Genomic DNA, 102,311 nt, shown 5'->3' on the forward strand with positions numbered 1-102,311 from the left:
CCTGCTAGCCTACTAGCCTGGAGCTCTGACACCGCCTCCACCGGCGTGGGTCCCTCCCCGGAGCTCCGGCAGCAGGCGGAAGCGCAGGCGCAGTGAGCGCGAGAGAACTGGACTGGCCGGGGTCTGAGGGGAACGCCAAAGGAACGCGTCTGAACTCCCAGCGGCTCCGCACTGCAGAGGAGGGGTGTGGCGAAATGAACTGGGCGTTGGAGACCGCTGACCCAAATTCAAATTATGGTTCTTCCACATGGTAGTCTGTGACGTTGAGCAACCTCAATTCTCTGAGCATGTTTCTTCTCTAAAACGGAGATAATATCCTCCTCATAGGCTGGTTGCAAAGATTAAATTGCTTAACGCACGAAAAACACCTTGCACCTGGAAGGCATTGATTAAGCCGTTTTTCAGTTCCATCCTCCGCAGCAGGGACTTCCCCAGCCTCTAAGTTTTTGTAATATTGTACGAGCCATTTCATCCAGATATTTAATTACCTCGTAATGCTGTTGAGCATGCATATCTTGCCTCCTAACGAACTTGTTAAGGGCATGTTCAACTGAGGTCGTCCCTGTTACATCTTTTAAGATCTTTTTGACCTAATGTTCTCCCTAAAGCTTTCTCTTTAGCTTTCCATTTCTTCTCTCTTCAGCCATATTTCCATTCCATTCATTTATTGAGCATTTATAAAGCACCACTGTGTGCCAAGCACTACTTGAGTACTTTGGGGTATAAAGACACATAATTGGGCATGGGGTGGGACAGTAAATAAGTACATAAATAAATGGGACTTATAAATAACTGTAAATAAGTAAATGAAGGACAATAAGTAAGTAAGTGGGACTCGCAAATAAGCGCAATACCAGGATACAACATTAGGATACATAAAAGCTTGTGAAGGTGTGGGCAAACACAAAAAGGAGTGATCAGTTTTACTGAGGTCATGGTCAAGAGGCACTTGGTAGTAAAAGAGGCATCAGAGTCTTGGCTGGGGGAAGGGAAGGAATTGCAGGCTGAGGGATCAATGAAACAGGTTCTTGTGTTTAGGGAACTGTGAGACGTTTGATACAACCAGCTAAGTGAATGCAAGGGAGGGTGTGATGAGTGATAAAACTAGAAGTTGAAGGGGACAGATAGTTGAGTGCCTTGGTTAGTATACCAAGGAGTTTGAACTTACTCTAGCAAACAGTGGAGACCATTGAAGGGTTTCTAAATTAAGAAGTAACATGATCCCATTTGACTTTTAGAGAGCAGGTTCTGGCCCCACTTTGGAGGCTGAAACAAAGATTAAGATTGGAACCAGAAAGCAGTTACAGTGTCACAAAGTGAGGGAAAGAAGGCTTTAAACACACACACACACACACACACACACACACACACACACACACTTCATGAAGAAAAATCATGCTGCTAACCTGTTCAAATGCATTTGGAGCTTTTTTTTTTTTTCTTTTTACTATTTCATTTATTTATTTGAGGGAGAGAGTGCGAGAGAGCACAAGCAGGTGGAGCTGCAGAGGGAGAGGGAGAAGCAGTCTCCGCACTGAGCAGAGATTGATGCCAGACTGGATCCCAGGCCCCTGAGATCATGATCTGAGCGGAAGACAGACACCCAACCGACTGAGCCACCCAGGTGCCCCGCATTTGGAGCTTTGAAGTGTTTGGCCATGAGAAACAAAGTGGGGATATGCTTTTTAATTTAGCAGTGATTCTCTGTTCGAAATCCCTACACCCAAAACTGGTGGCTCTGTGACCATGGGAAAGTTACTAAATAAATTTTAGCCTCAGTTTTTTCTATAAGGATTACATTTCTTGATTTACCAGACAAAAAATGAAAACTAGCACGCTATCAAGATGTGTAAGTATAATGAAAACATACGCTTATTCATTCAATAAACATTTATTGAATATATTCTACATGCCAGACAAGGGGCTAGAGTGTACTGCCCTCAAAGGGACGACAGGCAAGTAAAAATAATGACAATATTAAATTAATCCTTCTACTAAACCTTACAATTTTTAGAGAAATAAAAATAAACTTAATGAGGTACAGAGATGGATTGCAAAAGCATTTATAAGACTGGAAAATAGATTTTGAGAGAGAAAAAGAAAGGATATGGTACCAAGAAACTGGAGTAAGAAGTAGTACTCAAATAGATCAAAGATGTTTAAAGAGATGCCTATCATAATTGTTTTCTATTTCAACAAAGAAACTAAATGTAGGAAAAACAAAGAATAATGTAATGCCCCACAGGTCATTAAAATACTGGAATGGCAGTTTTCATTCTGCAACAATTTATGGGACAAGTGCATCCAGAAGAATAATCATTTATTTACTTGACATCAAGGTTGTGGACCATATCACACCCCTTTAGGTTCCTTTTAATCCTGTAATTAAAAAGAAAATTTTGTTGCAAAGTATATAAGGCATTCCAAAATTAGAAATGATTTTTGTATTACCCACAGTGTTAACTGGTTACCTTGGAGTATAAGGAGCCATTCACATGCCCTAATGATAATTTCCAGGATTCATACATTTTTATATTTTTTATAGTTTTTTTTTAAGTTTTATAAATTTAAGTAATCTCTGCACCCAGCATGGGGCTCAAACTCATGACTCCAAGATTAAGGCTCAGATGCTTTTCTGACTGAGCCAGTCAGGTGCCCCTAAGCATTTTTATATCCATGAAATTAATTTTAAATTATTGAAAATGATTTAAATGTTTGACATCATGATAGGTATTTCTTTCATTTACTGTGTGTATGTATATACTCCTAAGTCTACTTTTTCATTTCTAGACCACCCCCCTAATTCTCTATTGACAGGCTGTCTCTATACAAATTTTTAATTTATGCTGATCTTCCTGTCATTCTGTCAAAAATGTTAATCTAGGTGGACAAAAAAAATTTTAAGTAGCAATACTTGTTTAAATTATAGAGATAGAAACCTCCTCCACAATCTAGAAAACTCTCAGATTTAGGATAATCCAAATTTCAAGAATCTTATATTCAAAAGATTAATCTTGGTTATTCCTATAGTTCCTGGTACATTTTGAATATATAAGACATTCCATTAATATTTTTATTTTTTTAATAAATCTTCTCTAAATCGCTCTATAACAAATTTAGGGTTCTGCTCAGCATTTCCTTCTCCATCCATTTACCTTTTAGGACTTCTTTCAAAAAAAAAAAAAAGAAGAAGAAGAAGGAGGAGGAGAAGAAATCGTCTTCAGGAATCTTTTCAGAGTAAAGTTCAAAACTTTTTAAAAATAACTTCAGTTTATAAAGGTCTATGCATAATCTGATTCAATCCTTGTAACATATATGAAGATGTTATTTAAAAAAACAAGGAACTTGAAACTCAGAAGTTTGTTAACCCCATCACTAATAATGAAGATTCATAATTCAAATGGAAATCTTTGAGGATCCAACACACATTTTTTCCCCATTATACCATACTATCTCTAAACAAATAAATGCTAAATTGAGTGATGCAATTAAAATAAAAGCAAAAAGGAAAAAACCTAGGTTATGTGAAAACCTCTTAGACTGGTTTTTGGGATTAAAACAAAATTTACAATCAGAGAAATACAAGTCAGATTAGTTGCAGAACACAAAGGATCAAAAACTCAGACTTAAAGTGAAAACCAGTCTCTCTTCCGGTTGGCTTCTAATGAAATCTCTTCATTTCCCATAGTCCATTTCCTAGAAACCTTGAGGGACCAGAGGAAAGAAGTTGAAAAAGACTATCGTCAGTTTGAAAAAAAAAGTATTTCAGTTTAGGTGTTCATTCAGATCAGAAAATGTGGGGGGAAAGTAGAGTCAGGGGTAGGATGAAAGAGAAAAGCAATTCTCTTCATTCTCAATTCTCTTCATACTCAGCTGTAGACCACATGATTCGAAAAGAAAAAAGTGGCAGTGTAAGACCAATGAATGGGGACACCTTAGCTTCTATATGATCCCTGAATTTAGCTGGAGGGAAGAGTATGGAGAGGGTGGAGTAGGGAGGGGAGTAAAGAATATCCTCTGGACCATCCCTGCACTTATCCCCCATTCAGTCTTCAGGAACCCTCCATTTCCATTAATACAATGAATTTTTTTTTTTTAATTTTTTTAAAAGATTTTATTTATTTATTTGACAGAGAGGTCACAAGAAGGCAGAGAGGCAAGTGGGGGGGGGCAGGCTCCCCACTGAACAGAGAGCCCGGTGTGGGGCTCAATCCCAGGACCCTGAGATGAGGACCTAAGTTGAAGGCAGAGGCTTAACCCACAGACCCACCCAGGTGCCCCAATACAATGGATTTTAATCTTTTTTATTTTTATTTTTTTAATTAAATACTCTCAGTAAAAGTAAATGCTAGATTTGTAGGGAAATTTAGTCATGAGGAAAATTAGAATTAAAACATACATGCACAAGTTCTTTAAAACCTGCCATCAGTCGAGGTCATGATTATAACAAGAGTAAGTAACAGACCTTTTTCCTAACCCAGGTCCTTAAAGGCTGAAGACTGAAAATAATTAAGAATTCTGATACTATCACACTTCAGAAGTCCAGGCCTCAGTTCAAAAAATAGAATCAGAATTCTTATTGTTACCCATATTGTTCTTTTCTACAAAGAAATTACATCACTAGACAACCCTATGTTATGTTTGGTTTCTTTTTACTTTTCTATATTTTTAATAAAGTAAAAAAAAAATTCCTTTTTCCTCGGAGTTCAACTGTTCCTTGTTTATCTTATCCTGTACAGGAAACATAGGCTTTTTTATCTTCTTTGATTAAAGAACTATCTCTTGGGCCAAGATCATTTTGCTCTTCTGAGAACTCGGCCTACTTTCTGTTTTTAAAAAATGCTTTCACTGCCATTCTGTCCCTTAGGAATCTTCTCCCGAACTGGTTTTACACAGTAACCCAACCTCAATATTGCTGACTGTAAAAGTAAACACAGGTTAATTTCATTGTTGCTATTATTATAAATTAAGAGGATAGTGAAAATAATATACATGAAAAACTCCCAATGAGTCTTGCTACCCAGCTTAGTTCCTGAATTCTCTTGCTAAAAGAGTTAATGAAATACGAAGATGAGATGGTAACTTTCATTCAAACTCCCTACTTCCAGATAGGCCAAAAGATCTAAACCTAGACATGTAAGCTCAAGACTTGCCACTCAGGAATTCCAGTTAGGGAGTCACCCATTTCACTAGAACCTTGTCCCAAAAAGTTCTCAGTGGGGCTTAGCCTCACACATTGAAATGAAGAAATTTTCTAACTTTTTTAAAAAGTTAGTATTACAAAGTATTATAATACTTTACAATACTATAGTACTTTATAATACTAACAGCATTACTAAACAGTATTACTATTTAGCCTTAGGGAAGAGATTTGAGGAACTTTGTAAGAACACAATGAAAAACATCAATATCAGAATCTACAAAAAAATACAATCAAGAATAAGAATATGGACTTGGCAGGAGATTAAGTCTTACTTAATTATTAAAAGCCGAATTTTAATCTGAAGCCGAATTTTAATCCTCCATTTCTCTCAGAAATGGAGGGCAATCAATGAATTGAATTATTTGCATTATCTGTAAGCAAAAGGCAAATTTTCTCACGTGAATTAAAGCTTTTCCTTAAATAGGTCGGAATAAAATTTCTCATTTGCATGCTGGGTAATGCTTCTTCATTAGCTTCACGGAAAGCAAAAGCAGACCTCGCTAGCTGATTATTGGTTTTTAAAAATTATTACAGGAAAATGATCATCTCACATGGCCTAAAGTGTTAAACTTTGAAAATTCAAGCAGGAGTAATGAAATGAGCTAGTAAAACTGACACTGAACATTATTAGCTGCAACTATCAAGATGAAATCCTAACATTTTCAGTGTGGACTTGCAGTGAATACTTAGGCCAAGCTGAGTTTCCTAGAAGAAAATGGGGGCGGGGATGGGGGGGGGGAGTGGCAAACACTTCCTCTGCTACTTCAGTTATCTTTACACTTTTTTACCGTTGCAGTGATGGCACTGTAATTACTTACTTACAGGTCTCTCCACTTAACATGTGAGCTCCAACCCCTAGTTCAATGCCAAGTGCACAAAATATATTCAATAAATGTTCTCTGAATTGAGTACTGATATAAAGACAACCTAGATCAGGAAAATACTCAAAGTGTAACAATAGTAAAATAGCTACTACATTCTGACTCCTACTGATGAAAACACACAGAAAACAAACATACCCATAAAATGATTTAGAACATGAAACATGTCCCAGAGCACTGAAACTTCTCAAAGCTCTACTTGATTTTTCCATAGAAGTACCTAGTGTTAGTACGGAATTTCACAAGCTACAGAACTGGCCCATAAAGACAGGAGTAGCTACACTGGCTAAATACAAAGGCCACATTAAAAACATTTAAATTATCTGGGAGAGAGGGGATCTGCACTTAGGAAAGTAGTGTTCATATAATTCAAGGTAAAACTTCTCTATCACAGCTTCTTAAAATGAACTGGTTTTAAAGAAAATTGTTCTGAAGTTATTACACATATTGCTGCCCTAGTAAACACAGCTAAAATTTTAATGACTGAGTCATTAGGAAGATGTATCACAGTGAGGTTTCTAAACCTTCTCAGAGACAGACATACTACAATTTGTTCTCTGCCTCCCTAGTGATTCTTCTCTATGATCATCCAGATTGTGTTTCAATACCCCATTTCCTAATTTCTGCTATCTTTGCTTTTTCTCCACCCCCTCCCTCATTTTCCCTCCATTCCTATCCCTCCTTGCCTTTGTTATTAATGGGGCTTACTTTCTATCACCCGCAATAGCCAGTGAGGGCATTCTTTTTCTTCTGCTTTCACAAAATGACCAGTCATATCCTATATTTGGTAAACTTCAGTGTCTCTTGATTCTGATTACTGACTTTTCTGCATTTCAATTTTTCTACATTCATTATTCCAGAAAACTGAAGGTGCCTATGTTTGAAGGGCAAGGGAGGGCAATGCTGATGTCAAAATATTATTTTATGGTTATCGTTTTCCTTATACACCCCCTTTTCTGTTTTCACTTAATGTTCAAAGTATAATACAGAAATTCCTATCAATGGTCCAGTTCCTGTATCAGGTCTTTAAAACTCCAGAAGAGGTAATGTGCAGATCAAGAAAATAAGTAAAATTAAGGGCCTCACTGGAAACTAAAATTTCTAGACCGTTTAGCATTAATGCATAAACATGCAGAAACTACATTCTTTAGGCAAGGAAAATAAAGGATTTTTGTCTAAAAGAAAGGTAATAATAAAAATGCTATCAACTTAGAAAAGCTGAGATTCTCTTCCTTTTTTAATGTTTTCACTTTGTCTACTATCACTATAATTTTAGGAAAGCATTTAACAAAAATAAAGCCTTTAAGTCAACTATTTCTACTGTGTAATACAAAAGGTTTTAAGAATACATATTCTGGTATGCCTCAAATTATATCTTTGCTCTTAATTGTATCAAAATAAATTAATAAACTCTGAAAAACATTCAAATTCTCTTTTTGTATGAAATTTGGTTAAAAGACCCCACTGCTAAAACCACAGTGTAAATTGATGAAACAGAGCTACAAATGTACCCTAAGCCCAGGCTCTGAATCTTTTTGCATATTTTAACATTAGGTATATTTACGGAATTTGGGTCTGCTTCCTGGTTTATAAGTGTATTTGAGGTAGGGTGAAATGAAAGTACATGAATTGTGATTAATGACAGGAAAACAAAATTTCAAACCAGCTGACTCAGTTCAGTTGTCCTGCCTCATATAGCATTCCATCAGGTTCTTTAATTACAGAAAGTTGGCTGGTCTGGGATCAGAGCAAACATCAGATGTAGAAAATTCAGTGTAACTTACAGAACACAATTCCTTTTGATCATCCAAGAGGGTGTAGAAACAATTTGTTTTTGTAATGGGATTTTACCGATAAAGATAGTAAAGGCTCATTTACTGATCAGCCAGTGTGCGCCATGTAGTTGTTAAGAATTTTATGTGGATTGACATTTAATCCTCCCAACGACTCGATCAGTTAGATTTGATTACCGTTACCCCTATATAATAGATGGGACGTGACCTCAAGTAGTTTACTCAAGCTCACTTAGGTTCTACAACCGGGATACAAAGCATCAGATACCAGTTAGCCCACTAAATTTCCACACTATACTATCTCTGCCACCCCCACCTTATGAAAAAATGACTACGCTCCATTCAGGTAAAATCCCATCTCTGTCAAGATTCTTTCTCTCCCACAGTCCATTTAAAATACATCCAGAAAGAATCTGATTATCAGAAGACCTAGTGTCTCCAAGCACAGTTTTGACTTAAAAATTAGAAGATTTTTCCCTATTACAATTATTACTTGTAATTTTTACTATGTCTAAAATTTAAAACATTTGAAAAACATGAAAAGCAATAAAATATGGCAAAATTTTTTCGTGTTTTAAAAGAACATAACCAGTTCACTGGGGTTCCACTGAAAGCATCATATAATAAAAACAAACTTTAATTTCTCATTTAACAACACTAAAGAATGAGGTATATAAATGTTTTAATCACAGACTTTTACTGTATGCAAGTAACTGTATTTCACAACTAGCATCTTACAAAAAAGACAGTCCCATTGTGCCTGGAAAAAGTACTGCAATTAAACAGAAAATTACATTACCACGAGAAACCACCAAATACCACAACTGTCAGGGTCTACAGTTTTGTTTTTTCTGTTCTTCAAATGCAATCATAGTGCTTTTAAGTGATATTTTGTATCTAAGCTATGTTTTTAATTTATATTTCAGAAGTCTCCTAGAAGTGGATATATATTAAACAAATGGCTAAAAGAAGCAGGAGACCCTAGAAAAATTTAAAAAGTACTGTGTGGTTTCTAGGTTGGATTTTTAAATACAACATGAAACACATTATTAGTTGTGAACAAAACTGCAAAATCTGTAGTCATAAAAATATTTTATTGGTAATTTTACATAATAGTAAGTGGGGCTGTAAATACTTTTATTTCAGGAATATTGATAAATGCATAAACTGGCATTTGTGTCTGAAAATAGGGCACTATGACTTTAAGAATCTTATATTTAATAAGAGGCCAATTAAACTGATTTAAGATTAGTTATTTCCCAGTTCTGCGAAACAGTTCCATTTCTGTATTAATTAGATTCATACTTCTATGACCCTGCACAAGTTTGGGGCAAGACAACAGTGATAAACTATTATTAAGTTAAAGCTTTTCCAAAATTGCAGCCTTTAAAATATGTCAGGTTTCTTTTCTGTTTTTGCCAAATGCTTATAATTATTTGAACTTTAAAGTTTTATATTATACAGAAAATACCAGTGTTCAATGATAAGAGCACTAAACCTGAATTATAAAGCTAAATAATCAATGTTTTATTGTTTACTACTCTGCTAGTAAACATTACAATAATGAATACTTTAAAGATAAACAAAAACAAAGATAAAACCAGAAACATAAATCAGGAACAATAATTTAGTAAAATGTGTCAAAAACATTGGCAACGGTTCATACAAATTCTTTATTTAATAACAATTTTTCCTATTTAACCACACCAAGTACCAGCAGGTGTATTTAAGAGGATAACCATTAAGAAAATCCTGTTGCAGCAATAGTTGATTAAGTTGATCTTTGACTTGTATACATATAACTATTCGTTCACAATTCTCAAATAATACATATTTAGGCAGCTTGCACTATGTTATAAAAATTTAAATTCGTTACATGCCAATAGTAGAGAATTCAAGAATTATGTGTTAGAATTCACTAAACTAAAAGTGAAAATAGACTTACCAATAACACTGCATAATGAATAATTCAACCACATTTTCATGGCACCTTGAACTGTGGAGACCAAAATGTCAAGTCTGAAAAGGTTTGTTTGGTAGGCATAGATTGCAATGAAGTCTAACAAATTCTAACAAATTTCTATTTTGTGTAAAACGCAAATTATGGATTGTGCATGAATGTTTGTCATGAAAATGTGGTACTTCTTGGCATAATCTGTATATTTGTATGTTATGACAGAAGTGACTAAGAAATTGGAGAAAATAAACTTTAATGAGATTCTCCATTCAATGATGAGGCTTCTCCTCTGGGTGAAGATGACCTGGACATTCCTCTCTCTGTGTTATCAGAGCTAGAGCCACTCTGACTGTGTTGATCTGCAGAAGCAGCACTAGATGCAGGCGGGGACTTCGTTTTCTCCTTAAAGTCTGTAATAATGACTGTCAGATCTCCAACGGTAACTTCCAAATGCTGAGCACTACTCCGATCCACATTTTTCAATCTTGGCCTAAATACAAAAGATGATAAAATTTTAAACTAGCTTTTCTCTCTACCAACTTTCTGAACATATAATGAATAAATTAGGTAAAAATAACAAAATGAATACATCTATATCTAAAGCTCTAGATTCATGTATGAACTAGCCACGAAAATATAATTAAATGTTTCAAATCATTAACATTAATTGAACCAATCATTGATGAATCTTCTTCAACATGACAAATAGATACTCTGGAAGCAATGGTCTCTTAATTGTGCTTTTAAAGCTTTATCATCGTTTTGCAAACAGCTTATCAATTTTACTAAATAAATGTTTTAGAAAAGCAATGACATAGTTGGATCGCAGAGTAAGTTAATAACTGTTAAGGCAGTTATATATGCAAGGCTGTTACTCCAGAGATATGCACTGAGAAGGGCATCATGATTATCTGTTCTGCCGATACCCATGAATATTTTAACCAGTTAAAGCCCATGCAAATATCTGTTCAGTATTATGAATGTCACTCCTGGCTTTATGACCGAAAAAGTATCAGCTCCAACACAAATGTCTTTGAATCTAGTAAGCAAAGAGAGAAGAGAGAAGGAAGGAAGGAAGGCAGGCAGGCAGGCAGGCAAGCGTTTAAGCTTATACTAGTGGCCTCTGTGTTTAATTTCTAATAGACCTCTCAAGCTCAGAAAGACACTTTCATATTTTATAATAAAGGAGATGAAATCCTTTATGTCCACTTTACATATGAATATATCAATGTTAAAAGAGAATATTAAATGGTTCATTTATTATTTCACAAATTTACCTGGTTTTCTTATGACTGTTCTTTTTGCTAGTTGTTTCCTTTTCACTTTTTTCTTTTTCTACTTTATCTTTTTTCTCTTTCTTTGACTGTGTAGGGGGCACAAACTGCTGAGTAACCTGCTGGGCAACCAACTGGGAGACAGGTCGAGGTTTCCTGTGTGTATGTTAAAAAGAAAGGTTTTTGTTTATTATAATTTAAGAATATATATTCCTTATGAGAATAGCTCAAATTATAAGGATATATGACATGATTTTCAAGTATAAAAATTCCTCATGTGAGATAATTTAATGTGCAATTTAATAGATTTTACACACACACATGCACACACACACAAATTATTGTCTTTCCTATCCAACAAAAACAGAACTATAATAACAGTAAAAGTTATAGCCTAAAATATATGGTCAACCATTAGAATATAACCAATACATGAATCAATGTGAAAATTATTAAAAAAGTATATCAAACTGAGCGCTCACAGGGAAGCACACATATAAATAAGCATGAGTCCTAAAAATTAAACTTGAAAATTTATACTGAAATAATGTTTAAATTTATCCTTTCTCCCTCATAGAAGAAAGAATCTAACCATCTTTGATAATGACGGTTTGTCTTTCCTCTAAAATCTCTTATTTATTCATTTAATACTTGAGAGTCAAAACTCCTCACTTTATTGCTAAAATCCTTGAAGTTTTTTATATCTCTAGTCACAATCTCATCATGCTTTTTTGACCCTGACAATCCGTCCATTCTTTTGAGACTTGCCTACTTACTCACTCATTCCTTTAAAAAATATTGGGAACCTCTTGTAGAAATTGCACCAAGATATCTGAAATGCTCCTTGGCTTCACCCTTTGGTGCCACAAGTTGTGGCACACAAGTTATGACTCTACGGACCCAGGGTCAAAGATCCCTCCAGCTTTATGGTAGAATCTGGCCAACTGAGGTCAAGATTCAAAGTAAACAATCTCTAAGTTCTGAAACTGAGAGACAGAAAGAAGATGAGGAGGAGAAGGGGGAGGAATGAAAGACTAAGGGAGAGTAAGATAAACATACATTTTAACAAACGGTCTACAAAACATAGTAATTCTATTGCATGGAAAGTCCTGACCCTCTTTTGGTCAGTAGAATTATTAAAGAATCTTTTTGTTGTTTTGTTGTTGTTGTTCCTCTAGAACAAGACAAAACAGAAACCAATGAGAAAATGCTGCACTATCACTCAAAGCTATAAAGAGGAATCTTTTGAAGGAGTAAATAGGAAACACAGCATGTAAAACAGGTTTCAGTAGATGAAAAATGCATTTTGTTTAGAGCCTATAGAGGCTGAAGCACAGAACAGATAACCAAGAAAGATGTTCCACAGAATTTAAGAAGTAGGACTGACACAGATATCAGGGTTAATGATATAGATTAAGAGTTACACAAATGAAAGTGATATTGAAAACACAGTAGGGGCGCCTGGGTGGCTCAGTGGTTAAAAGCCTCTGCCTTCGGCTCAGGTCATGATCTCAGGGTCCTGGGATCGAGTCCCGCATCAGGCTCTCTGCTCAGCAGGGAGCCTGCCTCCTCCTGTCTCTCTCTGCCTGCCTCTCTGCCTACTTGTGATCTGTCAAATAAATTAAAAAAAAAAAAAAATCTTTAAAAAAAAAAAAAAGAAAGAAAACACAGTAATTAATGGCCGAGCTTGGTAAGGAAATAATTTTTAATGGATTAAAGCAATGGTCCTTAAATTTAAGGTATATCAGGATCATCTGGAAGGCCTGTTTTTAGCTTGCTTAGCTCTACTCTCAGGGTCTCTAATTCAGAAAGCCCTGGGGTGGAGCCTAATAATTTGCATTTCTAACTGGTTTCTGAGTTAGCTGATGCCTCTGATCTAGCCCCCACTTCACAAAGAAGCTGTAAGTGCAAATATTGGTATTGCTGCCATATAAATTTTGAGATGGAGAGCAGGGAGTGGCAAGTAAATAATTTAAAAAAAAAAAAGCAAGGCTAACTGGATGGGAAGAAATTCAATAATGAAAAGCTAAGGAATCTGGTTTACCCTTAAAAGATAGGAGACCACAGAAGAAATTCAGAATTGAATTTTACAAAGATTACTGGCAGCAGCCTGAAGAGGAAAGGTACTACAGTGGCAGAGAAAGTGTTAGGAAAGCTACTTTATTTATTTTTTTAAAGATTTTATTTATTTATTTGAGAGACAGAGATCACAAGTAGGCAGAGAGGCAGGCAGAGAGAGAGGAGGAAGCAGGCTCCCCACTGAGCAGAGAGCCTGATGCAGGGCTCGATCACAAGACCCTGGGATCATAACCTGAGCCGAAGGCTGAGGCTTCAACCCACTGAGCCACCCAGGTGCCCCTTCACTTTTTTTTTTTTTTTTTAAAGATTTTATTTACTTATTTGACAGAGACGGGAGAGGGAACACAAGCTGGGGAGTGGGAGACGGAGAAGCAGGCTTCCTGCCAGGACTCTGGGATCATGACCTGAGCCAAAGTAGATGCTTAAGGACTGAGCCACCCAGGCGTCCCCACCTTTTTCACTTTTTTTTTTTTAAAGATTTTATTTATTTATTCGACAGAGAGAGGTCACAAGTAGACAGAGAGGCAGGCAGAGAGAGAGACAGAGAGAAGCAGGCTCCCTGCTGAGGAGAGATTCCCAATATGGGGCTTGATCCCAGGACTCTGAGATCATGACCTGAGCCAAAGGCAGAGGCTTAACCCACTGAGCCACCCAGGCGCCCCCCTTTTTCATTTCTTAGCCAACAAATATTCCTCTAGGAAAACAGAGCCTTGCCCTCATGGAGCCAACATTAGGTGGGTGGAATCAAACAAAAAAATGAATACAGAGTCTTAAATGTTGACAAATGCTACGGGAAAAAAATAAGGAACATAGGGAGTAATGGAGAAGTTGCAATTTTTTTTTTTTAAGATTTTATTTATTTATTTGACACAGAGAGAGAGAGATCACAAGTAGGCAGAGCAGCTGGCAGAGAGAGAGGGGGAAGCAGGCTACCACTGAGCAGAGAGCCCAATGCTGGGCTTGATCCCAGGACCCTGAGATCATGATCTGGGCCGAAGGCAGAGGCCTAATCCACTGAGCCACCCAGGCACCCAGAGAAGTTGCAATTTTAATTTTATTATCTGTTTCCTCTTTGAGGATATAAAACTCCAGAAGAAAAGAGATGGTATTAGCTTTATGCTCCACTGTATAACTAGCACTTAGCATAGTACTGAAAAAATACTAGCTACTTAGTATTTGTTGTTGAATAATAAAATCAGGTTTAACAAAGAAGAAAGATGTATTTTAAGGAGCAGTCTCTAAGGTTAGTTATTGGCCAGGATCAACCATTCGCTACACAGAAGTAAACAAGTAGTAAAAAGTAAGAGCAACAAGAATTAATAAATCTTTCAATTATGTTGGAAATGGAAAGAGAAAAGAAAGCTCAAAGGTGTGGCAGGGTTGAGAAGAGTTGTTTAAACTACTACCTAGTGAACAGTGAGTCACCTAAAATTGAGAGTCACTCCAAGATATAAAATGCAACTGAGGTGTAGTCATCATTTGGTCTCCCAAGTTAATATGGATCTCTGAATGTCTTCCTTCCATAACAAATGAAGGTTTGACAACTTCCTTTATTATATTTTGTACTGTCACTCCCTCCATCCTAAAATTTAATGCAAAATAAATTAACAAAAATGTTATTGATTAAATTGAATTAAAATAAAATTACAAATATCAAAATAAATTTACATGCTTTTGAACCTAGAGTAAAAATCCTGATGTTTCTACCAACCAATAAATCGATATTAGTTATTGAGTAGCCATTATTACTAAATATATAATTGATTTAGTGCTGCCTTCAAGTAAAATTGCATATTTTTTCAAGGTTTTTCTGTATTCATTAATCCATTTCTTTATCCACCAATGACCTGTGTTCATTAATGACTTAATGCTGTAAGATCAGACTATCTCAATCATGGGTTCTCTGATCAAGATTTTCAGGAATATAACCCTTTGTGCTGTAGTTAGGTACAGAATATTTTTTAGAATATGATCAATCACTTCCTTACCCCTCAAGGACTTGTCTCCAAGTGGGTACCCATCTATTATGTGACACTGTTCCTCAACATCCCACTCCCACTTTTATGTGAGAAAGGGACATCCTAATTTCCCAACTTCAGGTCTCTTACAATTGTTATCAAGTCTTTTTCATATTTAACAAACTTTATCTCTCCAGAATCCTCCTAGAATCATTTCCCCTTTTAAATGGCCCATCAATATGAAAATACTAGTAGAGCATGATTTGCTTCATAAAACCACGAGGTTGAGTAAAATATATAATTTATTTTTAAATGAGTTATGAATCTAAAATTCTTCTAAATGTTATTCTGTCAGTAGTAAGAACTATTCAATAAACACACACCATCCAAGTCAAAACCAACACAGAATGAACAATTAGTTAAACTGGTCAAGTGAGAGGCTGGTCTCTGAAGACAAGCTAGAAGACTACCAAATCAAACTGGGAATGAAGTAATAGTAATAGGGGTCTATACTCATCAGGAGAATGGCACTGAAGCACTGAATGTGAGGACATTTCAGAAGGAAAATATGATCAGATGTTTACCTCAATAAGAGGGATAAAGAACTCTCCCCCAAATGGGAATAAAACTGAAAGAAATGGGGGAATTTAGGACAGTGCTATGAACTGAATGTTTGTGTTCCCTCCAAAATGTATTTGTTGAAATCCTACCCCTCCAAAGTGATAGTATTAGGAGGTGGGGCCTTTGACAGGTGATTAGTTCATGTGGGTACAGCCCTCATGGATAGTGCTCCAGAGAGATCCCTTGACCCTTCTGCCATGTGAAAAAATAGCTGGCAATGTGGAAGTGGGTCCTTATCAGACAGCTAACCTGCTGGTGCCATGATCTCAGACTTGCAGCCTCCAAAACTGTGAGAAATAAATGTTTGCTGTTCATAAGCCAAACCATTTATGATATTTTTGTTACAGCAGCTCAAATGGACTAAGGCAGTTATAGGAAAGCCAAGAACAGGTCTACTCTAAATCAGAAGGACTGACAAGCTTGATGTTAATTATGTTGGATTTATAGATTTAATAAAATATAAGCAAAGCTTTCCTTTGAGCAAGTATAAATATGAGACAAGTGGTCTAATAAGCAACCGTGCGTTACTAGTGTACCTAGTGTAGTTATTGATTTTGTTATTTTTCAATCACTAACAAATCTTCTGTAGTGGTTCTCTTTTCCCTTAAAAATATTTACTTCTGTTCTTGAGTAGTGATATCTTTTTATCCTAGACTTTCCTAAATGTGTAATGTTTCATTCCCTTAATCTCTTTTTAATGATGGTTGATTTTCACTTAAAGATTATGATTGTGGGGTGCCTGGGTGGCTCATTCGGTTAAGTGTCTGCCTTGGGCTCAGGTCATGATCCCAGGGTCCTGGGATTGAGTCCCACATCAGGCTCCCTCCTCGGCGGGAGCCTGCTTTTCCATCTCCTTTTGCCTGCTGCTCCCTCTGCTTGTGCGTGCTCTCTGTCAGATAAGTAAAATCTTGGGAAAAAAAAAAAAAAAAAAAGATTACAATTGTGTTCCATTGCTCTATGATTATTTGATCTAATTCAACTATGGGAAAAAAAGAAGCACAAAATATAAATACACAAGATTGTGTGTGTGTGTGTGTGTGTAAAGACTAATTACTGAAATGAAGCTCTCTGCTGCTCTCTAGAGGCTGAATGCACTTTAAAGATGCTTCACCGAAAGTGGGAGAACGCAGCTTACCTTTATAACATATCATAAAGTGACTCAGTACCATGCCCTACCGAAAAGAAAGCCTTCATATCTCTAGGGATCTTAAGATTTAAACTATGATCCTTCTTCTCCTTAAAGAGAAAAATCTGGAAAATAGTGGGAAATTTTAGAGGTGGGAGATTGTTAACTCATGAAGGGGCAGGGTGTCATTTTTAAGAAGAGCCTCTTATGTCCAGTGATTTCTCATTCATAGTTTTCACAATACACCTATAATGCCAGAGGTTCTGCAATATGGAGGACAAAAGGTCATCTAGTTAGTTAATTACCATATCCCAACTACATTCTCTTGTCCTCTTCCTATTTACATATATCATGACTAAGCTGTTACTTGTGAAATATGATATTCAGAAATTGAGGGAATCTTCATATGCCTCGGAATATCCTTCATAAACAGCCCAAATAGATTGTGTAAAATTTTGCAGGTCTATTGATTTACTGTAATGTAAGAAAAAAGTGCAAATTTAACAATAATGTAATGGCTACCTACTATTCATCAGACAAAGTATTTTTAGGAGCTGCTTAACTTTCCATGCAGGTAGAAGACTGGTGGTACATGTTGACTTGGTATATGCCATTTCTAACTACCTGTCTGCCTTCTATCCTATCACCCCACATCAAAAATTCTATATGCTAAATATTTTAAGAAAAATGTCTCAAGCTTGATCAACCTCATCACAATTTAGCTTTGTCGAGTTGGGACAATCAAAACAAGTGAGGTATAAAGTATTTACTGGTTTCTTTCTAAAAGAGGTAGTATCACTCATAGCTCAGAAAGAGTCATTTTCATAACACTAAAATATAAAGTGAAGCAATACAATAAATCTCAGTGAGTAAAAATAACTGAACTAAACCTAAACTTGTGGGGCGCCTGGGTGGCTCAGTGGGTTAAGCCGCTGCCTTCGGCTCAGGTCATGATCTCGGGGTCCTGGGATCGAGTCCCGCATCGGGTTCTCTGCTCAGCGGGGAGCCTGCTTCCCTCTCTCTCTCTGTCTCTCTACCTGCCTCTCCGTCTACTTGTGATCTCTGTCAAATAAATAAATAAAATCTTTAAAAAAAATAAAAAATAAAAAAAAATAAACCTAAACTTGTTATGAGTCTTTTAATACACTGCTAACAAAAACCGAAAAATCTAACCAAGTTAGATTTTATAAGTGGCAACCTTGTTTTGTTTAACAAATTTATTGCACACTTACACAAGTCAGATATAGGTAATATGCTGGAGATTCACTACAGGTAAAACAAACATAATCTGTGCCCTCACAGAATTTACTTAGCAAATGAGATAAAAACCATGCAGAAGTTTAAAAAAAAAAAAAAAAAGGAAGAAAGAAAGAAAAAAGAAAGTGAGCTTTGTCAAAAGCATTAAGAAGAAAAAAACCAGTATACTGTAATAGAGAAAAAAGAATGAGAATTTATTATAGACAACGTGGAAAGAACTTCTAGTTCATGTTTAAACTGTCAGTACACCAGGAAAAAGAGCCATCACCACAAGCCCTTTTAAAAAATACTTTTAAGTCATTGGGACACCTGGGTGGCTCAGTGGGTTTAAAGCCTCTGCCTTGGGCTCCGGTCATGGTCTCAGGGTCCAGGGATCAGGGCTCTCTGCTCAGCAGGGAGCCTGCTTTTCCCCCTCCTTCTCCACCTGCCTCTCTGCCTACTTGTGATCTCTGCTTGGTAAATAAATAAAATCTTAAAAAAAAAAAAACCTTAAGTCATTTTATGATAATTTACAGAAGAAATAAAGTAATAAAATTAACCAACATTAAAATTTTTACTAAGCATTTAAAACATACTTAGCCCAAACTTTTATCCTGTAATAATGTGGTTTTGAAGGTATATAGACCTGAAATAGACAAAGTTTTTTTACTTACTCCTCATCAGCTATTAGGCCTATTCTTAGGAACACACCTACCTGGAAATACTGATTTTATGATTTCAAACACACCTCTAGTAGATTTTGGCTTCTCTTCATTTCCACTTCTTGCACCAGCATTATCAAAACATTTTACTTCAAAAACCTTGATGGTTCATAGTTTTTTCTGAAGCGAGGACAACCATTTTCTTTCCTCCAAAATTACCATTTTCATTTTTTTTTAAAAGATTTTATTTATTTACTTATTTGACACAGAGAGAGATCACAAGTAGGCAGGGAGGCAGGCAGAGAGAGAGGAGGAAGCAGGCTCCCCGCTAAGCAGAGAGCCCGATGCAGCCTGATCCCAGGACCCTGAGATCATGACCTGAGCTGAAGGCAGAGGCTTTAACCCACTGAGCCACCCAGGCGCCCACCATTTTCATTTTTGTTTTTTTATTTTTTTAAAGATTTATTTATTTGAGAGACAGAATGAGATGGGGGAAGGTCAGAGGGAGAAGCAGACTCCCCGCTAAGCAGGGAACCCAATGTGGGACTCGATCCTGGGACTCCAGGATCATGACCTGAGCCCAAGGCAGTAGAGCTTAACCAACTGAGCCACCTAGGTGCCCCACCATTTTCATTTTCAGACTAGGTATATGTACCTATCCTTCTGCATGGTCTATTTACAAATCATAGCACATAAATTTTGATGCCAAATGTCATAAAAGATGAAAGAACACCATCACATCTTTTTTTTCTTTTTTAAAAAGACTTTATTCATTTATTTGACAGATAGAGCACAAGTAGGCAGAGCAGCAGGCAGAGGAAGAGGGAGAAGCAGGCTCTCTGTTGAGCAGGGAGCCCGATGTGGGACTTGATCCCAGGACCATAGGATCATGACCTAGCCAAAAGCAGCCACTTAACCGACTGAGCCACCCAGGCATCCTACCATCACATCTTCTTATGGCAAAACAAGATGGTTCAGGTTCATTGTTGCAAATATTGCATGATAAAATCCTTTCTGCTGAATGACTCCTAATGTGAGAAACCACATTTCCTTTCTGTCCTTAAAAATATAAGGTTCATGGGGCGCCTGGGTGGCTCAGTGGGTTAAAGCCTCTGCCTTCGGCTCAGGTCATGATCTCGGGGTCCTGGGATCGAGCCCCGCGTTGGGCTCTCTGCTCAGCGGGGAGCCTGCTTCCCCCTCTCTCTCTGCCTGACTCTCTGCCTACTTGTGATTTCTGTCTGTCAAATAAATAAATAAAATCTTTAAAAAAAAATATAAGGTTCATGTAATGTTTCTTGAATTTGCAAAAAACTCATCTAGGAAATTATCATTTGAAGACACATCAGAGAGCTCTAGCACCACAATGCCTACAAAGGGTTAACAAGCAAGAAGGGATGTAAATTACTCAGTGTGAACTCCCTGGATTTCTAGGTCCTTTAGTCTGGGGAGCATTGGGCAGTGTTCAATGACTCTCTGAGGTAGATTTTTTATTTTTAAATGAATCGGTTTTTGAGATTTTGTGATAAAGAATAAGAAGGAAGTAAGACCGGATGAGAGAGGTTTTGAGAACTGCAGCTTGGAAGCAAAATGATTATGTGAGGACAGAGGTAAAGGAGGGAAAATGAGGACTAAAAAAATGTTGCTAGGGCTGTCTTTATTCACAGTGTTCAAGAAATACAAATAAAGGATTTGCTACTTTATTTTGAAATTTAAAAAAGAAAAAAAGAATAAACTAATCTGCAGAATAAATTAATTACCTTTAGTGGTCTTCCTTTTGCGCATGTTCTGTTTGGTGCATAGAACACATTTATAGAACATGTTCCTTTGGATTTTAATGATTAAAATATTTTTAAAAGCAATGTGCACCAAACATTTATGGAGCCACTGCAGCACCTCTGGAAAAACATGGTCTTCCACATCACTCTGTAATGCTGTTGATCCTTACATGGCTGTGTTCTATCTCCCCACCAACTGTACTCTAACCCCTACATGAGAAGAGATCCGTATCTCACTTATTTTTGTATGCCCAGTGCCTAGCATAGATCTTACGTGTACAGATGCTCAATAAACACCTCGTTATTAATGATCATTAACAATACCAGTTAGACACGATGCATAAATACAACTATCAAACAACTGTGTAATTGATTTAACTACGTGCCAACTTTCAAGAATTCATTTTCTTGAAAAAATTGCTGATGTCATCTTCTGAGGCATTCACTTCTTTTTCATGAAAATGCAATAAAGGGTTTAATGTGCATGTCTGCTTTCTATAAAAATTTATTTTATCTTATTTTTTAAAGATACTATTTATGATAGGAATAGCGAGAGAGGGAACACAAGCATGGGGGAGCTGGAGTGGGAGAAGCAGGTTCCCTGCTGAACAGGGAGCCCAATATAGGGCTCTATCCCAGGATGCTGGGATCACGACCTGAGCCAAAGGCAGATGCTTAACCCACTGAGCCACTAGGTGCCCCTCTAAAAAATTTATTGCTAAATAGAAAGATAAAAGAGTTCTTATAAAGTAGTTTTCTCTACCTTCAATAAATAATCTACTCTGCTAATCATGGAACTATTTGATTTATCGTCAAAATTCAAAGAGTACTTTTAGTATTGATATTCAAATTGTTATTGTTTTTGCAGCAGAATCATCATGTTAACAAAATTTTACAAGTAATCTCAATATATTAAACTAAAAAAACCCTAACTTCTATATGAAGTTGACGTGGAGACTCCTGAACCCCCATTTGCTCAGTGCTCATCCTTGAACTTCAGTTATCCCTGAGGTGTGGCTGTGAGAAATACAATTTAAAACCACTGGTCCAAGGGCGCCTGGGTGGCTCAGTGGGTTAAAGCCTCTGCCTTCGGCTCAAGTCATGATCCCAGAGTCCTGGGATCAAGTCCCGCATTGGGCTCTCTGCTCAGCGGGGAGCCTGCTTCCCTTCCTCTCTCTGTCTACTTGTGATCTGTCTGTCAAATAAATAAATAAAATCTTTAAAAAAACAAAAACAAAAACAAAAACCACTGGTCCAAGGATTCACAATATACCAACTAAATTTATGCTCAGGTTCAACATACTCTTTCTTCTTGTCACTTGCCTAAGTGTGCTTATAGCAGCATTTCAAGAATCTGAGTATTCTGAAGACTTTTTACTCTGAGGTCTAATCTTCAACATCAAACACTTCTGCAAAAGCCTAGAACCCATTTTTCCCTAAACTCCTGGGAAGTGGCAGCAGGGGAAACTTGCTTCTTTGGCAGCTACTAAGAGAGTCCTTGGTAAGCACAGACAAAATAGATGACTACACATCAGCTTTAGAAAAACTAGGTTAGAATGTTCAGCAATTAAATCGCTGACAAACCCCTCAAATCATTAAAGGACATCACAGCTCACTTAATTTGAAAGACTAAGGACAATCTCCAGAGCTACAAACAGGTCCTCCTCAACTTTCCCTTCCCCTTAGCCAAACAATATCAAGTCTTTTCAATTTATTTCTTTCACATTATTAGAATGATTCCACCTCATCATTCCCATGTTTACCACTCTAGCACAACCCAACAGCAGCCTTCTACATTATCTACTTAACTGACTTCTTGTCTTCTTCCCTCCAATCCAAGATTACTCTTCCTTCCATTCATTTATTTAACAAACATTTATTAAACAGTGTTCAAATCACTGTTCCAAGCACTGGGGATAGAACACTAACTTACTTTTACTGTGTGCTGTTTTATCATAGGGTGATTCTTATTTCACAGAGAAAACAGAAGATATTTGATGAAAATTTCCACAAGCTTTCATCTACGCCCATATCCTCTAACTTCCCTATCCATATTCCCAATTATGGCCATGTCTCTACTTGCACTTCTCCAGGACACTACTCCTGCTACTGACCTCCTTTCTCTCCTGCTTCAAGATACTTCTTCTGTAAATAGGTAATTCCTGTCAACATACAAACAGATAACAACAGCTCTTACCTTAAAAAAGGAAAAGAAAAAACTCTTCCCTAAGTCCACATCACTTTCTAGCCACTGCCCCACTTCTCTGTTCTCTTTTCTACTATAAGCATCAAATGATTTATATATACTTACTTTCCACACCTCTTTCCTCCATTCTTTCACAGGTTCATCGCTATCAGGCTCTGGTCCCAACCATTCTACTAACACTCACTTTCAAGGTCACCAACAATCACTTTCCCATATGCACTGGTCAACTATAGCTCTCATCTTACGCAGTCTTTTCAAACAGCATTTAACTGAGTTTACCACTCCTTCACTTTGGGCAGAACCTTCTTCACAAGCCTCTTAGAATACCACACAATTTTTCTCGTCCCTCACCAGCTACTCTTTCCCTGTCTCAGTTATTGGTTCTTTTCCTTCTTTCACAATTTCTAAACTTCAGAGTGCATCAGGCCTCAGTCTTCACATATTTCTCTATCTGCACTAACCCTCTAGGACAGTGCTAAACAAAGGTGGTCCACTAACCAAACTGAGGCATCAGCACCTGGGAGACTAGCACAAATGCAGATTCTCAGACCTAGCCTAAGAACTACAGGTATTTTTTACGCACACAAAACTTGAGAAATGTTATTCAAGATGACCTCATTCAGTCCTTGCTTTAAATACCATCTGTACAACAGTTCTCAGTCCAGACTCCACATTAGACTTAACCACCAATACTTTTTAAAATATAGGATACCTGGGTGGCTCGGTCAGTTAAGCATTCAACTCTTGATTTCAGCTCAGGTCATGATCTCAGGGTCATAAGACCAAGCCCCATATCAGGCTCCACACTCAGCAGAGAGTCTGCTTGAGATTCTCTCTCTCCCTTTGACCCTCCCTACCTTTGCATACATGCACTCTCTCTCTAAATAAAGAAATCTTTAAAAAAAATAAAAATAATTAAAATAGAAATAACTATGCTTAGGGGGAAAACGTTAAATTCTGTTAAATTTTTTAAATAGAATAAGATTTGTAAAAATGAACATTTAAGAAAAAAATAGATTTTTTTAAATGAAACTACGAAATTGAACATTAATTTTAATAATGGAAGTAGTCCCTGAATAATCTTTTCTGGGCATAAGAGTTTTCCTTAAAGACACACACACACACACACACACACACACACATACACACACACACGCACAGACAAAACCCCTCATTTTGAAACATGAGAAAAAATGTGATACATTCCACTCCAAGATATTTACTCAGAGAAGAAAATACAAATCCATAAAAGGACTTCTACACAAATGTTTATAGCAGCTTTATCTGTAATGGCCAAAAATTAAAAATAAATGTCCACCAACAGATGAGGAAAGAAATCATGCTATGCTCATATAATGGAATACTGCTCAGCAACAAAAAGGAATGAATTACTGATACATGCAACAACGCAGACGAATATTAAAACAATTATGTTTGAAGAAACCATAGAAGACTATAAACTGTATGATTCCATTTATAAAATTCTAGAAAATGCAAACTAATCTATACAGAAAGCAGATCAGTAGTTGCCTAGCAACTGAGAATCAGAGAGAGGCACGGGAGAGAGGAACTGAGAAGGGGTAACAAAGAAATTTCTGGTGATGATGGATATGTTCACTACCTTAATTGTGGTGATTGTTTCACAGGTGTATTCATATGTCAAAACTTATCAAATAGTACACTTTAATTGTATACAGTATACTGTACATCAGTGATACCTCAATAAAAGCTGTTCTACAAAATGTTTAACCTAACCACTAATCAAATTAAAAAATGCCTGAGTCTCACTCCCAAAATAAATCAATGCATCCAAGGTTGAGAATAACTGATCTATACAGTAATATTCCAAAATTTTTATCACCAACCCCAATATCTCCCCTACACTCGAGATTTTACATAACTATTTACATCTTCACTTCAAGGTCTAGTAGCAACTGAAAATGACAGCTTGTTCAACAATACTTCTCTGATTCCACCCTTTCCACACTCTTCCAGTCTCTGATGTCTTCCTGAGTAAATACACTCCACCTTTCCATCTGCTCAGACCAAACACATGGAAGCAGTATTCATTCTCCACATTCCCTCTCACACACATCTAATTTACCAGCAACGACTTTCCACTCTACCTTCAAAATATGTCGAGAATTAGATTTCTCACCAACCTCACTGAGGCCACTCTTGTAACATCCTGCCTGATTCCTCAACTGCTTTGCTATAGACTCTTCTCCCATAAAGCAGCCAGGTGATCCTTGCAGATGTAAATCAAATTACATCACTCTTCTGCTTAAAATCATTCATTGGGTTCCTCCTCCCCATCCAAACCCCTTGTTACACTCTGGCAACCAGAATATATGGTAATTGAAAATAAAATCCAGAATTCTTGTTCTAGTCTGCAACCCTACATGATTTATTTAGTCTCTCTTCCCACCTCATCTTCTATACTCTCCCCTCTGGAATGCTCTGTTCTTGTGTGTAAGTCAGCTTGAGCTGCCACAACAAATGCTATAGGCTGTGTGGCTTAAACAACAGAAATTTATTTTCTCATAATTCTGGAGGCTAGAAAGTCTAAGATCAAGGTCTGGCAGGGTATGGCTCTCTTCCTGGCTTGCAGCGAGCCTCTTTCTCACTATGTCCTCACATGGTAGAGAAAGAGAGAGAGAGATCGCTCTTTTCCTCTTCTTACAAGGCCACCAACTCTATCATACCTTTCACCAATCCTTATAACCTCATTTAACTTGAATTACCTCCTAAAAGCCCTATCTCCAAGTACAGTCACACTGGGGATTCAATGTAATTCAACAAATATAAGGGGATAGGGCACAATTTAGTCCATAATACCCAACCTCACTGGCCTTCTACTCCTGCCTAGGGATTTCCTCCCTGCTATCCCCTCTATCTACTCGCTCTCTCACTTCTTCCAGGTCTCTGCTGAAATGACAGTCAAGTCTTTCCTAACCTGACATAAAATGGCACTTTCCTCTCCAAATCCACTGCCCACTCTGTCCATTACACTGTCCCTAAGACTATGCTTTCTCTTCTTCAAAGCACTTGGTTTTACTTAGCACATTATATAATTTTTAAGATTTTATTTATTATTTATTATTTTATTTATTTATTATTTATTGACAGAGAGATCACAAGTAGGCAGAGATGCAGGCAGAGAGAGAGGGAAGCAGGCTCCCTACTTAGCAGAGAGCCCAATGCGGCCTCGATCCCAGGACCCTGAGATCATAACCTGAGCTGAAGGCAGAGGCTTAACCCACTGAGCCACCCAGGCACCCTTACCACATTATATATTATTTTATTGCCTGTCTTCCCTTACCAGAAAAGAATATAAGCTCACTACCACCACCATAAACAGGGACATTTTCTTGTTTCAGCTGGTTTATTGCCATTTGCCCTGAGCCTGCAGAAAAAATACCTAATGTGTTTTTAATGGACAGGTGAATGTTAAGCACTCCCATTCAAAAATTTCCAGGGACCTTAAGTGATCCCATAGCAGTTTTTCAGCCCTGGCTAAACATCAGCATCACATGGAGTCTTATAAAAAATTACAATACTTGGGCCCCAACCAGACCAACCAAATAAACATCTTCAGGAGTGAAATCTGGTATTTTTCAAAGCTTCTCCATTGCTCCTTTTGTACAGTCACTGGCCTACAGAATAAGAGCAAAGTGCTGGTTAAATCGTCAGATCTCTCCAAATTGGACTCCAGGATCTGGATCTGTTAAGTGAAGCAAGTTACTGCATTTCACCTTCTACTTTCCTAATGCACCCTAGATCCCATCTTTTCCAAATAGCATTCTTTATCTACTCTTAGTCTACATTCATCTCTCCCCTCCCTGAAACCCAACAGCCCATGTAGAGTGTCAGATAATCATAATAAATACATATATAACAATATAATAAAGTTTAGCTTACTCCCATTTTTAAACTACTTACTTTTTTACTCCCCACAAGTGCTATGCATATACTAGGCACCGAATAAATACATGATGAATGAAGAAAGCTTCTTCATAAAATTATCTCCTTTTCAATTTGTATGAAACCAGAGAAAGGGTACATAGTTGAATCCTTCCACTAAGAACCACTTAAATTATCAGTTATAAAATAAGTCACAGGGATGAAAAGTACAGCATACACAATAGTGTCAATAATATTGTAATTAACTTTGTGTGGTGACAGATGGTAACTATACTTATGGTGGCAAGTCTTTCCTAATGTATATAATTGTTGAGTCACTATGTTATACACCTGAAACTAATGTCAATTATATTTCAATTAAATTAAAAAAAAATCAGCAGGGTTCCTTCCTAACCCCGACCACACACTGCTATCTCCTCACAGGCTTTTATTTTTTTATTTTTTAAAAAATTTTCTTTTAGATTTTATTTATTTATTCGACAGACAGAGATCACAAGTAGGCAGAGAGGCAGGCAGAAGCAGGCTCCCCGCAGAGCGGAGAGCCCGATGCGGGGCTCGATCCCAGGACCCTGAGATCATGACCTGAGCTGAAGGCAGAGGCTTTAACCCACTGAGCCACCCAGGCGCTCCTCCTCACAAACTTTTAAAGCAATATACCCTGTCCAGGTCCCACCTTTAGGGGCTTTGATTTATTGAGGCTGGGTTAGAGCCCAGGGATCCCTTTTTGGCATCCCACCAACCCTCCCCCCAAGTTTCCAAGGTGATTCCAACGTGCAGGGAAAGCTGAGAACCAGTAACTGAAAAACATCAAATTTGGAGACTCTACTTTTTCTAAATATAGAGACTGGCAGTATTAAAAGATGTTATTTGATTTAGAGTCTGCAGAGAACAGCACTCATGTTCTCTAACCCTTTCATTTCTGATATGGATGAGTTTACATGTCTATATGATGTGATATGGATAGTGTACCTACTGATCAAAATATGTCTATTTTTAGCTAAAATAAGTTTTATCTGGAGATTTTCTCTTTTATGGTTTACTTTCCATTCTTGCAACCTTTATTTATGAAGGACTTATTAGCACAAGCTATTTTTCCTAAGTTTCTCTCCTTTCCTTCATTCATTTACTCACTCATGAAAATTACTGTGTCAAGTAGTATTCTGAGTTGGTCCCCAATAACCCCTGCCTCCTAGTATTCATGCTCTTGTCTAATCCCCTCCCTGTGAGTGGGCCAGACCTAGTAAAATACTTCTAACAAACAAAATACAGCAAAATTAACTGATGCTACTTCTAAAATTAGGTTACTAAAAGACTAAAGCTACCATCTCGCCCACACTCTCTTGCCTTGTGGTGAACTCCATACAGAGTGGCTCGCTTAACAAAGAATAGGGGAAAGCCTTTGGTCAACAGAGCAGTGAGGAACTGAGGCCCGCTTGTCCAACAGCCATTGAGGAACTGAGGCCTGTCACCAGCCACGTGAGTAAGACTGGAAGAAATTCCTCCCCCCACTGATGCCTTGAGATGACTGAGGTCCGTCAGAGACCCTGAAATCAGAGCACCCACCTGAGTTGCACTCAGATTCCTAACTGGCAGAAATTGTGAGGTAATTAATGCTTATTGTTTTAAGCAGCTAAGTTTTAAGGTAATTGTTATGTGGCAATGGGTAACTAATACACATACTGACACCTACTAACATTCCAAGAAGTGAGATGCCATTCTTTGTTACAGAAAATCTAGTATCTATCTCAGAGGATGGTTTCTTTGATATACCACGGAATCTTTACGTATCAAATAGAAGTTATGGTACTGACTTAGCTCACCATCCGACTACAATAAATCAATCATCAGATTATAGCACCTGCAGTGTGGGACACGCTGTCCTTTGCTTGAAGTTATTGGGTTTGTCCTTCACTTACTGTCCTCATATAGTTGTTATAGTCGGTATTTCTTCACTCCTTTGTAGTTTACATGCTGTCAATTATACCTGTCACACAGTTTACTGTGTGTTGTTTCTCCTTATTCCTTCACCCTACTGCCTTTCCTCTGCTTCCTGGTCCAGTGTGGGTAAGACACTGATTTTCAAAGTCATCACCAGACAGCAGTACTGCTTCTTTCATTTTACCTCTCCTTTACTTTTACCACCCAGACCTGTTACTTCTTGTGCTTCCAGAACAGCTTGGCACAACATTCCCAAAGCACAGTCTGTGTACCACTAGCAGGCCTATCAATCAATCAGTCAAATAGAGACAACCTGTTATAATGATATATTTAAAAGGTAAGATCAATGATTTTTCACTGAAATCCTGTTATTTTGTAACAATCCAAACTCGTAAAAGTTGTTTTAGCTCATAGAAGTAGAGATGAAAATAATTCCAGAAGTGCTAAAATTCAGAATAATGATATAAACACTGAATAAGACTTCAGCAGAATATAGAATGTCAATTAGAGTGACTGGGGTAAGTCAATCTGTAAGTGTTGTTGTGGATGCCCAAGTACCTGGAAAGAGAAACGTGAATGAAAAGTACACCTAAAAACTGTTTTTAACAAACCAGCATTCTTTTACCTCTACTGGCCACTATATACTCCTTTGTCCAATAGTGGCATTAAGCATCTAAAGCTGTTGAACAACTTCCAAAATTATTGGCAAACCAAGTAAGTTTTTACAAAACAAGAGCAAAATATAGGCTTCAGTGTAAAATTGATGAATTCTGTCACCAGAAACAGAGAGAGGTCTAAAACCACAAAGGCATCATTTATAGTTGTACTCACAACAGCAAAAACATTATAAAGAGAAGCTTTGAAAAAAACCTCACAAAGGTGATGACATGTTTGAAGAGAAAGCAGAAGGCACAAATTTCTTTCAATATAGCAGATTTTTTGCTTTACAGTTAGAACCACAAATGTGAAAAAATATCAGTTCTTCTTATATCATTATAGACAACCTATTTGAGAGAAAAGTGCTCAATGACACATTTATCACCGACATACCAAGCTACAGAAAAGTTACTGCCAGCAGAGTGAAACTGTATTAAAAACCATGAACTACAATCAGCCGCATTAGGCGGGTTGGGATCAGTACTGATAGAACACCAGCCATTTGTGTAGGTATGAAGCTTTTATGAAAGAGGTTGTAATTGACTGCCTAATCTTTATGTTGCTTTAGTCCTCAATGCATAGCCGGCAATCAAAAATACACCTCCCAATTCTGATTCAATGTTATCAGAATGGCCATAATGTCTTTTCTATACAAAGAAAATATTATTTAATATACTGAGTTTTCTATCTTAATATAAACTGTTGCAGGAAAAAGTGTTTACATTTCTTCCAGACACTGATAACATCTGAAATGAATGTTCCTGTGATTTTTTTTTAAAGATTTTATTTATTTATTTGACAGTGAGAGCCAGAAAGATCATAGAGGGAGAGAGTGAGGGAGAAGTAGATTCACCACTGTGCAGAGCCTGATGTGGGGCTTGATCCCAGGACCCTGAGATCATGACCCGAGCTGAAGGCAGATGCTTAACAGAATGTGTCACCCAGTTGCCCCTGTGATTTCTAAGACTTGCTCAAGTGGCATGCACTTCTGAGCAATATATCTAGAATCGTGAATAGCATGAATATATTGATTTAGGGCGCAATACAATAATTTTTAGTTGAAGAAAAAGACAAATAGTGGGTGTAAGGTTGATCACCAAGTGACTTTCCTACTAAAAATAACTAGGAAGCACTTAATAATACATTTGTCATTGCCTCAATCTTAAATATTCAAGCTCTAAGCATTTTAGTGAGATAAGGTTCATTAAGAGTCTGAGAACACAAAAAACAGCCTAAGAAATTATCCGTAACTTTGGGGTCATATTCAATCTGAATATCCAGAATTACCTGAGCAAGCCACTGCTTATTACCACATCAGCAATATATCATTTTAAGTTAGCAAAATTAAGGGCAGAAAAAAAAATACATAATGTGGAACCTAATCTATAGTTCAAGTTCATGAGCCCTAGAGAAAACCTAGTGGACATCTTTTTTGCAGATATGACTTATTATATTAATAACTATTATTTTTTAAAATACTATCTTTATTACTTTAGGATTTTTTAATTTAAAAAAATCTGTGGTATGCTTATATATCCTCTGCGTTCCAAGGATAGTGAGATTCAATGGCATGTTTAAGAGCTTGTTTCTGAAATAAGATTGTCTGTGGAGTCTGACACTTAAAGTCTCATTTTTCATTTATAAGCCAGTAATTATGAGAAGCAATATTGTGAGAAGCAAACATCGTGAACATGAAAACACCTTAACACACTTTCTTATCCACACTATTATTAAAGATTAATAATGAAATATTATTTATTTTTGAGGTTATTCAGATATTTGAGTGTATGAAAAATCTAAAAGCTAATATGTGAAGATACCACTAAAATTTGATTTAGGAATGCATCCTTATGAGAGCTTAAGTCTTTCACACTTTGTCATTTTCAAACAAAAATGATAAACTTTAGACTTCATGCTCTGAAGTCCCAATTTGGAAAAAACTAAAAAACTATTTGGCTTTTTTATTTCACCTCTCTGTTGCTCAGTTCCAGACCAGAGTAAGACAATTGGCAATAGCCTTGAAGATGGACCTCTCTTAGAATTCCTATCCTTGTATAGTCTCCTCCCACACTGAATAGCGCTGACGTGTGTAACCAGAGGATACTGCTGAATGACTAAGTAGGATTTTCAAGGCTAGGTATAAATTCACAGTGATTTCCATCTCTTGGGTCACTCAGTCTAGGAGAAGCCAACAGGTATGTTATCAGGACACTGAAGCAGGCCTATGGGGAAGGACACATAGCAAGGAACAGAGGCCTCCTGCCAACAAAAGCCAGTGTAACTACACCATCTTGGAAGCAGATGCTGTAGCTGAGTCAAGTCTTCAGATGACTGCAGGCCTCAGCTGACATCTTAATTGCAACCTCATGATAAACCCTGAGCCAGAACTATCAAGTTAAGCTGCTCCCAAATTCTTGACTCACAGAAACTGTGAGAAAATGTTTTGAGATAGTTCGTTAAACAGAAATATATAATAAATCTATCTGCCAAAAATCCATGTGAAAAGAGTTGTTTCTGGTATACGAATACAGATGAGACAAAAAGGGAGCAGAATGGGAATACAGCTAAACTAAAAAGTGAATAGAATACATCAATGTGAAATGTTCAAATATGTTTGAGGCAGAGCTGCATACTATGGGCGGAATAGGGTTAGATATGTTATCTGTAACCAGTAAAACCTAAAATAAAGCTTGGCAACTTTAAAAAAAATGTTTTAGGCTACCATTATTTCCAGGTTTCTAAGATGATTTTACTTTTCTTCTTTTTGTCTTTAGCTATGTTCTCTATACTTTTAACAAAATGTTTTACTTTTTTTTTTTTTTTTTAAGATTTTATTTATTTATTTGACAGGCGGAGATCACAGAGAAGCAGGCAGAGAGAGAGGAGGAAGCAGGCTCCCTGCTGAGCAGAGAGCCCAATGCGGGGCTCGATCCCAGAACCCTGGGATCACGACCTGAGCCGAAGGCAGAGGCTTTAACCCACTGAGCCACCCAGGTGCCCCAAAATGTTTACTTTTTGAAATAAAAAACAGAAATACACTTTTTAATTCTAAAAACTAAAGTATTCACTGTCTGGTTTTATTATATAATAATCTACTTGAAAATAACTGAAAGTCAACTGTTGAGATGACTATTCCTTGAAAGCCTCACCTATACACAAGACGCTGCTAAATGCAATAAGGGACTAAATTAAGGAGGACAACATGGTTCCTAACATCATGGAGCCTCAAATTTAGAAGAAGAAACAGACATGAGGAATCCAATAATGGCCTAGAACATAATATATTCTCAGTGAGTATTTGTTAAATAAATATGAGAGGTAGGAAACACTAAAAGAGGACACTTAAAACTGGGAGAGTCAGAGTGGAAAAGAAAAATGTCAGAGAAGCCTTCCTGAAGAGCTCATACTTAAACCAAGCCTTAGGCTGCAGAATTTCAACAGATGGCAATTAAGGCAGAGAGAACACTGTGAGCAGTCACAATGTCAAAAGGATGCATGGAATTTCCAAATCATTTTCAGAAAACCCGTAGTTAGTCGGTAACCCAGTATAGCTGGAATACTGAAACAAAGCTAGAAAAGCAAGGTGGAACCAGGCTATGGAAAGTTCTGATTTATATATTAAGTGGTATGAAGTCTGAATTTCATTTCGAAGGAACAGGGAGCTATCTACCACAAGTTCAATCCACAGGTTATTCTATTATGTTTGAAATGTTATTTAGGGGCACAGGGTGGCTCAGTCGTTAAGCGTTTGCCTTCAGCTCAGGTCATGACCCCAGGGTCCTGGGATCGAGCCCCACATTGGGCTCCCTGCTTAGCAGGAAGCCTGCTTCTCCCTCTCCCATTCCCCCTGCTTCTATTCCCTCTCTCGCTGTGTCTCTCTCTGTCAATAAATAAATAAAATCTTAAAAAAAAAAAAAGAAAAGAAATGTTATTTAATGAAAAAGTTTAAAAAAGGAATCCATTTTTGAATCCTCACTGTTGAAAATGAAAGGGTATCAGGGTCAGACTTAAACCAAGGACAACCATAAAGAAATTATTACAATAGTTGAGAGAGAAGCAATAAGGGTTGAAAGTAGGGCTTTAGGGGTTAAACGGGCTATGTGAGATAATGTGAAGAAAAACACTCACAAGTCTTATTGGATTTGAGGCTGTGGAGACAGAGGGGAGGAGAGTATACAGTGACTTCAAGGCTTAGGCTGGATGCCTAAAAGCATGATGATGCCACAATAACAGAAACATTATTTCAAGTTTGCTCTGTGGCCTTGTGTATGTATAAATGTGAGTGTGTAAATGTGTACGCATGTACACATATACCTATTATCTATACATAATCTGATATTGAAATGTTATATACATTATATATTATAAAATTATATATAACGTATTGGTAGCAGATACAAGAGTCTTAGAGATACCTTCCTGATTATGTTTCTTATGGTAATATTAATATTAAATGGAATTTCATAAATATTAATTGACAGTATATGCTACAGATAGACAGGAAAGGTAAGCAAACCCACACTATATATCAGAAGAAAATTAACCCAGTATAAGCACCTTTTGTTGATAATTCATATACAAATAATCAGTTCAAGACCAACAAAAGAATCAATAATGTATATATTACAACAGCACATTCTTTCTAAATAATAAAAGCAGCCACATTTAGTATTTTTTTTTAAAGATTTTATTTATTTATTTGACAGACAGAGATCACAAGTAGGCAGAGAGGCAGGCAGAGAGAGGAGGAAGCAGGCTCCCCGCTGAGCAGAGAGCCTGATGTGGGGCTCGATCCCAGGACCCTGGGATCATGACCTGAGCAGAAGGCAGAGGCTTTAACCGACTGAGCCACTTAGGCGCCCCTAGAAAAAATTTTTAAGAATTATACCTAATAATACTAATCACTGCTAGTCTTCCTTTTGGTTATTCTACATATTACATTTTGTGTGTGTATGTAATATGCATATTACATATTATTACATTTGTCATAAGAGTCATAAACCAACAAATGATTATTATCTTTATCTGCTAACAGATCTAATTCAGTCTTCATAAAGTTCTCTAAAATTTGGATCAATGGCTATATATGAAGTTTATGATCTAATACCATATTTCTTAGAATAAAAACAGTACTCTGAATAACATTTGTATGTTCACTAAAACAGATTTAGCTCTAATCAGTTAAATCATATCACAAAACAGTAAGTGAGCATTTCATATCACAAACAGTAAGTGAACAACTTTGATTTGTAGAGAACTAAATTACTTCATTTTTTTTTAAGATTTTATTTATTTATTTGACAGAGAGAGAGATCACAAGTAGGCAGAGAGAGAGGAGGAAGCAGGCTCCCTGCCAAGCAGAGAGCCTGATGCGGGGTCCGATCCCAGGACCCAGGGATCATGACCCGAGCCGAAGGCAGAGGCTTTAACCCACTGAGCCACCCTGGCGCCCCTAAATTACTTCATTTAAAAAAAAATATTTTATTTATTAATTTGAGAGCGGAGAGAAAGCATGAGTGGAGAGAAGGCGGCTCCCTGCTGGGCAGGAATCCAGATGGATGCAGATAGATATGGGGCTCAATTCCAGGATCCCTGGGATCATGACCTGAGCCAAAGGCAGATGCTTAACTGACTGAGCCACCCACCCCAGAACTAAATTACTTTCAAAAGAACAGGTCATAAAGACATACCCCAAAATAACTGAAAAGGGGGAAGTTAAGGTTAACAATAAAAGGTAATTTAAAGAAACATGCAACAAAAAGGTGCTTACCTGAAGAAGAGAGGAAAAGACTACAGAAGAGATGGATTTCTGTTGATGAACAGAGTTCTAATATAGGAAAGAAAAATGTCCCTCTATTCTCAGTATTTCTCAACCAAACACAAGTGAACTCCCAGGTTCTCTCAGGGGAAATGGGAGAAGGGGTTGGGGAAGATGGGTGAAAGGGAGTGGGAGGGATAGGCTTCTAGTAGTGGAACGAATAAATCACGGAGACGAAAGGTATAATACAGAGAATACAGTCAAGGGTATTGTAATAGGGTTGTATGGTGATAGATGGTAGCTACCCTTGTGGTGAGCAGAGCATAAAATATAGATTTGTGGAATCACTATGTTACACGCCTGAAACTAATGTAACACTTTGTGTTAACCATACTTCAATAAAATGGAAAAAAAGAATAGAAGTATGTAAGTTCACCAAATGAGATAAATAAAAAAGAAGTATGAAAAGACTACCTTTGTAATCTCACATAGAATATGTACTAACAGGGGCGCCTGGGTGGCTCAGTGGGTTAAAGCCTCTGCCTTCGGCTCAGGTCATGTTCCCAGGATCCTGGGCTCGGACCCTGCATTGGGCTATCTGCTCAGTGGGGGGCCTGCTTCCTCCTCTCTCTGCCTGCTTCTCTGCCTGCTTGTGATCTCTGTCTGTCAAATAAATAAATAAAATCTTAAAAAAAAAGGGGGGGGAATATGTACTAACAAATGGAAGCTACGTGCAGAAATTTTTGTTGGACAGGCCACGAATAAACCCAATTTATTAAAAAACTACTGCCACTGAGTTGATACAGACCAACAATGACTACAAATTAACTCAGTTCTTTGAAATGAACTTTTGAATAAAGTTTCCGTCAAAGAGTTTGGTGTGGTTTTTTTAAAGATTTTTATTTATTTTTCAGAGAGAGAGAGAGCATAAGCAGGGGGAACGGTAGGCAGAGGGAGAAGCAGACTCCCCACCAAGCAGGGAACTGGATCCCAGGACCCTGAGATCTCGACCTGAGCGGAAGGCAGCTGTTTAATTGACTGAGCCCCCCAGATGTCCCCATAAAAGAGTTTTCTTAACACAGAATTTACTAAGTTATAACAGTTATCAACTATATTTAGCAATTCACTAGTAGTAGTTTGATACAAATGAAAGATACTATCACAATAATATTCAGTTAGATTCAGCCAAACTGAAAATATGAGACCTATGCACTTTATTACATGTTAATTATACTTCAGTTAAGTGAAATGCAGCAAGATTTTGGTTATGAGTAATTGAGAATGAAGTGTTTAAATAAAATTGATTTTCTGGCTAACTAAAGCATACATTTAAAAAACCCAAATCTTTAAATTTTGTTGCTAAAATTTGTTATGTGCTTCACCGTTTTAGTAAACAGTATAACATATAAAAGCTATGAAGGGTGTCTTATGTGTGCCAAGAATCAAACTAAGCTCTACATCCACTAACTCATTTCATTTCAAATCCCTTTTCACATGATGAGGAAACTAGGTCTCAAAATGTTTAAGAAACCTGCCAGGATCACATTCCAAGTCATATTCAACTCCCAGTCTCCTGGATTCTAAAGTTCATACTTTTTTTTTCCAGCCTTATTAAGGTGCATTTGACAAAAATTGTATATAAGGTGTAAAATGTTCTATTTTTCATATATGAATACACTATAAAATGGTTATCATAATCAAGCTAATTAACATACCCACCAACTTTGTTGTGGTCGTAGTGATGAGAACATTAAAGATTTACTTTTTTTTTTTTAAAGATTTTATTTATTTCACAGAGATCACAAGTAGGCAGAGAGACAGGTAGAGAGAGAGAGAGGGGGAAGCAGGCTCCCTGCTGAGCAGAGAGCCCGATGTGGGGCTCGATCCCAGGACCCTGAGATCATGACCTGAGCCGAAGGCAGAGGTTTAACCCACTGAGCCACCCAGGTGCCCCAAAGATCTACTTTTTTAGCAAATTTCAAGTATACAATATTAACTATAGTCACCATGCTGTACATTAGATTCCCCAGAAGCTACTTATCCTGTGTAACTTAAACTATCTTTGACAAACATTGCTCTACTCCTCAGCAGCCATTATTCTATTCTGCTTCTGAGTTCAACATTTTTAGATTCCACATATATATGAGTTCATGCAGTATTTGACCTTCAACAGCCCATGCTTTCTATAGGTCACAATGCTGAGGTTGTGATGACTCAAGAGTCACCATTCAGAACTACAAACAACATGTCTCATCAACATAGCCATTAAGATGTTTTGGCCATCTCCCCTTATTTGAAAAGGCAGTTTCAAACATTCTATCTAGTTCTAGTTGGTAATTCTCTGGTCTCCTATCTCATTACCAGTTACCACTTCTTGATAGATCTGCTTTTGGCAACCTTAAGTGATCACATTCACAACTCCCAATACCAAGCTGTTTCTAATTTAATATCTACCATAACCAAACAAGAATCGAAAGTTGCCAAGAATAAGATCTTATCAAATTGGTGACCATATTTTATAAAACAATTTTCTATCACTATAAAGGACTGCAACATAGAAAACTGCGTAAAACAGAATAGAGTTGTAATTTTTTAAGATTTTATTTTAGAGAGAGACAGAGTGAGAGAGGGAGGGAACACAAGCAGGGGGAGTGGAAGAGGGAGAAGCAGGCTTCCCACCAAGCAGGGAGCCTGATGTGGGGCTCGATCCCAGGACCCTGGGATCAAGACCTGAGCCGAAGACAGACACTTAACGACTGAGCCACCCAGGTGCCCCTAGAGTTGTAATTTTTATTTATCTTTTAACTTTATTTATCTTTTAACTTTTTTTTTTTTTTTAAGTAGGCTACATGTCCAACATGGAGCTTGAACTCACAACCCTGAGATCAAGAGTCATGCTCTATCGACTGAGCCAGCCAGATGGCCTTAGAGTTGTCATTTTTAGAGCTGCATAAAGTACTCGCAGAACCCATCAGTTAGAGTTCCCTAACCCCTCTGCAAACAAAGCAGCTTTGCTTTTGCTTTACTAATTAGAATTCAATCAAAATTCTTCTGAGATTTTTTTTTAATGTGAAAACTACTGGGGCGCCTGGATGGCTCAGTGGGTTAAGCCTCTGCCTTCGGCTCAGATCATGGTCTCAGGGTCCTGGGATCGAGCCCCAAATCGGGGGCTCTCTGCTCAGCAGGGAGCCTGCTTTCCCCCCCCCTCTCTCTGCCTGGCTGTCTGCCTACTTCTAATCTCTCTGTGTCAAATAAATAAGTCAAATCTTAAAAAAAAAAAAAAAAAAAAAAAAAAAAAAAAAAAAAAAAATAAAAAAAAAAAAAAAAAAAAAAAAAAAAAAACTAAAATAAGCTAAACCAAAACACTTTAAGACTGTTTTGGATAGAAGTTACTGGAAAATGGGTGAAAATTCAAAAAAGCACAATAGTCAGTGAACACACATTAACTAAATGCCCAGAACAAAGCACTGGATGTTATTGAAAGGGTTAGGGAATTACTTCTATATCATGATTCTCTAATTGCTATAACTTTTAGTACATCTAGAACAAAGTTAAATATTTCTGATAAGAGAATGTTTTTGTTTTGTTTCTATTAATTTCACTTTATTTCTAATATATCTCCGTGAACTACTTTCCTGACTATGGTTCTGAGGTACATATTTTAATAGTAAAGGTTTTATTAAAGACTTTTCAGGAATAAATGTACAATTTTATTAACTGCATTTCAAGATCTACTGAGATGGGGCCCTGGGTGGCTCAGTGGGTTAAGCTTCTGCCTTCAGCTCAGGTCATGATCTCAGGGTCCTGGGATCGAGGCCGCATTGGGCTCTCTGCTCGGCAGGGAGCCTACTTCCCCCTCCCTCTTTGCCTGCCTCTCTGCCTACTTGTGATCTTTATCTCTGGCAAATAAATAAATAAAATATTTAAAAAAAAAAAAGAAAGATCTACTGAGATGACCATATAGCTTTTCCTCCTTCATCAACTGTTGAATTATATTAAGAGCATTCTAATACATCTTTGCAGTCCTGTAATAAATTCTACTTAATCATTATATAGTATATTTTATTTGTATTACTGGATTTCTGCATCAATATTCTTAGATAAAACTGATCTGTAGTTTTATTTTATTATGATTATCTCTATTGGGTGTTATCAATTTCACGTCTGCTCTACTGCTCTATTTTTGTGACACTAATATTTATTGAATGCTTTCTATATGTCAAGCATTGTTCTAAGAATTGTGTTTGCATTAACCTGTTTAATCTTAGCAACTTTAGATTGTGGTAGATTCTCTTATTTTAATAGGAAGACTCAATTCTTTCTATTTCCTTGAGGTCAGTTTAATATGAGTGAAATCACCTGTCCCATAAAGGTTTGAAAGAATTCATTTGAAAAACCATCTGAGCCTGGCAGGTTTAGGTTTTCAGTCTCCTCTTGGATCAATTCTGATTATCTGCATTTTCCTAGAAAACAATGTATTTTTCCAATATGTTCTAATTTATTATGCCAACCATTCTAATTATATTAGAGTATTTATATTTAGATATATTAATTAATATTAGAATATTAGAATAATTATATTTATTTTTCATAATTCTAATTTGATTTTTGTACCCCCTTCATTAAAAAGAATGCTCTTAGCTAGTCTTATTTTTCTTTTTATCAAAAAATCAGCTCTTGGTTTTATCTTAACTACCTTCTAATTTATTACTTGCTATCTTTATCTTTTAAGATTACTTTTTCCAGCTTTCCTTACATTTTTCTTTTTTTTTTTTAATTTTATTTTACTTTTTTAGATTTTATTTATATGAGAGAGACAGCATGAGAGAGAGAGAGCATGAGAAGAGGGAGGGTCAGAGGGAAAAGCAGACTCCCTGCCGAGCAGGGAGCCCAATGCAGAACTCGATCCCGGGACTCCAGGTTCATGACCTGAGCCGAAGGCAGTCACTTAACCAAATGAGCCACCCATGTGCCCCTATTTTGTTCTTTTATTAAGTTTAGTTGAATATTAACTCATTATTTTAACTCAGTATTTTAGTAATGACATTTTTAGAAATAATTTTTCTGTGTCCCATATATTATTTATGTGTATTTATTATTTAATCTAGATAGATTAAATTTGCCAGTTTGCATTATCTTTTAGACCCTGACCTAATATTTTTTTGGGAGATTATTTTTACATTTTTTAATTCAAGTGTCCGAGGTTTTTGTTTTGAGGTTTGAGAAGGTTTTGTGATTTGGTTTCTGAGTCTGCTTTTGTTATTAACTTAAAATTTCATTGTATGGGGTACCTGGGTGGCTCAGTCGGTTAAGCGTCTGCCTTCAGCTCAGGTCATGATCCCAGGGTCCTGGGATCAAGTCCTGCATTGGGCTCCCTGCTCAGTGGGAAAGCTGCTTCTCACTCTCCCTCTGCCTGATGCTCCTCTCTGCTTGTGCTCTGTCAACTAAATAAAATCTTAAAAATTTAAAGTTTCATTGTAGAATATGTGGTTGATAATATTTTTACTTTTTTTTCCAGTTTTCTTTCCAGTACTTATTTTTCAATGTTCCTGGGAAATTAAAAAGGTGTTCTTTCTTTTTACAGTGAGAGTATGTTTACTGTATCAGATTTATTGATTGTATGATTCAGACTATATCTTATTTTTTATCTCTTTGATGTGGCAAGGACTGAAAGTCTCCCATTACTGCTGTATTTTTTTTCTCTTCCTCCTCCAATTCAGTTTTCACTTTACGTACTTCAATGCTTCATCTTTAAAGATTTATGGTTCTCTTTTTATTGGTAACTATATATATCCTTGATGATTACGAGGTACCCCTCTTCTTTCTCACACTGCTTTTTTCCCCCCTAAGATTTTATTTATTTATTTATTTATTATTCTCTAAGATAGAGAAGCAGACTCCTTGCTGAGCGGGGAGCCTACCTTGGGGCTCAATCACAGGATCCTGGGATCATGACCTGAGCTGAAGGCAGTTGCTCAACCAACTGAGCCACCCAGGCACCCCTGATGTTTATGTTTTTAATTCAACTCTGTCTAGCAATACCATCCATTGATTAATTTCTTGCTTATGTTTGCTTAGTATCTTGGTTAGACTATCAGTTTACTTCCAGCCTTCTTAGTAATTTTGTTCTCGATGTGTTTCTAATATCTGCTGTATAGCTGGGTTTTGTATTTCACCTAATCTGAGTCTTGCTTAATAGCTGGGCTTATGTCATGGGTATTTACTGTTTTAATAAGCACATATGGTCTTCTTTTTATGTTTTCTGGGGATTTGTTTCCATGCTCTTTTTTTGTTTTCCATCTTTTGTTATACAGTTATTTCATATATTGAACAAATGTTTACTGAGGACCTACAATGCACCAAGCACCATGCTTAGTGTTAGGAATACAATGGCAAACAAAAAAGTTAGCTAACTATATAATTACAAACTGGCATTGTTCTTCCCTGCCCACTCCAACACCATGAGCAACCGTAACAGGAATGAGTGTAGATAAGGCTTTCAAGGAAGACTGCACACAAGATCTGACATGCGCAGATTTAAATAATACAAAGGAGTTACTCCAATGAAAGACTAGGAGAAAGATTCTATCTGGCAAAAAGTAAGCCCTGAGTGTCCAAGGGCAGCAAAGAAGTGAATGGGTGATAGTAACTGAGAGTCTGTGACACTGGAGAATACTGCATGACATCATGCAGTCATGAGGAGGAAGAACTGCATAACGTCAGAAAGGAGGCAGGCCACACTAGCTCTACAAATGAGCCAAGTTAAAGAACCTGAATTTTATTCTAACAGTAGAGAAATATTTTCAGAAGAAAGGCGATTTCCATCATATTTCCATTTTAAAACTGTTGTGTAGAGAATGAACTAGAGCAGGATGTATTTGGAATTGGAGAGGTCAAGTAGTACACTATTACAGTAGCCCAGACCAGAGATGATGGTGGCTTGGAGTAGCTAGCAAATGACAGATATAAATGGATCCAAAAGATTTTAATCAAGGTAGTATTATCACTCTTCCTCTCCCCTTTCTACCAACTTTGGAGTTATATAGTCTACTTCTAGTTCTATTCAAGATTACTTGCACATGTTTAAAAAAAAAAGATTACTTGCACATACAGCATAATTTGGTTATTTCCATAATAAAGATATCGTTGTTCCTTTACATAAATTCATTGAGTCAATAAATATTAAATAAATATTGCCACCAGGCAACATTCTACACATGAGAATACAGCAAAGAAGAAAATCCTTAGCCTCACAAAGCTTACAAGTTGTGAAATAAAATAAAACTAAGCCTTCCTTACATATATGATTGTGTCCTACCATAATAATCTAAATCCGTAATGCTAAAACATTTTTTGGTATAATACAGTCACTCATTCAACAATTATTAGACACCATTTATATACCACGTCCTATTCTACAGATGTACAGAAATATCCCCTTATGGAGCATACATACATTCCAGTAAAGATGGGCAAACATATACATCTTATACACACACACACACACACACACACAATTATATGCAAATATATGCATGTACACACACATGCACATGAAATATTCTTAGGTAGTAGCAGAAAAATTAAGCAAGGTATGAGAAAAGAGAACTACACAGAAATGCTATTTTTCTTTCTTGTTTTTAAAAGAGTTTATTTGAGAGAGAGAGTGAGAGAGAGAGCATGAGAGGGGGAAGATCAGAGGAAGAGGCAGACCCTCTACTGAGCAGAGAGACTGATGCAGTACTCTATCCAGGAACTCCAGGATCATGACCTGAGCTGAAGGCAGTCCCTCAACCAACTGAGCCACCCAGGCACCCAGAAATGCTATTTTTCTACAGGGAAATCAAAGTAGCACCACCAATAAGGTTATTTAAGCAGAGTCCTAAATGAAGTGATGGAGTAAGCGTTGGAGGTATCTAGATATGAAAAATCCCAGGAAACGCAAGACCAATTGCAAAGGCCCTATGGCAGAAGGCTGGCATATTTGAAGAACACTAAGATGGCCAAAATGTCTCAACTGCAATGAATGAGAGAGGAAATGGTAAAAGTAGTTTGAGGAAGTCCAAAGGACCAGATCATGTAAGGCGTTCCTTTGAAAAAATGGAATGAACATAGAATATTATTCAAAGTAGAATGGGAAGGTTCTGAAAAAGAGAAAAACATGACCTGACTAAAGTTAAAATAAAAATTATCTTGCTGTCCTTTTAGAATAGTCCAATTCCAGAATATTGTCCATACCAACTGCTGGAAAAGACGTAGGGCAACAGAAACTCTCATTCATTGCTGGTGGGAATGCAAAAAGGAACAGCCACTTTGGAAGATACTTTGGCAGTTTCTTGAAAAACGAAACATACTTTTACCATATAATCCAGCAATCCTACTCCTTGGTATTTACCCAAAAAAGCTGATATGGCCACAGAAAAACCTGTATATGGATGTTTATAGCAGCTTTATTCATAATTATCAAAACTTGTTAAAAGGTGAATGGACACATAAAATGTGGTACATCCAGACAATGGAATATTATTCAGTACTAAAAAGAAATAAGCTATCAAGCCATCAAAAGACATGGATATATAAGTTTAAATGGATATTGCTTAAGTGAAAGAAGCCAGTCTGAAAAGGTGACATACTATATAATTCCATTCTGGAAAAGACAAAATTACAGACAGTAAAAAGATCAGGGGTTGCTAGGGATTGGGACGAGAGAGATGAACAGCCAGAGCATCAAAGATTTTTAGGACAGGGGCGCCTGGGTGGCTCAGTGGGTTAAGCCTCTGCCTTCAGCTCAGGTCATGATCTCAGGGTCCTGGGATCGAGCCCCGCATTGGGCTCTCTGCGCAGCAGGGAGCCTACTTCCCCATTTCTCTCCCCCTCTGCCTACTTGTGATCCCTCTCTGTCAAATAAATAAATAAAATCTTTAAAAAAAAAAAAAAGATTTTTAGGACAGTAAAACTATCCTGTGTGACACTATAATGGTGGATACATGTCATGATATACTTGTCTAAACTCACAGAATGTACAACACCAAGAGTGAACCCAAATATAAACAATGGACTTTGCGGGATAATGACGCACCAGTATAGGTTTATCATTTGTAACAAACATACCACTCTGGTGGAGAAAGATAATAAGGGGGGGGGCACTTAGCAACTGTGGGGGCAAGAGGTGTATGGAAAATCTCTGTACTTTCTGCTTAATTTAACTGTGAACTTAAAACCACTCTTAAGAAGTGACTCTAGGGGCACCTAGGTGGCTCAGTTGGTTAAGCATCTGCCTTTGGCTCAGGTCATGTCCCCAGGGTCCTGGGATTGAGCCCCACATCAGACTCTCTGCTCAGCGGGGAGCCTGCCTCTTCCTCTCCTCTTCCTCCCCATCTTGTGCTCACTCTTTCTCAAATAAATAAAATCTTAAAAAAAAAAAAAAAGTGACTATAAATAGTATGAATGACATATCCCTTTGGAAAACTGCCTAGGGGAGACTTTAAGGTAATGTCCTTATGGATTCTCAAGTCATCACATTTAGAATTTATGAACCACAAGGCAAAGTTCTGAGACATGAAGATCTATAATTAAATTTTGGCTCTACTAATGAATGGCTTCTGTTCTCATGTAAGTCACTTAACCTGCATGGGCTCTGCTTTCTTGGTAAAATAATTGCAATAATAATAATTACCATAGTAATAGTGATTCTAAAAAGGGGTTTGCGAGGATCAAATTTAAATGAGCTTTGGAAACTAAAAAATAAAATAAACAAAAACTACCTGGCTGCTATTTAGACTACAGACCGTAGGAAAGCACACTATAATCACAGCAACCAATTAGGAACACATTATAATAGGCAAGCAGGAGACGATGGTAGCCTATAGTAGGGTGGCAACAGTTGAGGGTGAGAGAGGTGGGATTCTAAATGTATTCTGGAGGTACAGCATGTAGGATTTGTAGATGAACAGCAGGAAGTAGAAGGTAAGAGAGAAGGAAGTAGAGAGAGAGACTGTGTGTCATCAAGGGAGGGAGAATTAGGGGAGAGAACTCTAAGTTCAATTTTGCACATATAAAGTGTGAAATTCCTAAAAGACACAAAGTAGAGTCACCTAAATAATTGCCTAATAATTATCATGCAAAAAAAGAGAAATGTTCATGCCTAACTTATTGAAAACACTGTCTTATAGTCACATATTAAACATGCACACGGTGAATATCAAGATCTTCTCAACTCCAGTATTAGTTAAGATATGCCAGCAGGAGGTTATAACAAGGCAAACATGGTTTCAACCCTTAGTTTACAGTTCAGTGTGAGAAAACGGAAAAAATAACCAAGCAATTAAGATACATGCACTGTTATTATGGGGAAAGCGGGACAAGAAATTTAGGTAGAGATATAAAATGGAAGAACAAATTTAGGTAGAGATATAAAACTTCTGGCTAGATGTCAGAGTTCTCAATAAACAAGGGAAATTATTTAAGATAGTAGTACCTTGGCTCATAAACTGAATCTAATCACTAAATTATTTTAGCTAGCAATCTACTAATAAGCACAAGTTACTGGCACATAACACTTTAAGAATGATACTGTACATTAAATATAACTTAAAGTAATGTACATGAAACCATGTCAAGTGCTAAAATGAGACATTTTTTAAAAAGTGTTCCCAGAACCTAAAGAAGTGAAAGATAAGTAGATACTGAAATTAGTCCTCAAACAAACAAACAAAAAAAAGCTTAGGTTAGCCTCCTCCCGCCAAGTTGAAGCTTAGAGGATGAACAAGAGTTGGAAGAATAAAAAGAGTATTTCATACAATAGAAATTCCATAAGCAAAGACTCAGAAATTATTAAAAGAACTTAGAGAAAGAAGCCATTAAAGAAATATTTACTATATAACCAATTCTAGGACAGGCCTTGGGAATCAAAAGTGATAAAGACATCCTCTTAAAAATGTCTAGAGCAGGGGCGCCTGGGTGGCTCAGTGGGTTAAAGCCTCTGCCTTCGGGTCATGATCCCAGGGTCCTGGGATAGAGCCCTGCATCGGGCTCTCTGCTCAGCAGGGAGCCTGCTTCCCCACCCCCACTGCTTCCCTCTCTGCCTACTTGTGATCTCTCTCAGTCAAATAAATAAATAAAATCTTTAAAAATAAAAATGTCTAGAGCAGGTCTGGAAAGCAGACAAACAAAAACACTTGGCAAGTGCTAAGACTGGGTTAAATGCAGGCAGTTATGGAAATATATAGGATGAATACAGAGGCAGATCCCATGGGAACAGGGAAGGCTTTCTGAAGCATGTGACATCTAAACTAAGACATGAAATTAACAGGAATTAACCAAACTCGGGGTGGGAGGTGGTAAGCAGTGGGGATAGAGGATGAAAGGAAAGACAAAATAGTATTTGAGATCAGAGTGTGTGCAAAGGCTAGAAACACAAAACAGCATATCACTGGTAGGGGGATGGTGGATATGGCTGAGGCATAACATTACTGGGATGAATGGTAAGAGCTAGGGCTAAAGAAATAAACATGAATCAAGCCATGAAAAGATTTGTAAGCCATGTTAAGGACTTTACCTAAGGATGTCTCTTGGCCATACTAAAAAGTTCATATGAAAGAAAAGAAAGTTTAGAGTAGTGAGATATGAGATTACCTAGGACAGAAGTTACAAACTCAATTATCTACAGAGACTAGATAATTAATAAAAATGAGTGAGGAGGGCCAGGTAAAACCAACACCCAGGAGACAACCAGGGAGTGATGAGAACTATGGAGAGCCAAAGTCCCCTCTAAGTGGGTTAAACTGTTGCAATGAACAACAAGGCTCAGGGTTGCTAGACCTTCCAACTAGTAACAACAACAACAAAAACAAAACAAAACAAAACAAAAAAATCTTTAAGCAAGCAAACAAACAAATAAATAAAAAGCAGGAAATTTAAAATATCAAGAAAAATTTCCTGAACTTTTAATAGTGGCAATTCAAGTTCTTTGAAACATGATGTAGACCAACACTGAGGGGACCAAACAAAACTAAGAGTCAAACTGGTACAATTGGTCATCAGTTTCTAGTTTCTACTACAGAAACTCAAAAACTAAGCTGAGGCCTCTGACCGGGACCTAAAGGCAGTAGAGAGCGAGCTCCTGGACACTGAAAGGGGAATAACAAGTAACCACTGCTTGAGAATGCACATGTCCATCTTGGTCACTGCTAACAAAGTACCTGGCACTTCACCAGTTTCAGTAAATACTCAGAGATGAAGCTAAACCTCAATCTTTTGAACATTAGCATGATGGCAGTAAATAGGACAAACTATCCAATCACAGGAAAGAAAAGAAAACAAATCCAGTGTTTCCTTGCTCTAATCCTAGAACCCTCTTCTGCCAGTCTTTAGTTTGTTTAATAGTCAGTTGCTACTACATGCTGCCTAGTGTTCACTGGCTATAATGGCCTTTAACTCAAAAACATGCCCAACATACCAGCAACCACAATTAGCAACTATCAGCTTTCACCTAGGTAGAGGCAATGAAATTAAACAGGATGAATGGTCACAGTGGATGGGAGAATGAGAATAGTCTATGCTTCACTTTAACAACAGACCAGGCCCTCCAATGCTAATTCCACACCATACCCTACCACACTTGCTAAAAAACTCTACCTTAACAAATGCTCTGTTCACTGCGCTTGGCAATACCTACCAACAATAATGGGTATGCCTGCATAGCAGGGCTGGAAAGGAAACAGAAGGGAATCGAGATTCTGCTAGAAGGGAGATAGAGTAACAAAAGAGGTAGGCTGAGAAATACTGGAAATTCCAAAGAGGTATGAAAGTTAAATAACAATTAAGACCAGAAAGCAGGTAGTTCAAGAAACCCCAATATCTGGGCATTTATATATTCAGAGTTCAAGTAATCCCATTCAAGAGCACTGTTTGAAATGAAATATAGAAGATTCTTCTGCTGGTATTGGGACACAGAGATAATCACTATTAGAGGTCATAAATTCATTTGCTGAGAATAATCCTCATAAATGTCCCTCATCTAGGAAAGGTGAAATCAAGAGGATATCAAAATTTCAAGTCATATGTGTTATACTTAGATATTCTTTTATTTTGCAACATGTTCATTCTCATAGTATCTACTAGGGAAGAAACAGAGAAAAACTGATTTGTTTGGAAATCTTCAAGCGATCAGTTTCTTAGAGAATGGATACCCAATCCCCATAAAGATGTTGGACTTCCTCCTCCTTAAAAAAAGTCATCATATAAGGAATACTTCTGGTTCAGAACAATGACTTTAAATGAAGAAAGAAGAGGTTTGTTACCCTGCTGGGGAGATGACAAGGGCAGTAATGTATAATCCCACCTGGAGTAGCCTACGTACAAGTTCTGAATCTGATATTCTGAAAAAAAGCAGGAGCTTTTTATAGGAAGCTTGTAGGGAAGTATGGGGTGCCTGGATGGCTCAATTGGTTGGTTAAGCATCCAAGTCTTGGTTTCAGCTCACGTTATAATCTCAGAGCCATGGATCAAGACCCACGTCAGGCTCCATGCTCAGCACAGAGTCTTCTTGAGATTCTTTCCCCCTTCTTCTCCCTCCCCTACCCCCACTCATTCTTGCTCCCTCTCTCAAATAAATAAAATCCTTAAAAATATATATGAAGAAATTAAGTAGACCTAGGTATCAGGGAATACTATAGTAAGACCTAAATGTTCTGTCAAACATAGGAATGGATAGTAGGTTTCAGGTTACCAATGATCAACTGTAAAGTTGAGCACCCACAAACAGGTAAAGTAATGAAAGAAAAAAGAAACTCAAAGCACCTTTAGTGAGAAGTAACAGAAGGATAAATATACAAAACCAAATGTTTTTTCAGATGTTCGAAGTCTACGCTATAGGATACAGAAGCCACATATGGGTATTAAGCACTTGAAACATGCTAGCCCAAATTGAGATGTGCTATAAATATAAAACATAGACCAGAGTTCAAAGACTCAGTATTAAAAAGATCATAAAATATCTCACTGATTTGAAAGGATAATTTTTTAGATATACTGGGTTAAATAAAGTACAGTATTAAAATTAATTTCATCTGTTACATTTCACTTTTTTAATTTGGCCATGAGAAATTTTTAAATTACATATATGGCTCTCTTTTGTTGCTATATTTCTATTGGACAGTGTTATTAAAAATTAGTCATGTTTAATGTGAAGTGTTCAATTAATGTAACTATTTTAACGTTTTCATTGAATTTAATATTGTCTCCTCCTTTAGTATTAAGTTTCTCTTGGGTGCATCCTGAATAAGATGATTTTAACATGAAGAACAATGAGAGCTTACCAGACTGTCCAGAAAAGAGACTGAATCAAATTTCTGGGCAGAGGCTTGAGCCAGCAGGCTTGTTCCACCAAATGGTAACCAGGCTCTCTTCATGTTATCTCTGGCAAAAGGGTTATATAGTTAAGAAAGCATCACTATGTACACATGGAACAGGATCTGACCAATAGTTTAACTAAATCCATCCAGCATAGTAACATGCCTTGTTTTAGGATTGTCTCAATTATAATCCAACTGTTAAATTTACAAAGTAAAATAAACATCTTACACTATGATTTATTCAAATTTACCCATTCTCAGCAATTTTTAATGTATTCACATTTGCTCTTTTGGGAAAGATTCTCACCTAACACTGACTCCAATTTGCTACCAAGGAAAACACACCTCTCATTAGGCTGAAAGGAAATAACAGTAACTATTTTTTATGAGGTTATCATGAGAGATTTTAAAAGACACTAGGGTTTTCACACCATAAACACTAATACATCTGGAAACAGTCCATGATCCATCTAGAAACTTGAGGAGGATGTGGTTTTAGGAAATTAAGAAATTCACAAATAAGAAATAGAACATAAATACCTGTACAAGACAGTACTGACCCAAAGACAGAGAGTACAGGAAAACAATTGTACTATCCCCATATTAGTAGACTACTAGTTTTCAAAAAAAAATGTACTGGACTCAGCACAATGAAAATAAAATGGATTTTAAAAAGCCAAAATCTCCCACAGATTAAAATATTTCTCAAGTCAAAGTTCTTTGGCATCAATTTAAGGCGTCAAACTGCCATAGATTCTGGTAATCATGGAAGAAACAGAACCAATGGAAAATGTCCCAGATGGCTAAGGAGAAATTTGGGTTTAAGTGCTAGTTAACTGAGAGGGAAGCACACCAGTTATTCAACTAAGTGTGAGGACTATACTAAGTTTTGGAGATAGGATGGTGAACAAGCTAAACCTCTGACCACAAGCTTGTTCTCCGGTAGTTTTGTAAAAGAACAGGATGTAGAATTGCCACTGACCTTTCACTGCCTGCTTCCCATGCCCCAAATGAGGATGTTTCCCCTTCTCCTATTTGTATTTGGAGGAAAGGGTGGGGGCGGGGGAATGGAGAAACAAAGAAGAAAACAGATCTATATATAACATACTGAATTACAGTTATTTATCTCCTTCTTATAAAACTTTAAACTCCTTAAAGAGACGGGAAGAAACCTACCCTATTCCTAGCACCCAACTCAGTGACTGGTGCTCATGTGCTGCTATCTTAGAACTAAACTAAATCACAGTCACTCTGCTAGGGCCACTGCTTCTTTTTCTACCATAAACAAATATCAAGAATAAATGCAGATTAAGACAATTAGATCAATCCTTCTAGTTTTTCTTTTTATAAAAATAAGCTCATATATACATTAACTGTAGGTGTTTAAAAGCTATTATATACATGTTTTTTAAGGAAAAACATGTAGTTCCATAAAGCTTGCTTTCACCATTATCACTAGATCTCTCTCCCTTACCAACTCCATCCAGAGGTAACCACCCTCATGAATTTGGTGTAAATGAGATCGCATTGCACTTTGTACATCATTCTACTTTGACTTTACATTTCTGAGCGCTCTCCCTATTTGAACACATCAAAAGGCAGCATGGCATAATGGACTCTGGGGCCAGGCAACTGAGATTCAAATCCTAACTTTCAATCTCCACTTTGCCATTCACCACCTTTGAAAGTAGGTTAAGTTTTTTGCCTCTGTATGCTTCAGTATTCCCATATATAAAATGGAGATAATAACTGTACCTATTTTTGAGTTCTTACGAGGACTAAAATAATTATTTATAAATGCTTAAAACAATTCCTGGGCATAAACAATATTATTTTTTTTCTTAAAGTATAAAAATAGTCACCCATGATAAAAATCTAAACATAGACTTGGTAATTCTCTGTTATACAACTATTTTATATTTTATTTATCCATGCTTCTTATTGGCAGACATTTAGATTTTTTTCCAAATGAATATCCCTGTACAAATCTCCCTGGGCAAATGTGCAAAGTTCTCTAGACTAATAATACCTTGAACAGTAATTTCTGGATACTAGGATATGCACCTTTCAACTGTGTAACACTTACCCGATCTTGAGCTAATGGGTAAAAACTAATGGCTCATAAGTTTTTAATTGCATGTCCCTGCAAATGAGACTAAGCATCTTTTCGGTTCATTAGGCATTCCAATTTCCTTTCCTCTGTTGTGAATTGCCTTAATATCCATTGTTCATTTTCTCTGCATCTGTATCATCTGTCTTATTATTTTCCTCTTTATTTATTCTGGACACGAATCCACTGGGTTCGTATACAGACCTTATACCTATCTCTCAGTTGTGCCACTCACATTTTAGTTTGGTTTATGATGCTATTTTAGTAAACCTAAGTTTTTCTTTCTGAGGTAGTCAAATCCTTTATCCTTAATGTCCTTATCTTCTTTTCTTGACTTGTTAAAGAACACTTCACACATCCTAAAGACACATATTCTTCTATTCTTTGCTCTTTATCAAACAGTTGTTTACACTTAGTATAAAAATCAAATGGAACTGACTTCTGCATATCATTTGAAGTAGAGACCTAGTATTCCCCCCATATAGAAAACCTATTCAACAGTCCACTCTTTCTTTCCCGGCTGATAGAAAATGTCATCTCTAGCTCTTACCAACTTCTCAAATATGTATGGATCCATTTCTGAACTCTCTATTAATCTGTCTTTTCCTGTATTAAGGTTATACTATTTAACTACCGTAAGTTTGTATTTTACTTTTATTACTGAGGTTTAATTTACATAAAATGTACAGTTTGATTTTTAAATAATGTATATCCCAATGTGATCCAACCTAGATCAATATATTAACATTTCTCATGCTCCAGAATGCTCCCTCCAAATTAGAACCATGTTTCCAAGAAAATCACTATTCTGATTAGCTGTTTCTGAACTTCCTATAAATGAGATCATACAAAATGTATTTTTTTTTAAAGATTTTGTTTTATTTATTTGACAGAGATCACAAAGAGGAAGAGAGACAGGCAGAGAGAGGGGGAAGTAGGTTCCCTGCCGAGCAGAGAGCCCGATTTGGGGTTCCATCTCAGGACCCCGGGATCATGACCTGAGCCGAAGGCAGAGGCTTTAACCCACTGAGCCACCCAGGTGCCCCATTATGTAATATTTTGTTTCTCATTTCTTTTCCTCAACATTAAGCATGGGAGATTCATGCCATGTTGTGTACAGCAGTTGATTCTTTTTCATCACTATGTAGTACTATATTCTAAATACTATAAGTTTAAAATTAGTCTTGCTAAACAATGGTGCAAGCCCCTCCTCACTGTTCTTCTTGCAGAACTGTCTTGGTTATTGTGGCTTTACTTTTGTATATGAAGGTCATTTTATTAAAAAAAAAGGGGGGGGGCGCCTGGGTGGCTCAGTGGGTTAAAGCCTCTGCCTTCGGCTCAGGTCATGATTCCAGGATCCTAGGATCGAGCCCCGCCATCGGGCTCTCTGCTCAGCAGGGAGCCTGCTTCCTCCTCTCTCTCTCTCTCTCTCTCTCTGCTTCTCTGCCTACTTGTGATCTCTATCAAAATAAATAAATAAAATCTTAAAAAAAAAATAAAAATAAAATAAATAAATAAATAAAAGAAAGAAAGAAAGAAAGAAAAAACTACTGGGGGTGGGGCCCTGGGTGGATCAGTCAGTAAGTGTCTGCCTTCAGCTCCGGTTGTGATCCTGGGGTCCTGGGATCGAGCCCTGCACCAGGTTCCCTGCTCAGCAGATAGCCTGCTTCTCCCTCTCCCACTTCCCCTGATTGTGTTCCCTCTCTCGCTGTTGAATAAATAAATTAAATCTTAAAAAAAAAAAATACTATTGGGATTTTTGTTTGAAATTATATGTAAAATAAATCACAGAGAAATAATTTTTTAAACCATGTTTATACTTAACATAAATATAGTATATTCTGCCTTTACTGGTCTAATTTTATGTCCTTCAATAACACTTCGGGTAGTTTATAGAATTCGCTGTATAGGAGAGATTTTTTATTTATTTATTTTTATTTATTTGACAGACAGAAATCACAAGTAGGCAGAGAGGTAGGCAGAGAGAGGAGGAAGCAGGCTTCCCGCCGAGCAGAGAGCCCGATGTGGGGCTCGATCCCAGGACCCTGAGATCATGACCTGAGCTGAAGACAGAGGCTTAACCCACTGAGCCACCCAGGTGCCCCTAGGAGAAATTTTTTATTTTCTAACTAGCTACTGTCAATTTGAATCTTGATCTTGTATCTAGTGACACTGAATTTCTTATTAATACAGTGTATTTTTAAAGATTTTCCAGAAATATATTCATCTCATTTTTCCTCTTTTCCAATCCTTTTGGATTTTAGTTCTTTTTTTTCTTTATTAGTAAAGACATATTTGTCTGATTCTTGACTTTAACGGAAATGTTTCTAAGATTTCACTATTAAGCATAATGTTGCTGTTTGAAAGGCAGTTTAAAAGACAGACTTTACAGAAAGCAAAAAGTTCACTTGTCATGGTTTAAGGGTTTTTTCCCCAAAACATTAATGGGCACTGAGTTTTATCATAAACTCTCACTAAATCTTTCAAGATTGTTCCCCTGGGGCACCAGGGTGGCTCAGTCGGTTAAACACCTGCCTTCAGCTCAGGTCATGATCTCAGGGATCAAGCCCCATGTCAGACTCCCTGATCATTGGGGCATCTGCTTTTCCTACTGCTCCCCCTGCTTGTTCTCTCTCCCTCTCTCTGTCAAAAAAATAAATAAAATCTTAAAAAAAAATTGTTTCCCTAAATATTATGTTATATGGATATAATTTTCAAATATTGAACTATCCTTACATTCTTATCCTAATTAAAATTTTTATGTCTCTGTTCATACATGAGATTAAATCTATTTTCCCTTGTATATTCTTTCCAGTTTAGGTTTCCAGAGTACACTTGTCTGATAAACGGCAGGATAGCTTTCCCTCTTTTTCTATTATGTGGGTCATTTTGTATAAAAATAGAATTATCTGTTCAAGAAAAGTATATTTGAAAAAGGATTATAAATATCACAATTAAAACTATTCCTCTGATACCACTTCACACACTGAGGATGGATAAAATAAAAAAGATAATGAAAGTGTTGGTGAGCGTGTAGAAAATTAGAACACTCATATGCTGCCGGTGGGAAAGTAAAATGGCAGTCACTTTGGAAAACAGTCTGGCAGTTCCTCAAAAGGTTAAACATAGTTACATATGACCTAGTAATTTCACTCCTAGGAATATATCCATGAGAAATGAAAATGTATGTCCACACAAAAATTTGTACATAAATGCTGACAGCAGCTATTCACAATAGGCAAAAAATGCAGAAAAATCCAAATATCCATCAACTGATGAAAGGATAATCAAAATGTGGCACATGCTCAGAATGAAATATTATTTGGCCATAAAAGGAATAAAGTGCACTGATATAGGGTATGACATGGCTGGACCTTAAAAACATTATAATAAGTGAAAGAAGTGAGTCACAAAAGGCCACATATTGAATGATTCCATTTATATGGAATGTCTAGTAGGCAAATCTACAGAAACAATAAATCAGTGGCTGCCTAAGTCTGGAAAGTTTGAGAAGAATTGGGACTGACTGCTAACAGGTATAGCGGTTTCTTTTTGGGGTGAGAAAATATCCTAAAACATCAGAGTAATGGCTGCACAACTAAAAAGACTAAAACCACTGACGTGTACATTGTAAATGGATAAATGATAGGATTTGTGAATTATAGCTCAATAAAGTTTCTATTTTTATTTTTATTTTATTTTTTTATTAAAAATAATTTTTTTTTATTTATTTAACAGAGACAGCTAGAGATGGAACACAAACAGGGGAAGTGGGAGAGGGAGAAGCAGGCTTCCCACCAAGCAAGGAGCCTGACTCAGGTCTTGATCCCAGGATCCTGGGATCAAGGTCTTGACCTGAAGGCAGACACTTAACTGACTGAGCCACCCAGCTACACCCCATTTTTATTTTTATTATTATTATTTTTTAAATAGGCTCCACACTCTGTGTGGAGCCCAACATAGGGTCTAAACTCACAAACCTGTGATCAAGACTTGAATTGAGATCAAGACTTGGATGTGTAACTGACTGAGCCACCCAGGCACCCCTAAAGTTTTTATTTTTAAAAACCTATTCCTTTTGGGAAAATTTACTACAACTTCAATTTTTTTTAATGGAGTTTAAATTTCTTTAGATTTTTTCTTTACAATTTTGGAATGATTTTTTTCCCCTAGAAAACAATCCAGTTCACCTGGTTTAAAAAAAAAAAAAAAATATATATATATATATATATATATATATATATATGAAAATACACACACACATATACACACACACACATATAACACGTATGTGTATGTGAGTTTATATATATGTAATATATATTTATATATGTGATTTCCTGTGATTTTTAAATTTATAATTGTGTTTGTAGTCATATCTCATTTTAAATTTTATTATTTGCATCATCTGTTTTTTGAGGAGGATGTCCAGAAGTTAGTCGACTAAAAAGAACCAGCTCTGATTTGAATAAAGATTGCTATTGTTTTTATTGTTGATTATTTTCTACTTCACCAAATTCTATTTTTATTTTCTCCATTCTTTCTTAGCTTTTACTTTCTCCTTTTCTTTGTTTTTTGTTTTTTTTTTTCAGTTTTTGAGTCTAATATCTGGCTCATTTATTTTCTTTCAACCCAATACACGCATTTAAAGGTATAAATTCACCCTTACGCACCACTTTTCCTGTACCCTTCAAGTTCTGATACAATGCTTTTTTTTTTTTAAGATTTTATTTATTTATTTGACAGAGAAAAAGAGAAGAGACCACAAGTAGGCAGAGAGAGAGTGGGGGAAGCAGGCTCCCTGCTGAGCAGACAGCCCAATGTGCAGCTCGATCCCAGGACCCTGAGATCATGATCGGAGCTGAAGGCAGAAGTTTAGCCCACTTAGCCACCCAGGCACCCCTGATACAATGCTTTTGTTATGATTCAGTTCTAATTACCAACTATTTCCAGTTTTTAAAAAAAACTCTTGAAAATGCTTAGTCATTTTTTCCTCTATACTGCTTCTCCACCATTCTCTGTATTCCTTGTTCTAGAACCCTAATCAGACCTACACTGGAGCTTTTCAACCTACTTATGAGATGGTTTAGCATTTTTTCCCCATTCTTTTCATCTCTTTATCTTGCTGTAGGTGTCCTGGAAGAGTTATCAGTTTTATCCTGAAATTAATAACTTCTCTCTTCAGCTAGGTCTAATCTCCTTTTCTGTCTATTTATGGAGTTATTTTATAACTAGCTATATTTTTCTATTTCAATTACTTCATATATTTCTACATATTTATTGCTTCTTGACTGCTCTTGTTCAATTATAATGCAATATGCTCTGAATAAGAAAAAGGGATATATTTTAAGCTAACATGCTTTTATGTGAAATGTACTTTGAAAGTTGTCTGCTATAAAACTCTTCTTTAGTGTAAAAAAAAAAAAAAAAACCCACTTCTTAAAAGTTCTCTTGAGTACTAGTCTACCAAAGGTACCCCCACTGTGCCTACCTGTATCAAGGCATAGAAAGAACAAGTTCTATTATTCCCATTTTAGAATTAGAGAAATTGAAGCACAATACAGTTCTTTTTAAAATACTTTAACTTTTGAAAAATATCAAAACCACAGAAAAGCTGAAAGTATAATGTACACCCTATATATCCTTCACCTAGATTCAAAATCATTAACATTTGCCACATTTGCTTTATCTCTGTTTTTCTCTCTACATACACATATACACAACACACCCAAATACCCATACTTTTCTTCTGAACCCATCATATTTCCTTCTAAAATTTTCAGCATGTATCTCTAAAGAATAAAGAATAAGGATATTCTTAATATACTACAGCACTATCATACCAAAGAAACAATGAAACTGGGTGTGCAGAAGGAAATTCAAAACAAGCGCTTAAGTCACCTAAATGTCCTTTACTTTGGCTTCTCTAATTGGACCTGAATTGGTTCTCTGGTGACTATTTAAAAGTGACACTCAATCTGTCATTCCCTCTCTTCAGCAACCTGAAATTAGATTTCATCTACTGCTTCTTCAGACAGGTATTCTTAAGCCCAAACATTTCTGAAAATCAAGCAATAATCTTCTGATAATTGAACCTCAAAAATCAAGTACACTGAACTCGCAGTTTGTTTTCTAACACTACACAAAGTCTTAAAGTGCAGCCCAACTAGTTAACTCTCTCAAAACTATACATTCTATTTTAATGTCCCATAGAAGAAATTTATATTGCACTAAACAATTATAATTTCACTATTCCAGTTTCAAAGGGAAAAAACTGTTGTTCTTAAGAAAAACTGGCAATACAAACAAGACTGACAAGCCAAATGACCGTTTTATAAATGAGGAAACTGGTAAGTATATCCTGAAAAACTAAATTTTTTCTATCAACTACATGAAAAACCATTTTTTAATGGGTATAATTTAATCCCAGTCACTGATGTTAGGAACTAAATAAAATTAAAAACGATTAAAATCCTATCCTTGTTCTCCGTGATCATACAAATCATCTTAAGAGTTTCATATCAAAGAAATAGTAATAGCACGCACAGCTAATACTTAAAGGCTAAACTGTGTCATAGAGACGAAAATTATATCCATATTCACAGCAATGTTCCACCTACATTCAAATAATAGTTAACAGAGTGTTTACTATGTGCTACTAGGCATTGTTCTAAGTACTTTCCACAAATTAATTAATTCAATCCTCATAGCGATCTCATTTTTCCACGGCGGAAACAGAGGTCACAGAGAGATGCTAGCACAAAAGGAATTGTGTAAGGGATAGGACCTGATCTCAAACCTAGAGTATAGAAGAGTAGAATAAAAAGTCATTTTTTAAAAATGGCAAGGCACAAGCCCCAAAGTGTAAGTATAACAAGTAAACAAGTGAGACCAAAAAAAAGTTTCAAAGTGAAGAAATAAAAACTGGATAAATAGGATGGGATTGGATTATGAGAGGCCTTAAGTACGAAGCAAATGGATGAAAATTTTATAAAACAACTTGAGCGAAGCACCACTGTAGGCTCTTTATGGGTTAAAAGTGCCCTTTTAGAAAGGATAAACTGATAACAAAGCAGAGTAAGTGAGAAAGAGAGAAATCAGAAGCAAGGAATTCTGTCCAACTCTAACATTTATACACCAGTTCAATAAATCGTCTGGTACTTGTGGAAGAACAGACTCACAATGAACCAACTGTGCCACCCATCACATTAATAAGTCCACCTATTATGAATAAGGAAGTAGTAAACAGAACGGTAACACACCCTGAATTATCTCCCAAATATACCTATAATGAAGTTAAAAGGTACACTGAAAAGCACATCAGTAAGAAGTGCTAGTCAATTAATATAAAGTTACTTTTTGTTGTTCAGTACTATGCCAAAAGAATTTGGCCAAATTTGGCATAAGCATAAATTTTACAGTGTAAGTATTTACTTCATATAAAAGCAACATCACAAATAAAGGAATTTATAAAATAATTCGACACATGGCTTCCTTAAGTTACTTTGAGTATTACACTATTTACAAAAAGGTAAGAGACACATAATTTTTATAAACAGCTATTATGTAAATGATACTCTTGTCACACTTATTCATACACCCATTAAGAACGAGGTATTTATCATCCATACAATAAATTCCATAATCTACATCAAATTAACAAAATGAAGCTATCTCAAACAACTTTCTTCTTTGTAATTAAACTCCTTCTAAAGAGAAGAAATGTGAGAAAAAAAAATCTCAAGTTTGTGAAAACTAGATTACTCACCAGTAACTTGAGTTATCCTATTGGGTCTTTTCCCTCACAGATCCACCTCTCTTGCCCTTCTGTCCAGCATGAGAATCTTCCTGATGGGCATCCACTGGAACTGAGGGGGCATGCAGTACAGACGTATATGTAAGAAAGTTGGGGGGAGGGGATTTGGGAGATGCTAGAGACATGCTTCAGTGCACTTGCTTACCTTCCTGAAATTGGAAATTTCAACGGTTCCTTGGTCCTCGAGGCATTCACAATAACTTCAAAGAATGTGGATCTGTGGAGATTACCCAATAGGAGAACTCCAGTTACTGGTAAGTGATCCAGCTTTTTCTTCTCTAGCAGAATAAGAAGATTAATTTTATTTGAGATTATTAATACACGCAGAACTACAGAGGAAAGGGATGTAAATTCACCAAATAACTGCACTTGCATGCCCCAAAGTAAACACAAAAACAATTTGCTAACTACAATGTCAACAGAAACGTCTGGCACTACCAGGAAGAGAAGGAAAAGAAAATATGATTTGAATGGTTTCGTTTTTAAATTCCCACTATAATGGCAGCTATATTTTAATATACAAAAATATCAGCTGTTAGACTATTCCATTTTACTGAGACACCACCACCACTTTTTAATATTAGTACAAGGATAATTAGTTGATCAAAATCTGCCATTTCTTAACTAGCACTGTCATTAACATTCAACAAATTTTGGTGTAGAGTCCACAGTGAACTAACAAATTATGAGACTTCAGATAAAAAACATCAATACAATTCCCTTTTATCACTCAATAAGTCTTTAAAATAACCATTTGTCACCTCTAAGAAACCAAGCACACACACATATAAAGGTATGTCAGGCCACTGATAAATAATAACAACAACAGATTTTAATTTAAATAACTTGTACAAAGTAGTACGGCCATAGTTTTGATTACCTGTTATGCTTTTTAAATAACTGCCTAAAATGGTCCTGTCATTAAAAACAAAACAAAAAAAAAACAAAACAAAACAAAAAAACACTGACTTCTAACAAAAAGAAAAAAAAGGTCTCCTCAGAAGAATTTCATCTTCAAGCTCACATGAAAATATTCTATTACCTTTAACTCAATACATAATGATCAGGTACATGTTTACTTTAATGTACTACAGAAATGATGACTTCAAACACTAGTTCCTGTTTAATCTACAGATACCTTTCAGTAATACTCCTCCCTCTTACCATTATGTTGCTAAATAATCATCTACTACCATCAAAAAAATAAGGTTTTTATGATTCTTAATTCAATGGAAACAAATCAAAGATAATGTGTAGCTTTTCCTTTGTTTAAATATTTATTTGAGAAAGAAAGAGTGCAAGTACAGCATGGGTAGTCAGAGGAAGAGGGATAGAAAATCTTAAGCAGACTCTGCGCTGAGCTCAGAGCCCACCATGGGGCTCAATCTCACAACCCTGAGATCAGGACCTGAACTGAAACCAAGAGTCCAACAGGTGCCCCAGCTTTTCCTGTGTTGTAAAAGTAAGGAGGATACAGACCTGTACCCCTGAAACAAATAATACATTATATGTTAATTTAAAAAATTAAATACTAAATAAATAAAAGTAAATAATTTAGGATAAAACGATGTATAAACTTATCATTCAACAAAAACAAGTTGAAAATGTAATTCTAATGAAAATGTTACATTTCACTCATTATGAGATGTTTGTAGTAAAGGTTGACTTCACATTTTGACATCACAAAAATTCAAGATTTTTGCTATATTCCTAGTTAATTTAAAGATACAAACTGTCTTGGAAAAAATCATATGCTTTTTAAAATAAGTCTGAGTTTTAAAAAATAATAATTGCTGCATTTGTTTTTAAATGACTCATTCACACAGACAGGGACACTATACAGACCTCCATTTCTAACTGTAATACAGAAATAAATACCAAAAGGGAGGTCTCCTCTAGTCACCTCTTCTGGATTCCTAATTAACTACTATTACCTGAGAGTGAACAAATATTTGGTGCAAAGGTCCTACAAGTTTGGATTAATAAAACAGATAAGGTGCAATAATCCAAATATTTCATCCTTTTGGTATAAGCTAGAATAAAAGATGTCACTAAGAACTAAAAATTTCCAATTTTTATTTATAGCAAATTCAGTCTCCAATTAGACTCATCTTATGAATTTAAAATAGAATCAACTGCATTTTTCGGGGTGCCTGGGTGGCTCAGTCATCTAGCATCTGCCTTCAGCTCAGGTCACGATCCCAGGGTCCCGGGATCAAGCCTGGCATGGGCCTCCTTGCTCGACGGGAAGCCTGCTTCTCCCTTTCCCACTCCCCCTACTTCTGTTCCTTCTCTTACTGTGTCTCTCTCTGTCAAATAAATAAATAAAAATCTTTAAAATTAAAAAAAAAAATTTTTAAAAGAATCAACTGCATTTTTCAAGTAACTCAAGAGAATTAAAATATCTTGAAAATATTTTAAAGTAACCAAAAAGGTCACTTAGAGACCAGCATTGAAAGCTGTTTGTTATCATGCTATAAGTTCAACTTACATGGATTTTATCAAAATAACTTAGAAAAGAAATTCCAGAAATTAGGATGCTCTATTCAAAACTATCTTGTGTAAGCTCTAATAATTACAACACTTATCCACAAAAAGGTACTCCTCAGTAATTAAGAATGAAAATCAAGCATTTCAGTAATGAAAATCTACTCCATAAATTCAATCTGAACTTGTGAAAAAACTGGTCAGAAAAAACTGTGGTAGTTAACTTTCACTTCCAATATTACTCACTGGTTTGAACATTATATTTTAGCTAGAAGCAATTTAAATTACAACTGGTTGTGATGACTCCAGGCACTTTATTTTCTAATTATCAATTAAGATTTAAAATTCTAATGTAAGGTATTATGGCTGTAGAAGGTTGTTCACGGTAAATCCTGGACTTGGAATCTTGCAACAGCATAACAAAATTTAATATTATACACATATTCACACATATTTAAGTGATGTTACTGATGGCTCATATGTAAACAAACATGGGGGGATGTGTGTTTATATCTGAATTGAATTGAGTCCTTTATGACTTATTGCCCTTTCAGTCTCATGATATACTACCTTCAAGGTCCCCAAATTATAATCCCATTTCCTAATTAAAATTTTCCTTTCCCTCAGTTTCCCTCAGTTTTATCCCACTACAGCAAGCCATAGAGAAACAAACAAAACCAGTACTATTTTCTTAACGTAAATTAACTTAAAATCAAGATGGCAAAAACTATATTCATCAGTAAAATAAGGTAACAACAGAACCTAGTTTGCAGGACAGTAGAACGAATTAAGGTAAATAAAACATTTGAAGGGGTGCCTGAGTGGCTCAGTGGGTTAAAGCCTCTGCCCTCGGCTTACGTCATGATCCCAGAGTCCTGGGCTCCAGCCCTGCATTGGGCTCTCTGCTCAACAGGGAGCCTGCTTCCCCTCCTCTCTCTCTGCCTGCCTCTCTGCCTACTTGTGATCTCTGTCAAATAAATAAATAAAAATCTTTAAAAATAAATAAATAAAACAAACAAGCAAACAAACATTTGGAAACAATGCCCAGAATCTATGTATCAAACTGTTGACATAAACACCCAGAAATGGTTTTCAAATAATTCTACATATCTTTAGAGGGATATAGTCTAAGGACTAAAAGAAATACATAAAGAAATTCTAAACTTACAGATTTTTGGTTTGTTATTTATTTTGGCACTATTATTTTGAAACTATATTCTTTATACTACAAGATAAACAAAGTACTTTACGTTACTAATTAGGAATCACAACTTACAGCATAAAAGCCATAAGAACATGTTAATATTAAAACTGAATTCCAAATACTGCTATACATTTGTGATTTTTTTAGAAATACATATAATTTGGAAATAGCTAATGAAATATTTCAGGCAGCAGTTAATAAATCACTATTATTATCACACCAATATATAAATTATTATCTAATACAATATAAAAATTACATCTGCTAATACTACAAAACTAAACTAATTAATAGCATAATCACACCAACATATAGATTATATCTGCTAATACTACAAAACCAGGTATTACATTAGACTTACTTTACTAAAGGAAGTTATATGACTTCAAAAGTTGCCAGAAACATTTATATAAATTGCTTTCCATGTTGAAATACCTGATTTTTATAAGCTAGAATTTTACAACTGTTGACAAATCCTAAAATGAATATACGAGAAAAACAGTATTTACTTATGTTTTTGACTGACATTTGATGGTAAAGGTACTAATACTCAAATTGTTTGGAAGCTAAAGGGGAAGGATGATAGCAGCTAAGATCTATCTCCCTAGAACCCCTGTTTTGGACAGAAGAATTTTTTTTTAAGATTTTATTTATTTATTTGACAGAGAGAGGGCACGCACTAGCGGGGGAGCAGCAGAGGCAGAGGGAGAAGCAGGCTCCCCACTGAGCAGGGAGCTGGATATGGGACTTGATCCCAGGACCCTGAGATCATGACCTTAGTCAAAGGCAGACGCTTAACCGACTGAGCCATCCAGGCACCCTAGTGACTCATTTCTAAGGAACAGAATTTAGCAGAGTAACAGGATATCAAACCCAAAATTAGTTTATAAAAAGACTGGCTTTCGTTTGGGGGGGGCTCTTGCTCAGATACCTTGCTTTGGAGTAAACAAGCTGCCATACTGTGAGCAGCCCCATGGAGAAGCCCATGAGGCCAAAAAACTGAGGTCTCTGGCCAACAGCCAGAGTCCTGAGGTCTGCTGACAGCCACATGAGTAACCTGGAAGCAGGTGTTCTAAGTTCTGACAAACACATGAGTAAGTTTGGAAATGGATCCTCCCTCAGTTAAGCTTGAGACCCTGAGCCAGAATCACCTGATAGGCTGCTTCCGAATTCTCGACTCAAAAAAAAAGGGGGGTGGGGGGATAAGATATTGATTTTGGGGTAATATGTTACATAGTACACAAATAGATAACTAATACAGAAAGCTTTACATAAGTAATTAGTATTAAGCTAAAAGTGATCAATCAAATGCCAATTAGCTGTCTAAATGGGAACTCATAGAAAAGTAATACCTATGAATTGATGGATGGGGTCCCAATTTTGATCTGGTTCTTGGTTTTTAGGTCCAAAAATTCAACCTAAAGCTAAAGCAGGTAAAATTCAATGACAGAATTCTATCAACAAATTTCACCAAACTGATTAATAAGTCAGAGTATTTCCTTCCCAGTATCAACATATTCGGACAGGGCCAAAGCATTAACAGAGACTTGCATAAGGCACAGACTAAGTGTATAGTAGCAGCCCTGAAACTGGTAACTGCATCTACAAATTACTTTTTTTTACTTGAATGATGTTTAGAACTAGTTAATATAATGAAGACTACATTACCACGAACCCAGAATAAAGTATTCTAGTGACCATCAAATAGCATCTCACTTCCCACCACCTCTTATACTTTGCTAAATATTAACCAACTGTCCAGTGCTATAATGCTGTGTGGTTTTTCTTTTACATCATTTTATGTTCTACTCATTCTTCCTAAGGATACCTTAATCACATTAATTGATCTTCAATAATATTTTGATCTTCCTAATTTAACAGATACCCCAGGTCCCTTAATTAAGCACATTTTATAAACTGTATCTTAAAATGGTATACTTCCATAGACAGTTAGTATCATCTATTCTCTATAGCTTCTAGTCCAAGGAAACATTTTTCTAATCCTAGTCCAAAATGTCAGGACCATCATATGTAATCCCTTATACAACTATAGTTAGTATCCAAGTTAACACACAAAAATCACAGGTAATGGTCCTCTCAATGACAACAATTATGCCAGCATGTCTAACCTTTCTTTACTCTGTAATTGTTTTCTCAACTTTTGATATTAAAATTAATCTGAGCAAATTCTAAAGCCTGTATTAGTTTTCAAAGCAATTCTTAATAACCATCTGTAAAACGTTTAAGTGCACATTTTCTGTATAAAACTGATTTTATAAAACAAAATTTTCTAACATAAATTCCAATACAGTCTGAAGTCAACAGTGATAGTTTTCAAACTACTGCCTATATTCTAAATAATAACTTTGTTATTCAGCACTCGTAAAATCTGAATCAACAACCACATCAAACCCAATATACTCCACTGATAACTATTACTTTATGAACCAAACACAGTTTTATGAAAAGTACTGTGATTTGCTTGGTTAGCTGATCAAGAGTGCTATGATTCATTCCTTCTAAAAACAGAAGAGCTTCTTTAAACCATACATGCTCCCCCGCACAATTATGCAATTACATTTACTTAGCACTTAAAAAATTCTTGGTACCAAGATGGACTCAATTATTTAAATTAAGTCTATTGATTTTTGTACCTATAATGAGGAGCTACCTGTAAAAGCACAGGCTTAATGATAGATTTTACTAAATAATCAGAGCATTCTTCCTTGAGAAAGTTAGATTACTAACATAGTTTTACTCATCTCCTATCAGGACCTATCAATATTAACTTCCTCTATTTAACGTATAGATAGAACTACTGTAGCTTTCATGAAAAGCCTAGTACAAGCATTATGCATGATTATTATCTTGTTAAAACTTAAAAATTTTAACACCTATTAAAATAAACATTACACAGAATGCAAGGGAAAAATTGAGATTCTATCTGATGAAAGGCCATTTGACATGGCTCACCTTTTAACATCCTCTCCTTTTGAATATCTCTTCCCTGTTTCTGTAACATTACACTCCCCTGGGTTTCTTTCTCCCTATTTCCCCTTCTCTAATTCTTTCTTTATCTTGGTGGGACGCTCTTCTTCTACCATCACAAAAACGTAGTGATGTTTCTCAAGTTTCTCATGCTATGCAGTCTGCTCTCTCCTTGATCTGTTTTGCCTACTCCCAAAGCTTCAACTCGATCATGTATGCTGATGACTACCAAGTATATATTTATAGCCCTATTTTCCTTCATAAACTTAAGCCCCACACGGCCAATTGTCTCACAGATCTTCCCTCTCAGATTTCCCTCAGATACCTGAACTTCAACAAATCTAAAAGTGAAATACTACCTTTCCCCAAAACTGTCTATCCTCCTATTTCCTATGTCAATGAAAAGCACATTTACAAAGCTGCTTACTTGAGCCAGACTCCTGGGATTCATCTTTGCTTCTTACCTCTCTACAACCCAACTTCCTACCTCCCAGAACCATATCCAGCCACTCATCAAATCCTATAAATTTTCTTCTAAATATATCTAGAATCTATGCATTTCTGTCTCCAACTGGCATTATCCTTGTTCAGGACTACTGTCTCTTGGGTAGACTATCGTTATGGCTTCCACTAAATGGTTTCTCTGCCTCTAGTTCAGATTCAACAAAAAAGCAAGCATGACATAAGAATAAAATGCCATTGGTTGTGGTTTAAACGATACATTATACTGATGGCAAAAGAAAACATATTTTAAACTGTTGAAAAGGTTGAGTAAGAAGATAACTTTGATTAATACAAGTTCTTTTGTCAAGTAAAATGGGCATAATAAAACATATTCTATCCAACTCACAGACTCCTGAAATAAAATGATATGATATAAATGTTCCTTAGAAAACAAGAAGTGGAAAACAGCTTAAAGCGGCAATCAGATAAATGATAAAGAGCCTTTGCAGTCAAGCATTATCAATACCTACGCAAGACACAGTGACAGGCACTGGGAATTTTTATTAATATAACTTATTATTATTATTATTATTAACTAAAAACTATGCTAAGTTCCTTACATCATTTATCACACTGAATCATCACCATAAAGCCATATGGTTATAAGGCTATAAATGGCAAGGTGGAGACTTAAGCTGAAATGTGATTCCAGGACAAATGATACTGCTCTCCAAGAGATTACAATCCTGGAAAGAAGAAAGAAACAGAAACAAAATGATTTCAATATACTATGTAATTATAGTCATCACATTTTTGCATAGAATGCTTCAAGAGTAACTGAAAGGACATTCATTCTGGCCTAGAAATAAAGAAATGTTTCTTGAGAGATGATACCTGAGCACTCATAAAAATTAAGAAAGAGGGGCACCTGGGCAGCTCAGTGGGTTAAAGCCTCTGCCTTAGGCTCAGGTCATGATTCCAGGGTCCTGGGACCAAGTCCCGCATCGCATAGGGCTCTCTGCTCAGCAGGGAGTCTGCTTCCCTTCCTCTCTCTCTGCCGGCCTCTCTGCCTAATAGTGATCTCTGTCTGTCAAATAAATAAATAAAATCTTTAAAAAAAAATTAAGAAAGAAACTGTAAAGGACTGTAGAGTGCAAGGTAGAAGAAACAGCATAATATACCAGAAGACAAAAGTGGCCTAAAAAGACGATCAACAGGCCTTCTGACAATTCAATCCTGGAAACAGACTTACTCTTTAATTATGGCAAACTATGTTAAAAAATGCTGTTTTTAACTGTTCAATTCTTAAGTCTATAGACACTGCTTACCACTATTGTACTAAAGTGCTTTTTATTTTCTTATTATTTTTTAAAAGGTTTTATTTATTTATTTGACAGAGAGACACAGCGAGAGAGGGAACACAGCAGGTAGAGTAGGAGAGGGAGAAGCAGGCTTCCTGCTGAGCAGGGAGCCCCATTCGCTGCTGGATCCCAGGACCCTGGGATCATGACCTGAGCTGAAGGCAGACACTTAACGATCCCAAGACCCTACTATCATGACCTGAGCTGAAAGCACACACTTAACGAATGAGCCGCCCAGGCGCCCCTAAAGTTAAAACTTTTACTGGTAAGCCCCAATGTTTATGTGATAAGCCACACTAAGTTACTAGGACAAACACACACACACACACACCCTGCAGGCACAAATAGGGTAGGAAACAAGAAGAGGGAGGTAGGGGGAGAGGTAGGTGAAATTCTCCCTGAAGCAATTTCTGGAAATGTTATCTTTTAGTAGAAAACACTTGTTCTTATGCTCTGGTTTTGTTAGAGCATACCTGAACCCACATGCTTGACAAAGGGGACTGTTATACACGTAAACTGTATCACCACTCATGTATTTGATTGTTTAAGCTAACATTTATTGAATACTATATGCTAGGCACTCTGTTAAGTACTTTATAAGAATTATCTCAATTAATCCTCATGACTCTATGAGGCAGGTGCTATTATCAAGTCCACTGTATAAACATAAAAACTGAGGCTCAAAAAATTGATTAACTTTCACAAGGTCACACAGGCAGTTAAGTGGTGGGTAGGACAAATATTTAAACCCAAACCATCAAGCTCCAGAATCCCAAGTCTTCACCACTATAGCACTATAGTACTTAATGGCAGGAAACCCTGAAATATATATATGTATATATATATATACACACACACACACACACACACACACACACACACATATGGTTTGTTTTTGTTTTTGTTTTTGTTTTTTGCTTTGCTTTCCACTATGCTGAATACACATAAAAATTTTAAAAAGACGTGCCTGGATGGCTCAGCCGGTTAAGCATTTGCCTTTGGCTCGGACCATGATCCCAGAGTCCTGGGATGGAACCCTGCATCAGGCTCCCTGCTTGGCGGGAAGCCTGTTTCTTCTCCCTCTCCCTCTGCTTGTTGCTACTCCCTGCTTGTACTCTCTCTGCCAAATAAATAAATAAAATCTGGAAAGAGGGAGGAATAAAAGGCTTTTCAAAGGAGAAAGTTTCAAATCCACCCATCACTACACTAAATTATTATTAGCTCATCTTTGAAATGTGAGGATAAGCAGTCCAGTTACAATTAACCTAGCCTGTGCTGAACAGAGCATATAGTGGTAGAAGACTAAATGGATGGAACAGTGCAGTGGTTTTTTAAAGAAAAAATGCTCTGATAGTAAAATATCTTTCAAAAATAAAAATTAAAAGAAATCCCAATAAATAAGGTGTATAAAAGCACAGATGATGTGGCTGAAGTGGAGTGTGGGAGCATGGAGCCCAACTTGCTTGCTCCCAGTGACAAGCAGTGAGATAATTTCATAAGATTTCAGGGCTCCAATCAACACAATTAAAAACTTCTGAGCTCTTCTGATGGAAGGCTAGCTCATTTCCACTCCCAAGAAACCTCTTACTTGATTCTAAATGGCAAACACATCTCTACTGACTTATTTCCTGATACCTGCCCTCTCACAGGTTTCCCAAAGTCAAGCCTGAATGAGCTGTATGGGTGAACGAACGTATGGCTGTGTACGGATATCAGAAACAGGGATAAGAAGGAGGAAGTGTTAACAGAGAAGGCACTTTTGAACATAAGAGTTCATGAGGGAAGTGTTGGCCAGAGAGGAGGCACCATAAACAGAGACACACCCACCCTTACGTGCCTGTACACAAATGAACACCCATACATGCACGTACATGCCTACACACATGTACACCCCCGAAAGAGTAAAGACCTTTGGAAAATGCAGTTCAAATGGAATGAATATGTCAAAGCCTTGCCCACTTCACTAGCTTAATCTGAAAAAAACTAGAGCAGTGCTTCTCAAATTTTAATGTGCATATTGAATAATCTAGAGATCCTGCTGAAATGCAGGTTCTGACTCATAAATCCTTGGTGGGACCTGAGCTTCTACATTTTTTTTAAGGTTTTATTTATTTAAATAATCTCTACACCCATCGTGGGACTTGAACTCACAACCCTGAGATCAAGAGTCACATACTCCTCAAACTGAGCCAGCCGGCACCCCGAGATTCTGCATTTCCAAAAGCTCCCAGATGATGTCTATGCCAGTGGTATCTGGACCACCCTTCAGTAGAGCAAGGGTCTACAAAACAGTATGCCCCAACAAGTTCTGTATTATAATAGAAAGGAAATAAAACAACAACAACAAAAAAGAAAACCCAGTCAAGTACGATTGAGAACTGTTCAACGAACTAAGCGAAAACAAGTTCTACTGGAGGACTTTTCAGAACTTTTAATTTATTAAACTCCAAAGATAGGATACACCGTATTTTCCAAAATCTTGGTTTTTTTTTTTTTTTTTTTTTTCAAAGAGCATTCCCTAGGATGGGTGTTTGTGAAGCATACTGAAGCCCAGAAAGAATCAAGTCAAGGTGAGAACTATCTTGGGAAGTCAGAGAACTCCCCTGATTTAGAAGTTTCCTCCTTTCTCCTATGCTAAAGAAAGACACCTCAACTTCCACTTTTAAATGCTAATATCCATGGAATTTAAGAAACAAACATGAACATAGAGGAAGGGAAGGAAAAATAAATTTAAGATAAAAACAGACAGGGAGGGCGCCTGGGTGGCTCAGTGGGTTAAGCCTCTGCCTTCGGCTCAGGTCATGATCTCAGGGTCCTGGGATCGAGCCCCACATCGGGTTCTCTGCTCAGCAGGGAGCCTGCTTCCTCCTCTCTCTCTCTCTCTGCCTGCCTCTCTGCCTACTTATGATCTCTGTCAAATAAATAAGTAAAATCTTTAAATAAATAAATAAAACCCAGACAGGGAGGCAAACCAAAAGAGACTTTAAAAAAAAATTTTTTTTAATTAACATATAATGTATCATTTGTTGCAGGGCTACAGGTCTGTGATTCATCAGTCTTACACAATTCACAGCACTCACCATACCACATACCATAAGAGACTCTTAACTCTAGAGAAAAAACTGTGGGTTGCTAGAGGGGAAGTGGATGGGGGAGGAGGGGTAATTAGGTGATTGGCATTAAGGAGGGCACTTAATGTAACAAGCGATGCATGTTACATGCAACTGATGAATCACCAACTTCACCCTGAACCTAGTAATACACTGTATGTTCACTAAATTCAATATAAATAAACAAACACTAATATCCACGTTTAAAGAAAGGAAACACATTTTAGAAGTAGCTATCTCCGGCTGGAGAGATGACAGGCATTCCTATTTTCCTTCTATTTCTTTTTTTTTTTTTAAGACTTTATTTATTTATTCAGAGAGACAACTAGAAAGGGAACACAAGCAGGGGGAGTGGGAGAGGGAGAAAAGGCTTGCCACAGAGCAGGGAGCCCAAGGCGGGGCTAGATCCCAGAACCCTGGGATCACGACCTGAGCTGAAGGCAGGTGCTTAGCGACTGAGCTACCCAGGCACCCCCCTTCTATTTCTTCAGTATCTTCAACGAACAAGTAATACTTTTATCACCAGAATGAGAGTTACTACCTTAAGAAAAAAATAACTCTATCCCCCATGCTCAGGTTGTTTATAGTTACAATTGAAACAATTTTTTTATTCAGATTTACAGAACAGATAAAACAAAAAAGATTTTCTAGTAAAGGAAGAACTGCTGGTGGAGTGAAGAAAATAAAGGAATCAGAACCTCTCAGAATGCAAGCAAGCTAGGAAAAAAAAAAAAAAAGCAACCTAGAAATGAATATTAGTGAGGAGACTTTGGGCACTGGGGAGAACAAAAATAAATAGCAAAAAAGGATGGAAAAAGATGATAGAAGACCAAAACAATTTTGCCTTCTCTACAAATGTGCCTAGAGCTCTATTTCTTGAGCAATCACCTTGCTAGCATCAAATATAAGCTACCTGCTGCTGTTATAGGTTGATCGTCTCTAGTACATCCTATAAAGTATGACAGTGTACAGAAGAACCCTGACCAGACTACAAAACATGTAAAAATGAAGTGCTTTAACTCATGTCCAAAAATTGCCAGTGGACTGCACAAACTTTTTATTATTCACATGTATACATACATGTAGTCAAATTGGTTATTAATTATACTATTAATGACTTTTATTGTGTTGCCATAAAAGAGGGAAATTATATTCATAGGGATTTTTCTTCTAAGAAATACTATGATATCAGAGAAGTCAGGATACACTGCACAAAAAGTGTTACTATAAAAAACATCAAAATGAAGTTTGTTAACATTTGCACTTCAAAAATCCTCATTATTTGGGGGGCTGTCATTTTGTTCTTCATTTCCTATACTGCTAGCCCAGTTTTTAATATAAATTCTTATATTTGTTATAAGAAGTAGGATTAATGTTAGAAATTATCAAGACATACAGCACTAGATCTAGGTATATGAAATTTACAAGAAGAAATCCTTAAGAAGTTACTTGCTAGCAAATTTAAATGTTACCACAGCAAGGTGATTAAAAAGGACTAGAAATCCAAATATCTGAATCTGACATTAACAAGCTATTGACTTTTAAACAGTTACAATCTTTCCAGGCCTGTTTTCTTACCTGCCAAGAGGATACTAGGCTAGAGCCATGAGTTTGAACAAACAGAAAAGACCTCACCCAGCAAATTGCTATGCTTTACCTGGCAGTTCTCAGTATAGCAACAAGAAATCCTCTAAACTGAGCTCAAAATTCCAATCAGGAAGGATTTGCAAACAATGGTGGCCTCAACCTATTTCAAGAGTTTTAATACCAACATTTTTAACCCAAACCCCTCAAGATCTTTCCTCTGAAGATAATCTTCTCCCTCTTCTACTATGGTTTCAAATTATAAAAACTAGCCTGTCTCAGGAAATGACTAAACACTATGGAAGCTCTTGAAAGGTTTCTTCCAGCTCTAAAATTCTCAGTAATTCTTTAATTTCCCATAATTAACAATATTGCAAAATGGAGTGCCTACTGAATCTTCTAGATATTATCATAGATCATGTAATAAAAGTCAGAGATTTTAACAACCATGAAAGCCAATAAACAAAACATGGTCAAAATTCAGTAAATACTCGTTAAATAATTTTTAAAATCACAAGGACATATTTTACATATTTGCAATACCACTAAAATTTCAAGCTATGAAAGATGATTATTTAAGAAAAATGAAAATGTGTATTTTTTTAAAAAACCTGCTTCATTAAATCTTGAATGAAAACTTAATACTTCACAAAATGCTAATCTTTCTACCAAAATATGCTGGCCTCTAATATCTTAAAGAAAATAATAAGCAAGGAAGTCTTTCACTCAAATAGAGTTTTATACATCTCTTTATGAGAGACAAAAGGATTGAAAAGATCAACTAGTAGTCAATCTTCATTTCACTCTAGGCTCTAACACTAATTTGTGATTTAATGACCATCTTCCTCTCCTCCACATAAGGTGATCTGATCAGCAAATGGAAGGATATATAGGAAAACATTCTGAACACAGAAAATCACCACCTGAACAAATAATTTAAAGATACTGCTTTTACTGAATTCCTACCCTCCAGAAACCACCAATAACAAAATTAATTTTATAGCAATACATTATAAGTATTCTTTCAAATATATACCTTAATAGTAATGGCTACCATTTAGTGAGCCACTCTAATGAAGGCTTTTCAGAAATTAACTCGTCTCATTTTCTCAACAATGCTTTAAAACAAAACAAAACAACTGAGTAGCACACTGGAAATTACTGCCAATATAATCAGTAAGATAGCTAAGAAAGATGTTAAATTCAGTTCCATTATAAAATTATTCTATTCTCGGGGCGCCTGGGTGGCTCAGTGGGTTAAAGCCGCTGCCTTCGGCTGAGGTCGTGATCCCAGGATCCTGGGATCGAGCCCCGCATCGGGCTCTCTGCTCAGCAGGGAGCCTGCTTCCCTTCCTCTCTCTGCCTGCCTGCCTCTCTGCCTGCTTGTGATCTCTGTCTGTCAAATAAATAAATAATCTTTAAAAAAAAATTATTCTATTCTCAAAAAAGATGGTTTCTGGGATTATTAACTATTCAATATATATACATACAACAATCTATACCATCCTACGTAAATTTGTCACAGGCAAATAATTTTAGTTCTCTGAAATCTTACTTCAATTATATGACAATTATCATCTTAAAAACAGCAGTTCCTTTATAAAATATTCATATTTATATACACATAGACCTATACAGGAAGAAGAAAAGAGGGTTTTACCTAATAGTGACATGGCAGTTTCATTTGGCTTAAATTTCTTAAGAGAAAGCTAACTGATCAAACTGGAAATTGGCCATGATGTTAAAACACACTTAACCAAAAGGGCTTGACTCATAATGACTACAGCAATAACTGATTTCCTTCTTAACTTGAGCACAGGACTTCTCCAAAAATGAGGACTATGTTGGAAAATTAATTCTAAATTCCTTCTTCTTTTTACTCATTAGCAAATACCATTTATCTTTCCTAGAATTCAAACTCTCTGAGTATGGAACTGGGTCTCATCCACGATTCTACAGTCCTGGCATAATTCCTGGCATATGGTATGTTTTCATGAGGCATAGGCAGAATTCTAGAATTTTGTTCATGACCATTTACTTCTGATAATTCACACATGTATACATGAGAGTTCTTTTCCAAATGACTTACACAACCTGTATCAGAATTACTTCTTCAAAGCTTATATATTTTAAAAAATCACAATCTTTCCTTTCTAGTATGTATACTCCTTTCAATAAAATTTTCCTGAACACCTATTATTTCCCAGGTACTTTGTCAAGTATCTTTGAAAAAGGTAACGAAAAGCTCATAGTTCCCTTAAACTCATCAAGAGAGTAAATGCATACATGTAGCACAACTCTAATATGCTAAGTGATAGGACGATAAGCATCACAAACTGAGGGACTATTCAGATTCTAAAATGAGAACATGGCTACTCTCACAACTTTAACCAAAGAGCCACCCTCCTCTCTCTGGATAATTCATCCTCTTAGAATATTCAGCTTCATGAGAAAGACAAAAATCAAGCCTAAATTTATAAAGAAATGCTAAAGCTTGATGAAGATCACAATCAGAGGTATGCACAACAGACAAAGGAAGGCATGTTTCAGTTGGATCAAAGAGAACAGACATGAACTACATTTTGAAGAATAAGCAGTTACCTCGGTAGGCAATACAGTAACAGAACTGTAAAAAAAATATCAGCAAGTAATCCTGTTAGTCTGACTCTGGACAACTGGAAATAGTAAAGAAGCACAAGATGAGGGAAAATTCCATTATTTATTTATTGTCTGCCTAATTTCTACAGTTGTATAGGTGTCTGCTAATTTATATAATTGATTCATCTTTAAAAGTAACAAGTTCATAGGTAAAAGATTATCTCAATCACATAAAGTAAAAATTAGTTCCATTTTAATTATAACTAAATTTAATTTGTTAACTTTAAACTGTAAGTTCAAACAAATGCAAAATCTGAATTCTAAACTATTTTTCAATTAAATGATCTCAAATATCACAAATCTATGTTTGGCATATTCTAGTTTTGGACAAGCCCTCAATATCAACTATGTAACTTTTAAAATCACCCAGCAGAAAATCTAAAATTTAGTCAAGGAATAAAATATATTTCATAATATAGTGTACTCTTTCATGACTTCAGTAGTTTACTTCAGTCAAGAAATACTTCCCATTTTTAGCCATGCTACGCAAATTTAAAAAATCTGAACGAGACCTATATAAATATTGTGAGATAAGAATAATAAGCAACTTTCTAAAGTTATACCATAAAAATGCTAAGGTATTCATGCACATATCATCCTTGAAATATGAAATTAATATACTGTTATATGTTAAATTAAAAATGGTAAAGTTAAAAATGTTTCAGAATTGAGATGCAAATTTTTTTACTTGCACATATACATGTTTTTTAAGTATATGACAAGAACAAATATAGTAACAAAGTACATAAAAGAGATGCAATATTTCTTTACGTTAATTCTTCAAAATAACCACATATTGTGTTATAATATTACTATGTTATAAAAATACTATTTCCATGTTTAAAGACAAAAGATATGAAGATTCAGGGCCACTCATCTCAGTTACTAGTCTACTGTAAACACTTGCTTTGAATCAAATAATAGCAACAAAATATGAGACAAAATTGTGAAATATTTTTAAAAAGTAATGCTAAAATATATACCTACAAATTATAAACAAAATAGTCTGATAACATTTACATAGTCCTAAAAGTTATTGAGGGGTATCTGCGTGGCTCAGTCAGAAGAAGGTATGACTCTTGATCCCAGGGTCCTGAGTTCAAGCCCCACGCTGGGTATAGAGATTACTCAAAATAAATAAATAAACTTTAAAAAAAAGTTATTGGAAAAGCAATGCTAGGTGTCAAATAGCAAGAGTAAAATTTAAAGGAACGTTGGCTGAAAAAGTTTAAGTGCCTATAATATTCCAACTACTTTTCTAGCTTCTGGGGATACCAAAGAGGGTAAGACTGCCCAGAAAGGCAGATAAACATCTAGATGATACTACTACAACATGGTGATTCTCTAGGAATAATTACATATACATTTACATAGACTGAATCAATAAAACAGTTGGGGTGGGGAGGCTGTAACCCAAAAGGATTTAAGATGGGCCATTTGATGAAAACACTTCAGTGCTGATGCAGCATTAGATTCCTTGGGATTTGCAGCAGGAAACAAAGGTACGAAGGCAGTTCAGAGATAAATAATATAGCTTTGAATACCACACTCAGGATCTCAACCTTTAGTCAATGAAGAGATCTTTATTCACTGGAGAGATCTCTCTCAATTTTTTTTTTTTTTTTTTTTTTAAATAAAGGGGCCTGCATAGTCACATAGTTTCAAAAAACATACTGAAGATAATGTTAGCAGCATCATGGAGAAGAGACCAATTTATCGTAATTCATGAGAGAAATGACATAGGCTTCTAAACTACAGCAACATAAACTAGAAAAAGGACAGATATGAGAGACAATCCAAAGACAGGACATGGGAGATGATAAGTTAGAATCAAAGTTGAGACAATGATAGTTTCTGGCTTAGATTCCAGAAAGTTTATGCCACGTACAAAGTAAAGTATATAGAGAAGAAGCCAGCTTTCAGCGTGTAGAAATTGATTTCAGAGATATACAAGGAAAACTAGGAATAAGTTGTGTTAGAGACATCAAAAAGGGAGAATTTCAATTAAAAAAAAAAAAAGGCTACCAACATCAAATACTATGGAGGTGACATGGAAAGAAGAGTGAGCTAGGCCAATGAGTTTAACAAGTAGGTCACTAGGTTATCAGGGAGACCTCACTCAACAAAGGATAAATGAAAGGAAAAGAATCTCTGCTGAAAAAAATCTGTTGGATTGTAGAAACCTAAGCTAGCAAGCCCTACACCAGCAGTTCATAAACTTCGGTCTCAGGCTCTCTGTACACTCTCAAAGTTAAAAGAGCTTTTGTTTATGTAAGTCTTATCTAGCAAGAATAAATTATTATATTAGAAATAAAAACAACTAAAATTTTAATATATATTAGTTTATTAAAAAATAAAAAGCACATTTTAATATAAATATTTTTATTTTAAAAACCTGTATTTTCCAAAACAAAAGTAATTCTGTGTGAAGAGTAGTACTCGCATACTTTTGCAAACCTCTAATATCTGGCTTAACAGAAGACATCTGGAATGTCATATCTACTTCTGCATTCAATTTGTTGTAGTAGGTTGGTTCAGTTCAAGAATATGAAGGAAATGTGGACTCCTACAAGTAGGTAGTTGAATAGGGAGGAGTATTTTAATAGCCTTTTTCTGAAAACACACAAGTAGTTATTTCTCAAAGGTTAATTGCAATGTGACATGTGAAACCACAACAACAAACTTTTCATGGTAGTCCCTTAAAGTCTATTCGTTTATTTTGTACTTTAAATGGATTATCTACGCGTGGTTTTGTAACATCATACATTATTAGAAAATATTGGTTCACTGAGTTATGCAAATCTTCCAAATATCAACAAATTTCATGATAAAATATCAGATATTACGTTCATTGATATCACCACCTATTTCATCTTTAAAATACTAGGAACTATCACAGTTACACATTTTCAAAAACTCTAGTTTTCACTTGAAAGCTCAATTTTTATCATTGGAAACAAATACTACCAATTGTTTTCCTCGACATGACAGACTCACTATGTTCATTTTCAGGAAAATATGGGCTATGTACCCGAGTCTGAATAGCCATAGTTTGCTAGGCATTCTTTCAAGTAAAAATGATGTTCTATGAAAAAAGCAGCTAATTCTGCTTGCAGCTCAAACAACTACACAAATGCTTCCCCTTGAATCAACCACTATATTCTGGTATGCAACAGAAGTACTTTACTTGTAACTTCCCAGTTCATCAAACAATATTTAAAAAGACATGAAACTTCCTAAAATTAGTAACTTTTACTGCTTCATCAACAGAATACATTCTTAAGTGAAACTAGCGTTATTTTTACTTCACATGCATAGTGGTGAAGATAATGATAAATATAGATAGCGATTTGTTACCACTGCTTTCATTCATGCTAAGGGCCCAGCAGTTTTACCCACCCTTGCCTTTGTACCACCACTGCAGTGTCGACACACACAAAAAAAGGCTAGTAACATTTTAATATGATTATGAAAACAGTTTAGACCTTACAGATTCCCTTAAATGGGTCTCAGGGATCCCCAGGGTTCCTCAGATCACACTTTTTGAAAACCATTAATCCAACCGCTAATCACTTTAGGAATTTCTCTGTAAATAATGAATTCCTGGGCGCCTGGATGGGTCAGTCGTTAAGCGGCTGCCTTCGGATCAGGTCATGATCTCAGGATCCTGGGATCAAGCCCCACATCTGGCTCCCTGCTCAGCTGGAAGCCTGCTTCTCCCTCTTCCATTCCCTCTGCTTTTGTTCCCTCTCTCACCGTGTCTCTCTCTGTCAAATAAAGTAATAAAATCTTAAAAAAAAAAAAATCAACTCCTGTGATTACTCTAACCCAAGATATAAAGAGGAAAACCAACCAACCAAGCACCTAGAATAAAGAATCTCTAAACAACAACAGCTGTGTAGTAGCTGGAAAGTCTCCTCAGACAGATAAGGGAGATTGGGGAACTCTGCATTTCTGAAAAACAAACTGACCTAGATGGCCCTCAATTTTTTTCTCCCATTCCTACATCAAGAGTAGGAGAATCTGCAGCAAACCTCAAATTAGAAGACAAAAAGCAACTATGATAACAATAATACTGGAAAGATTTTTTATCAGATAGTTGGGTTTCTTTTTAAGATTTCTTCAAAATGTAAATGTTAAACAATTTACTTCCATTTTACAGAAGCTGAAATAAGGTACCTTTTATCAACAGTCAGATCCTAAATATTACTGTGTTCAGTTACAAACACGATTTTAAAAAATTTTTAACATATTTTTTAAAGATTTTATTTATTCTTGTGCGCACCCGCACACAGCAGGCTCCCTACTGAGCAGGCAGCCTGATGTGGGGCTCAATCCCAGGACCCTGGGATCACGACCTGAGCAAAAGGCAGATGCCCAGCCAACTGAGCCACCCAGGTGTCCCAATACTACTTTTTTAAAATGAGAAAATCTCAACCTCTTTGACATATACATAAAGATTTACTAATACTACTGCATGTATGGTATTTGATACTATTCAAGGTATTTCTGATTTGACAAAAAAATCATAAAATTTTACAAAGGAAACAAAGAAACATCTATTTGCTCACCATTGTATGTCCAATACCTAGCTCAACCCTTATATAAACTAAGATGTTTAGTGAAAACTGCTGAACATTGAAGTGGTTGAAATGGTTAAGAACACAGGTGGCCAGACATCTAGTACAACTAGTGCTCTTTCTTCCATGTGACATCTTTTTCATTGTTCTCTAAAACAACATCTCTAAAAAACCTAAGGGAACTGTTGCAACTTAACTGGAGAAAATAAACATTACCTGTTATACTTTGAATTACACCTGAAAAGTCCACTATAGACTAGGTGTTTTATATGTTCTCATTGAGCTCACATTTCAAAATAAAAAAAAATTGCTTCATCATTCTCATTTTTAAATATCTGGCACCTGTAATTTCCATTCCTATAAGAAGTGGCAGTTAAGATACCATTTTAACTCAATCATTATACATTGATTGTACCACCCTTATTCACACTATAGTAAATTTTCTTTGATGATTTAGAATGGTTCTTAATTTCCTAACATTTCTGAGGTTTATATGTGAGACATTTCTTTCTATATAAAAACTCGAGATAAAAAGATGAAGGACACTGTATAGTACCTTTGATAGTAATTTGTCACCATAGCTTTTTCTTTTTTAAATGTTTCCTGTCAGTATGACATTTATCTTTGCTTCTCTCAAAAGAACACAAAGTAGAAAACTTCAGGTACTTGATCTAGTTATTTACATTCTGGATAAAAAAAGAGATTAATCAAATTTAAACTACTTAAGGCCAGCAAGCACAAACTAAAATTTAATCATAGAAATGGCATTAATTTAAAGAATATAACTGATCAATTTAGGAACTGAAGCTACTTAAATCATGTTTCATTTTAAAATGCTACTATGAATATGACCTCATTTCATTGCATAATTATTCTGCAGAAAATTGTGACCTACCAAGGATATAGCCAAAAAAAAAGGTGGGGGGTCCTTCTGTTGGAATACAAAGGATTTGAACTCGATATTCCTTAAAGACAAAATTGTCAGTAAAGACTTTGGAAGGAAATCATGGGCTCCTTCTTCTCTGGAGATTTAAAAAGAAAAGACTTTTCAAATGTCTGGAATGGCTGAGACTTGGCCTCACATTTGGTGACTTCCAGACAAAATCAGTTCAAAGGTCAGTGTGACCCAAGCAATTCAAGTCCCTTAGGTCAGTCACGCAAACAAGTCATTAGCAAACTACATCTCCTGCTCTGCCGCTATCCAGGCCCTGCTTTGAGAATCACAAACCTTACACATGAAATTACCCTAACTGCTAATTAACGTGTCAGTTGTATAGAATTATTTCTTCCAGCTCCTGAAACTTTTGCTTCTCACTAGTGTTCTGCAATCCTGTTTCTCTAACGTTACCAGAGAGGGAAATATTTTGTGGTGAAGTCAATATCTGTCCTATTAACAATGCCTTGTTCCAATATTCTATCCAAACATGGATTCCACTCTGAATTGCAGAAACAGTGGCAGGAAAATAACAGATAACACAGAAATTAGAGCTCTTAGGTTTAACTTAGGGCCAAAAATCAAAAGAGAAGAGACAATTCAGAGAGAAGAAGGAAGAAGCTGAGAGGGTCGTACTGTAGAACACTTACTTTTAGGAACAGAGTGTCCCTTAGACTTCTGGTGAGTTGCCCAGAGCCTCTTCAGTTTCAATCCAAATGACAATGCTTCTCTGAGTCCTCCTCAAGTAATGTTTCCACCACTAAAAATTGGATCTACAAGAGCTCAGATGTACTGGTAAAAAAATATCAGGGGCCCCCATGTGGGCCTCAAGCCTCTTTTAAACTAGGCCCACTTCTCTGTCCTGGGCCAACTCCCCTGTGCACTCTATTCCTTCTTCTTCCAGGTGCCAGGTATTCAGCCTGTTTCTTCTCTTCTGAGCTGCCACCACCTACTCTATTTCTTAGGGTTCCTCTAACCCCAAGACTGGCTGTGGAGTAGGACAACAGCTTCCCCCCTTCCTTGCTGTCCCTGCAAATAAACATATAGGCTCTTCTAGTTTCAGTATTTTTTCTAATGGCTACAAGAAAATAGAGAGGGAACAACAAAAAGCAACAACATCGTACCAGAGATTAAGACTGTAATAATTGTCTCCACTTTAAAGTTCCTGCCTCCAAAAACCATTTTCTAAAAATTGTTGGGAGTGTTTTAAGAAGTACAAAGTACTAACAGAGATATACAAACATAATCTCAACCAAATCCAACCTTATATAAAGATATACTCCACTTTTCAAAACACTTAAATCACGGGTCCAAAAATAGTTGCCACATTCACTTCAGCAAATAAGTGCTTTTCCTTCTTTTTAGAATGGTCTATTATATTCCCTTGGATTTAGAAGATGTCTTAAAGTCTGCTTCTTAAAGGATATCATGAAAAATGCTCAATACATTTTATCCAATGTAAACAAAAATTAATGTAAAAAAAGCATATTATGGTCCACAAAAAGGTATGTCAAAAGCAGCTAGTTTAACTAAACAAATCTTAAAATTTAAATTATTGCCAATCACTTGTCTCTACATTTTAAAAATTTAATAAATTGTTGTAAATGGTGTTTAAAAATCTGGATAGCTCATTTCTAGAAATCTAACTTCTACAGAATATATAAATCTGATGTCAATACTGAGTAGCCCTTTTTTAAAAGCAACAGTATATCACATCAGTATAGGTACACTCTTGTGAGAGCATAGTTCCTAATAGACTTTCTAATATGAAAATACATTGTATCTAAATATTAGGCTATACATATGAGTTTCATATCAGATTGGAGGTGGGAGGACAGAAATGGATGAACTGGTTTGTTTTTGTTTTAGATAAACTGAATAAATTTTAAAAATAAAACTTAAACTCCCCCCCCAAAAAAATATATATTGGGCTATAAATCACATGATTATAACAAATTAAAGGCTACTTTCCTATAAAGGCAAAGGAACTCTGTAACCAAGTGTTGGCAGATCATGAATATCAGACTTTGAATTTCCTGTATGATTTTCTTTATCCACTTAATTCACTTAAGTGGCTTTTAAAAAAGACTGAGCTATTATAATGTAAGCCTACAATAAAATACTGAAAATAGGCAGAGATCATTTCATCTCATTTGTATAGTCTAATAGATTGCCATTTAATCAAACTAAAAATATTCAGATACTTTCAGTGAAAATGTGTCCCTGTGACTGGGCTCACCTACAACTATTTATAAAATCTTAGAAAATAAGAATAAAAATACTAACCAAAATCCTGATCTGACCCTTCCAGACGTCTATATTTAAAAAAAGGAAGCTGAACCTATTGTATATTCTATAATCAAATACTTTTTTTTTTTTGAAGAACGAAATTAAATTACATCTTCTGCTTCCACAGAGGATTTCATGGTTTTTCTTTGATTCCTACACACTAACACAACAATGCAGCCCACATTATTATACCCGGAATGGGGGGGGGGGGGGCATTACACCCAGCAGTACGAATTAAATCGCAGTAGCTAATGCCTCTCTTAAATAATTTATTCTCTCTTGGCAGCAAATAACGTTACGGCCTCTCCAATGACCCCTCACCGCAAACCATCGCTCGGGTCGCGATCAATCCGACCCAGTTCCTATCGCGGCCACCACCTCGGTCTCGCCTCCTCCCGCCGGGTCTGCGAGTGTCACGCGAGGGGGCGGCAGCCGCAGGGGCGTCCTCTGCGCTGCGACCCGGGCGGCCGACGGCGCGCGGGGCAGGCCCGGGACTCACCGGGTGGAGGTGCCCTTCCGCACATCGCACATCATGCACTTGAAGGCCTCGGCGCTGTTCCGGAAGGTGCAGACGCTACAGTCCCAGTAACCCTCATCCGAGGACGGCTTCGGCTGCCGCTTCGGCCTGCAGGACACAACCCGGACACGACGCGGCGCGGGGTCACCAGCAGGCCGCGCCCGGCGCCCGGGCCCTGCGGCCGCCCCCGCCCCGCCCCCCGCCCCAATTCCGCGACCCCCGCCCCGCGGGCCCCCGGCGCACCGCGCTCCGGCTCGGAGTGGGAGGGAAGTCTTCGGGAAGGGGGAGGGCACGGGCGCGGCCGCAGTCGCCGCCGCTCTGACACCCGGGGCTACCTCTCCGGCCGCCGCCATCGCGGCTCCATTGTGGGGCGGCCGGCGCCGGCTCCTCACGCGGCAGCGCTAGCGCAGCAGCGGCGCCGGCGCCGCCCCCGTTCTGGCCCCGCTGCCCCGGCGGCAAGCGAGACGGCCGCCCGAAGCTCGGCGCGAGGGCCCCGCCGCCTGTACAGTCCGGGCCCGGGGGCCCGGGCGCTGTTACCTGGTCGGGCTCTTCTTGTCTCCCATGGCTTGGCTACAAACGCACGCCGAGAGTCGCCGCCGCGGCCGCTCTGTTTGTCAATAAGGAGGATAATAAGCCGGGCGGAAGCGGGCGGGGGAGGAGGGAGGAGGGGGCGGGGAAGGCCGCACCGCCGAGCTCGGGAGCCGCCGCCGGATCCCACGCAGCCTCCAGCTGTCGGGGAAACTCCTGTCTGGGCGCACGTGACCCGCGCCGGCCAACCAGCGGCGGCGCCGGAGACTTCAAACGCGGCCAGCGCGGCCCAGCACCCGCGGCGAGTTCGCGGGCGGGCGGTGTGGGGGTGGCAGCTGCAGCCTCTCCGCCCGGCTCTCCGCGCTTTCCCACCGCCTCCCGGGCTGGCGGGAGTGGCATCCGCTCCCGAGCCCCTCTGGCGGGGGATGCTCAGTCATCCCGCGGGAAGTGCTCCCAGGTGGGGCCGGCGATCGGAGGTCGGCCGGGCTGAGGAGGAGTGCCCGGCCGCGGTCTCCAGGTAGAACCGCTTTCCCGACCTCGGGGGTCGGGGGTCCTTGGCTCCGCAGACTCAGCCCGAGGGATACCTTGGGGAAGGCGGGAACCAATATTGAGCGCCATTGCTAGGTGCCTTAAAATACTGATTTTATACGCAAATCCCTACCGAGAATGTATTGTCGCCCTTAATTTAGAGGAAACGAAACCGAGACTCAAGAGGTTAGGTAACTTCTGCATTATATAACTAGAAGATGGCAAAGCCAGGAATTTAACCTTGGTTTTAATTCCAAATGCACTCTTTTTCCCCCCCCCCCCGCAAAGTACTCTATAGTAGCTGCTTAAAAAAAAAAAAAAACTCATAAGCCCCCCTTTTTTTAAATAACGAGTTTACATATTCTCTGAATGCTATCTGTTGACTAAGAAAAGAACACCTGTCTCCCAAGTCTTATTACCTCAATGTACCAGATGCCTCATCTCATACTAGACTCTGGCAATAACTTTCTAACAGGTCCCAGAAGCTCCACCCACCCCCACCCCCAATCCATTCGGTAATCTACAACCAGATTAAAAACAAAATACTGACAACATCAGTCTGCTACTCTGATCCGGTATCTTGCTAAGGCTCTCAGACACCATAGCTTGGCAATCAAGGATCCCACTTTATCCCCACCTCCCTATCCGACTCCCCATCAGAAAAGCTGCCTCCTGGCAAACAGAGCAGATGGAACTCATGTATTCCTTTCCGGAAACTCACATGGCTGGTTTCTGCATAAAATATTTTCCTCTACTCTCAGCTTGTAGTGCTTCTACCCATATTTCTAGTTTCACAGCAAGTCCAAATTCCTGTAAAATAGTAATCTTAAAAACTGAAATATTTTTTTAAAGATTTTATTTATTTATTTGATAGAGATCACAAATAGGCAGAGAGAGAGGGAAGCAGGCTCCCTGCTGAGCAGAGAGCCCCATGTGGGGCTCCATCCCAGGACCTTGAGATCATGACCTGAGCCGAAGGCAGAGGCTTTAACCCACTGAGCCACCCAGGCACCCCAAAACTGAAAGAATCTTAATGCACTATAAAGGAATTAGTAAAGTCAGAATCCCCAGGGTCTCAGCCCCTTCACTGATGGACCTTGGAAACTGTGCTTAAGCTCTGTAATTCTCAACTTCTTCATCTGCAAAATGGTATCTGTAAGTATTATGAGGTTGTGTGATTAATAATAAATAGCTAAAGTTTTTTAGCCTTATATGCCAGGCGCTTTGTAAATCTCTTCACACGAATGCCTTACGTTTAAAGGACTCCAAGTATTACACAAATATTCTCACCAACTAGCCTGTCCTTTAATTTAAAAGACAAGCAATTTAGGGGCCAGGTTAAATGGTTTTTCTTTAATGAAAAGGCCAGGATTAGAGCTCAGATATCTTATTTGTCTTTTAGTAAACCATTGTTTCTGATTAACTAAATCACCCCAATTTACAGGGGTCCTTGAACTCACTGCACCATCTGTACTTTTTGAAAGTGTCACTTATCCAGACTCCGACCTCACCTTGGAAACTATGAGAAATATGGTTGAGAAAAGCAAACAAGAGGAGATCTAAGGCCTAGTCTTCAATCTTTCAGTAATACAATGGGTAAACCTAGGTAAGTCACTTCCAACTTTCCATCTGTAAAATAAAAGAGTTAAACCTGGGACACCTGGGTGGCTCAGTTGGTTGAACGGCTGCCTTTGGCTCAGGTCATGATCCCGGCGTCCTGGGATCGAGTCCCACATCGGGCTCCTTGCTTCTCCCTCTGCCTCTGCCTGCCATTCTGTCTGCCTGTGCTCGCTCTCTCTCTCTGACAAATAAATAAAATCTTTAAAAGAAAAAAAAGAGTTAAACCTATAACTTTAAGGTCCTTTCCAAATCTAAGTCATTACAATGTTTTAAAATTCCTCAACCATATGGATAAGGAGACTGGCAGGAACCGGTCTACTTGCAAAAGTGATGGCAACAATGTATTTTTAAGTCAAAAGAAAACCAAATGGACACTTTAAAACTCTCCCATGTTGTACTTCACCATTTCACTAGAATACAACCTCCACCACTGGAAAGTGAACTCCTGAATGACATAATCAAGAGGGGCAGGAACTTTTATTTTTTTGTCTCCATCACTGCATGTCCAGCCCCTAGAGTAGTCTGACACGTAGTTGGTAGGCAATAAATATTCTGAAAATGAATACATTCACTTATGTCCCAATTCTTGAGATATGTTTTCACACCAGGATTTATACCTGCTAAGCATATTGTGTGCAGAAGATGGCCAATCGATGCTGAAATGTACAACACCCTTTCCAGCTGAACTTTACAACTCTGCAAAATATGGTAGCCCTTTTAGAAGAACTAGGAACCCAGTTTCAGTGGAGTACAAAAGCACGTACCCTTGCACTCCCATTTATTGGTGCTTCTTTTAGAAAAAGAAAAAAACAAAAACAAAACCCTTCCTATAGCAGGCTTCCATGGAGAGAGTACTACAGAAGCTACTCCTCCTACTTTACCCCAAAATCATACCTTTTTCCTACAGTGTTTCCTACTAATCTGGAATAGTGGCCAATGCAGAAGATAAAGATCCTTGTCACTAGAGTGACCCTGATTCTTTCCTGTTCAGGTGTCTTGTCAGTACATTAAGTTCAATACTTTAGACATGCAGTTCACTAGGGGGCACTTGTAAAATGACAAAAGCACTTTAAACAATAGTTTTAACAATTTAAGAATAAAGTGTTGTGATTTTCTAATTCTTTACCTTTTAAAAATTAAAATAATCCCTAGGTCATTTATGTAGTAATACTCACTTTCATTCTGATAGGCTTCCTAGAATGCAGAGACTGAAAAAGTTACTGAAAATATACATGGGATCCTATGTACAGGTGAACAGTAATCTACTCTCTGTGAGGTAGATGAAGAGATTGAGAACCCATCTTAGATCAAGATACTGACTGTGGGATCCCAGAAACCCCAGGCAGTTCTGATTAGCCCTGAGTTTCTAAAAGGAAGGCAAACGCAATAATAAAACCTGTGTATTAAACTTTTCTGTGTAGTTATTGGTAACAGGACCTGAAGACTGCAATGTGAGGGAAATGGTATAACTGAGGGAGAAATGAGCTACAAATCTTCCCTGACAGAACTAAGAATGAAGGATAACAATAATTAACTGCAATTGTAAAAACAATTGCATTTTAAAAGACTGATTTTTTGGTTTTTGTTTAGTTGGTTGGTGTTTCATTTTTGTGAAGCGGAGATACCTTTTCTGATTTTGTTCATTATAAAATTTATATGTTACCACTCTCTTGGTTTCTAGGTACCAAAATAAAATACCACAGACTGGGTGGTTTTAACGAAAGAAATTTATTTTCTCACAATTCTGGAAGCTACAGTGTGAAATCAAGGTGTCAGCAGTGTTGGTTTCTTCTGAGACCTCTCTCATTGGTTTGTTGATTGCCACAACCTCTCTGTGTGTGTCTGTGTCCTAATCTCTTCTTATAAGGACAGTCGTATTAGGTTAGGGCCTCCCCTAATGACCTAATTTTATCTTAATTACTCTTTGAAGGTCCTATATCCAAACAGTCACATACTGAGATACCAGTGGATTAGGAATTCCAACATGAATTTGCAGGGGGCACTGCACAAATTAATCTCATAACAGCAGCATAAAGAGGTCAGCAAAGATTTTTTTTGAATTGACATTTCCAGTGTATTCCTACAACATTACTAGTACAGTTTCATAATCCTCATCTGAAAGTCTTAAGGCTGGACATATTTCATTAGTAAGACATTTGGGGATTTTCAAAAGGCATTATAGGGCGCCTGGGTGGCTCAGTGGGTTAAGCCTCTGCCTTCAGCTCAGGTCATGATCTCAGGGTCCTGGGATCGAGGCCTGCATGGGCTCTCTGCTCAGTGGGGAGCCTGCTTCCACCTCTCTGCCTACTTATGACCTCTCTCTCTCAAATAAATAAATAAAATCTTTTTAAAAAAGGCATTATAGTACAAATACTACATAATTATATAACCTTCCAAGTGGGTTCTCAAATAGGGCCCCATGACCAAATGCATTTATATTTCTGCAAAATACAGAAATATTCACGCCACGTGGGAAAATAAAGTCCATAAATCATCTCCCCTCAGTGCTACTCAGGTTTTACTGCTGAGTGATTACAGATCTTGTAAAATATGAAAATCTCTTCAGTTTTCAGTGCTTTTTGGATAAGAGGAGTATGGAAAAAGGATAGTGGATTTGTAAGAACTTGAAGACAAAATGAGATTGCAAAGGTTAAGATTAAAAACGTCCACATATTTCTTCCTCCTTCCTTTTTCTCTTCCTTTCTTTATTTCTTTTTCTTTCTCTTGTAAGTATACTTTTTAATCCATATCCTCTATTCTCCCAACCCCCCTCCATTTACCTCCCTCTTGGTAGCCATCAGTTTGTTCTCCATAGTTAAAAGTGTGTTTCTTGGTTTATCTCTCTCTCTCTCTTTTTTTTCTTTGCTTATTTGTTTTGTTTCCTAAATTCCACATATGAGTGAGACCATATGGTATTTGTCTTTCTGTGATCAACTTACTTCTGTAGCTCCATTCATGTCATTGCAAATGGCAAGATTTCATTCTTTTTTATGGCTGAATGATATTCCATTGTATATATACACCATCTCTTTATCCACTCATCTATTTAAGAACACTTCGGCTGCTTCCATAGTTTGGCTACTGTAAATAATGCTGCAATAAAATAGAGGTGCACGTATCTGTATGAATTAGTGTTTTTAATTTGGGGGGTGAATTGTTCTTGTTTCACTTTCTTGAGGAACCTCCATACTGTTTTCCGGAGTGACTGTTCCAGTTTGCATTCCCACCAACAGTGTAAGAGGGTTCCCCTTTCTCCGCATCCTCGCCAACACCTGTTGTTTCTTGTGTTTTTTATTTTAGCTGTTCTGACAGGTACCTCATGATAGTTTTGATTTGCGTTTCCCTGATAGAGTGATGTTAAGCATCTTTTCATGTGTCTGTTAGCCATGTGTATGTCTTCTTTGGAGAAATCTCTATTCATGTTCATTTTTAAATTGGATTATTTGGTTTTTGGTATTGAGTTTTATCAGTTCTTTATATATTTTAACCCTTTACCATATATATCACCTGCAAATATCTTCTCCCATTCAGTAGGTTGCCTTTAATTTTTTTGGCCACGACCTTCACTGTGCAGACAGTTTTTATTTTGGTATAGTCTCAATCATTTAATTTTGCTTTTATTCCCTTACCTCAGGGGTCCTATCTAGAAAAATGTTGCTATGGCTGATGTCAGATTACTTCCTGTGCTCTCCTCAATGATTTTTTATTTTTGTCTTTTTATTTATTTTAATTTAAATTCTAGGTGTTTAACAATATTGGTTTCTGGAGTAGAATTCAGTGATTCATCAACTACGTACAACACCCAGTGTTTATCATAACAAACGCCCTCCTTAAAACGTGTCACCTATCTAACCCATCACCCACCCACCTCCCTCCATCAATCTTCAGTTTGTTCTCTACCATTAAGAGTCTCTTATGGGAGAGCCTGGGTGGCTCAGGTGGCTGGGCGTGTGCCTTCAGTTCAGGTCATGATCTCAGAGTCTTGGGATTGAGCCCCACATCGAGCCCTACATCGAGCCCCTCATTGAGCCCCACATCGAGCCCCACATCTCAGGTTCCCAGCTCCACAGGGAGTCTACTTTCCCCACTTCCTCTGCCCTTCTCCCTGCTTGTGCTTTCTCTGTCTCTCTCTCTCAAATGAATAAATAAATTGAATCTGTTATCTTAAGTACCATTTCTACTTGATGATAGATTGCTGCCATGCACACTCAACCTTATGACTTACTTGGTGGTCCAGATTACACGCATTTCATAAAGAGAAGCTCAGTTAATATTGTCACTTGATGTCCCTTGGTTAGGCATTCAGTCTCTATCCAGAGCTAAATACCAGGGGAGGAGCTATTTCTCAAAAGGAGAATAATTATGTGTAGAAGAGGGCATGGGTTTGCTCCAAGGTTTGCACTGTGATTTCCCTTTTCTGCAAAGGATATCTATTTACTGTATAATAGAGTGAATATTTGTATAGCTATCTGAGTATTAAATATTCTCACAGTTAATTTTCTTTTTCAAAAATCTTTTGTTAAAAATGTGTTCTTTGGGGCGCCTGGGTGGCTCAGTGGGTTAAGCCGCTGCCTTCAGCTCAGGTCATGATCTCAGGGTCCTGGGATCGAGCCCCGCATGGGGCTCTCTGCTCAGCGGGGAGCCTGCTTCCTCCTCTCTCTCTGCCTGCTTGTGATCTCTGTCTGTCAAATAAATAAATAAAAATCTTTAAAAAAAAAAAAAATGTGTTCTTTGATCTGCTGGTCTTCCTCAATATTCTATTTTGGTTTTTATTATTTTTGTTGTTTATATTCATTTTTTCCATCACTTTCTTATTGTACTTTTTTCTTTACATTTTCCTTCTTTTGTTTTCTACAGCTACTGCCCTTTGACTTGATCGTTTCCAAGTTTTCCTCTTTTAGTTTTCTATTTGAGACACTTTCTTCTTAGATTTTCTATACTTTGTTCTCATATCCCCTTTTATTTCTGTATTTTCTTTTAATTTTATTTATTTCTACTAGTTCTTATTAGTACCATTTTAAGTTTTTAACACATACCCCTGGGACAATATTTTAATATTTATCTTTATAGAGCTTATTGAATTCCAATGGAAAAACTTGCACAGTATGTAAGAATATTTAATATAGTATAGTTGGATTAGCATTTGAGAAGAGCAAAATTATAAGATTAATATTGCTGGAAATCAAAGGGTCCCGACATGAAAAATTTTGTGTCGTCACTACTAGCTCTTTTGAGTACCCTCACCAATCTGTATCTTTGAATCTGTATCTTAAGGGAGTGTGAGGAAAGCAACGCCATGTTCATATGCTATAGCCAAGTAAGTAAATGGTGTTATATTTATTATAAAAAGGACCGTGTTAATAAGCTCCATAGTTGTAAAGATTTCATCCTCAATCAAATGTTAAGTAATTTCATAAGCTTCCATACAAAATATAAACACTGTAGCTACTCTTAGGACCTCTAATAAAGTCCAGCATATTTTATTTTTTTAAGTAATATTTTAAACATTTTTATATTAATATGTCTGACCCAGAATATTCTATAGCATATCTGAAAAAAATTTAAGTACCCAAAGTCTCTCTGCCAACAGCATAAACACAGCTGCAATGTCAAATTTCTCAGCAATGAAAATACTATTTTCCTGAGAAACAATCTTGGAGACAGATGTTTAAGGAGAAATTCCAATCTGCTATCATATATATCTTCATAAAAAACTGATTGAACAAGCATCATATCTTGCAATAATATAAATAAATCTCCAGGAATTCCTACAGGGATTTCTTACAGCAAACACATTACTATTTAAATAATACATTTCATTAGTATATTCTACAAGCAAATATATCTTATAGTAGTAATATACTTAAGTAACACTTAACATATTTTACATGTTATATATTACTTGACATTTCTTGGATTAAATATATTTTTAAATTTTAGTGTGGATAAATTTTGGCAAGAAGCAAAAAAAAAAAAAATTATTTGCTTGAACAATGAATGGCTAAGTACATTCTCTATAGCTGGAATGCCTGGATTCACCTTCTGGCTCTGAAACTTACTAGCTGTGTTATTTTAGGGAAATTATTTGACCTGTGCCTCAGCTTTCACACCTATGAAATCAGGCTAATAATATATGTATTCACGGAATTACTACAAGGGTCAAACACTATATGAAATGCTTAGCATTTACAAGTAATATCAAAGAACTTGCTGTTTTTCTAACGTGGCTAACAGAATGACTAGAGCCAGACTCATAGTTTCTAATACCAGCTTTATTGTTTGTTATCTCCATAACACCATTTAACTTTTCATACCTCAGGTTCCTTACCTAGAAAATGAGAATAATAATATTTGCCTCATAGAACTATTGTGGGTTGATATACATAAAGTACTGAGGCTGGTACACAGTAATATCTATACAAATGTATATGCTTTTACCAGCAGCCCTTGCTTACCCTGAATTCCAGTAAAGCTTGAAAGCCCTAATAGCTTAGTGGAATTTTTAGGTAGCCCATCCTCCTCTGACCCACTGAATACCACTATGAGGTAATTCCTCTTGGATTCCTCCTGTCAAGATTCTCCATGCCCTTCAGGCAACTAGAAGTTTACAGTTAATTATATTTTTTTTTTTCAAAGATTTTTTAAAAATTTATTTGACAGAGAGAGAAATCACAAGTAGGCAGAGAGGCAGGCAGAGGGGTGGGGGAGGAAACAGGCTCCCCACTAAGCAGAGAGCCCGATGAGGGGCTCAATCCCAGGACCCTGAGACCATGACCTGAGCTGAAGGCAGAGGCTTAACCCACCAAGCCACCCAGGCACCCCAATTATTTATATTTTAGATTAAAACAATAAGGAGAGAGATACAGAATTAGCTGAAGGTTATACCATATTTGAGTTGGCTCTGGTTCTCCTACTCTGGAACTATTTTTTATCTAAATATCTTTATGTCTAAATATTGATCAAAGTCACTTAGCTTCTCTGCTCCTCAATTTTCTCACTTGTAAAATCAAAGGATTGTAACCAGAAATCCCTTGTGTCTCTTCTGGGTGTAAAATTCTGAAACTCCAGCGTTCTACCCACATGGTAGATGGCATTTGGGTGTAGTGTGGTCTGAGAGAGAGATAGGATGAGTTGCTATTTGCATCATGTCCATAGCTCAAATACCACTCACTGTTGGTAGCAGCTGCCTAAACTGTGGGTCTCTACAAATCCTGTAATTTCTTCTTATTGTGGAGAAAAGCAACCAAAGTAAATTGGAATAACAGAATTTTATAGGTTTGAAAGCCTCTAAAATCCTTACAAATCCAAGCATAAATTTTAGGTTTAAATGAGGAAATATATATTTGTAAAAGTTCTTCACACAGTACATTTTACAAATGCAAGATGTGATCGTGTATAAAATCAATCTGGTCTTAACCTATTTTAACCAAAGAACTTTATAACAAGTCATATAGATGGAAACCTCTTGATTAGTCCTTGATTCTAAACTGACATCAAAGCATTTCTACATGATAAGATGTCCAAGTAAGATTTCATGTATATGAAGTCATACCAGTTGCTAGGAGGATAAGCAGCTTTACTTTGATGGTTTTGAGTTTCCATATTTACTTTCAGCTCCTCTGCCAGAGGCACATACTTTTTTATTCCCCTCTGCCTCTGGATAAGTTTCTATGATATCTTTAATAGCAAGGCATTTTTTTCCTACTGCTTTTTTATTTTTATCAAATAGTAGAATAACTAATCTGTTGGAAAAATTTGTTTATCCATTATTGCTCTTGGGGTATCATGTAGTGGTTAATTCTATAGTATTCTTTAAAATATGGCTTGGGTTTATCTTTGTAGTAATAGAGTGATCCATTTACCAACACATAGTTGAAGGACAAGTTTTTGGTGCAAAGTAGTGCAAAATCACATTTTCATGCCTGGCATAATGTTTATCACATTGGTGCATCTCTCCACATTCTCTGCAACATCCATGCAGATTTGTTTTTTTAAAATATGTTTCTTGAACATATATTCATTATTTCACTAATCACCTCAACAGATCTCTAGGAGTATTATTAACTAGGCTTTTCATGATCATATATGTAATTATTTCTTTAAAATTTTATATTTCACTTTAATACAGTAAAATTAACTTTTCTATGAGTTTTGACTAATGCATAGTCACATAACCACCCCTATGGTCAAGATATATAATAGTTGCATAATCCAAAAACTTCCCTCTTTCAGGCCCTTTGCAGTCAACCACCAATCCCTAAACTCTGGCAACTACTGATTTGGTCTTTTCCCAAAGAGTTACCTTTTCCAAAATGTCATATAAATAGAATCATATGGATGGATTCGGCCTTTTGTATATCACTTCTTTCATTTAGAATACTGTGTTTGAGGGGCATCTGTGTGATTCAGTTGGTTAAGTGTCTGCCTTAGGCTCAGATCCTGATCTCGGGGTCCTGGGATTGAGTCCTGAGTCAAGCTCCCTGCTCTCAGAAGCAGGAAAACGAACTTCTTCTTCTCCTGCTCATGCACACATGCCCCCCTCCCACCATGTGCTAGCGTGCGCTCTCGCTCTCTCTCATATGCACACACGCGCTCTCTCTCTCAAATAAATGAACGCGGTCTTTAAAAAAAAAAAAAAAGGGAATAATGTATTTGAGATTCAACAACGCTGTTGCTTGTGTCAATAGTTTGTTTCTGAGTAGAATTCCATAAATATCACGGATATATCCTGTCCCAATTTGTTCATTCCCCAGTATAAGCACTTAAGAGTTGTTTCCAAATTTTGATGAATATGGATAAAGCTGCTATCAACATTTGCTTGCAGGGTTTTGTGTGAACCTAAGTGTTAACTTACCTTGTGTAAATACGCAGGACTGGGATCGATGGGTCTATCGTATTTTATGTTTAAATTTGTAAGAAACTGCCAAACTTCCTTCCAAAGTCACTGTACCATTTTGCATTTTCATCAGCTGTATATGAGAGTTCTAGGTGCTCCAAATACTCATCAACACTTGGTATTATCAGTCTTTTATTATTATAGCTATTCTTGTGAGTATACAGCAACATCTCTTTGTAGTTTCAATTTGTATTTCTTTATGACAAATAATTTTTTCATGAGCTTATTACCCATTTGTATGTCTTCTTTTTTTAAATTTCAAAAATTTATTTTTAAATTACAGTTTAATTAATATATAACATCATGTTGGTTTTAGATTTATAACATAATGATTTGGTATTTGTATATACTACAAAATGATCACTAAAATAAGTCTAGTTACCATCCATTATCATACAAAATTACACATTGTTTTTGTGATGAGAACTTTTAAGATTTACCGTCTTACAGCTTTCACATATGCAATACAATTATTGACGATAGTGACCATGCTGTACTTTACATCCCCATCTTACTAATTTTATAACTAGAAGTTTATACCTCTTGACCATATATCTTCTTTGGTGAAGTCTGTTCAAAACTTTTATTCATTTAAAGAAATTTGGGCAGAACCTGGGTGGTTCAGTCAGTCCAGTGGCTGACTCTTGATTTCGGCTCAGGTCATGATCTTGGGATCCTTGGACTGAGCCCCATGTTGGGCTCTGCACTCAGGGGGAGTTCTGCTTAAGGATTCTCTCTTCCTCTCCTTCCACCCCTCCCTCTGCTTGCACTCTCTCCCTCTCTCTCTAAAATAAATCTTTAAAGAAAATAAATATCAAATAAATTTGGTTGTTTTCTTATTACTTAGATTTTTAAAAATTATAGTAAACATACATAACATAATACTTAACTTTAAACCATTCATAAGTATTATTTCATTGATATTAAATACATGTACAATGTTGTGTAACAGTCATTACTATCTATACCCAAAACTTCATCATTCCCAACAAAAGCTCTCTACCTATTAAACACTAACACTCTCTTCCCCTTTCTTCCCCTAGTTCCTAGTAACTTCTCTACTTTCTATCTCTCATAATTTTTCTGTTCTAGGTGCCTCATATAAGTGGAATCTTACATTGGTCTTTGTGTCTGGCTTATTTCCCTAAGCCTAATTTATTAGTTTATAAATATAAATAATTATAAGCATAATTTGTCATGTTTACAAGTCCATTCGTGTTGTATCATATATCAAAATTTCATTCCTTTTTATGACTGAATAATATTCTATTGTATCAGATTACTGAGTTCTATCTGTGTTCTGTTCATAAGTTTATTTGTATCAGATATATAATTTACAAATATTTTCTCCTGGTTTGTTGTTTCTCTTTTCATTTTCTTTGAGGTTTTCCAAAGAGGAAAAAAATTAATTTTGATGAAATCCAATGTATCAGTTTTTTTTAAGAACTATGATTTTGATGTCATATCTAAGAACTCATTTCCTAAACCTGGTGTCACAATGATTTCCTCCTATGCATTCTTCTAATATTTTGAAGTTTTCTACTTAGGTCTGTAATCCATTTTGAGCAAATTGTTATCTAAAGTGTCAGGTATAAATCAAGTTAATGTTTTGCATGATCCAGTTGTTCCAGCACAATTTATTTTTTATTTTTTATTTTTTAAAGATTTTATTTATTTATTTGACAGAGAGAGACACAAAGAGAGAGGGAACACAAGCAGGGAAAGTGAGAGAGGGAGAAGCAGTGTTCCCGCTGAGCAGGGAGCCTGATATGGGCCTCGATCCCATGACACTGGGATTATGACCTGAGCTGAAGGCAGACGCTTAACAACTGAGCCACCCAGGCACCCTCCAGCACAATTTTTTGAAAAGACAAACCTTTCTCCATTGAATTACCTTTGCATCATTGTCAAAAATCAATTTACCATATTCTTGAGGGTTTAATTCTGGACTGTATTATGTTCTTTTGATCTATGTGTCCATCCTTTTGCCAAAACCACATTGTCATGATTTATTATAGATTTATAGGAAGTCTTGAAATCAGATAGTGTGAGTCCTCCAACATCTTTTTCTTGTTTTGGCTACCGTAGTTCCTCTGTCTTTACATATAAATTCTAGAAACAGTTTGTTGATACCTACAAGAAAAAAAAATTTTTTTGAGAGAGAGAGCATGTGCCCATGTGAGCCGGGGGGCAGGGGAGCAGAGGGAGTGGGAGAGAGGATCTTAAGCAGGCTTCAGGCCCAATGCAGAACCCCACTTGGGGCTTGATCTCACAATCCTGAGATCATGATCTGTGTTGAAATCAAGAGTAGGGACGCCTGGGTGGCTCAATTGGTTAAGCAGCTGCCTTCGGCTCAGGTCATGATCCCAGCGTCCTGGGATCGAGTCCCACATCGGGCTCCTTGCTCATCAGGGAGCCTGCTTCTCCCTCTACCTCTGCCTGCCATTCTGTCTGCCTGTGCTTGCTCTCTCTCCCTCTCTCTCTCTGACAAATAGGTGAAATCTTTAAAAAAAAAAAAAAAAAAGAAATCAAGAGTAGGATACTTAACCAACTGAGCCACCCAGCTGCTCCAGTATCTACAAGAAATTCTGCTGGGATTTTAATTGGGATTGGGGTGAATCTATAGATCAACTTGGTGAGAATTGACATCTTAACATTTATGATTATTTTTAGATGCAACTATTTGATTCTAAATTTCTGTGACAAATTTTTCACTTCTAAATATGATATTGTCTTATCCTGGCTAACCTAGTACAGATATTTAAAATGAAGTTTTTTCTGTATCAATTGAGTTGTTTCCAGGTGGTTTTATGTTGTAATAGATTATTCTCCACTAAGAAGTTTTAGTAACACAAAGCTACGGTCATTTTTATTTATTATTTTAAATATATTATTATTATTAAAAGGCTGATGATTTTTCTTTGACTTTGGAACTATTTAGATCTTTATATGAGCTAAAGTCTTTGTTTATTGATTGATTGTGGTAAAATATACATAACATAAAATTTACCATTTTAATCATTTTAAGTATATAGTTTAGCGGCATTAATTTCATTCACATTGTTGAGCAATCATTACCACCATTCATCTCAAAACCTTTTTCATCTTCTCAAATGGAAGCTATTATTTAAATTATTATTTAACAACTCCCATGTCCATTATCCCCTAGCCTCTAACAACTACCACTCCACTTTTTCTCTCTATGAATTTGACTACTCTAGGTTCGTTCTGTAAGTGGAATCATACAGTATTCCACCTTTTGTGACTGGCTTATTTTACTTACCATAATGTCTTCAAGGTTCATCCATATTGTAGCATGTGTCAGAATTTCCTTTAAGACTGAATAAATTTCCATTGTATGTATAGCATAGTTTTTCATCCATTCATCCACTGATGGACACTTGGATTGCCTCCATCTTTTGGCTTTTGTGAATAATGCAGGTATGACTATGGATGTACAAATATCTGTCTGAATCCCTCCTTTCAGTTATTTTGGGTATATCCCAGAAATGGAATTGCTGGATGGTATTCTAGGTTTAATTTTTTTTTTTTTTTTTGAGAAACCACCATACTATTCAGTTGAAGTCTTAAAAGAATGGTTTACTTATTTAACACTGTTTTTTATATGTTATTGCCAGATTTATGGAAAATATTTAAGAAACAAATTGGATTGTAGGTATTAATGGACAATAGTGTGGCAAGTAGGGAGAGCCAGGAGGAACCCAGTGAGAGAAAAATGTATTTCAACAAATAATTTCTAATGTCTCCTTGTACTTACATTAGTGCTAAAACTGCAGTATATCACAGCGTCATTAATAGCTTTCTCAAATTCTGATGTTGGAGATATAGTCAGAATATGGATTTAAAATTTTTAAATTTATGTCTATGCAAAAGGAAAATCTGACAGTCCAAATTCCTTAGCTCTGCAAACAACTTTGTACCAGGTTTTTAAAAAAATTAGTAATTCTTTTAATAAGCCATTTTTGGCTTTATCCAGAATTTTTATAACACTTTTTAAAATTCTATGGGAAGCAAATATAAACACTACAAATAATTCAGTTGTTTATTTATTAAGATGTCTATATGTGGGGTGGCTCAGTGGGTTAAAGCCTCTGCCTTCGGCTCAGATCATGATCCCGGGGTCCTGGGATCGAGCCCCACATCGGGCTCTCTGCTCAGCGGGGAGCCTGCTTCCTCCTCTCTCTCTGCCTGCCTTTCTGTCTACTTGTGATCTCTATCTGTCAAATAAATAAATAAAATCTTTAAAAAAAAAAGATGTCTATATGTGTCAGTCACTGTGCTAGATGCTAGGAATTTTAAAAACGACACTGTTCATTTAGAATCTACTACAGATATGGAAAAAAAAGTGAATTGAAAAAAATAATTATGTCTTAGATGGAATAGTACTTCTATTATTACCACATAAGGAAGAGGTGCAAAGTATCCCAAAACTTTTGTTTGTCTAGAGACTGCTTTAATGATGTTGGTAGTATTTGCACACTGAAGAGAGTTTCAGATTTCATTAACTGGAAACTAGCCTTCAAGATATGTTGGGCCCCAAACTATGGAGAAAGGTGAGATCCTCAGAACTGACCCTTCCTCCTTTCTCCTTCCCTCCCAGTCACTCAGTAAAAGAATATTTTAAAAACCATCTCACTGATCTAGCCAGATCTGTTTTCAGGAGCTAACAACGTATACCATGCTCTATTCTATTTTAACACAAGCAAAGGCTAAAGACTGTTGACAGAGGCAACAGTGGTTTCATCTGGTTTGATGCCCTTTCAAGTCTTAGCCTGGGGCCACTTTTGAGCCATTAAAGTCAATTAATCCTAAAGTACTTAATCTCCATCATCCTCAGTCACTCTAACAACTCTAAATCACAATCTCTTTCCTTCACCAACATTTATACTCTACCCTATTTCAAAGTATTGCTGTCATGTTACTACTTTATACTTTCTCCTCAATAAATCACTCACCCTCTGGTGGTTTCCTGCCCACCTTAACCCTTTTTATAGTGCCTTTTGGAGTACTGTCCCCAACAATCAACCAGCCAAACAAACCCTTTTCTCAAGGATGTTGATTTTCCTTTCCTCTTTGAATTGGCTGCTAGAAAGCTTAGAGCCAATTTTGTGAATGAACTCCACTTCCATTTCCATGGAGGTGCAGTTCATTTTACCATCTTATTCTTATTTCTCCTTTGCTTTATCGCTAATACTTTTTTAAACACTGCCATGTTGTTAGCATCTTTGTAAAACTTCCTTAAGTACCCTTTATTTATTTATTTTTAAATAGGTTTCACGCTCAGTACAGAGCCCATTGCGGGGCTTGAACTCACAACCCTGAGATCAAGACCTGAGCTAAGGTTAAGAGTTGATGGCGACTAAGCCACCCAGGTGTCCCCTCCTTAAGTACCCTTTAGAGTAATACGAGATTATAATAAATAAATAGTCTCATGAGATTACACTAAATAAATATTATTCTAGTAGTCACTCATTACCTATCCAAATCTATTTTCTCTCCTTTACTAACAGAATACCAGTTTTACTTGGAACATCATTCTGTCCCAGATCAAACAATTTTGATTTTTTTAGGTTCCTTTAAAGCCAAGAATGGTCAGGTGATATGGTTTTAGCTAGTGAGATATAAATAGAAGTCTATCTCAGAGTTTCCAGAACAGCTATTGTTTTACTATTAAAAGGAAGCTGCACACACTTTGCCCTTCTCCTTTTCTTCTTCCTATCTATAACTAGAACATGATGCCTTGCATTACAGAAGCCATCTTGGTACCATGAGGTCAAAAGCCACATGCTAAGAATGGTGTCACAGGAAGCAAGAAGGATCCTTCCCTGATGGTCTCATGAAGCCACAATACCAACCCTGAAATGCTTATTCTTAAACTTTTTATTTCATAACATCAGTAAATTCCCTATTTAGTTAATCTAGGTTGAGATCCTGTTCATACCACCAAGTGCAAACCTCTTCCCAAGTCTATACTTTAGTTTCCCACCCTGCCAAATATGCCTTCCCTGGCCCTTGCCTTCAGTAGCTGCCTTCTTATCACACTCTTTTGACTATAACCCCAGATTGTTCATCCCCTCACACCAAAAGAAGCAAAGGCCTGAGAGGAGGTATTGTCATTCTCATTTTTAAAAGAAATCTGTTTTAACCATTATTTTTCCACTCTTGAACTTCTTTCAGTTCTCACTGTTATCATTATCTGATCTCCTAAAAAAAAGTCTCTGCAATCTTACTGTCTACCCAGAACTTTATACACATTCTATCAATCTCAATATTGATACTCAAGATCCTAATCTTGAAGTTTCTTGACTTCTTCAACCACTCCAACAGCCCATACTCAACGCCTCATTCAGGAACATGTTATCTCTTTGAGCTCCTTTCTGTGTTGTTTTTTACAAAGATATCTCTTAGACCTTCTGTGTATACATAATTTTTTTTAAAAGACTGTCTCTTAATTAACACACTAAACCATTTACAATGTTCATGGCTATGGTAAGTTTGGACAAATATTATCATCTTATTTTGTAGTTACCATGTACCATGTTTTCCTGTTGTTTCATTTTATACCCATTTTGTTTTTTGTTAGGGATAATCAGGTTTTATTAATTTCATTTTTATTTTAACTGTCTTAACTGTTTAGGGGTTATGTATTCTATTTCTGTTTTAGTAATAATAAGGTTTGCTTTACAGTTTTGCTAAGGTAAAATTTATATGCCATACAATGTACCCATTGAAAGTGGATGATTTTTCAATAATAGTAAATTTGTACTGTTATCACTATAATTTAGTTTTATTTATTTATTTATTTTTAAAGAAGATTTTATTTATTGATTTGACAGACAAAGATCACAAGTAGGCAGAGAGGCAGGCAGAGAGAGAGGAGGAAGCAGGCTCCCTGCTGAGCAGAGAGCCCAGTGTGGGGCTCGATCCCAGGACCCTGAAACCATGACATGAGCCGAAGACAGACCAACCCACTGAGCCACCCAGGCGCCCCACTATTTTAGTTTTAGAACTCTTTCATCATCCTCTAAAACTTCATTATGTCTTTTACAGTCCAGCCTCAGCCTCAGGCACACATTGATTTTCTTTCTTTCTTTTTTTTTTTAAGATTTTATTTATTTGACAGACAGAGATCACAAGTAGGCAGAGAGGCAGGCAGAGAGAGAGGAGGAAGCAGGCTCCCCACAGAGCAGAGTCTGATGCGGGGCTCGATCCCAGGACCCTGGGATCATGACCT

At 36.8% G+C, this 102,311-nt stretch overlaps 1 protein-coding gene across 7 annotated transcripts; it reads right to left on the reverse strand.

Moving 5' to 3' along the window:
• Positions 1–9,531: 9,531 nt before the first annotated feature.
• Positions 9,532–84,094, reverse strand: LOC111157956 (YY1 associated factor 2). Of its 7 annotated transcripts, XR_002641325.1 has the most exons (6): positions 84,022–84,090; positions 83,467–83,592; positions 81,329–81,707; positions 59,474–59,545; positions 59,281–59,380; positions 11,215–11,264 (listed from the first exon to the last, which is right to left on the reverse strand). XR_002641325.1 is itself a non-coding variant. In XM_022519712.1 (5 exons), exons 1-5 carry the CDS (start codon positions 84,045–84,047, stop codon positions 10,087–10,089), a joined length of 615 nt encoding a protein of 204 aa, XP_022375420.1. In that variant the 5' UTR covers positions 84,048–84,090; the 3' UTR covers positions 9,532–10,086. The 7 variants fall into 7 exon arrangements, 4 of the variants coding, with proteins under 4 accessions (XP_022375420.1, XP_022375422.1, XP_022375421.1 ...); XM_022519712.1 differs by lacking the exons at positions 59,281–59,380; positions 81,329–81,707 and adding an exon at positions 9,532–10,324 and having other exon boundaries at positions 11,112–11,264; XM_022519714.1 differs by lacking the exons at positions 59,281–59,380; positions 59,474–59,545; positions 81,329–81,707 and adding an exon at positions 9,532–10,324 and having other exon boundaries at positions 11,112–11,264; positions 84,022–84,094.
• Positions 84,095–102,311: the final 18,217 nt, after the last annotated feature.

The sequence above is a fragment of the Enhydra lutris genome, unplaced genomic scaffold, assembly GCF_002288905.1.
Source record: "Enhydra lutris kenyoni isolate GAN:26980312 unplaced genomic scaffold, ASM228890v2 scaffoldscaffold56, whole genome shotgun sequence".
NCBI classification, from domain to species: domain Eukaryota; kingdom Metazoa; phylum Chordata; class Mammalia; order Carnivora; family Mustelidae; genus Enhydra; species Enhydra lutris.

Coding starts and splice junctions, on each gene's coding strand:
- LOC111157956 (XM_022519711.1), bottom strand. CDS start 59,703: ATGCAAGTGCAGTTATTTGGTGAATTTACATCCCTTTCCTCTGTAGTT. Junction 11,265..59,473: donor AAATTTCCAATTTCAGGAAG/GTAAGCAAGTGC, acceptor ACATACACACAG/GAAACCTCGACCTGTCTCCC. Junction 10,325..11,111: donor AACAGTCATAAGAAAACCAG/GTAAATTTGTGA, acceptor TTTTGTATTTAG/GCCAAGATTGAAAAATGTGG.